The 144,179-nt window shown below is 38.2% G+C and overlaps 2 protein-coding genes across 4 annotated transcripts in view; both read left to right on the top strand.

Moving 5' to 3' along the window:
• The first annotated feature begins 31,868 nt into the window (after window positions 1–31,868).
• EGFL6 (EGF like domain multiple 6) lies at window positions 31,869–100,139 on the top strand. Its single transcript, XM_021007515.1, has 12 exons — window positions 31,869–31,945; window positions 46,003–46,115; window positions 51,734–51,826; window positions 54,828–54,947; window positions 57,482–57,601; window positions 59,633–59,767; window positions 62,653–62,775; window positions 72,769–73,089; window positions 87,799–87,879; window positions 91,876–91,977; window positions 95,771–96,036; window positions 100,044–100,139. Exons 1-12 carry the CDS (start codon window positions 31,869–31,871, stop codon window positions 100,137–100,139), a joined length of 1,647 nt encoding a protein of 548 aa, XP_020863174.1.
• Window positions 100,140–135,519: 35,380 nt separating this feature from the next.
• TCEANC (transcription elongation factor A N-terminal and central domain containing) overlaps window positions 135,520–144,179 on the top strand; it is an 18,063-nt gene continuing 9,403 nt past the window's right edge. The window contains exon 1 of one of the 3 annotated variants that reach the window (XM_021007498.2): window positions 135,520–135,770. The gene's annotated coding sequence lies outside the window, so the exon portion shown is untranslated. Of the gene's footprint in view, window positions 135,771–135,792; window positions 136,002–144,179 lie in introns of those variants that run through there. The other 2 variants (XM_021007499.2, XM_021007500.2) reach the window with 2 other exon arrangements.

The following is a 144,179-nucleotide window of genomic DNA, read 5'->3' as shown; positions in this document are numbered from 1 at the left end:
TTTTTCCTTTCTCCTATGGCTATGAAGCACCCCAGCTTTTCACTGTTTGACATTCTCTTGCTCAATTTATATGATCCTGCCTAATGTCTTTGACTTTTAGCGGCTTTTGCTCTGTTCCTTGACTGCTTTCCCCTAAAGCCTGAAGGAATAAAGAGTGTGTTCCAAAAGATAGTACAATTTTGAACTGTTAATTCTTAAAACTGCACTCAGATTTTTAGAACCTGTATGTAAAGGTAGCATTTATAGTACATGTTTGTTGTTTTTGCTGTTATTAGGTCATTTCAGTCATATCTGACTCTTTGTGACCCCATTTGGAGTTTTACTGACAAATATTCTGGAGTGGTTTGCCATTTCCTTCTCCAGCTCATTTTAGGGAACTGAGGCAAACAGGGTTAACTAACTTGCCCAAGGCCACACTAGTAAGTGTAGTAAGCTAGTAAGTGTCTAAGGCTGGATTTGAACTCAAGTCTTCCTGACTCCAGACCCAGTGCTCTATCCGCTGTTACACCTAGCTGCTGCATTGCACATGTTATCTTATTTTATTCTAGCAACAACCCTGGGAGGTAGAGATACTATTATTATGTCCATTTTTACAGATGAGGGAAATGAGGCAGACAAGTTAAGTGACTTGTCCAGGGTCACACAGCTAGTAAACATCTGAAGTGGCACTTGAACGCATGACTCCAGGTCAAACCCTCTAAGCATGGAGCCACCTATAAACCTCTTTCTAGGATTGGAGAGCATCTAAGACAAGATGGGTAGTGGTACAAAGAGCAGACCCTGAGCTGTCTGCAACAGTGGGAGGCAGCAGTGAAAAGAATACTAGATTTCAAATCAAAAAGTCTGGGCTCAGGGGCAGCTAGATGGTGCAGTGGATAGAGCACCAACCCTGAAGTCAGGAGGACCTGAGCTCAAATCCGGCCTCAGACCAAACACTTGACACTTACCAGCTACGTGACCCTGGGCAAGTCACTTAACCCCAACTGCCTAAAAAAAAAAAAGTCTGGGCTCAATTATTTGCTGCCATTTATGACTGTGCAACTTTGACCTTTTTGAATCTCAGTGTTCCCACCCGTAAAAGAAGGGAGCTGGAGGAGATGATTTCCAAGATTCCATCCCTTCACTGGAAATGATGAAGGCCACAGCACATACAAAGACAGGGCATGGCAGAGAAACTGTCCAGAGTTTGCATTGCTGCCTTTTGCCTTAAGATGAGGTTTATAAGAATGTAATGCATGTAAAAGCAGGAGCTCCTTTATTTAAGAACTGTACTTTTCTATCCCCTTTGGGAAAAAAAGAGGGAGCTCTTTTCACATGAAAGGAAACCAAAGGGAAACAAAGTATGCATTCCTTTCTTTATGCTCCCAGCCTTTCTTCCAGAAATGACTGTTCTGTTTCCACCACACAGAGCAATCTTGTTTTTGGATGATCTATAAAGTATTACATTCCTGTTTGTTTTGTGACTCTCTGGATTGCAAAGGAAACATGGGAGAAAAAAACCACTTACTCTTGAGTCACTGGATCTGAGAGCAAATGTAGCTTCTGATACTTAGCACATCTGTGATCTTGGGCAAGTTGCTCAACACCCTTGGCATGGCACAACACATTCACTAGAATGTTATTCAGGAATTTTTTTTTCAACAACATCAATAAACACAGTTTGTATTTATTTAGGTATTTGAACATATTGTTTACCCTCAGTAGACTGATTTTTTTAATTTTCTTTTTTTTTTAATGTATGGAATAAAACAAGCATTTCCATAACATCGTATAATAAAAAAGATGATTGAACTGTAAATCAATTATGTACAATTTGTTATTCCCTTCAGATATATAATAAAGTTACCATGTAAATTTCTTTTTTTCTTCCCTCCCTCCCACCCCCACTAGATAGCTACCATTAAGTTAAACATTTATTGAATATTCAGTCATAAAGCATATTATTTTTATTCATCAAACCAAAGAAATTTTAAGGTAAACATTTATTAATTGCTCATAAAGAACATAATTTTATTCATCAACTAGAGAAGCTAGAAGAAATTAAAGAAACTTTTAAAGTGAACATTTATTTATTTTTAATTTATGGAATAGAACAAGCATTTCAATAGCATAATATAATGGGGGGGGAAAGATTGCACATGAAACTGCAAATCTATTACATACAACTTGCTATTCCTTTTAAATATATAATAAAGCTATCATACCTTCTCAGCATTACAAGGATCTAAGACATCTCCAGAGGCCTCGGGATGGAACAAAGAAAGAACCATGGAAGTCAAATCGCTATCACTTATCTTTACCTTCTGTTGAGTTTTGTTTCATCTTTCTGATGGTTCCTCCTATTGGTTTTAATTTTTACTTACAACTTCACTAATGTGAAAATACGTTTAATGGGTATGTAAATGTAAAGCATATATTAGATTGCGAGCCGTCTTGGGGAGGGTGGAGGGGAGGAAAAGGGAGAAAAATTTTCAACTCAAAAGCATATGGGGGAAAAAAATAAACAAATAAATAAATAAATGTTTTTTAAAAAATTTTTTTTAGGTTCCCTCACAGCTAGAAAAAACAATAACAAAATTCATCTGGAAGAACAAAAGGTCCAGAATACCAAGGGAATTAATTAAAAGAAATACAAAGGAAGGTGGCCTAGCTGTACCAGATCTTAAATTGTATTATAAAGCAGCAATCATCAAAACTACTTGGTACTGGCTAAGAAATAGAGTGGTGGATCAGTGGAATAGGTTAGGTACACTAGACACAATAGTCAATGGCTATAGCAATACATCGTTTGATAAATCCAAACACTCTAGCTTCTGGGATAAGAACTCACTATTTAACAAAAACTGCTGGGAAAACTGGGAAATAGTATGGCAGAAACTAGGCATAGACCAACATCTTAACACTTTATACCAAGATGAAGTCAAAATATGTACATGACTTAGATATAAAGGCTGATACTATAAGCAAACTAGGAGAGCAAGGAATAGTTTACCTGTCAGATCTATGGAGAACGGAAGAATTTATGACCAAACAAGAGATAGAAAACATTACAAAATGCAAAATGGATGATTTTGACTATATTAAATTGAAAAGTTTTTACACAAACAAAGCCAATGCAACCAAGATTAGTGGGAAGCAGAAAACTGGGAAAGAATTTTTACAACCAGTATCTCTGATAAAGGCCTCATTTCTAAAATATATAGAGAAATGAGTCAAATTTATAATAATACAAGTCATTCCCCAATTGATAAATGGTCAAAGGATATGAACAGGCAGTTTTCAGAGGAAGAAATTAAAGTTATCTATTAATTTTATTTATTGAAAGGATTTATTTTATATTTTAAAAATGCTCTAAATCACTATTGATTAGAGAAATTCTAATCAAAACAACTCTGAGGTACCACATCAAGCCTATCAAATTGGCTAACATGACAAAATAGGAAAATGATAAATGTTGGAGAAGATGCATTGTTGGTGGAGAGAAATTTGGAACTATAACCAAAGGGCTATAAAACTGTGCATACCCTTTGATCCAGCAATAGCACTTCTAGGTTTGTATCCAAAAGAGATCATAAAAACAGGAAAAGGACTCACATGTACAAAAATATTTATAGCAGCTCTTTTTGTGGTGGCAAAAAATTGGAAATTGAGGGGATGTACATCAATTAGGGAATGGCTGAGCAAGTTGTGGTATATGGGTGTAATGGAATACTATTGTGCTACAAGAAATGATGAACAGGCTGATTTCAGAAAAACCTGGAAAAACTTGTACGGTCTGATACCGAGTGAAGTGAGCAGAACCAAGAGAACATTGTACACAATAACAGCCACGTTGTGCGATGACTGACTTTGATAGACTTAGCTCATCTCAGCAATGCAAGGATCTAGGACAACTCCAAAAGACTCATGATGGAAAATGCTATCCACATCCAGACAAAGAACTATGGAGTCAAATGCAGATCGAAGCATACTATTTGCTCTTCTTTCTTTTGTTTTGTTTTGTTTCTTCTTTCTCTTCTTTCACCCCATTAGTTCTAATTCTTCTTTACATCATGACTAATGTGAAAATATGTTCACTATGAATGCACAAATAGAGCCTATATCAGATTGCAAGCCATCCTGGGGAGGAGAGAGGAGTGGTAGGGGAAGAAAACTTGAAACTCAAAATCTTGTGGAAGTGAATGCTGAAAACTAAAAATAAATTAATTAATCAATTTGAAAAAGTCCCTCATTGCTTTCACAATCATCTTTACAAGGACAATTCCCAAAATCTGTATCTCTAGCCTTAACCTCTCACCTACACTGAAGCCACATACTCCCCTTTGTTCATCCACAGGGCTTCTTAAAGCTTTTTCCATTTGCTGCGGTTTTGGCAGCACTCATTGGCCTTGTGCGGCCTGAGGGCATTCACAGTACTAAGTGCACATGCTTTGTGTTCAGAACCAAGGCCACAGTGAAGTTGGGCTATGCCACATGGGCAGACGCCATCAGAAACACCTCAGATTCATTACATGCTGGATTTTTAATTAATTTTTGTCATCGAATGTTCAAAAACCTTTCACTATTGCCAAAATTTTCACAATCCCATATGGGGCCGTGATCCACAGTTTAAAAAGCACTGGTCCATAGGATATCTCCATTTTGGCATTCTACCTTCACCTCAAATTCCACATATCCAAAAGCAAATTCTTCATCATATTCTCCTCAAAAAGGATTCCTTTCCTCACTACATTTACATTGGTGGTATCACCTATTTCTGAAAACCCTAATGTCATTGACTCTGACCTCTGTATCATCTCGTCCATCTAATCTGTCACCAAGTCCTGTCATTTCTTCCTTTGAAAGAATTGCTGGGACTCTCCCCTCTCCCACTACATTATAAAATACTTCTTCAAAAGAAGTACTTTGCAATATCAAAGACTGCAAAGGAAAATAAGGATAGGGGAGGTCAATTTATAGGAGATTAATGTCAAGTCCCAGTGTGGTGAGACCATAGTTTGCCTGAAAAGGGGGGTTTTGATACTCTGCAAGCTCAGTGGGAACCAATAGTATGATGACCAAAAAAGCTAATGAGATCTAAAGCTGTTTGATGGAAATAAGAATATCCAGAAAAAAAGGAAGAAAAGTGTCCCACTGTACTCTGTCTTAGACCACATTTGAAGTAGACTTTCTCAAAAGTGGGCAACCAGTTATGAAGAGATTGAAAATCATGCATATGAAGCTCAGTTGAAGGAACTGGCTATGTTTGTCCAGAAGAAGAGAAAACTGCATGGAGACTGGTAGGAAGAGAGAAGGAGGGAGAGCCAGAAACAAAGAGAGAGAGAAGAGAAACAGAGAAAGAGGCAGAGAGAGAGAGAGAGAGAGAGAGAGAGAGAGAGAGAGGATTTCTTCAATTAATTAAAGGGCAATTGAGGGAGAGGAATTTGACTCTCTTAGTCATTCCCAGAGAGTTACTAGAAGCAATGTGCAGAAGTTGCGTAAAGGTAGCTTTCAGCTATACATGAGCAAAATTTTCCTAACCATGAGCATTCTCTAAATTTGAAATGGGCTACTTTGGGAGGTAGTGGGCACCCCCTCCCCAGAAGTCTTCAAGCAGAGATTGGATGACCACTGGTCAGGAACATTCTTGAGGCAGTTCCCAGCCCCGTATCCATTAAACCAGATAGCCCCAGAGTTCTCTTTCTTCTCTGAAATTCTATAATTCTTTGGGTCTGCCCTTTTCTGTCCACCACCATCAACGCCATTCTAATCCAAGCACTCATCACCTGATTCTGAGTAGATTCCTACAATATCTTCCTTGTTGCTCTATCTGTCTCCAGTCTTCTCACCTTTGATCAAAACTGCCAACTGCTGTCTGGCTAATCTTCTAAAAACACCACTTAGTCCATGTACCCCCTCTGCACAAGGATGGATCTCTCTCTCAAAATAAGTCCCCAGTATGTGAGTAGGACATTCTAAATAATTTTTCCCAAAACTATTATCCAGGACTTTAGTGTGTCACAAACTCAAAGCAGCACATATCAATATAGCTCATCTTTCTAACCCGTATTTTATTTAAAACAACTCACCCTGGCTAAGTAAACTTCAGTTCCCCGAACTAAAAATTTGAAATATAACCTTCCCTCAGCTATGGGTTGCTACAAATTCCTTCCTTCCCTGCCCTCCCCCCAGGTACCTTAAACCCTATAAGACTTTCCAAACTTCTTTCTGCTTTTCAATTAGTTAACTCAGAATGTCAACACCTACAATACCCAAAACTTGAAGTTTATAAAACATGTCATTACATTTTTAAAATTTCCAATACAACTTATTTTAACATTGAGTGTTTGCTTAAAATAATTTTTCTTTTCTTTAAAAATATAAAGGCAAATTTTGCATATAAACAGTGGTGTGGGTTAGTAGAAATAGCATTGGAATGGGAGTCAGAACATCTGGGTTCAAGTCCTAGCTCCGCCTGTCATTAACTATGTGACCTTAGGTAGGTTACTTCATCTCTAAGCCTGAATTTTGTCATCTGTGGAAGGAAGAAAGGAAGGAAGGAAGGAAGGCAAGGAGGGAAGGAAGGGAGGGAGAGAGGAAAGAAGAAGGGACAAAGGAAAGGAGGGAATGAAGGGAAAGAGGGAGAGAAGAAAGAAGGAAAAGAAGAAGAAGGGAAAGAAAGAAGGAAAGGAGGGAGGGAAGGGAAAGAGAGGAAAAGAGGAAAGAAAGGAAGGAGGGAGGGAGGAAGGGAAGGAAGCATTTGTTAAGCCCCTACTACATGCCAGGCACTTTATAAGTATTATCTTATTTGATTTTCACAACAACCCTTGGAGGTTGGTGTTACTTTTCCCATTTTATAGCCGAGAAAACTGAGACAGACAGAAGTTAAGCAACTCACTCAGAGTCAAACAGCTAGTAAGTGTGTTAGGCTGATTCGTTCTCAGGTCTTCCTGACTCTAGCTCCAGCCCTCTATCAATTGTGCCACCCAGCTATAGGATTAGATGTACCCCAAAGTCCTTGTTAGCTCTAACATCATATTATTCTATTAAAGCTACACAGCATGTGTCTACATCAAGGGGCAGCTGGCATAGTGAGAGGTGTTAAAAGCACAGCACACAGTTTACATATGGCCCACAATGCTCCTGAGAGGGGCCCAAACGAGATTAGAATGTAATTGGGAGAAATTTAGCAAAATTAATAAAAACACAATAAAACAGATAATATTACATTTTAAAACGAATTCAATATGTGGCCTAAAGGAATCCTTAAGCATAGTTTATTAACCCCATTTCTATTTTAATTTGACATCATTGATGTAATAGATAGTTCTGGTCTCACCAGTGGAACACTGGAGTTCAAACACACATTTATGAGATGTGTGACTGGAAAAATCCCTTATCCTTTCTGTGCCTCGGCTGTCTCCTCTGTAAAATGAGGGACTTTGAAGTTCCTTCCTCCCTCTAAAACTATGAGGAGATCTGTGAATGCACATAATGTGAAATACAATTTGAGGCAGGGAAGCGATTAATTAACATGAAAAACTTTAACACCCAATTAAACATTTGATGAGCCTGAGGTAGGGAGACCACTGTGTGCCATGACTATCTGATTTTTCTCAAACTATTTCATTAATCTTTGTGTTTACCATAACTCTTTATAGTTTAAAATGATTAAGCTAAATTGAACATTGTTTTAACTCAAGTTTAGTTTCAAGAATATGCTTTGTTTCAATAGCTTTAGAAAATATACACGTTCATTTACACTTTTGTCAAGATATTAGGAGACGCCCTAATATCCATAGGTAAGGCCCAGCAAGCAAGCTGTACCCTGAGCTTGCCATAGGTGCTCACCCTCTGGATGATCTCACCCTCTGGGCTTAAATTCAGGAAGACCTGAGTTTGAATCTCACCTCATATATTCATTAGCTTTGTGACCCTGGATAAAGGTCATTTCAACTTTGTGAGTTTCAGTCTTCTTACTCATAAAATAAGGATAATACCTGTGGTGCCTGCTTCATAGAGTTGATACAAACTCAAATGAGAAAAATAATATTTTATGAAATGCTTTTCAAACCACAAGGTGCTAAAATAGGTCAGCTATTATTTTTTCATGGTTCAGTTTGGCTAGGGTTCCTCTTTTCCTCTGGGCCAGTATTTATTGAGTGCCTTCTAATGATTAATCAATGAGTGATGTCCTGAAAGGTAACACAGAGCAGGAAAAAAAAGAGCTTCCTGGGCTTGTGATCATAGGAAATCATCAAATCATCAGGAGATCGGAAGCTTACTCTCATTTTTGGGATCACACCTAATAGCTGTGTAACCATGGGAAAATCATTTGACCTCTCTGAAGTGTGGTTTTCTCATGTGTAAAATGGAGATAATTATACTTTAACTACCCACTCCATATGAAGTCTTCTTGCCTCTGGGTCCAGCCCCCTACCCACTGTGCTACCTAGCTCCTACTCACACTCATTCACACTTGTTATGAATTTAGAAAACTTTAAATCTAAAAACAAAGTGTTATTATTAGTAACAAATCTTTATGGAGTTTAGGTGCTCAGCAGTGCACAGCATTGTTGAGGATACAAATAAGCGATAAGATATAATCCCTGCATTCAAGAAGCTTGCAAGCCATCTGGGGAAGAGGAAATTAATATACATAAAACAACCCAAGTTTCATATTACCAACTGTTATCTTAGATGTTCAGAGAAGAGAGAAACTGCCGAGAATGAGAGTAGTTAGAGACAGCTGCTTTGGTGGTACTGAACTAAGCATGTGTGTATATGTTATTTGCTATGATGGTGTACTGGACTATTGCACCAATCACGTTTCTGACAGTTCTTTCCTCAAGAGTCATTCATGGCCGGAAAAGAATGTCACACCAGAGCAAGTGCTGAGCACAGCAAACTGTCTTTCAGCTGACAGTTTGGAGCTCCCAAGCCTTGATCTGACTTAACAACTTTCCTAACCCTCTAACCCTCTTGGGGAGTACTGAACCTTTTCTCTTGTCCCAGTTTCTGTTTCTATCTCCAGACTCCTCTGAACTTGACCCAGGCTTAACTCCTGTTTCTTCTTTCTACTTTGGCATGGTGATTTCCTTTCTCAGCCCTCTGGTTTGACCCTGGTACACGTACTTTGAAGACTGCTTTACTATCTGCACCCAATCATCTCCCCGTGTAATAAGCAATGCTCCTAATTGCCAGGAGCCCAGCTTTTAACTTTTGTCTGGACAACCCCAGGTCAGGACTGTGGGGTCTAGGAACTCTCAGACTTTGTAGGTGAAAGAATATACAGCTCCCATCTGCTAAGACAGTTTCAGCAGCTCTTAGTGAAGTTAAATATACCTCTAGGAGATCTGCTCTTAGCCCTTCTATGCTCTTGTCTATCTTCTGTGTTATCCAGGCTTGCTCCAACTCCAGAGTCATAACCACAGAAACTGGGAGGGTCAGATATCTTCTTTTTGTGCCAGGTGTTAAGCAATAGCCAGTGATCACTGCTGGAGTGTCAAGTAGAGGCTGCTAGCTAGGTGTTGCAGAGACAGCTCCAGGCCTGGAATCAGGAAAACCTGAGTTCAAATCTGTCCCTAGACATTTACTAGCAGTGTGACCCTGGGCAAGTCACTTAACCTCTCTTTGCCTCAGTTTCCACATCTGTAAAATGGAGATAATTGTAAAACTATGTAAATGCTGTAGAAATGTTAGCTATTGTTATTAACTATTATTAAGTAGAGGTCACAGAGTCAAGGTGTGGAGAATACCCCTTTTGGAGATCAGAGCTCAAAAAGGTTCAGACCAGAAGAAATGATAAGCATAGTGGGGAGAAGTGATGATCAAGCACAAGGCAGGGGGAGTAAGGTGATGCCCCTGGGGCTGGTAAGGAGTTAGCCAATCTAATTAACACTTTTCTCTTAACTTCCCCCTTTAACCCCAGTCAGTCCTTTACTTCCTGCTTCTCTCCTTCCAATTAAAAAAAAAAAAGGTAGAAGCAAAAAAAACCATTTTTGTCCCCTTGCCTTTGGGTGCATTAGTCTCAGAATTCTTATATTCAATTCCAGTGATATTCAAACTGGCATTATACGGGGTGTACCAAAAGTTTTCACGCAGTTTTAAGCTTATTAAAGCTTATTAAAACAATGTATAAGCTTAATGATCATCAACCCCAATTGTTTATTTAATACTTGGAGGGAAAGAAGATAAAAACACTTAAAGAGATAGTAGATAATTTTCCCTCAGTACAAACTTGAGGTGGAAATTAGAGTCTTAAGCACTGTGATTACCCACTTACGGGTTTTTGTTTTCAGGTTTTTAGTGTAATAGAGGCCTGAGGTATACCCCAAGTGCCTCTAATAGCATCCCTCCTCATTAGAGAGCCTGCTTGATGATATGGAATAGAAGTGCATTGGAGAGAGTTGAACATGTATAGTTACATTCCTTAACTGGTTTCAGTTAGCTAACCTTATAGTGAAGAGGAAGTTTTTTGATTGGCTGCCTACTTGTTTTAAACTGCCCTGACATGTCACCCTCCATCTTTGCCTCAGCACCCTTGGGGAAACTACATAACCAGGGAAGGGAGAATAGTCTATGGCCCGGTGAGGTCAAAATGTCCAGAGGGCTCTTCAACGTCTAGGTGGTCTAGAGTCCAAGTTTCACAAATAGTACAACAGCAGCACCCTGAGGAGAAAGGTGTGATCTTTGGGAGTGACCTTCAGGGCCCCAGACCAGCAATAGCTGAGATTCAGGATCTTCTGTTTTTCCAGGTGAACTTGGGGAAACCAATTCTATGTAGCGACTGAGCTAAATTAAACCCATTCCATGAAAAGGGGAGGCTCCCTTTTTGACTGAAATCATTCAAGGGAAAATATGTCCTGGAGGTGTTGAGGGGAAATATTTATAGTTTTCTTCTGTATCTTTGGAGTGAATACCTTTTGCACAAGCTAACTGATGTTGAGTAGTTAAAGGGAACTGGGATACCATTCACTGACCCCCTAACAATGGGGGATAATGAGGGCTTGAACCAATGGCAGTAGAGAAAACATCCCCCAAGAAATGCCTCAGGGTATATGAGAACCCTTCAGGAGAGTAGAGGAGAGACAGATCATAGCATGGTTATATCAGGAAGGTGACCTCTGTCACTGGAAGAGACTCTGTAGTCTATCCCTCAGCTTGAGGTACCTAGGTCACACAGTGGTCAGAGTAAGGAAGAACTGGATTCAAATTTAGCCTTGTAAACTTGCTAGGTGTGTGACCTCAGCCAAGTCAGGTAACCTCTGTCTCCCTTGTTTGCCTCCTTTCCTCAACTATGAGATAATAGTAACACCTACTTCAAAGGGTGGTTGGAGGCTCAAATGAGATATTTGTTAAGCTGTTAGCATAGCACCTAAAACAAAAGTAGGTGCTTAAAAGTGTTCATTCCCTTCTCCTCTCCTCATTTTACTAACGAGGAAAATGAATACAATGAATTTAAGTTATTTGCCCAAGGTCACAAAGATGGTAAATCTCAGAGGTAGGATTTGAATCCAGGTCTTCTGACTCTCAAAACAGGACTTTTACCACACAGCCTCCTCCCAAAGAATCAGAGAGAGCCTGTATAATTTGTTAGTGATGTATTAATGGTTACTTGAGACTTAGAGTTATTTCGAGAATGAGAAAGAAAAAAGAATGAGTTAAGAGCCCACATTTTGTGTGCAAAAAGCAGCTACTTTTTGCTTGAGGACAACTCTTCAACCCAGCTGCCAAGGCAAAAGACAGGCTGGGAATAAATGGAGTAATTTGAGAATCTTACCTTTAGTAAAGCTAGCCTTCATTATTTGGAGCTAGAGGGCTCTGGTCATAGACAAGGTAACCTTAGCAAGGCTAAGACCATTATTTGCCATTGGTTGGAGATAAAATGTTCTTAGCATCACTCACACCTTCTGCCTAGTGGCTAGATCTGAAAATGGAAAAGAAAAAAAAAAAGACTAAATCTGCAATTGAAAAGTCCCTTTTATAAATCAATATAAATTGATGGTTCCTCCCACAACAGCCAGAACCAAATAATTTATTCCTAATCACTGAGATCCTTCCCTCTTTAGGCACCGACTCATGTCCATGGCCTCCATGGGAAGTAGTTAAAAGTGGAAGACAAAAATTATCTCTACAGATTGAGTGTCCCTCATCAAGCCTCCATAGCTGAAAAATCAAATGTAGAGCTCTAACAATAGAGGATAGAGAAAAGCTTTAAAGTAATTTGAGATTCATTTCTTTAATAACCAATTTTTCCTAAGCTTCAGTCTTATATTTCAACATATTGTAAGCCAAGAAGTTGCAAGAATGAGAAATGAGGTAACCAAAAATCTCAGAGAAAAGAAAAGTGGGAGATCTGAAAATAGTATTTGAAAGATGTAGCATATGACAGATTACAGTACACTCCCTCAAGAGTTGGTTATGCCTAATGAAATTCCACTTAAGCCCAATCTGAAAACTGACTTCCTGAGATTTCCATATCCTGAAAGTATTCTCCCTGAACATTAGTGACTAATAATTTTCAATTCCATTCAATTCAAAAGACATTCATTGTTTTACCTGTAGTAAACATTAATAATAGCAGCCTTGGTAACAGCATTAGATAAATCATTTGGCTTCTAAAATTCAGAAGAAGCCAAGTGATGTTTAACCCTAATATCACTATATCTGGAGGTACATTACCTTAAAATGGAATTCCCAAATTTTGTAAGTATTGTTGCCATGATTATGACATCATCACCCCCAATCAGAAAGTTCAAGTTAGCTCTCCGGTTTCACTCCTAAAGAATAATAACAAACAGGAAACTCTTAACTCAGAACCTCCTGAAATGAAGGAAAACAAACAGAATAGCATTAACCACTATAAAACTACTCTCTTCCCTTTAGGAATATAGTATCCTTTGCTGGTTTTCTTGGCAAAGTATGAACTTGTATTTTTTTCCTGAGTTTCCTAATGTTGCTGATCCCACGATAAAAGATTTCAGAACATTAGGTCTCTGGACAGATGTTTCATGTGACAACCAGTATCAAGTTTGAAAGACACACATGCTGCAAATAATAGACTGTGCTTTATACGAAAGGGATTGAGAGAATGTTTGCTTTTTTTTGTCTCTGTAACAATTTTCCTCTGAAATATATGTTTAGTAAAACAGATGGAACTTAAATAAACAAACTGTTAAGCCAAACATTGTCCAGTGACTTTGCTGGAAACTCCTTTGCTGTAAATATAAGGTCAACTTGAGAAAACAACATGTGTATGTGAGTATATATATATATGGTATTTTATGGTTATGTAATTTTTTTTCCAAACCCAAGAATATCAATCCCCAAGAGCAAGTTTTTGAGCCCAGACAAATGCTTCCATCAGAAATGTCCTGAATCACACATTTCTAAACAATAACTCACAGGCTTTTTTCTACTATATGGCTTCAAAGGACTTCATACATTCTGTCTCATTTGTTGCCCACAATGATCCTCTGAGATAGAAAGGGTAGGAATTATCATCTCTGTTTTATAGATGAGAAAGCGAAGGATCAAGAATGTGGTTCTCCTTCCCCCCCTCAACATGCACCCAGTAGAATGTAAATTCCTCGAAGGCAGTGAATGAGTTATTTTGTCCTTGTATTCCCCCTAGCCCCAAAATAGAACAGTGACTTCATGAACATAGTAGCTTTAAATATTTGTTGAATTGAATTGATAACCAAGGTCATATAGATAAGTAAGTGGCAAAGCCTCAATTTAATCCAAGTTTTCTGGCTCTGAGTCTGGTATTCCTTCTACTATCCAATATTACCTCTATTATACTATGTATTGTAAAGATCTACCAATCAATTCCTTTTAACGAAACCCATTCATCAATCTGAAATATTTTATTTTGATAATCTTCTCCAGACTACTTAACACCCACCAAGAAAGTTACTAAGCACTGAAGCATAAGATAATTTGTCTGACACGTTGCTTGTGGAATACAGACATATATAGGAATTTCATGCTAATTATTTACAGCAGCAGTAATGTGTTTATATGACTTCCCAGTAGCATGCATTCTTGTTCTATGAATCCAGCAGGTACAATATTTTTAGCAAAGGATAGAAGTGATGGAATGTACAAACCACAGAAATCTGTCATTTGGAATTTCCATTCAGCCAGGGCTTCTTTGTTTTTCTGAGAGTGAAAAATAAGCACTTGGGTGAGGGTGTGTGTGTGTGTGTGTGTGTGTGTGTGTGTGTGTGTGTGTGACTGAATTTTTTCATTCTTTACATCAGCAGAGGCTACAGATGTTTATAGCTCCAAGAAATGAAAGACTCAAGGCCAGGCAATAATGGAGCTACATCTCCTTCTGTGGATTCATTCCCCCCCAGATTACAGTCTGCGATAAATGGTAGAGCTGACCAGTCTATTCATGGCCAGTAATTCATCTAAGCCAAAGTAAAGTATCCCATTTCTCCCAAGATACTTGTGGTGAGCCATTCCTTAAGGGATCATAGCACACACCTGTGGCTGAATTAATCAAAGATTTCCTTAAATCCTAAAGGCATGAAGACTGGGATTTTTTTTTCTCCATTTCCTATTCTGCAGTGGGCAATCTCGTATCCAAACACATTGTATAATACACTCCCACAGTCCAGTGGCTCTCATCAAATGAGTAAATGAACAGAACTTTGGAAATGGCTTCTAGATATTACTACTATGACTAAAATAATAACAATAATAATATAAAATGATAGCAGAATAGTGACTTATCACAGAACCATTTCTTTCTGAACTCTATTAGAAAAAAGTTAAGAATAAGATTAATAATAAAAATAATGATAATCTAATATTTCCATATTGCTTTAAGGTTTGCAAAGCAGTATATGTACATTATTTAATTTGAACCTCACATCAACCCTACAAGGTAGATACTTTAGGTATTATTATCACTATTTTATAGATGCATAGCAGGCTGATCTTGGAAACAAACCCTGGGCTTTGTCAAGCCAAACTGCTAGTAGATACTAGCTTTATGACAAGTCATTAATGCCCCAGGCACTCTTAGACAATAAATAATGACAGCTAACATTTATATAGCATTTACTATGTGCCAGGTACTGTCCTAAGCACTTTATAAATATCTCATTTGATCCTCACAACAACCCTGGGAGGTAGATGCTATTATTATCCCCATTTTATAGATGAGGAAACTGAGGCAAACAAAGATTAAATGACTTGCCCAGCGTCACCCAGCTATTAAGTATCTGAGGCTAAATTTGAACCCAGGTCTTCCTGACTCTAAGCTAGGAGCTCTACGCTCTGCACCACCTATCATGCAGGGGTGACATGCACGAGCAGATAGGTTTTTCACGCTGAGATCAAAGATTTTTTTTTAATAAATGAGGAAACAAAACCTTAAAGTAACTTGCCCATGATTACACTTAATAAGTACCAGAGGAAAGATTTTAATCCATGCCTTCCCTAATTCCAAGTCTAGGGGCTATGAAGGACCTCATAAATCATCTAAATCATCTAATCCTACTTTCTCATCTTACGGATTAGAAACTTAAACCCATAGAGGTTATATTTCCACATTGATAAAGCAGTATTTGGAAATTTTTTAAAATATGAATTTTTTAAAGCAAAATTGCTTCCCCACTCATACCTCAAAACCCAAAGCAATACTTGCTGCAGCCTTCTAAAGCCGTTAGCTGCAGAGCAAGTGTTGATTTGAGTTGGTAGAGGGAGTATTCTTATACCATTGAAATCACTGAAGTGTTCGGTTTAGATAAGATCTGAACTATGTGGTGGGGCTTTGTTGTTGTTCAGTCATTTCACTCTTTGTGACCTCATTTAGGGTTTTCCTGACAAAAATACTGGAGTGGTTTGCCATTTCCTTCTCCAGCTCATTTTTACGGATGAGGAAACAGAGGCAAACAGGGTTTAAGTGACTTGCTCAGGGTCACACAGCTAGTAAGTATCTGAGGCTAGATTTAAATTCAGAAAGTTGAGTCTACCTGACTCCAGACCTGATACTCTATCCACCGAACCACTCAGTTGCCCTACTCCAAATGTATTTCCATTTGTCAATTTTTTTTAAAGTGGCACCTGGAACTGAACACCTAGTCCAGATAGAGTCTGGACTATACAGTGGGACTACCACCTTCTTTATTCTAGTCATATTTCAACTCATGCTTTCTAATATTGCATTTGCATTTTTGTCATTCTTTTAGTTCATACATCATTCTCATGGTTCATATTCAGTCCTCTCAAAGGCCTAGCCTTTTTTCTTATGTCTCTGTCATAGTGAGGTCTCCACCATTCAATACTGGTGTAGCTGATCTTTAAAAAATCAATTTGTATGATTTTAGGTTTATCCCCATTAAACTTAATTTTACTGCTTCCAGTCTATCACTCTAGTCTCTTGAGCCCCTTTGAATCTTGATTTTGTTATGCCAGGTATTAACCATTCCTGCCAGCTTTGGTACTTTGCAAATCTGATATGCTTTTATTTCATATTCTCATCCAAGGCACTGATAAAAATGTTAAACATGACAGAGTCAATTATGCAACCATATGGTTTACTACTCTAACCTCCCTCCAAGGTAATGTATGGTTCATTCATCAAAACTTTTTTGCAGTTCAGCCAATTTGAATCCACCTTTATCCATATCCCATTAATTTTTTATTTAATTTGCATTAATATAGGCCACATGAGCCAAGAATATAGGAGAAATGAAGCAAGAAGGTATAAACATACAATGGATTTTCTTTATTCCGTAGAATCACTATAAATACATTTTAACCTATTTTTCACTAAAAAGAAATCCCTTTGTCAGGTAAGCACCAATTATCAGAAAACGAATTATTTTTACTTCCACTATAAAGCGAAGCATTGACTAACCTCACCAAAAAAAAAAAAATAGGTTTGAGTAAAACCATGATTTGATTTCATTGAGGAATTTCGACGGATTTGAGACAGAGCGGGCACTCATTCACTTCCATTACTCAGGGTGTATGAATATGGAGAATAAATGGAAGCAGAGTACTCCTTATCCCAACCTCAATTAATATATCTAACAAGAGCCTCTGAACTCTGTTACTTTTATCGGCTGAGAATTCCTCTTTGATTGAGTATAGAATCAGTCAATCAGAAGTATAAGCAAGGTCTGGGAAACGAAATGCGCTCATCCTTTGGATGGAATCAGACGATGAGATGTATTTGGCTCGGTAGAGACACCATGGAGCCTATATCTATATCTATATCTATGTTTATATATCTACAGATAGACACCCATATACATATATACGTGTGTGTGTGTGTGTGTGTGTGTGTGTGTGTGTGTGTGTGTGTGCGTGTGTCAGAGAAGAAGATTCAAGGAGAATTCCATCAATTGCTTTGAGAGCTAAGCTTTCAGAATGCTTTGAAGAGGTAGACTTCTGTACCTCTCCCTTCTGGAATAGGGAGGGTAATGGATTAAGTCTGTGAACCCAGAGGAAGTGTCGCACCCTTTCTTGACGAGAGGCCAACTTTGTGATCTTCAAAAGTCAGGCTGGCAACTGATGACAGTTGCAGTGTTCACAAATCAGTAGCTGATAGAAGCATCTGTCCTGGGAGAGAAGAAAAACAAGGTACATAAAGAAAAAACAGCTTCAGTGGTGAGGATTTTGGGGGGGTAGAGAAAAGTGTAGCTTTGTAGCGGTATAAAGCTCTCTTAATAGCCTGGCAGGGAACCACGTCCACTTTAATGTAACTTCATGAGTACTCTAGGAAGGAAGAAAAGGACTTCCATCCATCCATCAACTGTGAGTTGCTCGTTGACGTAGGTGCACTCTAAACTTGATCCCACTTTCCCCAGGATTCTGTATGTACTTGTGGGAGATTGTCACACACTTTGGAAGGGAGATACATACATACATACATACATACATACATACATACATACATACATACAGTGCCGGCCCTGAAGTCAGGAGGACCTGGGTTCAAATCCTGCCTCAGACCAAACACTTGACACTTACAAGCTGTGTGACCCTGGGCAAGTCACTTAACCCCAATTGCCTAAAACCAAAAAAAAAAAAGATAGATGGATGGATGGATGGATGGATGGATAGACAGACAGATAGACGCATCTATGCACATACATATATGTGTATTATATATATATTATATATATATATATATATAAAATATATATATACACCAACTATTCTCACTATCCCTATCAATAGCCCCTTTTTAAAAGCTAATTAACTTACTGACTAATTGATATTGGGGAGAATACCAGATGGGCGTTCATGAGAAACAGTACTAAAAACCCCAGCCTCTCATTAACCCAACTCTTTTTCCTTAGGGAAACGTAGTCAGCCAGACTCTGGAGACAGTTGGGAAAGTGAGCCTAGAGGAGTTGCTCTATACAGAAAAGATAAAAATTATAAAAATGGACTAAAATCAATATTATGATAAAAATTCGCATGATGTCCTTGGGTACAAAAGAGAAATGTAGGTTAGATGAGTACAGCCAGGGAAATTCAGAATTATTTAAATGACTGATCCAAAAAATTAGTGATTAATAGATTTATGTTACTGTAAGAGGCTCTGTGCTATTATTCTATTTTTTAAAATTTTGTTTATTATACGTATAATAGTGATACACATAATAGTAATAGTATAGTATAATTATACATATAATAGTAACCAGCTATTATATGTATAATAGTCAAACATGCAAGGAGTCAAAATAAATCCTTTAAATGATTGCACATGAAATCATAGACTTCCACCACTTATATTTTATTATTTTTCAAATATATTAACTTTGACAAGATAGTTCAATCTTCTTATTCCTTTTTATTTTGTATTTCAAACTTTTTTTTTCCTAATGTGTGTTTTTCTGGTTGTTGTTGATATTATTTCAAGTGACCCAAAAAAGGGTGGCATAGAGACTTATTAAATTAATTAATTGAATTTATTTATTATTAAATAATTATTATTGAATTAATTTATTATTGAATTAATTAATTTGATGATTAAAAAATAAATTGAATTAATTAAAGCCTACATTAATGTAAGCTGCAACATATTTCCAACAACCTATTGCAAGGAGTGAAAACAGGGATGTCAGTAAGAAAACGTATAATTGGTGATATCTCAGAGTCATTCTGTTCAGCCTTTTGATTAATGGCTAACTCATTAGTAGCAAGTTTATCATATCTGAGGGTAATATAAATCTGAAAAAGACAGCTAACATGGTTAATGACAGTACTGGGATCCAAAAGCAATCTCAACTGGTGGAATGAATTTAATAAGAGAAAATGTAATGAGGATAAATTTAAAGTCCTGTATTTGGGTTCAAAAAATGAAGCGTACAAACACAGGATGGAGGAAGCATAACTAAACAACAATTCATGGGAGAAATATCTGGGCCTTTAGTGGTTTACAAGCTCAGTATGAGCCAACAACATGGTATCAAACAATCACCCAATAATCATTTACTACTGGTGGCTTATTAATTTTTTGATTGATTTATTCATTAATTTTGTTAATGTATTATTTATCATCTACTATGTGCCAGGCATAATGCCATATTCTTGTAACAGAAAGATAAAAAACAAAACAGCCCATGTCATTGAGAAACATATTCTAGAAATAGATGCGTAAAAACATGCAAAATAAATACAGGGAAATTCAGGTAGAGAGCAGGTAGGGGAATCAGAAGAGGTATCATGTAACATCATATCATATAGCAATTAAGATGAGTTTTGAAGGAAATCAGGAATTCTAAAAAGTAGAGATAAAGAAGGAATCTTTCTGGGTACGGAAAGCAGCCTGGGCAAAGTCAAAGAAATGGGAGATGACATGTCATGGGTGAAGAACAGATGGTAAAAAAGTTCATTTCACCTTTGTGGTTGTTGTTCAGCCTTGTCCAACTCTTTGTGACACCTTTTGGGGTTTTCTTGGCAAAGATACTGGAGTGGTTTTGCCATTTCCTTCTCCAGCTCATTTTACAGGTGAGGAAACTGAGGCAAACAGAGTTAAGTGACTTGCCCAGGGTCACACTCGTCTGAGGCCAGATTTGAACTCACGAAGATGAGTCTTCCTGACTCCAAGCCCAGTGTTCTATCCACTGTGCCACCTAGCTGCTCATTAAGATACATTAATGGAAGCACAATGTTCAAAAACAAAAAGATGATGGGGGAGGAGGGCAGCTAGGTAGTGCAGTGAATAGAGCACCTGCCCTGAAGTCAGGAAAACCTGAGTTCAAATCCAGCCTCAGACCAAACACTTGACACTTACTAGCTGTGTGACCCTGGGCAAGTCACTTAACCTCAATTGCCTAAAAAAAAACCTAAAAGCAAAAAGATGATGGTTCCTTTGCACTCTGTCTTTATCATATAGCATCTGAAATGTTGCATTCAGTTGTGGGTGTCATATTTTAAGAAACTTGTTTACAAACTAGAATGCATCCAGAGGAAAGCAATTAGACTACGAAAGTACCTAGAGACCATGACATATAAAGATTAGTTAAATGCAATGCGGAAGAGAAGACTTAGTGTGGCATGATAGTGTCCATGATGCATGTGAAGAGCTGTCAAAGGAATTTGTCGTGTTTTGTTTGTCCACAGAACTGAGAGTAACGGATGGAAGAGAGACAATCAAGATGATTTTGCCTTGATTTTTTTCCCCTTAGGTATGGCCCTGTGTGGCACAGTAAAGTACCAGGCCTGAAATCAGGAAGACCTGAGATCAAATCTGGCCTCAGACACTTCCTAGCTGTGTGCCCCTGGGCAAGTCACTCAGCCCTGTTTGCCTCAGTTTCCTCACCTGTGAAATGACCTGGAAAAGAAAATGGCAAACCACTCCAGTATCTTTGCCAAGAAAGCCCCAAATGGGGTCACAAAGAGTCAGACACAACTGAAATGACTCAGCATCAATAACCACATGAATGGCCCTATGATTCTATTAGTGCTAAATGTGGGAACTCACCTCCACTAAGGCAGATCAGAAACTTTTTTCTAATTTTTAATATTTAGTATTAAGGAGATTCCCAAGGCCTGACAGCATAAGTTATTTGCTCATAATCCCACAGCCAGTAAGGTAGAACTTAACCTAGGTATTCTGAATTCCAAGGCTGATTCCCATTCACTATACCATGTTGTTTCTCTTACTTTGACAGAAGGAGTTATCTCCACACAAGGAGAGCTGTCCAAAAGAATTGACTGCCTTTTAAGTTACTCATCACTGGGGGCAGCTAGATGGCGCAGTGGATAGTCAGGAGGACCTGAGTTCAAATCCAGCCTCAGACACATAACACTCACTAGCTGTGTGACTCTGGGCAAGTCACTTAACCCCACTCATCATTGAAGGTCTTCAAGAAAATGTTGTATGAACACATGCTGGAAATGTTATAGGGGCGATTCCTGTTCCAGTACAGTTTAGACCAGGGGTAATCTCTTCTAATTAGGCAGCTAGGTGGCGCAGTAGATAGAGTGCTGGGCCTACAGTCAGGAAGACTCATCTTTCTAAGCTCAAATCTGGCCTCAGACACTGACTAGCTATGTGACCCTGGGCAAGTCACTTAACCCTGTTTGCCTCCGTTTCCTTATCTGTGAAATGAGCTGGAGAAGGAAATGGCAAACCACTCCAGTATCTTTGCCAAGAAAACTCCAAATAGGGTCACAAAGAGTTGGACATGACTGAACAACAATTCCTCTCCAAGGCTGAAATGGATGATGTGATTCAGAGATTGATACTATGCCAAACTTATATTAGTAAAAGTAGAGAAAATGCAGTAGGATCAATTTTACCCTAACACTCAGTAATCAGGTTTTTCTGACCAATATGGCATAGGATACCATCATATCTAAAAAATCAAAATTATGTGTCACTTAAGGAGCAATGGAAATGGCTAGAGTGGACATAAAGAGATGCAGCATGTCAAAAACAATGAAATATACACAAATCAGCAGTAATGATGTAGTTAAGAATATGTATGACCAAAATCATGTGTGCCGGTCACAGAGCAAGAAAAAGTGATAGCAAGTTAGCAACCAATGTCCTATACTGGTACTCAGATAATCTCAGGAGATGCAGAGGAAGTCCCTTCCCACTCCCCCAGCACACTGACAGATCCCTTGTGACTGATGTTTAGGAGGGTAAAAAAATGTGGCCTAGTTGCAACCTGTACCACTGGAGAAGTGCTCACGTTGATGAAACCACAGGTCCAGGGAAGTATTGCAGTATGACATAAGATCAATCAATTAATAAAGATTTGTAATACACTATTGTGTGCCAGGCATTATGCTAGGTGCTGGGGATACAAAGACAAAATGAAATAGTGCCTGGCCTCAAAGAACTTACCTTCTATTGGAGAAACAACATATACGTGAGTAAGTATAAACAAAATGCATGCAAAGTAAATTCAGTATAAAATGAATGTATACAGACAAAAGAGAGGAGAAGACACTAGCTATTGCAGGGATCAGGTAATGAAGGCTTCTCATTGAAGAATAGAGGAAAGATCTCTGAAGGAGGAGTCAGGAAACTTGAGTTCTTATCTCAGAGGTGACACAAAGCCGTTGTGTGACCTGGGCAAGTAATTTAGCCTCTCTGACTTTTAATTTACTCACCTATAAAATAACAGCTGCACGGCCTACCTCCACTGTATAGTCATGATGATAAAACTTCAAAGCTTTTTTTAAAGTACCTTTAAAAAAATGCACTCTTCAGATAGAATTTATTGTTCATTTTCTCCCAAATTAGATGATAAATTCCATAAGAGCAGCTTCAGGGTCTTTTCTGTAACTCCTACTAGGAGTACCATTCGATGAATACCTGCTGAAGGATTGATTGATTATAAGACTCAGAACTTAACCATAAGTAAAATGAAAACAAACATTAGCCTGGAGTGTTTATTAGTTCTCAGGAAGAAAACACAGGCAGGTGCAGACAGCGTTTGGCTGCTATTAAAAGTGCTCCCAACCATGTGGAAATCCTACTCTGATGGTGGCTATGCATTGAAAGTTTCAGATAAGCGCCCCTGCCTCTCCTCAGGAGCAATCAGCCTCATTGCGCATTTGTACCGAGACTGAGTAGAGAGGAAAGCAAACTTCAGGGATTTGTTACAGCCATGCTCCATAGTTAGAGACAGTTCAGATCAGCAAGCAACAAACAACATGGTATAGTGAACGGAAATCAGTCTTGGAATTCAGAATGCCTAGGTTAAGTTCTACCTTACTGGCTGTGGGATGAAAAAGTAATTGGAGAACCATAGACTGAGGCAGAGTCAGAAAGGAGTTATGTAGTCGAACCCACACCAGGACAGAAGTCCCTTATGCAAAATTCCAGTGAAGATCCAGCTTCCCCACTAACAAGTCATATAAAGTCAAGATTTCAAATCAATAAGCATTTGTTTATTAATGTGTGACAGACACTGTGCTAAATTCTGGGGGTGCAAATACCAGCAAAAAGGAAGACAGTCCCTACCCTCAAGGAGCTTATATTCTAATGGGGAAGACAACACATAAAAGGAATCTGAAAACAGGAGAGCAGGAGGGAGATGAAGGCACTTGGCCAGAAAGACAAGAGTGCAGCCCGGAGAGGAATGAAGAGCTGGCTTACCCGGGCATCCTCCTTAAAATGGAGGTACTTGAAGGAATTAGTCGATCAGAGAGAGAAGCCACAGGAGTGGAGGGTACTTCCAATATGAGAAGTCCAGGGCTGAAGTGAATTTGCAGGATAAAAAGGTTTCTGAGACACGGTGAGAACAGTCCAGACAGTCAGGAGTATATCCTGAAAAGAATGAAATCCTGGCTAACCTGGGTGTCCTCCTTAAAGTGGAGGTTCTGGGAGGAACAAGCCAGTCAGAGAGTGAATTTAGGCGCGTCAAAAAGAAGAATGGGCTAGCTTGGGATGTGGGGGCTGACCATCCCTGATGGCAAGTTCCCTCCTCCTCCTTATATTCAGTTTCCTCATGTAGAAAATGAAAGTGTTGATCGAGATGACACCTTATATTCCTTCAAATTCTAAGATCCTACTCAGCTTTATTATTTTGTTTGTACTTCCTCCCCACTTCCAACTCTTAGAGTCCCAGATTTCTTTCAAGAGTAGCTTAAGGGGAACCATTCCTGATTCCCCCAGTCATCGTCATCATTATGACCCACAGAACCACGGCCAATAATTTTTTCACTGGGGGCAAAAATAATTGAACAAAAGAGAATAGTCCAAGGTGGGGAGAAGGGGCACAAAAGACCATCCATCTGTGGATGCAGCTCCCCCAAGAGTCTGACACTCATTCTATGGAGGCTGCAGTGGAATACAGAAAAGAGATGCTGAAGTAACCTTAAAGCAGTGACCTGAGAGTGATCATGCTATGGCAGCGTGGACTGATGAAGGATGAAGAGGCGAAACACAGGGAGAGCAGTCAGCTCACAGGAAACGTACTCCTTTGGATGTCAATTGTTGTTGGCCAAGTGTGTCTGACTCTACATGACCCTGAGGACTTTTGTCCTCAGTAAAGATACTGGTGTAATTCGCCATTTCCTTCTCCAGCGTGCCTCCATTTTGCAGATTAAAGGTTAAGTGACTTGCCCAGGGTCACACAGCTAGTAAGCATCTGAGGCCAGATTTGAACTCAGATCTTCCTGGTTCTAAGACCAGTCTCTTATCCATGGTACCACCTATCCTACAATAATTACAGAGTTGTTTGTCTAGTTGGGGTGGGGTGGGGGGACCTGCAGCTTCAAGGCCACATGTGGCCCTCTAGGTCCTCAAGTTGGCCCTTCAACTGAATCCAAACATCACAGAACAAATCCCCTTAAGAAAAGGATTTGTTCTGTAGAACTTGGACTCAGTCAAAAGGCCACACCCAAGGGCCCAGAAGGCCACAGGTTCCCCCCCAACCCCCACCCCCCTGGTCTAGTTCATTTTATCTCAGTAAGGAGGTTCTCAGGCTCTTAAGGCAAACAGTCCAGCCAGTAATAAAAGTTATGGAATTGGCTAGATTTTTCTTGTTTTGTGTGTCTTGGGAACCAAGGTACGGACATGGTGTGAGGAAAATGCTAACATAATGTAATGAAGACTTTAAGATTTGGGTTCAAATCCTAACTCTGACACTTAGTAACTGTTCAACTGTAAAAGTCAGTACCCTTGGGCCTCAGTTTCCTCATCTGTAAAATAGGAGTGTTACGCTAAATGGCCCCTGAGTTCTCTTCAGACTCTAGTTTTCCCCATTGATGATGCAGAATAAAATACAAACTTCTTTATTTGGGCCTTCTCCAATCTGGCTCCAGCCTGCTTTTCTAGGCCTCTATTAACTCACCCTATTCCTCTGTATGCACATACTAAACTGCTTGCCGCTCTCAATCTCCCCATAAATTCTCCAAATCTTCATGCATTTGTGCAGGTCAACCTCCATGCCTAAAATATACCTCCCTACATCTTCACTTATTGAAGTTCTTCTCTTCATTCAAGGCCCAGTTAGGTGCTAACTCCACCATGAAGCCTTCCCTGATTTCCCCAAATAAAAGTGATTACCTCCTTCTTAAATTTTCTCATAGTACCTCACTGCCTTAGAATATTTTTTTCTTTATCAATTCTTACTTTGTAGTCTATTCATTTGTGAATTTGATCTACAGTAGGAGCAATATCTCTTAGGGCCCTACTCTAGCTTTTTCTAGAGCCCTAGCCCCAAATAAGCAAGTCTAGTTTTCCCCTAAAAAGTACTTAAAACTTCCTTGAGACTTAGTTATCCGCTCCACATCGCCAGGATTACGGGTTCAGCGTTCCACCCTACCCCCATCTGGAAAATCCACGTAAAATTTTTTGGCTGTCCTTTTGTACCAGAGAAGAAGTCTAAATTTTTTTCTTTTATGGAGTTTTCATTTTATGGGGTATTATTATAAAATTTGGTTTGATATTATACAATAATATAATATCTTTTATGCATTTCTGAGTTTCTAAACTTTTTCTGTGTCATCTGTTGGCCTTTGCATGCCGTCTGTGGCTTCTGCAAAACTCTTCGTTTAATTTTTTTTTATTTTTTGCTTTTTGCTAGGCAACTGGGGTTAAGTGACTTGCCCAGGGTCACACAGCTAGTACTTGTTGTGTGTCTGAGACTGGTTTTGAACGCAGGTCTTCCTGACTTCAAGGCTGGAGCTCTATCCACTGCACCACCTAGCTGCCCCTTTCCCCCCATTTAATTTCTTACGCTGACCCATGATGTATCAAAATCTCAATGAGGAGAGTCACCATGTGGAAGGGATAACTGTATTTGGCTGAGGGGAGATGACCTTGACAGATGCTCCTGGTGTCCTAAGTACAAAAGTTAGCAAATGAGAAGCAAGTTCCTCCTCTGAGCTTCTGACCAGTGGATCATAATGGCCAACACAGGGGCAGGAAAGCCATAGCCAACTGATCACTGCTGTATCTTTGCTAAATACCCTTTTCATGCTATGGCTGAGCAAACACGGGATAAGAGCTTTTCATTTCATTCCATTCACAAATGTGAACTATGAGAGCATCCTCAGTCAGGCTGGCCTACACCGTGGTTCAATTCAGTTGTGTCAGTCTGACTCTTCATGACCCCATTTGGGCTTTTCTTGGAATAAGTTGCCATTTCCTTCTCCAGTTCATTTTACAGATAAAGAAACTGAGGTAAACAGGGTTAAGTGACTTGCCCAGGGTCACACAGCTAGTAAGAGTCTGAGGCAGGATTTGAACTCAGGAAGATGAGTTTTCCTGACTCCAGGCCAGGTACTCTATCTACTTTACCACCTAGCTTCCCTTAAGGATAGAAACAAGCATTTATTAAGTGCCTTTTACGTGCCGTGTGCTTCACAAATATCTCCTTTAGTCCTCTCAACAAACCTAAGTGGTAGGTGCTATTTTATCATTGAAGAAACTAAGGCAAATAGAGGTCAAGTGATTTGCCCAAGGTCACACACCTTCTCAGTGTCTGAGGTCAGATTTAAACTCAGGTCTTCCTGAGCATTTCCAGCACTTGATCCACTACACCATCATCTTCAGTAGTAATAATGATCAAGCAAGTGGTATACATTTTGAGTCAGAGGAATATACACTGAAGACACTGTGATTTCATATTTCTACTTAACCCACAATGCTGTTCTTAGCACTTAGCTTTGGATCTGTGCTTAATAGGACTGAAATGTCACCCTCTTGTTGTTGCAGTGAAGAAAGTGCTAGACCTGGAGTCAGGAAGATTCTTTTTCCCGAGTTCAAATGTGGCCTCAGACACTTACTAGCTGTGTGACCCTGGGCAAGTCACTTCACCCTGTTTGCCTCAGTTTCCCATCTCAGCTGGAGAAGGAAATGGCAAACCAGTCCAGTATCTTTGCCAAGAAAACCCCAAATGGGGTCTGGAAGAGTCAGACATGCCTGAGAAATGATTCAGCAACAACAATCATATCACACCTGCTCAATGCAGCCGGCTAAATAGGTATAGACAAGAGAGGTAGGTAGCATGGTAAAAGAAAGTGACAGTTTCATGAGATTTTGATCAAAGATTAATTTTCTTTTGTAGAATATTAGAGGGCCCTTTAAAGAGTAGCTGCTTGGTTTCTCTTTAAAGTCAGCTGGAGTAACATGCTATTAAAAACACCTGCCTTTGCACAGCTACAATACTGGTATCAGTCATCTTTTCACCTGGTAGCATATTATTTTCAGTCCATGCTCTTTCTTCCTCACATTGCAACTGACAATTGCATTGTCCACAGGCATAAATCCATGAAAGGGCAGGTGGGTTATTTCAGCTGGATTTTCACCTCCCCCAAACTTCTCTCTAGTGTTTGCCTCCTACCTCTTCAATCATGTCTATGTTCTAGTGAGGAAAAAAAAACAAACAAAAAAAGAAAAGAAAACCAACAGAAGCAAAATCAAAATGCTAGAAGTAATTCTAAGGAATGACAAGTCACGCTTGTGTCAAACTTTATTTCTGTTGGAGACTAGCAATATCTTTTTAGGATCACCATGCTGTATCAGACCTGTTCTGTATGAGTTATATAGGGAAAGGGGTGCAGATGTGACCCATCTAGATGTTTCAGGAGAATTGACATACAGATCATGGAATTAATATTCCTCATGGCATCGTACCATTTGCAAAATTCTTGAGAGGAGGACGTATGCACGGCATGCCTGTTTTAAGCATAATTTAAGTCAAGAAACTTAGAAAGAACCAGGACAATGCTATTCACCAAGGTAGTAAATAAACAATGAATCCCCTAAAGTGGTTGCATTATTCAAATTCATACTGCGTATTCCTACTGGGCTAGAACCAATTGCTATATTTTACATAATTTTAACTTCAAATAGTATGAATTCAAATACATGTGAACCCTTCAGAGGACTTATAATGTGCACTAATTGATATCTAGTTGTATTCTCTATGGTGTTTAATGTGTCACCAACACTCATATTTAGGATTATCCGAGAAGAGATAGCTTAGAGATGAAAGGATGACAGTCAGACTGACTGTCAAGTAACCAAAAATTTTGGTCACACATTTGGATATTAGGTGTTATGTTACATAGACAAATATCCAAATAATTAATCCACATTTTTGTTTTCATTTATATATTTGCTGTCAGGAAAAGCCAGTTCTTCTTCCTTCAATTCAAATGAATTTATTTCAACATATATGTATTAAGAACCTACTATGGTGCTTAATCTACAAAGATTAAAAAAAAGAAAATGGCCCTTGCCCTCTGAGAGCTCACATTCTATTAGGAAGTTATGAAATATACATAAGCAAGTATAGACAATGCAATACAAAGTGATTTCAAGGAAGGAATGGTAATAAATGGGAAAAGAGCCTTTGTGTAGGGGGCTTCATCTGAGCTGTGCCGGAGAAAGCCAGGTATTCTGAAAGGTAGAGGTGAGGAAAGATGCATTCCAGGTATGAAGGACCATTTAACACAAAGACAGAAGACAGAATGGAACATTGGCAGAAAGCTAGCAGGCCAGTTTTATGGGAACAAAATTTTTGAATCACAGTAAGAGTAAATAAGACTGGAAATAAGGATCAGAGTGAGATTGTGAAAGACTGAAGAGTTTGTATTTTATCCCAGAGACTCTGGGGAATCATTGGATATTTTTTAATAACAAGGTTGACAGGGTGAGATCTATATTGTAGAAACATCAGCTTGGCAGCTCTGTGAAAGATGGGTTGGAATAAGAAGAGTCTGGAGGCAAAGAGACCATTAAAAATGGTCTCAATTTTAAAATAATCCAAATGAGAAGTGTAGAGTGCCTGAACTCAGCTAGAATTAAGGGTACAATTGTGAGGGATATCGTGAAGGTCTATGGCATATCAGAGATGGGACTTTTCCCATATAAAGGGGGAAAGTGGGAAACCATCCGTAGAACTGTCATGCCGTCTTAATCATGGGAACTACCACATACATGGTCAATTCAATCTGGGCTCAGATTTGGAGGCCTGCAGCATTGCTCTCCTGTCTCCAGAAACCATAAAAAATATCCTTTGTTAAATCTCCTTTGGAAACATAATTCTTGTGCATGAGTTTCCTTTCCTCCCCCCAGTGCCAACATAGGATTACTACACGTTCATTTGAAGAGATGTTTGCTGCCAAGTGAAGCAATTCAATTTCATGAGAGAAACTGATCAAGCATCTTCATTTTCAAATCCCTTGAACTCAGAGAGCACTCCTTCTAATTGCTGGAGTGGTTCTAATTTAAGATAAGATGGAAAATAAACGTAAATGTCTTCAGTATGCATGCCAATAGCATGCTACACTTTGAGCTTCAAGAGTTTAAAGTCTTTTGTATATGTTATTTCGTAATTCAGCAAAGAGTCAGTCCAGTGAGTAACCTTAAAATCTTCATTATCAGATGCATCTTGAATCCAAAGTAAATGAGGTACAGGGGAGAGAAAGGGGGAGATTCACCCAGCAAAGAGCTCAGTGGTAAGACTGGGAATAGAACATTGGTCTTGGTGTCTGCCAGACCAGGATGCCTTAGAAAAGAGATGCATACAGCCCACTTCCACAGAATCTTCGTAGTCTTCATCATCAACAGTATCATCAGAGGCAGCTAGATGGGTCAGTGGATAGAGCAACGGCCCTGGATCAAGAGGACCTGAGTTCAAATGTGACACTCACTATCTGTGTGACTCTGGGCAAGTATTAACTTAACCCCAATTGCCTCACCAAGGAAAAAAAAATTTAAATTAAAAAAAAATTATCATACATTTATTTTGAAAACTTGCAACAGAGAGTAGAATAAAGTATAACTGTTCAAGCTGGTTCCCTGAATACTTATTGCACTTATCTATAGCATTTGTTTTTTAAATTGTATTTGTTAATTTTTAATTTAGCTTCATTTCCAAATGTTTACCTTTCCCCCCTCCCTGGGCAGCTAGGTGGTAAAGTGGATAGAATGCTAGGCCTGGAGTCAGGAAGACCTGAGTTCAAATCTAGCCTTTGGCACTTACTAGCTGTGTGACCCTGAGCAAATAACTGTTTGCCTCAGTTTCTTCACCTGTAAAATGAGCTGGAGAAGGAAATGGCAAACCATTCCAGTATCATTGCCAAGAAACTCCAAAGGTGGTCAGGAAAAGTCAGACACAGTTGAAATGACTGAACTGTTAACAACCCGAGAGGGATCCTGCTCTATCAGAGGCAGCTAGGTGGCACAGTGTGTAGAATGCTGGGCTTGGGGTCAGGAAATCCCAGGATGGAGCTCTGTTTCACACGCTTACTAGCTGCCTGACTCTGACTAAATCATTTGACCTCTCTTAGCCTCAGTTTCGTCATGGTGAACTGGAGATAATAGCACCTATCCCTTACAGGGCTGTTGTGGGGATCAAATGACATCATGTATGTAAAGTGTTTTCCAAATATTAAAGTGCTACATAAATACTAACTATTATTACCCTTATGGCAAGCTGGGAGGGGTGGGGAGAGAAGTGGGGGGAAAAGGCAGTTCGGTACAATCAACCAATACATCCACAAGGAATACAGTATATGGGATGTTACATATCCATAGTGCCCCACCTTTATAAAGACCAGAGGTTCATTTCTTCATCTCTCCTGTCTGCCATTTATTTTTACACTTAATCCGTTGCTCTCTTGGAGTGTCATGTAATTGTTTTTGCTTGTAAATTCTGAGAGATGCAATGGAAACCCTTTGAAAAGAGTGAAAGCTTTGTGTAGATTGAAAGGTGGTTTATAGGTCTAGTTGTTTCCTGAGCGCATGGCCTCTTTCCCCAACTAAAATATAAACGTTTCAGGAAAGAGAATTTTGTGCTATATGTACATATGAGCGTGCTTAGTGTGCGCACTTAGCGCATTACTGGGAACAAGGTGTTCCCTTGTGTATTCATTGTGTCGGTTAAAATGAATTGAACTGAACTCACTGAAATGAATGGGCCAAGGCTGTGAGGTAGGCAGCAAAGAAGGAAGAGCACCTTCTAGAGACAGATGATCGATTATCTGCGAGAGGCGGATCCCAGCCCAAAGTTTGTAGCCCGCCCCCCTCTCCTACTCCCTCCCGCCCTGCTTTCCTATTCCACCCGAGCCTGGAGAGAGCTGGAGGCTGCAGACTGTGGGGGTTCTCTCCCTGGTTTCTGCTGTCCTCGCTCCACCTCGGCTGGAGTCCCAAACAGCGCCCCAGCCCTCTAGGCTCCGACTCCCCCTTCCCTGCCTCGGGAGGGGCTCCAGCTGCTGGACTTCCAGGGCCGTCCAGTCTAGCCAGATCTGTTGTGCGGCGCCGGCTCTGGAGGAGCAGAGACGCGCTGGTGCCGCTGCCCCAGTGGCCACTGTGCAGAGCATCGCTATTTGGACGTGGAGAAGAAGAAAGAAGGGACTGCGTGGGCTTCCCTGACCACCCTTCCCCGCCTCCTGGCCGGGTGCCTCAGCCCGTCCTCCACTGTGTCTCCAAGATGCGGGCATCCTGGTGCCCAGCACTGTCCTTCCTGCTCTCCTTTGTTGCAGGTGGTTTTGTTAACACGGCAGCCAGGTGAGTGTGTATCTGCCCAGAAATTGGCTTCAGCGTCCTGAATTTGCTTTCCTTATTCGGTTCTTTTGTTCCCCTCCCCTTCACTACCATTTTTTTTTCTTTTGTGCGTCTTTGGAAGTGGCCAGACTGGGAGGGTCCCCGAGTGAATGTCCATTGTCATTTCTTCCCAGGGTCATGTGGTGTTTCTTCTTCCCTTCAGACTCATTCCAATCATTCTCCAGTTCCTTCATCTTCAAAAGGATGCTCTTCACACGAGGAATGTGACCGTCTTGGCTGTATTCGGGGAGATCAGCCTACTGTCTATAACTCTGAGTACTAGTGTGTTCAATTTGTGCTGTTTCAATCTTTACACAACTGAGCTAAGCATTGACAAGTTGTCAGCATCTGGTTTGGGGGAAGGGACAGGAGAAACGGAGACACCACGTTGGTGGCCTTTTAGGAGTTTTGAACAAATAAGCAGATAACTTGTTATCTTTATCTTTGGTGCTCCTTTGATATCCCTGACCAAACATACAAGCACTTGAGCGCGTGCACACGCGTGCGCGCGCACACACACACACACACACACACACACACACACATACTTCTGTTCCACATAATTGCCACAATTAATGTAAAACCACTGACCCAGGATTCAAAATTGGGTAGGTTGGCTTAATGACCACAGGTGTCTCTAACCCTAGAAGGCCTCTCAGGGGAGACCATAAATCTAAAACTAGGAAGGACCTCAGAAGCCATCTAGTTCACAGATAAAGACACTCAGGTCTGGCAGAGTATCAAAGTCAAGAATTGAACCCAAGATCTCTGAATCCAGAATCAACGTTTTTTCTCTCTGCCACATTAGCTCCCAATGCACTATGAAGAGGACTGGACTTGAAATCAGAACTATATCTTGCAGAATTTGACATGGATTCTCCTTAAAGCATTGTCCTTAGATAAGTTTTTCAAAGGTACCCTGAAGGTTGCATACTTGGCCTGTAGGCCATCAGCTTTTTTTTTTCATTTGATTCTACTATAGTAATCCAGAGATTCTTAAGTTCAAATAGAAATTCATGAATTCATAGAAAGAACACTGGACTTGATGTGGGAAAATGGAAAAGGAAGAACTTGGATCCAAATCTCAGCTACACAACACTTCTTAGCCTTGTGACATTAGAGAAGTCCCTTGGCCATTTAGGACCTTAAAAAAAATGAGGGAATTGGACTAGATGACCTCAAGGGCTCTGTTGCATACATTCATATGATCCATCTATTCATTTAACAATAAGTAGATGCTCTTTTAAGAAATATGGAAACCAGCATTTATAAGCACCTACTGTGTTTTACACAGTATTGTTTCATTTGATCCTCACAACAACCGTAGGACGCAGGTACTTTATCCCCATTTTGCAGTTGAAAAAACTAAGGCAACCAAGGGTTAAATGATTTGCCAGCGTCACACACCTAGTAAGTGTTTAAGGCAGGATTTGAACTCAGGTCTTTCTGACTCTAGACTCAGCATCCTAGCCCCTGTACCACCTAGCTGCCTCATAAATAAAAGGCAAACTATGCTGTTAGAATACTTGACTGCAGATTTCCATGTTCTTCTATGATAAAAAAAAAATACAGTTTTCATTTAATCTTCAAAGAGAAAAAATTTTATATATGTATTACTCCAAGGTAAGAGGGATGATAAATGCTGTTTTTGAAGAGAATTAATAGTTATTTTGTACCAGGCAAACAGAGTTCCAGGGTTTCACTTTCAAAGTACCACTAAATTAAGTTAAAAGCCATAAAATCTTCAAGTCAACTAGAAAATATGAATATGGAGAACCCATGTCAAATTCTGCAAGCTGCAGTTTTCAAAGATGTGAAGTGGGTTTATTTGCTTAGTATCAAGTTCATGAGCTGGTATGCTTAGTATCAGCAACTGGAAGTATCCCTGTTCCAACATGCTTAGAGCTGTCAAGCACTGGTCACTGGCTTTTCAGGAACTGCACAAGGGACCATATTTTATAAACTCCAGACCTGAAGTTATGGGAAACACATTGACATAGAAAGCAAGGCCATCTTTGCAGAGAGTTAGTGTAAGTTGATTATTTCTTGAGGTTTCACACATGATACTGCAAGCTGCTTCTGCTACAGAGAGATGATATTGAGTTTAAGTATGATATTTCCATGAAACCTTTCACTATAAATTAGGTGATCTTTTGAGTTATGTTTGTTTAATACATTAAAAAAATATTATTCTGAGGTGTCCATAGGCTTCATCAGAGTGCCAAAGGAGACAGACAGTGATACAAAAAAGGTGAAGAACTGCTGTATAAGATTATACGTTGGGGGCAGCTAAGTAGAGCACCGGCCCTGGATTCAAGAGGACTTGAGTTCCAATCTGGCCTCAAACACATAACACTAGCTATGTGATCCTGGGCAAGTCACTTAACCCCATTGCCTAGCCAAAAAAAAAAAGAAGGAAAAAAAGAAAAACAAGATTATACATTAACCATTATAAGATTATGTATTGTGTATTAACTTGACCCTAAACAACCAAATATGACATTAATACTTCACCCTTGAGCTATTCTCTGCTATCCAAGTATTGGAACCTTCAGATCACTTAAGATGTGAAACTCCTGAAGCAGAGCTGCAACTAGGGTTTTGCCTCAGAGCACTAAAATCTGGATGACATGTGTTTGCTCCTTCCCTTTCTGTGCCGGTCCTACAACCTATCATTCCTGCATGTCACAGTTCTCTGTTATATAGTATGACTTCACAGCTACCCTACTTTATCCTCACATGGTTCCAAGATCATGTTGCCTTCGCTTAGCACTTTCCTAGGGCCTGCTTTCTCCAGACTGGTGTTTGCCCTTTCTCTTTCCCAGGACTGGGGAAAGATAGAAGACTGGGGGGGTACCCCCCCCCAGTTAGCCAAAACACAGGTGCATAAACTAGACTGCTTAAGGGTCAGGCTGTCCCTCCTTCCCCTCCTGATGCTACTCTAACTGTGTAAGGCTAATAGCAGGCCTGAGGATTTGAGCCACACTTTTCTGTGGAAGACATCCAGGTCAGCTGTGATACTGTGATGTGAGAGAACTCACTGACTGAGGAGAGATCACATAGGTGAGTTCCTCCTCCACTCAAATGAATTTGCCCCAAGAACAGAATTTCCTAGCTATAATTCTGCCCTGAACATTCAAAAAGGATGGAGTCTTCTGACCTCAGACATATTATATTAGCATCTTGCTAATTAATCTCTTTCATAGATTCAATGTTTTGAGTAGGAACTTTTCACCTTTTTTGTATCATTGTCTTCTTTGGCATTCTGATGAAACTATGGACAATTCAGAATAATATTTTAATGTATTGAACATAATATGTAGGATTGCAAAGGAAACCAGTTATATTGAAACATAGTTATCAAAATATTTTTAAAGTTTATGAACCCCAGGTTAAGAACCTCTGATGAGAGTAATTAATCTTCTTACTAACACTTAACGTGTTCTAAATTTCTATTTCCTTTCAATTCAGATATCAAAGTGAGACCTAAGGGAAATCCAGAGCTCAGGTAAAGATTCCGGCTTTACATCACTGGGTCTCCTTAATGGTACTCTTGAGAACTAATCTTTGTCAGACTCCTGATGTAGCCAGATATTTAACCAAGCCTGGCTTTGGTGGGATAGCTTCATACTTTAAGCATTATTAAAGTAGGCTATTTTGATGTGTGTTTTTATAGCACATAACCTAACATTTATCTTTTTTTAAGATTAATCATTTATAGGAATATATCTAAAATTCCAGAATTTAGTGATCCTAGGAGAGAGTTAAGAAAGTTCAAGAGAAACCCACTTGTATCACAGAAAAGTCTGGCAATGGTTTTATTTCAAAAACTAATTTCAACTGAATGGCTGATCTTGGAGGCCTATATTATGTATAATTTCTATTAACATAAACCATATTTGTGGATACAAAATAACATAGAGAAGATTCAAACATTTATAATAACTAGAGTATTTCCTGGATTGCTATATCATATCAAAGGTTCCTTTGTTTTTTTCAGAGACATTCAGTTTGGCTACTCACTTTATAGTTTGTTTTCATGGTGCCGAATCTATGTTGATTTCCTAATTTTAGCCTGGTCTCTATTTTAAATCCAAACCTCTTAGTTGGGGAAAAATGTTGAGAGAATCTTGAAATCACTGAGAATTGAATTCAGCAAACATTTTTAAGTGTCTGTTGTATACAAGGCACCACTCTAGATACTATGTATGAAATTAATAAACACCAATGTTACCTTCAACAAGGTTATCATTTAACAAGCGGACAAGATATCTGCACAAATAACCATGATTCAAAGAAGAATGTGATAAGTACAAAAGAAATACCTAGACAAAGGACTGGGGGAATGTGAGGAAGGAAAGATCATTTCAAATGGGGATAGGATGAGATTTGGGAAAATTTCATTGACAAAGTAGCCCATGAGTCAGGACTTGAAGGAAGGGAGGAATTTCAGTTACCAAGGCTTATTGACTGTACCTTCATGACCTCTCTGTCACTTATCCTTTCTCTTGTACTCCCACTAGCTCTATCCTAATTTGTTGTTATTGAGTCATTTCAATCTTGTCCAATTCTTCATGACTCCCTTTGAGGTTTCTTGGCAATGATACCAGAGTGGTTTGACATTTCCTTCTCCAGCTCATTTTACAGATGAGGAACTGAGGCAAATAGGGTTAAATGACTTGCCCAGGGTCATACAGCTAATAAGTGTCTGAGTACAGATTTGAACTCAAGCAAATGAGCCTTTGTGACTCCAGGCCTGGCACTCTATACAGTGTGCCACCCAGCTACCCAATTATCATAATAGAGACCCTCAAAAAAACCTACCTGGACTATTTATTGTACTAGCCTCCTAGTAGAGTTTCCTTCTTCAATCCATTCTTTAATATTTTTTACATCTAGATCACTCTTCTGCTCTTCCTATTGCCTCTGTCCAGAGTGGTTACTCCCCTTCACTCTAGGTCACCCACAATCTAATACTACCCCTGTCTTGTCAGATTTATCTCATATTATTTAATTTTGCATACCAGATACTCCAGCCATAATGGACCCTTTTTTGTTTCCCAAACACTCAACCAACAAACATTTTTAAAGCACCTATATACAGATATAAGTAAATTCAAAATATATACAAGGTAAATGCAAAATAGGTTGTGGGAATAAAGACCTAGTAGCTGGAGGGACAAAGAAAGGCTTCATTCATGTGGGAGATGACACTTTAACTGAGTTTTGAAGGAAGATAGGGATTCTCAGAGATAGAGATGAAGAGGAAGGGCGTTCCAGGCAGGAGAGACAGCCTGGCCAAAGGTGCAGAGATAGGAGATGAAACATTATGTGTAAGGAAAAGCAAATAGGTCAGTCTGATTTAGACTGAATGACCTCGAAAGTCCGTTCCAACTCTAAATCTATGACCATAAATATATGTGTGGTGTGTTGATATCTTTGCCCCTTCTAGATTGTAAACTGGATCTTACCTAATTTTTCATCTCTCCTAGAGCTCAACATATCGCTCTACATAGTATGTCACAAATTTGTTGAATGAATGTAGTAAAGGATCAAAGGTCTGTCCTGATTCATACAAGGTTCTTGAGGACAAAGACATCCTTTTATTTCTTTAGATCTCCTGCAGCATCCATGGCCATGCTCTGAAATGGTAGAGGACAGCATGAGATAGCATACCACACTTAAGATATTCAAAACCTCCATCAATGGACAAAGACTTTCTGCTTTAATTTTAGAAGGTGAAGAGATAGTGTTGTGCCAACAATAACTACAAACCTTATTTGATTGTTGTGGAAATTAATTGTTGAAGCAGCCTACCAAATGGCAGATTTGTCCAGTTTTCAAAGATAAACTCTTATGTTGTTGCAGAAATCATCAAACTTCCTTGCAGTCAGCTGGTTTTCATGGACTGCAGAAGTCTAGTTTTGTTCAGCTTCACAAACGGAAATAAAGTATTTCTTTTAATGATTTTAATTTGTTGCCATTCATTATTTTTAAATGGCTACATATGTGTATACATTGCTCTCCTCCTCTAATTCCCCATAAAATAAGTGTTTAAATGGTTTTTGGCAAGTAAACAAGACAATGTTGAAGGGTGATTAAATGGCTCATTAATGTAATGAATCTCTTTTTTTTTTTTACACCATCCATTCAGTCATGTAAACCAGGAGTTAATAGGTACTTAGCAATCATTTTTTATCTGCTGATTTTTTTTTAGCTTATTCCCTGGAATTACTGAATCATATTCATGTTTAATTAAATAACTGCCTAGATATAGTAGAATTTTACATTTTACTTTAAATAGCATTTTTTTCTCATAATTACATATCAAGAAAATTTTTAGCTTTCATTTTTATAAGATTTTGAGTTCCAAATTTTTCTCCCTCCCTCCCCCCTTTCTGAAAATGGCAGGCAGTTTGATATAGTTTATACATATGCTATTAGAAATTTACATTTTAACCAGTAATTTCTTGAAACTAGTAGAATAGATCTGATAAGTACAATTAAGTTAAAAAAAATTTAAGGGGCAGCTAGGTGGTGCAGAGGACAGTGCATGGGCCCTGAAGTCAGGAGGACCTGAGTTCAAATCTGGCCTCAGACTAAACACTTGACACTTACTAGCTGTGTGACCCTGGGCAAGTCACTTAACCCCAATTGCCTAAAAATTTTTTTTAATTTTTTTACTTATATTATGGGCTCATATAATTCTTTAGGGATTTTTCGTAAAATGTATGTTTTATGTTGGTTCTCTTTTAGAAAACATATTCTGTACCACAACTTCATGGCATGAAATTTCTCCATCTTTCTCATTCATTTTGCAGTCAAAATATAAAAATCCATATATGATTCTACATCCCTGAATAACCTTCATTTCTGATTTAGTGTGCAACCTGACTTGGGTAAAATGTACACCACCCAGATCTTTAAGATTTTACCTTTGCCTCAAATGTAAATGTGTGAAAACAATGAATATTGATGTTTGAGGGAAAAGGTTTCTCTCTTCAAGTTGGGTAATAGTCTTCTAAATGTAGGTGAATTTCATCTTCTAGTCGATTTCTCTTGAAATTTTTCCCATTTCTCTTGAAATTTTTCCCAGTGCAGTACTTCTGGGATTCAATTTCCTCAACTATAAAACAAGAGAGTTTAGAGATTGGAGGATTTCTGAAACCACTTCTAGCTCTAAATCTGTGATGCTAAGTTCACAGTAATTGAATTCTACTGGTAAAGAAAGAAATGGATCCAGCCATCTGTTCAAGGGAACCTGTGTCCTCCCAACAAAGTTTGTAGCATAAATATGCAATTACATGAATGTTGTGAGTTTTTAAAATCATGTCAGTGATGAATCATAATTCATTTTCTGTGGATCTTCACATCTGACAGATTTAAGGGTCTTTTGAGGACTTGAGTTTTCTTTTCAGTTTTCACTCTACTCCTACAGAGGCACTGTGCCTGGACTAGAAACTGGAAAGGACAATGGAAATGGACAATGGAAAGGGCCCTGAGATGGGAGTCTCCCTGTCCTAGTTTTTTTCAAATCCAAGCTGTGCAAGCATAGGCAAGTCAATTCATCAGTTTCCTCATCTGAAAAATGAATGGGTTGGTCACTAGATACTTTTAGACAGCTAGGTGGTGAGACCTAGAGTCAGGAAGACCTGAGTTCAAATCCAGCCTCAGACACTTATTAACTGTGTGACACTGGATAAGTCACAACCTCTGTCTTCCTTATCTGTAAAATGGGGATGATAATAACACTTGACTTCCAGGGTTGTTCTGAGGATAAAATGACATAATATCGGTAAAGGACTTTGAAAACCTTAAAGCACTATTATTATCTAAGGTCTCTTCTAGTTGTACATGCTATTATGCTACTCAACCTATTCTCATGGAATAAAAAATGTGTATGTATGTATATATATATATGTGTGTGTGTGTGTGTGTGTGTATGTATATATATATGTATGTATGTATGTATGTATGTATATCACAGTAAACTATTAAGTGAGGTAATTCATTAATATTTGAAAAAGAGTGTATATTTTAGTCATGTGTCTTATCTAATACTGCTACCCTGGCCCTCATTGTCTGAAGGTCAGGTATGTATCCTCTCCCAGGATTCTCTGGGGGTTTCGGATGTCTAGGCTTTGTGCAAACAGCTCCAGGCCCCACAATGTTGTTCTTCCAATTGCAGGGGATGATCCCCTGGACCCCAGTTCCAATTAACCACTGAACAGTTGGATTAACTTTTTTTTTCTATTTCACTTATTTTCACATATCAGTTTTACTGGCATATAACTGGGCAAAATAATTCCTCATAATTGCTTTAATTTCATCTTCATTGGTAGTTCATTTTTGGTGCTGGTAATATGGTTTTCTGCTTTCTTTTGTTTGTTTTCTTAAAATGACTTTCATTTTCATATATATTTCTTTTTTTTAATATAAATTTATTTATTTTTAGTTTTCAATATTCACTTCCACAAGTTTTTGAGTTCCAAATTTCTCACCCCTCCCCACACCCCAAGATGGCATGCATTCTGAATACCCCTTCACCTGGTCTGCCTTCTCTTCTATCTCTCACCCCTCCCTTCTCTTATCCCCTTCCCCTTCTATTTTCCTGTAGAGGAGGATAGACTTCTGTACCCCATTTCCTGTATTTCTTATTTCCCAGTTGCATGTGAAAACATTTTTTTTAAAACATGTGTTTTTAAAACTTTGAGTTCCAAATTTTCTCCCTTCCTCCCTCCCCACCCACCCTCATTGAAAAGGCAAGCAACTCAATATAGGTTGTACATGTGCAGTTATGCAAAACACTTCCTTAGTAGACATGTTGTGAAAAACTAACTCTATTTCCCTTAATCCTATCCTGCCCTCCCATTTATTCTATTCTTTCTTTTGACCCTGTCCCTCCTCAGAAGTATTTGCTTCTGATTACCCTCTTTCCCAATCTGCCCTCCTCTCTATCATCCCCCTGCTCTCTTGTCCCCTTCTCCCCCTATTTTCCTGTAGGGTAAGACAGATTTCCATACCCAATTGAATGTGTATGTTATTCTCTCCTTAAGCCAAATCCTATGAGAATAAGATTCCCTCATTCCCTCTCACCTTCCCCTGTTTCCCCTCCACTGTGAGAGACTTTTCTTTTCTGTTTTTTTTTGAGATAATTTACCCCATTCTACCTCTCCCTTTCTTCTCCGAGTATCATCCTCTCTCATCCCTTAATTTTATTCTCCAGATATGACCCCTTAATCTTCAACTCACCCTGTGCCCTCTATCTATCTATATATACATACATAAATTTTTTCCTTCAACTACCCTAATACTGACAAAGTTCTCATGAGTTACAAAATCATCTTTCCATGCAGGAATGTAAACAGTTCAATCTTAATAAGTCTCTTATGATTTCTCTTTCCTGTTTACCTCTTCATGTTCCACTGGAGTCCTGTATTTGAAAGTCAAATTTTCTGTTTAGCTCTGGTCTTTTCATCAGGAATGCTTGAAAGTCCTCTATTTCACTGAATGACCATTTTTTCCCCTGAAGGATTATACTCAGTTTTGCTGGGTAGGTGATTCTTGGTTGTAATCCTATCTCCTTTGCCCTCCGGAATATTATATTCCATGCCCTGCGGTCCTTTAATGTAGAAGCTGCTAAATCTTCTGTTATCCTGATTGTGTTTCCACAGTACTTGAATTGTTTCCTTCTGGCAGCTTGTAATATTTTCTCCTTGACCTGGGAACTCTGGAATTTGGCTACAATATTCCTAGGAGTTTTCCTTTGGGGATCTCTTTCAGGAGGAGATCTGTGGATTCTTTCAATTTCTATTTTGCCCTCTGGTTCTAAATATCAGGGCAGTTTTCCTTGATAATTTCTTGAAAGATGATGTCTAGGCTCTTTTTTTGATCATGGCTTTCAGATAGTCCAATAATTTTTAAATTCTCTCTCCTGGATCTATTTTCCAGGTCAGTTGTTTTTCCAATGAGATATTTCACATTGTTTTCTAATTTTTCATTCTTTTGGATTTGTTTTACAGTGTCTTGATTTCTCATAAAGTCACTGTCTTCCAATTGCTCTATTCTAATTTTTAAGGAAGTATTTTCTTCAGTAATCTTTTGGACTTCCTTTTCCATTTGGCCAATTTTTCTTTTTAGGGCATTTTTCTCCTCATTGGCTTTTTGGACCTCTTTTGCCATTTGGGTTAGGCTGTTTTTTAAGGTGTTATTTTCTTCAGTATTTTTTTGGGTCTCCTTTAGCAAGCTGTTGACTTGTTTTTCATGATTTTCTTGCATCACTCTCATTTCTCTTCCCAGTTTTTCCTCTACTTCCCTTACTTGCTTCTCAAAATCCCTTTTGAGCTCTTCCAAGGCCTGGGACTGATTCATATTTTTCTTGGAGGCTTTGGATGTAGGAGCTTTGATTTTGTTGTCTTCTTCTGGTTGTATATTTTGATCTTTTTTCACCAAAGTAAGATAATATAGTCTGACTCTTTTTGCGCTGCTTGCTCATGATCCCAGCCAATTACTTGAGTTTTAAACTCTTTGTTAAGGTAAGAGTCTGCTTCCAATGTGGAGAGTGTACTGTCCCAAGCTTCAGGGGTTTGTGTAGCTGTTTTCAGAGATACTTGTAGGGACCTGTAAATTTTCAGTTCTTCCAAGGTGGTATGATAAGGGGCGAGGTGTTTTCCTTTCCTGGCCTGTGACCACAAGTATTCCTTTCTGTCCTAACTGTGAGGAGGGGTTCTCTCCACAGCCACTACAAGCTCCACCACCCAGCTCCTCCTCACCCAGCACTGCCGCCCAGAACTGTGACCCAGATCCACACAGGGCAAAGCAAGAGATTCCTGCCTCAGCACTGGCAAAGAGATCCCTGCAGTCCCTCTCTGATCAGCCACTGGATTCCCCCAGTCTGTGGGCCGAAGCTCGGGAAGCAGCTGCCCCCCCAGGGCCAGCTCTTGGGGAATGGAGCTGAAACCCCTTCCTCTCTGACCACCGACAGAAACAGACTTTTCCCACTGACCTTCTAAGCTGTCTTTGGCATTAGTGGATTGAGGAGTCTGGAAACCTCCACAGCTGCCCGCGATTCAGTCCTCTGAGGCCTGCTCCAGGTTTGCTGCACACCCACGCTGCGCTGCGCTCCCAGCCCAGCGCGATACACCTTTCTGATCAATCATCCAGGTTGTCTTGGGCTGGAAATTTGTTTCACTCTGTCTTTTTGTGGGTTCAGCTGCTTCAGAATTTGTTTAGAGCCATTTTTTATGAGTATTTGGAGGGGTTTGGGGGAGAGCTCAAGCGAGTCACTGCTTTCACTTCCATCTTGGCTCCACCCTCTGGATTAACTTTTACAAAACAACATTTACTTCAAAAAGCATAATCATAAATACAAAAACTTACTCACTCTTCCCTCATTTGGGGTTTTCTTGCCAACGATGGCATGGTTTGCTATTTCTTTCTCTAGCTCATTTAACAGATGAGGAAACTGAGGCAAAGAGTTAAGTGACTTGCTCATGGTCATACAGGTGGTAAGTGTCTGAGGCTGCATTTGGACTTGGGAAAAGGAGTGTTCCTGACTTCATGCCCAGCACTCTATCCATTGTACCACTTAGCTGCCCCAAAGAATGCCACACTGCATATTAAATGAAATTGATAATTAAAAAGACAAGCTGGGGTGAGGTAGGAGGCAGGGAGATGGAAGGGATTTTACAAAGTTGTTTATATACATTACTCTTACATAGATTTTGCTATGTTAAAATTAATAAACAGGTAAAATTAAATAGCTTCCAATCCTCTAGAATTGTATTCAGTCAGACTATAGTGTCAATAAATTGCTAGAGAATGAGTTGAGTACTAAGGGAGATACTAAACACATTTCCTGCCCTCAGAAAGGTCCAGTTTAGGGAGAATGAGAATCACATAGATAACTATAATACAAGGCAGACTATAATAAATACTATAAAAGAGCTATAAGCTAAGTTCAATAAGGATTCAGAGGAGAGAGATAGCACATTTATTCAGAGAGTTGGAGAAAACTCCATAAAGATGATTCCCTGAAGAATGGATAGGATTTTAGTAGACAGAGATAGGAAATGGGAAAAGAGAAGGGCTCCCTAGGCAAAGGGGAAAATGAGCAAAAGGTACAAGAGCAGAAAAACACAGGACCTTTTTAGGAAACAAGAAGTCTAGTTTGGTTGTGGCAGTGACTGTTTATAAAGAAATCATGATAGAAAATAGGAATAATAGGTGAGGCTCTCACATGGCAGGCTCTGAATACCAGACTAGGAGTTTGGACTTAATTTACTAAATCAGAGGGAATCACTAGTGATTTTTGAGCAGGAGAAGAACTTAATCACAGCTGTATTTTAAGATTACCCCAGCAGCGGTATGTATGAGAGTTTGAAAGAGAAAAAGACCAAGGTTCAGGAGACTAGATAGGAAGCTAATGTAATGGTCTACATGAGACACAATAGGAACCCTGAATTCAAATTCTGACAGAATTTGAAAGATACCCCAGTATCTTTCAAATTTTATTTATTAGCTATGTGATGTAGGATGAACAATACTTGAAAAATGATTAGATGTGGAAGAAAGTGGATATAAGGAAGTCCACAATGACATAAAGATTTTAAGCCTGGGCAACTTAGAGAATGGAATGCCATTAACAGATGTAGGGAACTCAGGAACGCACAAAACTGTTTTTATGTTATTTAGTAAGCTATGGACATCTACTAAAGGCAATGAAGTGGAGCGGCTGGAGAGCCTAGCCCCCACTAAAGAAGAATTGGGTTCAAGTCCTGTCTCTGCCACATACAAGCTGTGTGAATCTGGGCAGGACACTTAACCTCTCACTGCCCCTATGTGTCAACAACCTTCATTGGTAGGAGGACTTTCCTCTTGGGTAGTTCCTTATACCAGTGAAATCACAGGTTGAATTCCTCACTCAAAAAATACCCACCACCCTGCAGGTAAGGGACAGCAATAATGAATAGGAGATCAGCAATATTCTCTTCTTCTGTCTGGTACCAGCATTGTACAATACAGCACTGGGATGTCATTAAGTATAAGCATTCAATGTACTTAAAGCACATGCACACTTCATATATTTTGTATATTGTCTGGTACCTCCATCTCCTAAAGTCTTCCTTTGATGCAGCAGTGAGGGGATTAAGGGGAATCCAAGTTCTTGAAGATCATGTTAGCAGTGTAAGCCATTGCAGATCCCAAAGAAGCATTGAGTGTGAGACTATATATCCATCATCCAAGACCCAGCCCAGCGACATTCAGAGGGCTCATTATTAGATCAGCCACAGAAGGACGAAGTGTTGGCCCTGGAAACTCTTGAAAACCATTTACTATGCTGTGGAGGGGTTGAGATCTATATTGGCAGAGGGTATACTCACATTAACAACAACAACAAATAACAACAACAACAATTAAAAAAAAGCTAACATTTATATAGTGCCTACTGTGTGCCAGGCACTGTGCTGTGCTACAAATATCATCTCATTCTCACAACACCTGCAAAATCATAGATCCCTGAAGTACTGATTGGCATAGCCCCTCATACACTTGTGTCTGGCATGGCATCCTGTGCCAAGCCTCAGAAGCCACTTCTTCCTTGATATTTCTTTGATTTCTCCCAATCCCAAATGATATTTCCTTCCTCAGAACTCTCGTGACACTATAGCTGGCTCTCTTTTACACACTTACTGTGCTATCTTTTGTTTGATAGCTATTTGTATACACTCATCTCCTCTTTTATACACTTAGTACTTGTAGGACAAAAAAATATATATCTTATTTAGTTTTGTTTCTCTACTATTGCCTCACTTGGTGTGTGCTTCATAAATGTTTGCCAAATATCGTTTTGTTGAGCAGCCAACCTGAATATTCAAGTTAGGGGGGGAAATTATCTTGAGGCCCAAACTGACTGCCCAAATTAGCCAGATAGTTACTTTCTCTTCTGTCACTTAGTGGGAATATAGACATCCTAGTCCCAGTCCCTGATTTCATTTTGATACATGGTACTTTATTCACAGCTCAAGAAGTCACAGATCACTAGCATTTGCAGACCAGCCTGGAATCTGTCTCTATGGCCCTAAACTTGAATGTTGCTATGGATGGAAAAGGAACAGCAAAGGACTCTGTGAAGGTAATTCTGCAGCTACATCCCTCTTCAGTCATCATGGAAGTCTATATAAGAAGCAATAAGGGCCCTGAACTCAAATCATGGGAGGGTTCAAGAGATACTCCAGTGGTAGAATGAGCAACTCTTACCTTTTTTTTTTTGGCTGGGCAGTGGGGTTAAGTGACTTGCCTAGGGTCACACTGCTAGTAAGTGTTATGTGTCTGAGCCCAGATTTAAACTCAAGTCCTCCTGACTCCAGGGCCAGTGCTCTATCCACTGCACCACCTAGCTGTCCCTGAACGAGCAACTCTTGATAATTGATTAGGTATAGAAGAAAAGGGATATGAGTGAGGCCAAAGATGACACAAAGATTTTGAGCCTGGGCAACTGATAGCTTCATGATATAGCACAGTTGGTAAAGAAGGTTGGTCAGCAGAATTCCTAGATGAAGAATCTGACTCACTGAAAATCTAGAGGGGTTACCCTTCTAATCTAGCTAGCACAGTGGAAAGGACACTGAGGCCAAAGTTGCAAAGACCTAAGTTCAAATCCTGCCTCAGCTATTTACTAAATATGTGACCCTGAGCAAGCTATTTATCCTCTCTTGGCCTAAGTTTCCTCATCTGTAAGAAAGAAGGTTGGAATCAGTGGCTTCTGAGTTTCCTTCTGCCTATGATGTGAGGATAATTTGTGAAATGTGCAAAAATGTCAGGAAAAGTACCCTATGTGGTCTCTTCCTCTCTCAAATTTGGCAAAATACAATTAACCTAGAAAGGTGACTCTTAGACATGGCCTTTCTCAGCCTTTCCCAGCTCCTCTTAATTCTAGTGCCTTCCCTCTATTAATCATTTCTATCTTGTAGATAGCTTGTTTGTATCTATTTGTTTGGGCAACTAGGTGGCACAGTAGATAGCATGTTAGGTTTACAGTCAGGAGGACCTAAGTTCAAATGTGACCTCAAACACTAGCTGTGTGGCCCTGGGGCTCAGTTTCCTCATCTGTAAAATGAGCTGGAGAAGGAAATAGCAAACTACTCCAGTGTCTTTGCCAAGAAAAACCAAAATGAGGTCACAAAGAGTGAAAAAAATGACAGCAACAATATATTTGTTATATTCTTAGTTAGTCTGTGAACTCTTTGAAGGGCAGAGACTGTCTTTTGTCTCCTTTTGCATCTGAAACACTTAGCACAGTGCTTAACACATAGTAGGTGCTTAATAAATGGAGACTGATTGATTTCTGATCTTTTATCTCAATAAGTATTTTGAATTTTACCTGAAAGATGAAGCAGAACATTTAATCCTTGGCCCAGATAGGTCAACATGTCCTAACTGTGGACCTTCTCCAATACTGATATCCTTATCCCATGTCAACCATGATTTTGCTAATAAACTCAAGTCTGTTGAAAGTGACTCTTGAAGCTCTATATACAATGGAATGGGTCCCTAGATTATAAATAATCCAGGCAGTGGATTAATATCACAAAGAAAAAAGCAAATATTTTATCTTCATACTTTGATCACTAAATATTTTACATTTAATAATTTGAATTTTCAAGTTGACTTGAAAGAAGTATATATTTTAAATTATTTTCACAATTCTATCAAGTAAAATATGAGTTAAGTAGTATAAATTTACTTTAGAAAGTATCACTATGGGTTGAGAATTCCCATCTAAAAGTTTCAGAGAAATTGTTGATAATAGAACAAGGCTCTATGACCATAACATCTTTAGCCATCAATTACCATATTTTTTCTACTGTGTCTTACTCTCCCCAAAAAAAACCCTTCATGATAGCATCCTTTTCTCAGTACACCTCCTCCCAAATCATTGTTTTGAAGCTGGAAGGAATCTAGTCTAACCCCATCATTTTACAGATGAGAAAACTGAGGCCCAGAAAGGCTGAATTCCTTGTCCATAGTCACAAGGACAAGTTATTAGCAGAGTCATAATCCAGTGCTCCACATTACCTCCCTGCCTAGCCTGTACTTAGCTAGATACAGTTCAGGTCAAAACCTAGTAATTTCAGAAATAGACCAAGCAATGAGGAAAAAAATAATAAAAAAGGTACTGGCTATAGAATCAAGTCAGACCTGGATTTATTCACTATCTGATCTTCAGATTTTAATTTTCCTGAGCCTCAGTTTCCTCAACTGTAAAATGGAAATAATGATAAATGCATGGCCAGGATTTTGTTAGAGAAAGGATACATAACAATAAAGCTATGTAAATCTGAGTTATTATTATTGATCTTCAATTAAATAGTATGTAAAATCTTCCACTATTCCTTTTTTTGTGGTAGAATATTCAAGACACAAAGGATCATGAGATCAAAGTATTTCATATTTTGAAACTTGAAGATTTGAAATGAGAGATAGGTAGATAGACAGATAAATGATAAATAGATAGATGTGGGCAGATATAGATAGATGATTGATGAAGAGAAAGAGGTGATAGAAAGATAGAGAGATAGAGAAATAGGTGATAGATAGATAGATAGATAGATAGATAGATAGATAGATAGATAGATAGATAGACACGTTTATTAAGTACTTACTATGTTCCAGACACTGTGATAAGTGCTGGGAATACAAACACAAACAATCCTGCCCTAAAGGAGATTAAATTCTAGTGGGGGAAGCTAGAACATGGGGAACGGCATGGCACAGAGATGGCAGGGAAGTATGGTAGAATCTAAATCTGGGCAATATAAGGCAACTGTTCTACAGTCAAAGTCCAGGATGATTGGTTCCAAAGGTATTCAAAGGTTGGTGTGTAAACTGGTAGAAATGATGGCCCAAGTAGAGAAAGATTGACATAGAGATGTACCAAATGATATCATTGTCACTGGAAAAAAATGTAACCATCAGATTGATGGTGGCCCCCTGTAAATACCATTTGACTTAACTTTAGAAGGGACTTATAAACTCTCAAATCTTGAGATAGAGACTAATGGTGAAACCACCATGAGATTTAGTTGCAAGATGTAGGGGTTTTTTTGTCTTCCTAGTTACTAAAGTGAAAAACATGTATTTCAAATCATGTGGTAATTTTTTTAGGCAGAAGGATAATGTAAGGCACATACTTTAGAATCTCTCAAAGTAGCAATAATAGTTTCTAAAATTATACAGACTGTAGAAGTTACTCTGATGAATCACCTAGGGCAATGTATAATCGAAGCTGATCAAGCTAAGGTCCTTAATCTTTTTTTTGTTTCATAGACCTCTTTGGCCATCAGATGAAACTTAGGAACCCCTTCTCAGAATAGTGTTTCATTTAGAATAAAATAAAATGCATTATGCATAATGCATAAATGGACTAAATGCATAAAATTAAATGCATAAATGAATAAAATGCACAAAATTAAATGCATGAAAGGCATAAAATAAAGTGCACAGAATTACAAAGGAAACTAATTATATTGAAATACAGTTATGAAAATATTTTTAAAGTGAGTTCATAGACCTCAGGTTAAGAACCCCTACTATTATGGGAAGCAGGACTTGGCTTTTTTGCAAGAGTTCATTTGTAGCTGGAGGGGCCCAGATGTGCTGTATTAAACATATCTTCAATTTTTTGCTAATAATCTAATACCATAAATACAAAAAAAAGATGATGAATAAGGTAAAAAAAATCAAGATCAAAGTGAAGTTAGAGGTGAAAGTAAAAGATGTATATTTGGTATCTTCATAAGAAGGGATCCTGAACCTCCTAGCCCAACTTGGTTCTAATTTGCAAATGTATTTCATAGAATTCACCCTTTGAATCATCTTTTACTCAATTTTCATGTTTGATTTTGATCATAAAATAATACATTACCCAAGCCACTAAATAATATGGTGAATACCTGATTGCTGAATTGCTTATTTCTAAGCCTACTTATAGTATTGCAAGGCAAGACCCAAGTCAAAGTAAACCCAGTCAAAGATAAGTCCCCAACTATCCCTCTTGTTACCTCTCCTTCAGGCTTCTATTTACCTCTAAGTGTATTTATGTCATTTTTTTCAAATTCTTTGTTTTTATTAAATCTTACTGTCAGAAAAAATTCATATATGGAAGAAAAAAACATTTATTAAGTATCTACTGTGTGTCAGGCACCATGCTAAGCACTTTACAAATATTATTTCATTTGATCCTTACAACAATCTTGGGAAGGAGGTCTTATTATTATATAGTTGAGAAATTGTTGTTGTTCAGTCATGTCCTACTCTTTCATGACCCCATTTGAGGGCAGAGATACTGAGTGGTTTGTCATTTCCTTCTCCAGCTCATTTTACAGATGAGGAAACTGAGGCAAACAGGGTTCAGTGACTTGCCTAGGGTCACACAGGTAATATGTGTCTGAATCCAGATTTGAACTCAGGTCGTCCTTACTCCAGGCCTGATGCTATATCCACTGTACCACTTAACTGCCCTGACAGTTGAAGAAACTGAGGTTGGGGTCAGCTAGTCAGGAGGACCTGAGTTCAAATCCAGCCTCAGACACTTGATGCTTACTATCTGTGTGTCCCTGGGAAAGTTACTTAACCCCATTGCCTAGGAAGAAGAAGAAGGGAAGAAGAAGAAGAAGAAGAAGAAGAAGAAGAAGAAGAAGAAGAAGAAGAAGAAGAAGAAGAAGAAGAAGAAGAAGAAGAAGAAGAAGAAGGAGAAGAAGAAGAAGAAGGAGAAGAAGGAGAAGAAGGAGAAGAAGGAGAAGAAGGAGAAGAAGGAGAAGAAGGAGAAGAAGGAGAAGAAGAAGAAACAACTGAGGTTAATTGACTTGTACAGGATTATACAACTAGTATGTATGTGAGGCCATATTTGAACTCAAGTCTTCTTGACTCCAGTCTCAGCACTCAGTCCACACCCAAGCCACCTGACTGCCTCACAATAATTCAGTTCATTAACATTCAACCTAAAGTGCTGGCTCTCTCAAATGTACTTGGGGATAATTTGGTTGGGCAAAAAGAATGAACTTACTAGCTGTGTGACCCTAAGCAAGTCACTTAACTCTTTTTGCCTCAGTTTCCTCATCTGTAAAATGAGCTGGAAAAGGAAGTGGCAAACCACTCCAATATTTTTGCCAAGAAAACCCCAAAAAGGATCATGCAGAGTCAGACACCACACAACTAAAAACAACTAAACAACAACAAAACATGTTATTAAATACTAAAAGTAACCATTTAATAAAAAGACTTCATCTGTTAGCGGGTATTTCTAAGATTCTGTCTAGCTGTAATATTCCATGGCTCTATAAGAAGACATTATAAGGAGGACAGTGATCAGTTGTTTGACCATTTATACTAAGGGGGAAAAAAGGGAAAGTTGGAGTGTTTTTTTTTTAAAGCAGAAAGGATTTAAGTTACGTTTATGCTATGGCAGCAGCATTCTTAAGCAAGGCTAAAATAATAAGCCAGCCTTCATTTGTGGGGGAAAGAATGAATCTAGTAAGTAAATGAACATTCTTCAGCTTCCGGACCCCCAGCAGGTAGATACTAGATAGCAGATCTCAAAGACAGCACACTAACCCTGTTATTGGCCCCAGGTATGTTGTTGTGTGCTAGAATATGGATGTGTTTAAGAAGTCAGAATTCCATTGCAGCGTCTTCGCCTGCTGCTGGATCTTCAAAATGTGTTAAACGTGTCTTTTTTCTTTTGCTCTACAGCCACTTGTGACCATGGGTGCAAATACGGTGAATGTGTGGGGCCGAACAAATGCAAATGTTTTCCTGGATTTACAGGGAAAACTTGCAATCAAGGTTTGTATAATGTTCTACAGCTAAGCTCCCTAAGGTCCCACAGAGTCTGGCTTCTCAATTAATACTTTTTTTCCTGCTAGATTATGTTGCCTTTTATAAGTCTGGATCCATTGGAATGGTTGTCATTTAACTCATAAGAACTACCTGTCATCCATTTTCATAGAATCACTGACTCAGAGCTGGAAGGGATTTAAAAATAATTGAATCCAACCCCATCATTCTAGAGATAATAATAATAATAGTAGGCATTACATGGCATTTTAAGGTTTGCTAAGTGTTTTTCAGATATCTCAATTTGCCCTCACAACAATCCTGGAAAGTAGGTGATATTATTATCCCCATTTTACACATGAGGAAACTGAGATAGGTTAAGACACTTGCCCAGCTAGGAAGTGCCCAAGGACAGATTTGAACTCAGATCTTCCTGAGTCCAGGTGCAACACTCTATCTGTCCACTGCACCACCCAGCTACCTAGATGAGGAAATCAAAGCCCAGAAAGGTTAGTAATGATTCATCCCCAATCATACCCATAGTACATAGGAAAATCTGGATTTGAACCAAGGTCTCCAAGTTTCAAGTCCAAAGCTCTTTCTATGATGCTGTTTCTGGCTTGCATGCTAAGTGAGACCATTTGATGCAACTGACTACTTCTGACTATGGTACTATATGTGGAATATGATAATATTTTCCACTCAGTTGCCATAGTCAAAGATTATGGGGGCTGTACCACCATGTTCTCGAAAGCCTTATTAGAGTAGCATGTCTGGTTAAACAACAACAAAAAAAAAAAACAGGACACACAATTCAGCAAATGTCTGAAGAGTAATTGGGCTCTGAGAATCGATACTCACCTGGGGCCCTACTTTGCTCATGAATGAGAACAGGATTCATAAAATGGAATGATCACAGAGCCAGAAGGGACGTAAAGGCCAATCACAGCCCCCTCATTTTGCAGAGGGGGCATAGGGAGGTTAATTGACTTGCCCAGGATCACAGAGCTAGTAATTTTCTGAAGCAGTATTTCAACCTTGGTCCTTATGACTCCCAGTACAGAGTTCTATCCAATATTCCACACTCCCTCAGTTAAGAGGCATTGGTGAAATTCTAGTTGAGATACATATTCATTCCTTGCTGTTATAACTGTCCTGGTTTTTCCTGCCATTTAATTGAGAGTACTTCTATACAGCTATCTCAAACAGTCCTGTAGCCTAAGATAAACTGAGTTCCTGCCAATAGCCTGGTCTCTCTTGGTTGAGAAACTTTAGTCCCTAAGGGAATGCTAGGAAATACATTCTTTTTTGGAGGGACATAGGCTGAGAATATTGTTCTCATAAATAATAGGATAGATATATCCTTCACCAGTCAGTGGGTTTCATACCATGAAAACCTGTTTTTCCATGAATTTTTCTTTCTGTACCAATGCTTCTTATCAAGGGATTTGAAATAAATGTTTCTTTTCTTGGTCTTTTTTAAGTTCTAGTAGAATATTAATGGTTGTGGGAGTTAGAAGTCTGGGAAGAGAAAGTGCCCCAATTTTCTCAAATTTCAGGGCAATCTGTCTTTTCTGAATAGTCTTTCTTACTTAAGTAACTCTGGCTCCAGTTCACAGATATACATTAACAGTGACAGGCCCCAGCATGCCAACTGATGTGTTTCCCACAAAACTCCATCCAAGAGTCCTAGTCAGCTCTACATTGGAGTTGTGTGATGTGATGTCTGTCTTCCAGTTTCCCATTATGTCCAACCATTGGTTTTTCATTCCCCCTATTTATGCACAGGATTGACGAGGGAGAATGGATAGTAGCGAAGCAGGGAGGTTTCCATTAAAGTGAAACCTAGCCAGGCAAAAGAATGGAAAATTACTCTAAAGAGAGTTCCATATTTATTATATTATAGTTTATACTATGTTGTGGTATACTGTAATCTTATTGTTATATTATTTCTTATTATAATTAGTCAACAAATATTTAGTAAATGCCTCCTGATGTGGTAGGAGTCAAGGATAAAGATAAAAGTAAAACAGCTCTTTCCCTCAAGTACCTTCCATTCAAACAAATACATAAACACAAAATTATTTGGGAGAAAGGCACTAGGAGCCAAGAGGATCCAGAAGGGCCTCAAGAAGAAGATAATGGCTGAGCTGAGCTTTGAAGGAAAATAGAGATACTAAAAGATGGAGATGAGGACATCCCTCTCCCTTTACTTTGTTTTGAGTATTTGCTTATTAAAAAATGGACTGTCTACCCAAATTCCTCCCAAAATCTACTTAGAAAAGCCTGATTTGCAGCCAATTCTGTTTTTTTAGTTAATAATAATAACAATGATATATTTTATTTATATACTTATTTTAATATTATTGTTTTATTTGTCTAGTTTAATAATAGGTTTGATGATATAATTTATATATTATATAATATATTATGCCATGTATAACATAGTATATAATTTAATAATGTGTTAATAAGTTATTAATAATACTATATCATATATCACTATATATAGATACATATCCATATCCATATCCATATATATATATATAAAACATATATGATTTTTCCCTATTGTTCAATGTCAAAGAATCAAAGCCCAACAATTAAGAAAAGGCTAAGAAAGATCAACTCTAGTTCCATTAACCTGGATGACCTCAAGGTCCCTTTCCAGTTCTATATCTATGATTCTATATGTCCCCCAAAATATTTAAGTGATATTAACAAAGTACTCCCTAGATATGGGGTATAGCCTATACAAAGGAGTGTAATTTATGAGGAACAATGAGAAAGCTAGTTTGGCTGGACTATGGAGAAGTATCTCATGTTCATATCATTTTCCCATGGATTCCCTTTAATATCTAGTCTGCTGAATATTTATATATGGAGGTTGCTTTGTTTTTCTCTCTCTCTGGATTTCTTTGGGGGAGTTTCTGGTTTCAATGAGGCAGCATGGCCACTCCATTTCCAAAGATAAAGGCATCCTTTCTTTCTTCCTGAATGATTCCTGTAGATATGAATGAATGTGGACTGAAACCTCGCCCCTGTAAGCACAGGTGTATGAACACCCATGGCAGCTACAAGTGCTATTGCCTCAGTGGCTACATGCTGATGCCAGATGGCACCTGTTCCAGTAAGTAACAAAAAGAGCCCACCCAGGTCATTCTCCCCCAAACAGAGGAGTGATACCTCTACTTAATTTGATCAGTATCTACTCAGTTCATTGTGTTTTACCAAGTACCAGTGATTGTCATGGTGAGTTAGGCAGGACAGAATTAAGTTTAAGTTGGTTAATGCTGTCAGAATGGAAATTATGTACGTTAAAATTAATTAACTCATTATGTGTTGATGATTATATTACTTTTACATGATTTATAAGACAGATTTATAGTTTGTTACATGGGCCTGTATTAACATGTGTTAAAGCATACAGATAGCAATCTGTTGTACTACACTCTACCCCACCCCAACCTCCATTCCGTAAATGTACCCTGGAAGCTGTTGTGTTCCACAGTTTCCACTTTCACTTTGTTCTTTTACACCTGATGCTTGTAGAAAGCCCCAGAATACTGTTGCCTAGTCACTGACTAAACACTCATGATTGATGACATGTGGAAAGTCTGATGACTAAATTGTAGTGACTGATGGACATTTCCCTTAGCCAATCATATGAATTTTCCCTTTTTGGAAGCGACCAATCAAAGAATTGTATCACTTCATTCTATTTTTATTGCTCTCTCAAAATGTATAAATATTCCCTCAAAATTAAGGAGAGGGGTTTATAATTGCAGAGGTGAGTTTTGGATCCAATTTCTTAGGGACTACCAGTATCCAAGTAAATTGAAACTTCTTTGAGCCCCTCAGTTTCTCTTTATTGTAGATTGGAATTTTGGGGTCACAGGTCACAGTTTAGTCTTTTACCCATGATTCTGGAGAGCTAGTTAGCTTAAAAGACACAGGATTTCAGGTCAAACAAGAGGCCCAGAGACTGGAATGCTATCATTAGTTAAAGGGTCAACAGGTTGTGGGAAAGCATGTTTTATTAGGCCTCAGACAATTTTTTTTAACATGTACTTTTAGTGAGGTAACAAGTGCCATCCAGGGGCAGAGAATTTCCTATCCTTTACACATCTTACATCTCATCCCACTGAATATTGTAAAGAGTTGCCAGAAATACTTTCAGATAAACATTCCTGAGAAGAAAAGCCTTTCTGTAACAAAGAAAAACGAGGATCCTGTGGGAGCTTAAGTGTCTGTATAGAAGAGAGAAGGCCTTTCAGGTATTACATTTCATTAGGAAGAGAAGAGCCCCCACCCTGGGGTCACCAACACCACCCTCCTCCTCTCATACATTCATTCGCATACATTCTCTCCCTTTGCCCCTCTCCTCCTTTCCACGCCCCTCTCCCTCAAGTCCTTTTAACATGTACCATTTATGTGCCTTAGAAGAAGGTAGAGCCAAGGTGACCCTGTTGAGACTATAAACCCTCTGGCATATTCAGCTTTTCACTTGCCCAGTGCTATAATTCCTGTACTTGGACCAGCTAGGCAAGATGGTCTCCCTCTTCATTGACTAACAGCACGATGCAGCAACCCTGTGAATCAGCCTAAAGCTCTCAAAATCTACCTTAAGATCAGAGATTCCTTAAGAAGGAATCTCTGAAGCCATCTTATCCAACCTCTCATTTTGCAGATGGGGAAACTGAGGCCCAGGGAGGTTGACTTGCCAAAGATCACATAGGTAGTAAAGCTTCAGAGGTGGATTTGACCCCATGTCCTCTTCTTCAAGATTAAGCCAACAGCAACAAAAGCTCTCTGTTAAGAACTGTGTGTGTCAATTAACATCCCTGAAAAACTACTCAGTGCCAAAAATTTAAAAAAAAAATGGAGGAAATTATTTCAATCTTGATGGCCAGAAATGTTATACAGTTGCCGTTATTGTTGTTGGGTTTTTTTAATATTCAAGATGACAGACTGTCAATTATTTACTATTTATCTGCTATATAGTTGGTGTGTAATATCTGTTTGTTGTGTCCCTGTTAGATTAACAACTCCATAAGGGCAGCAAGTGTCTTTTGCTTCTTTTTATATTCCCAGTCCTTAGCACGGTGCCTGGTTGTGAGGGGGTAGAATCGTTCTACCCTAATTGTGCCAATTGTAAGGTGACATACCCTTCAAGAGAATATTGAGATACCGAAGAAAGAGGGGCCTGTGCCCACTTTGTCATTAATATTAGGGTTAATTAGGTTAACTGGGGGAGTTTACTCACAAGACGCAGCAGCAGGGCAAAGCAACAGCATGGCTCCGCAAAACCTCCTTAGGTCGGGACAGGTAATTTATAGAAGCAGAACAAACATGGATAGCCTGTGGTCATGTGTAAAACTTCCCATCAGAGAGTTGGAGCTCCTTTTTCTGTCTACATTTACTCAAGGTAGCTTACATTTGTTGTGGAGGTATAGGTCATGTTCTGACTGCCACAGTACACTGGTACATAATAGTTGTTTAGTAAGTGTTTATTGATTGATTGACTAATAAATGCTTGTCAAATTGACTTAAATGGAATTGCATGATAATCAAGGAGAGATTTAGAAAAATATGATCTACACAAATTTAAGAAGAGAGGTAGTGAGCTCATCAAACTAAATGCTCACCCTTATTTACTTTTAGATTCCAGGACATGTGCCATGACAAACTGCCAATATGGCTGTGAAGACACCAAGGATGAGGTACGGTGTCTATGTCCATCAGCTGGACTACAACTGGGACCTAATGGAAGAGTCTGTATAGGTAGGTATATGAATAGGAGTTCTCTCATTTGATTTTTTTTTCTCTCCTTCTGTTAACTGATTGAGCAGCTAAGTGGAGCTTAGAGTGCCAGGCCTGGAGTCAAAAAGATTCATCTTCCTGAGTTCAAATCTGGCCTCAGACACTGTGTAAGCCTGGGCAAGTCACTTAACCCTGTTTGCCTCAATTTATTCATCTGTAAAATGAGCTGCAGAAGGAAGTGGCAAACTACTGCAGTATCTTTGCCAAGGAAACTCCAAATGGGTCATGAAAAGTAAGAAAACTGAAAAATGACTGAAACTGAACTTATTCATTTGTCAAATATGAATCATGAGTATCAATAATTTCCTTGGAGAGTTCTGGGAAGGCCAGGAGGTACAATATAACCTAGAGAAAAAACATATATAGATGAAGAGGAGAGGGAAGGAAGAAGTCCACACTTAGTTCCCAAAGTAAAAAAGGATGCTTTTCTTGAGGCAGGATGGTATACCAGAAAGAGCACTGGAGGTAGAGGACCAGAGAACTTGGGTTCGAAGTCCCATACTTAGTCTGTATGACTTTCAGCAAGCCATTTAACCTCAGTTTCCTTACAATGTCCATTTAACTTCAGGTGTCAAACTCAAGTCGAAGGGTGTATTTCAGTGAATTGTCTCCAAATACTCTCAGTCTTAGAAGAAGAAATATGTTTATCGTCTGAGAAAAATTCCACCTTACAACTTCAGGTGTAAAATCCTTACTTTTTGCAGGAGGTTGTATCTTGGAGTGTAGCACTGTGTAGTGTTGGATTTGTGCTTAGAGAATCTAAATTTGAATTTCAAGTCTGCCTCTTATTACCTGTATAATTCTAGGCAAGTCACTCAATCTCTCTGGGCCTCAGTTTTCTCATCTGTAAAATAAGGTTATTGCACAAGATGGCTTCTGAGGTCCTTTCTAGATCTATTCCAGATCCTATTCCAGATCCACATCCTAGATCTATTATCTTATGTCCCAAAAAATATGTAAATCACACTTATAAATACTGAGTTATCTTACATGTACCAAAGAAGCTTGCTATAAATAGATCTCGAGCCAGAAAGAACCTCTGAAAGGCCATTTAGTCTAAGCTAATTGGAGGAAACGGAGGATCAAGAAAGTTGAGTGACTTACTCAAGAAATGCTTTTGTTAAGTAAAGAATTATTTTATGGAGCAAATAAGTTGTTGTCATTGCTGAGTCATTTCAGTCATGTCCGATTTGTCATGACTCCATTTGGAATCTGAACAACAGCTGAACAACAATAACAAAATGGGAATGAGAATACTTGACTGACCGACTACACAAGGTCACAATAAAAATCAAATTATGCAATATATGTCAAAACATTTTTTAAACTTGAAAGTACTATAAAATGTACAGAATTGTTGAGTTTTACCTTCCTCACCTGTAAAATGAGATTAAAAATACCTGACCTTCACAAGGTGACAACAAAGGTCAAATTATACAATATTTGTGAAAATGTTTATAAACTTGGTAGTACTATAAAATATACAGGATTTTCACTAATATTATTATTTGTTTACTTCTCTAAACCAGACAGAGAGTCCTCCTATGAATGATCAAATGAAATAATATTTGTAAGGTATTTATCACAGTGCCTGGCACATAGTAAGCACTTAATACGTGCTTATTCTATTCCTTCCTTCACAATGAAAGAACAAAAGAGTACAATTCTAATTTTAAAAACAAGTTTCTAATTATCCTTCTCTGCTAGAGGCTCCCTCCGACCATATAAAGAAATGCCTAGAGAAATAACCAGCTTTGCTTTTTACTTGCTGAGCACCTGGAAGTACTGGTACTTCATCCAGAGCCTGGGATTTCATTGGTGTGGGAACTCTCTCTACATATTAGATCAGACTTCAGTCTTGGAATCTTAGAGAACTGATTCAGGCTCAGAAAGTTTCAATGATTTGAATGGAGGACTGAATGAAATTGGTTATGCCAACTTATCAAGCTTGTTTTTTCTTTTTCTTCTGGAATCACTACTTTCTTGGTCTAGATGTTGATGAATGCTCCTCTGGTAAAGTTCTCTGCCCCTACAATAGGAGATGTGTAAACACATTTGGGAGCTACTACTGCAAATGCCACATCGGTTTTGAACTGAAATACTTCAATGGGCGATATGACTGTGTAGGTAAGATTTAGATGCATGGTTCCTTTTTTTCCCTCCAAATTCATGGATCTTTCTTTCCTACTAGTTTCTCAGTAGCTACTTCAGAGTATTATGCTCCAAGTTAAGACTTATTCAACACCAGATAAAGATGAGATTTAACAGCTTTCTGGGAACTATGGCTCATTTGTAGGTTCTCAAGATAAATATGTTGCATTTGAATATTAAACAATGACTTCAGTATTTGAAGACCTGTAATGGCAGAATTCTTAAGATCATAGAACTTTTGAACTAAAAAGCACTCTAAACATCATTTAGTCAAACCACTTCATTGACAGATGAGGAAACTGAGGTCCAAGTACATGAAACGGTACACTGGAAATAATATCACATTTAGCTGCAGAAGAACTGGGTTTAAATTGTAGCTTTGTGACACACTTGTATGACACTAAACAAGTCATTTCACTTCTCTGGGCCTCAGTTTGCTCATTTTTAAAATTAGGTGTTTAGGTTAGGAGACTTCAAAGAACCCTTTCAGCTCCAAATGTATGATCTTATGCCTTTTCCTGTTTTAACAAAAATGGTTCTATGATCACCATGTATAGCAACAGAAAAGGAGAGAAGGGAAATAACTAGACTTGTTTCATTCTGATGAAAGAATTAAAGTAATGCTTCTCTAACCTAGGACTTAACAGAATCTCTTTCATAATAGTTTGCAAAGTATTTAATTTTTTCAAGGCCTGCCTTGGGCAAAATGGAGACTAGTAGACTCCAGCTCCCCCATCTTCTCCTGTCTTTGCCTTATCCATTTTTATCTTTCTAGTACCTACACATGCTCAATATTCTCCACTATCAAAACCTGCTCTCAGGAAAGGAGTTTATATTAATCAGCAACACATTAGAATGAATTTAAATCATTTGCTTACTTCTCTCAGAATAATTAATTGTATAATGAAAATTTAATCTCCTGATAAGTGAATTATACTCATTTTTGAGCAGGTGTGGGGGTTATTTTGGTGGAGGCAAAATGGACCTTCCCACTACCCTTAAGATCTCATCAAGCAGTATATCTTCTTTATCCTGTTATCCAGTTTAACAAACTGGTTCTGTTGTTTCAGTTATTTTATAATAAGGAAAATTTAAGCAGGGATGTGTGTGCAAGAAAAAAAAAATCAACTCATTGAGAAAAGGTCTGTTTCAGGGTTCTTAACCTTGGACCCATAAACATTTTTTGAAAAATATTTGTTATTTTTTCAATATAATGAACTTCCTTTGTATTCCTATATATTTTATTTTATGTGTTTAAAAATATTATTCTAAGAAAGGGTGCATAGGCTTCATAAGACTGCCAAAGGGATCCATGATACCCAAAAGCTTAAGAACTCCTACTCTATGTGATGAGGATTCCCACAAGCTACACATTTGGAGACCTATACCAGAAAAAATAGACTTAAAATCTACTTTAGCATATGTGTGTGTGTGTGTGTGTGTGTGTGCGTGTGTGTGCAAAAAAGTTCTTCTTTTCCTTTTTTACTTTTTAGCAGAAATTCATCCTGCCTCAATTTCTTCAACTGTAAAATATGGATGATAACAGCAACCTTGCAGGGTTGTTGTGAGGAGAAAATGAGATAATATTTGTAAAGTGCTTAGCACAGTGCCTGGCACACAGTAGGTACCAAATAATTGCTTATTCCCTTCCTCTTCCCTTAGCTTATACTATACATGGGATGACATAACAGCTGATCCCTGAACAGTGCTGCATAATCTCAACAATTTTTCCTCAAATATTTCATTTGTATGATTTTATTATATTCATTTGTATTATATATGTCATATGTCATATTTTGATTTAATATTATAAATTAAATATTTATTATATTTATTTATATTATTTTAAATATTTTAAGTTTTAGAGGACAATTCAGAAAGTCCAGATAACCTCCTAAAATGCCTTCTGCCACTAAAATCTAATGATTTTATGTTAAATACTTTTCGAATAATGGTATTCTAATGATATGGTACAGGAGAACCCCCAAACTGGGAATTTTCATTGTGTATTTCCAAAAGGCAACTAAACTTTCTGCTTTAAAAACTAATTAAGAAGATTGATATCTAAGTTCTCTTTGCAGGCAAACCTCAAGGGTTTTAAGATTGAAAACAAAATGTTATTTTCTGTATGTGTGTATGCGTATGTGTGTTTGTGTTTAAATATATATATATATATATATATATATATATATATATATATATATATATATATATATATATATATATGTAGATATAAAGCTAGATGAGGTTTAGGAGTAGTGGTCCTGTAACATAGTAGAAGGGGACTTTCTAAACCATCCCTACCTAAAGCTTCTACGTTAGTCAGGACCAATCTGGACCTATATTTTATATAGTTCGTTTCCTGCCATCTTCTGAACAAATCTGAATTTGCATCTGTGTGGCCTAGTTAATAGTATTAAACAATGGCATAACTCCTTGTGAGTTTCAAGCCTCTCTATTCAATAGCAGAAATTTTATATATTTGTTTATTTGGGAGGAGGAAAGGGGAAAAATAAAACTCCTTTAACGTACTCCACTAGATTTAAAAAGCAAACAGACCTGAAAACTCAAGAGAATTATAAATTCCAGTTTTATAATACCTTCAAAAATCAAAGGATGAAATTTCCTATGATGGGGAATAGCCTTAGACACCCTAAATTTACCTTTGAAACTCCCAAATGGTTCATAATTCATGGAGATTTTAGTGTCATGCATAAAAGCTCATGTCCTCAGTATTGGAGCCACTGAGTTACTTGGAAGCTATTGAGAGCAAGGGGAAATAGAATTAGCTCACCGTGTTTTCAGTGAGTTTTCACTGAAATGTTGTTGTTCTTGGATTTTGTTTTGTTTTGTTTTTGCAGATATAAATGAATGTACTGCAAACACCCACAAGTGCAGCATTCATGCTGACTGCCTCAATACCCAAGGTGCTTTTAAGTGCAAATGTAGACAGGGCTATAAGGGCAATGGACTTCACTGTTCTGGTAAGTAAAATTTGATTATATATTAACTGACAACTAACAGAAATGCAAAAAGAGGCATTCTTTTTCTTCCATCTGTTGTCCTCCCATTTCTCTCTACATATATTATACCATGATGTTATAGAATCAATGGAGCTAAAAGTGCCATTTAATTCCTCTGTGCTTCAGTTTTCTTATCTGTAAAATAAGAAAGTTGGATAAAATAGCCTATAATGTCCCTTCCAACTCTAAATTTATGTTCTAGTGCTCCTTTTAATGATTTGCAGGCTTCAGTATCTGAAAAGGATCTTAAAGATTTGGTGGTGTTGTTCAGTCAGGTTAACTCTTCACGACTCCTTTTGGGGTTTTCTTGGCAAAGATACTGAAGTGATTTGCCATTTCCTTCTCTAGCTCATTTTACAGATGAGGAAACTGAGGCAAACAGGGTTAAGTGACTTGCCCAGAGTCCCACTTCTAGTCAATGTCTGAGGCCAGATTTGAGCTCAGGAAGATGAGTCTTCCTGATTCCAGGCCTGACACTCCAGGCCTTAAAGACTAGCTTAGTCCAATCCCTTTTTTTTACAGGCAAGGAAACAGACTTGTCCAAGGTTCTATAGCTAGTTATATATAGAATCATACAATTTGAGAGTTGACAGAGACCTCAGTAGCCCTCTGGTCCAACCCATACACAAAATGATCTCCACTATAATCAATCAATAAATAAATAAATATTTATAAAACACTTACTGTGTTTCAGACCCTGTGCTAAGTTCTAGGGATACAAAGAGGCAAAAGATAATCCCTGCCCTCAATGAGCTTATAATCAATCTAAATGGGAAGACAACATGCAAGCAAATAATACAAAGCGTGACCCTGGGCAAGTCACTTAACCCCAATTGCCTAAAAAGACAAAACAAAAAACAGAAGAACAAATAATACAAAGCAAACTTTATACAAGGCAGCTAGGAGTGCAATGGATAGAGCACTGGGCCTGGAGTCAGGAAGACTCACCTTCCTAAGTTCAACTCCAGCCTCAGATACTTACTTTGTGACCCTGGGCAAGTCACTTATCCCTGTTTGCCTCAGTTTCCTCACCTGTAAAATGAGCTGGAGAAGGAAATGGTAGACCACTTTAGTATCTTTGCCAGGAAAACCTCAAATAGGGTCATGAAGAGTCAGACACAACTGAAACAACTGAACAACAATAACTTATATATAGGATAAATAGGAAATAATTAAGAGAGGGAAGGCACTAGAATGAAGAGGGGTTGGCAAAGGCTTCCTATAAAAGGTAGGATTTCAGTTGGGAAGTGATCCAACCTCTGCTTGAGGAGCAGAGGGAGGGAACCCACCACCTCTTGAGGTAGCCCATTCCACTTTGGCCACTTCGTTGTTAGGAAATTTTTCTGACATGGAGACTCAATTTGCCTTTTTGTAACTTTTACCTATTATTCCTGGTTCAGCCCTATGGGACCTAAGAGAACAATCCTAATCACCCCTCCACATGATAGCCCTTCATATACTTGAAGATAGATGCCATATATCCTCTGAAACTTATTTTCTTCAAACCAAATCTGTCCAGTTGTTTCAACCAATCCTTGTGTGACATGAACTCAAGGCTGCTCACCTTTTTGACTGGCCTCCTCTGGATACTCTCCAGAACTGAGACTAGTACCTGAACCTTGTAACTCCCAGGGAAATATACTTACTATGAAACCACACTGCCTCCCCAGCCCTCCACAGCACGACCTAGATGAGTATAGAATGGCTATTTCCATAGATACTCCATGGCACCAAATTTGAGTGTCCTCAGTAATAGCTGTGTGAACATTTTAATATCCAGTCAGCCACTTGATGAAGATATAGAAACCTTTGGCACTGGGAGTTTTGAAAATATAGTACAAAAACTACATGTATAGCAAAAAGAAGTGCTGGTAAAAGCATTCAGGAATTGCTTTCATAAGTTTTGGAGATCATCAAATAGAATGCAAGTTTCTTAAAGATAGAGATTGTTTTGTTTGTGTCTTGGTATGCAAAGGGCCCAGCACAGTGCCTTGAACTTAGCAGATGCTTAATAAATGCTTGTTTGATTGAATTGCTCAGAGGGAAAAAAGACACAGCTCAAGTCTCTTTCCTTTCATTTGACTCCTTCAAAGCAAATTGCTTCATTGTTACCCAAACAGATCCATCACTCTCAGGTGCTTAACGTGGGTAACTGCTTATACTCCATATTTTATGTCATGTAGTTTAGAGCTTTGTTAGGACCACAGAACTGCAAAATTCAGAATGGGAAGGAACCTTAGAGATTTTTCCATTCAACTCTCTCATTTTACTGATAAGGGAACTATGATCCCCCAAAGTTAAGTGACTTACCCAAACTTACTACTAAGCGGCAGAGCTAAAACTAGAAGTCAGACCTCCTGAGGTCTGCTTCTGTGCTGTTTCCACCCTATCTCCAGCTTGCTTGGCTACTAATTCAAGAAACTTAATTTGTTGATTTCATATAATAATAAACACATTTCTAGAGGGAAAAAAATAATTCTTTGGTTATATGGCAAGTCACCAAGATTCTCACTGAAATTCACTACCCTACTACACTTAACTTTTCCATCTCACCTTCATACATTTAATCATTACCCATTCTTTCCATGAATTATTTTTTTGGTCGTCTCATAAACATCTAAGTGGTACAGACTCAGCTCTTACCTAGCCCTTAGTCACTGAATGGGTGTGGCCTCAAACAAACCGAGCCCTGGGAAAGACCTTAATTTAGAAAGGCCACAGTCACCCAGTGCATCCTGGGCCACTGCCAGTAATCTTGACCTTTGTCTTGCCCCTGGACTTTGATGACTCTGGAGGAGAGAGGGAGGCTCAAATGACTTTGCATAGCTCTGCTTCAGTAATATACAATTCCTTCACAAGCCAAGACATCACCCTCATGATGTCATCAATCCTCTTGAGAACAAAGGACAAACAACATGGTGGTATAGTGGTCAGAGCACAAAAACTGCACTCAGAAGACCTGGGTTTGAATCCTGGTTCAGATGCTGCCCCTTGTGTGACCCTAGGCAATTCACTTAATGTCTCTCAGCCTCTGTTTCCTCATCTGTAAAACTGGAATGATAACAACACTTACCTCCCAAGGTTGTTGTGAAGATCAAATGAGTTAGTATGAAAAAGCACTTTGCAAACTTGAATTGTACTATGTAAATGCTATCTATTATTATTATCATACTACATTAACAGAAAAAAACCTATCCTTCAGGCCAGAGTCTTCAGTACTTACAAAACTTTCCTTGTTTTCATTCCCTATGAATTAAAGTGCCATGATTCTTAAGAAAACTAATCTCCTCCTAAGAAGGGTCATACACTCACTTCAAAGAATAATTGGCAAAATTCCATATTTAGGTGCATAAAAGTCATCTAAATAAAAAATGGGGAAGATTAGATCCAGTTAGTTTTCAGTGTTTTAAAATAGTCTATGAACATGAGAATAGCTAATGGAATGATGCCATTTATTTATATAACATCTCATTTCCACAAAGTTTAAAGTGCTTTTTCCAAGTTGATCTTTACCCTTTAGATATAGGCATAATCCTGGGCCAGAAAGAAAATGAAGGCATAGGTTGTCTGAATAGCCTACAGGGGTTGATTTCTGAATGATGAAATAGAACCTTAGTCTTAATTCAATAATTTGTTATTAATATAAGAGAGAAATAATCCAACTATTTTTAAGGATAGCCTGTTGCATACAGCAAGGCATTTAGAAACTATTTTTCCCTATCAGTTACAACATAAGTTTGAAATATGATAGATTTAAAATATTATATTAAGAAATTATAATAATAACTCAACTAGTAGTACTCCATTCAATCAACAGGTCCTAGACAGAATTGTATTTTTGAATCACCTGTACACTACCCTCCCTGCATTCATTCATTTAATAAATATTCCTAAGGCACATAGTAGGCACAATCTCAGGCTTGCTCCTCTGGGTGACTAGAAGAAACCTGTTAAAACAACCCATGCTAAACAAACTTTGCATTTTAACAATGGTCTTCTATAGTATGTGCTTTACCATCAGAGGAATAAATATAATAGTGCGACAATATGTGTGTGTGTGTGTATATGTATATAAATATGTATATATGTGTGTGTGTGTGTGTGTGTATGTGTGTGTGTATATATGTGTGTGTGTATATGTATGTATATATATATATATATTTTTTTTTTGGTGAGGCAACCAGGGTTAAGTGACTTGCCCAGGGTCACACAGCTAGTAAGTGTCAAGTGTCAAGTGTCTGATCCTTAATTAGAACTCGGTTCTGGGGCAGCTAGGTAGCATAGTGGATAGAGCAGTGGCTGTAGAATCATGTGGACCTGAGTTCAAATCCAGTCTCAGATGCATAACACTTACTAGCTGTGTGACCTTGGGCAAGTCACTTAACCACAATTGCCTCACCAAAAAAAGAATTCAGGTCCTGCTGACTCGAGGGCTGGTGTGCCATCCACTGTGCCACCTAGCTGCCCCAGGACTATATTTTTTGAGAGGAAGATCATTTGACCTCCTTCAAATTCTACCACATAGAGGCGGCTAGTCATGTATGTAGTTGACAAAGTGCTGCATCCAAAGTCAGGAAGACCTGCCATTAAATTGAGGATTGGCAAACTACAGCTTAGGTGGCCTAATGCCTGTTTTTATGTGGCCTATGAGCTGAGAATAGTTTTTACATCTTTAAACATAGTATTTTTACACAAAAATATATATTAAAATTTATGTATAAATGATATTGTATTTAAACACAGTGCTTTACACAAAACATATTTATTTATATAAATAAAATATCATATTAAACACAAATTTACACAAAAGCACATATATGTATAAATACATAATATTGTATTTAAAGATATAAAAACCATTCTTTGCTTGTAGGCCATATAAAAACAAATGGTAGCTGGATTTCCTGTGGACTTTTGCCAAACCCTGGTTTAAATCTTAACTCAGACATTTACTTAACCCCCAGACAAGTTATTTAAACTCCTTTTGCTCAGTTTCTTCACCTGCAAAATGAGTATAATATTAGTACCTACCTCTCAGGTTTGTTGTAAGGATCAACTGGGATAATATAATTCTAAATTATTTTGAAAACTTAAAACACTATATAAATGCTAGCTATTATTATTATAATTATAATTGTCACCATGAATGATAATAGCAAGCATTTATATACTGCCTATGTGTCAGATGATATGGTAAGCACTTTACAAATATTATCTCATTTGATCCTTATAATAATCCTGGAGGTAGGTGCTATTGTTATCCCCATTTTACAGTTGAGGAAACTGAGGTTGTGAGTTGTCCAGAGTCACATAACTAGTAAGTGACTGAGGGCAGATTTGAAATGAGTTCTTCCTGACTCCAGGTCCAGTGCTCACTGTACTGCATCACCACCACCACTTCCTCCTCCTCCTCCTCCTACTCCTCCTCTTCCTCCTCTTCGTCCTCTTTCTCTACTACCACCACCACCACCACCACCACCACATAGATGTCTGTCAACTCTTCCTCTATATAATACTGGTCCTGGATGGCCAAAGGCCTTGAGCCCTAAAGGTTCTGGCAGTCTGTGTTTCATAAATCTTAGTCTTCTTCAATAGAGGTAGGGAAGAGAATAAGCATTCATATAGCACCTACTATGTATCAGGCATTATGTTAAGCACTTTACGGATACAAGCTTATTTAAACCTCACAAGAGTCTTGAGAAGTAGGTACTCTTATTATCCCCATTTTACAGTTGAAGAAATTGAGGCGATAATATTTAAGTGATTTGCCCAGAGTTACATAACTAGTAGGCAGCTAGGTAGTGCAGTGGATAGTACACGACCTGAAGTCAGGAAGACTCATCTTCTTGAGTTCAAATCCAGCTTCAGACACTTCCCAGCTGTGTGACCCTGGGCAAGTCACTTAACCCTGTTTGCCTCAGTTGCTTCATCTGTCAAATGAGCTGGAGAAGGAAATAGTAAGCCACTCCCAGTATCTTTTCCAAGAAAACCCCAAAATGAAGTCACCAAGAGTCGGACATGACTGGAAAACAACTGAACAACGCCAACACACAGCTAGTGAGTGTCTGAGGCCACATCTGCACTCAGGTCTTCCTGATTCCAGGCCCAGTGCTGTCCCCACTGAGTTACCTAGAAGCCTCAATGATTATTGTGGTTATTATTGCTATTATTCAACTGTGCCAAAAGTAAAGCCAGGCAAGTGGACAGGAGCTATTATCATCCAGTCTACTGCTTTACCTTCATACACATGCCTACCTTTAGCCTCTGTGTAGATCAACCTCTTCACCATGGCTTTCTCTTTCAAATACAAAGGGAGTAAGCTCTCTGACACCAAAGGTTATGATGTTTTTGTTTTTTTCCATTCCATTTTAGCAGGAAGACTTCAAAGCCTAAAGTAAAAGCAGATGTGTAGATTTGCCAGGCTAGGTCTGAAACCTTCCACTCCCTATTTATTCAATGCCTTGAGTTTCATGTTACTGATTATATAAAGGAAATTCATAGGGAATTAGGTTTTCCTACTAATTTTTCTTGCTTTGTTCTGAGAGAAGCATCACTGAACCACATCAGCGGAATAGAGAGGATCTTTTTAATAGTGTACCAGGGAAAGGAGAACCTTAGATGTTACTAAGGTCTGGTCAGTGAGGGCCCAGTCCTGGAAGCATGAGCAAATGGGAGGCTTTGGTAAGGCATCTTCTAGACTGTGTGATGAGGGGAAATGGAGGGGCTTGGGCTTTCCACTTCAGTGCTTGCACAGTTATTCTGTGAATGTTTCCTATCCTCTTACTACCCAGCAAAGAAAAGGCCTTTTGATTGGTTGCTGTGCCAGAACTGAGTGCACAGACAAAAAGTATTAAGTGGGGGGCAGCTAGGTGGTGCAGCGGATAGAGCACTGGCCCTGGAGTCAGGAGGACCTGAGTTCAAATGTGGCCTCAGACACTTGACACTTACTAGCTGTGTGACCCTGGGCAAGTCATTTAATCCCATTGGCTAGCCACCCCCCCAAAAAAGTATTAAGTGGCCAAATCATTGTTTCTTTCCTTGTAGGGAAGCAAGAATTGCTGTGGGGCTGGGGGTGGTAGGGAGAGGCTGAAGGCAGTTGATGCTTTGAAATGCAGAGCTGGGCCCCTCTATTTAACCTCATGAGGCAATTGCAGAAACTGGCTCCCTGAACCCCGACATTTGCTTACGCTTCCAAGACTGGACTCCATTCACCTAGTCCTCCAATACACATACAAGCAGCTCCTTTCAGCCAAATCTTGATAAGCAAGCTACTTGGGTATTTTATCCAAACAGAAGAAAAGTATTCATCTGTAATCATGACTTACTGGTACTGGTACTGTTTGTTTTAGGCCCATAACAACAGGCTCATAAAATTTTGATGTGAGCCATTGCAGAGCAAGATGGCCCCAGTGGTGACTAACTGTGACAAGGTACTAAAAAGGAAACTTTAGCTAGTTTTCGGAAAGGGTGATTTAAAAATAAAAACATTGCATTCAATAGGTCTGACTTGGATTTTCAGGGGGATCTTTGTCTTTCTCAAACTGCCTCAAAACTTTATTCATTTCTTTATTTTTTACAACTTTGATGGTAGTTGAATGAGTCAAGTGATGGGAGAAGGAAAGAGAGAAAGAAGGACTAAAATTTTGTGAAGAAAAAGATTGTTTGAAAAAATCCTGAATAATAGTGTTGTCTGTAGATAATTTCCTCCTCTGTGTGTGTGTGTGTGTGTGTGTGTGTGTGTGTGTGTGTGTGTGTGTGTGTACACTATAAGAATATAGTCTAGGGGCAGCTAGATGGCACAGTGGATAGAGCACTGGCCCTGAAGTCAGGAGGACCTGAGTTCAAATCCGGCCTCAGACCAAAACACTTGACACTTACTAGCTGTGTGACCCTGGGCAAGTCACTTAACCCCAACTGCCTGGAAAAAAAAAGACGCAATCTCAGTATCTGCCAAACCCAGAGGGGCAAAGAAGGGGCATATTTATTAATAGTAAAATAAGGATATGTAAAAAACTAGTAGTTTTTAATACTTATAAGACATGAATTGATTTATTCTGTGAATGGTTGACTACACTTCTAGAAAGAGAAAATAAAAGTTTTCCTTCAAAAAAAATGAAAGAGAGGGGCAGCTAGGTGGTACAGTGGATAAAGCACCAGCACTGAAGTCAGGAGGACCTGAGTTCAAACCCAGCCTCAGACCAAACACTTGACACTTACTAGCCGTGTGACCCTGGGCAAGTCACTTAACCCCAATTGCCTTTAAAAAATGAAACAGGACTACAGATATATGTGTATACGTATAAATACATATATATATAATATAAATTTTATAGGTTAAAAAAGGACCAAACCCTTCCTATATATACACATATACACAATATAATGGCCCTCAGTTCTATGTGACGTGTATAAACATATACATATATACACACTAATATTAGTCACATGGAACTGAAGGCCATTATATTGTGTTTATGTGTATATTGGAATCAGAAAGACTCATCTTCATGAGTTCAAATCTGGCCTCAAACACTTACTAGTTGTGTCCCTGGGCAAGTCACTTAACCCTATTTGCCTCAATTCCTCATGTAAAATGAGCTTGAAAAGGAAATAACAAACTACTCCAGTATCTTGCCAAGAAAATTCCAAAATAGGGTCACAAAGAGTTGAACACAACTGAAATGACACAACAACAAAAATATGTATACACATGTCACATGGAACTGAGAGCCATTATTATGTGTATATATGTGCATATATTTATATATTATATATATATAAACATTTCAAGAATTTGTATATGCACATGAGTATTCCTGTCCAAATTTTGGAAGTACATAAAGTCTTAAAATGGTCTCTTTTCCCCAAAGGAGCAAGTGGAAACTTAATTTCCTACTGTAAAGTAGGAAGGGTCATTTCTTACCTTATAGAAGAAAAAAAGTCTACTTTCCTGGGAAAATATACCCACCTTGTGGATTTAAAAGGCATATTAATTTTTTATATCATAGATATCCTTTCTTGGTAAAGGACTTCATAATCCAGGTAAAATTGGTTTAAGGACTAGACCTGAGCCACCGACAAGACCTTCCCAACCCTTAATCTAATGGAAAACAAACATAAAAAGAAATGTTACCTTTCTGTGAACCACAGTTGTTTTTTTTAAGGTTTTCAGAGGAGTTCATATTTGAAGGTAAACTTCTGAGAAAAAGATAGAACCATTTCAGCAGATTGCTCCAGTGCAGGGGTCAGGAAACTACAGCCCAAAGGCCAGATCCACCTTGTTTTAGGGCCCATGAGCAAAGAATTGTTTTTATATTTTGAAATACAGTAGAACTGCTTTAAAATGTAAAAACCATTCTTAGCTCAAAGAGATAAAGAATTATGAGCCTTTGCTAACCCCTACTCTAGTGGATATATAGAAAAACTTTATTTAAGTAGCAGCAGGTAGTATTATCTGACAAGGATATATAAGTAAGGGGACAGCCAGGTGGCACAGTGGATAGAGCACCGGCCCTGGATTCAAGAGGACCTGAGTTCAAATCCAGCCTTAGACATATAACACTTACTAGCTGTGTGACCCTGGGCAAGTCACTTAACCCCCATTGCCCAACCAAAGAAAAAAAAAAGGACATATGAGTAAGAATTTCTTCATTGAGTGGGATGTTTGACTCAATGACATCTACCTTCTTTTCCCAGTCTGCAAATCAGTGGGCCTCTAAATCACTGAAATTACTACTCCAGAACAATCTATCAAGTATGATAAATGTCTTTAAACAATTCCCACCAAAATTTCACATCATAGATTAATGACCCTCCCCCTCCAAAGGTTGCTTCTGAAAAGTTTTCATTTGAAGTATATCATGAGCACGATTTTAAAAATGCTTTGTTGGTGGTGAATGACGATAAATGTCATCAAATTTGATCAAAAATTCTTGTTGTCATTGGCTATTTTAGTTATTCCTGAAAATTCTGTAAAGGAAATCTTCTGGACACCTGGAGCCATTAAAGACACCATCAAGAAGTTGCTTGCTCATAAGAATAGCATAAAAAAGAATGAAGAAATAAAAAACGTGATCCCAGAACCTGCTGTGACTCCAGCTACCAAGGTTCTGTGGCAGCCATTCCATTATGAAGATGGCATTCAGGTTGGGGAGGCCTGTGATGGGAAGGTGAAAGAACGTGAAGATACCAGGAGTGAAGATGGGACAGAGGAAGAACAGATTGACCTCAGGAACCAAATTGATCCTGAGCAAAGCCTTAGAGGAGATGTGTTCTGTAAGTATAATTTTTACTTTTTTTTTTTTAATGCAGTCTTAGTTCTTATGGTACACTTAAGAGAATGCATGCAAATGGAGAGGGAACCAATCATCACAACTGCCCTATAACGAGACCTCAGGCTCGTAAGCAGTAAGATCCTTTCCGAAGGTGAGACATTTTAATCTCTTGTTAGTTATAAAAACAAAGCGGCTGCTATGGAAAACCAAAAATATATATACATCTACTGTCCATTGACTACTTTTTATCATTTCTTATTCTTATTATTATAGATAAAAATAATAATATTCTGACTTAGAGGTCAACAGTTTATCCATTATACCACCTCATACCACTAATTCAAGATGATCTGAGTTCAAATCCCACTTCTGACATCTATTCTGACCATGGACAATTAACTTAACTAATCAGTGCCCCAGACAACTGTCACTCATCTGCAGTGGTAGAAGGAGAAATATTGGTAGATATTTATATATCACTTTAAAGCTCTCAAGACATTGACCTACCTTTGGCCTCCCGATAATCCTATGACGTAGGTTACTACAGGTGTATTTTCTCCAATTTTAATGAGAAAACTGAGGCAGCAGTCATGCCGGAGTCAGAGAATCTGGGTTCAAATTTTGGCTCTTATTTCTTACTTGGCATCTAGATAGCACAGAGAATAGAACACTGGGCCTGAAATCAGGATAACCGGAATTCAAATTGGCCTCAGATATGGATAGATAGATAGATAGATAGATAGATAGATAGATAGATAGATAGATAGATATTAGTTGTGTGACCTTGGGCAAGTCATTTACCCTCTATTTACCTTCATTTCCTCATTCATAGAATGGGGATAATAATTGTACCTCCTTCCAGAGTTGTTGTACGGAACAAATGAAATAACATTTGGAACTGATGAACTCTGAATATAAATTGAAGTACAATTTTCTCACTTAATTTTTCTTGCATTTTAAAAAAATATGGATGATACAGAAATATGTTTTACGTGCATAATTGATATCAATGATTTTGCTTGCCTTCTCAGTGTATATGGGAGGGAGAGAATTTGGAACTCAAAATTTAATGGTTAAAATAAATAATGAATTGAACTGTTTTTCTCAGAGGATTTACATATGATATATGGCATTCATATATATATAAATTATATATTTGTAAAGCATATTAAAAAATTTAAAACAATTTTTAAATGTGCCTGGCACTTGGCAGAAACTATATAAACTATATAAATATTATTGTTATCTGTAACATTGGGTAAGTTACTTCATCTTTCTGAGGCCTTATCTATAAGATGAAGAAGTTGTATGAAGAGATGGAGAGAACCTCCAAGGTCCCTCCCAGCTCTAAATCTTTGAGCCTATGAGCTCATTATCTGACTTGTGCTGGCCTGAACGCAGGTTTGATTATGATCTCCTGACCAATCACATTAATTTTCTTGCTAATTTAAAAAGTCAGGTATCAAACAACATGGCATGGTAAAGAGAGTGCTGGAGATAGGTTTGAATCCCACCTCACACAATTATACTATACTCTGAGTAAGTTACCAACCTCTCAGAGGCTCAGTTTCCTCATCTATAAAATGTGCATCACAATCATCTCACTACTTACCGTAGGGGATGTTATGAGGAAAGTGCTTTGTAAAGCTTTTTAGTTGTTCAGTCATTTCAGATGTGTCTGACTCTTTGTGACCCCATCTGGGGTTTTCTTGGCAAAGATCCTGAAATGGTTTGCCATTTCCTTCTCCAGCTCGTTTTACAGATGTGGAAACTGAAGCAAATAGGGTTAAGTGACTTGCCCAGGGTCACACAGCTAAGAAGTGACTGAGGCCAAATTTGAACTCAGGAAGATGAGTCTGCCCGACTCTAGGCCCAGCCCTCTATCCACCATGCCAGCTAGCTGCCAGAAAAATATTACATAAATGCTAAAGAAGGTGTACTTCAGTTTCTCAAGATAAGTAGGATGAGAAGCCAAACATGTTCTGCAAGGTATAATAAGTTTTGAGTATCTTTCTTTGTTGTAAGTATATTTTAATTTCTTGAAGGTGGGGCTTAGATTGTTTTTCTTCTTGGTATCCCAGAGCCTTGCCTATAGCTAGCACAGAGTAAATATTGCTTTAATTGATTGAATTACAAACAATGCTTGATGTAAATAGAAATCAGAGTGATACTTCACACGATGGATTTAGCCCTAACTCTTACAACTGTCTACCTACTGCTGAGGAAGCCTGGGCTCTAGACCCATGGCTGCTGCTAATCAGCTAAGTGACCTTGGGAAAGTCACTTCTATTCTCTGAGTATCCATTTCCTCCTCAGTAAAAACAGCTAAGTGATAAATCAAAATAAATTAATTTTTAAAAAATAGCTAAGTGGCACAGGGAGTCAGAAAGACCTGACTTCAAATTCAACCTCAAACCCTTACTGGCTGTTGACCCCTGAGCAGGTCGCTTAACCACCGTTTGCCTTGGTTTCCTCATCTGTTGCTGTTTAGTTATGTCTGACTCTTTGTGACTCCATTTTTGGGATTTTCTTGGCAAAGATATTGGAGTAGTTTGCCATTTCCTTCTCGGCTCACTTTACAGATGAGGAACCAAGGCAGTGTGGTTGTGACGATCAAATGCGATGATATTTATAAAGCGCTTAGCTTTAGTCAGCCTGGCTAGTCAGCCCTATTTAAATATTAGCTAGTATTAAAAATAAGGGGAATGAACTCGGTGGTTGCTAGGTGGTCCCTCTCAGCTCCAGAGCCAGGATCCTATTATCCTTCCATCTTTAAATTCTGGAACTGCACAGGAAGTATTGGGTCCTAGCATAATTATGGAAGGTACAGTGAGGTTTGAGTCATGGAAATTTGGAGCATACACATGTGGCATGGATTACCCCTAAACCAGAAAACTGAGAACTGAAAGTGTTTATTAGTATTATAAGGCTATTCCAAGTGGCTTAAATAAAGCCCCTTGAAAATGCAAATGCGTAGTATTTACTGAAATGTGTTAATTCTCATGTGCAAATATTTAAAGAGGTAAGCCAGTAAGTTCTAGGGTCTTTGATTATACTAGATACCAGAGCTTTGACCCACCCAGCGTCTAATTTGTTTCCCTTTAACTAATCATTTAGATTTACTGGGAGAGCTACATTAAGGAGTCAGACTTTTAGCATGCCTGCTTTCATTAGATCCACTCTCAAAATGTTTTCATCTTAAGCACTGACTCTGTTTCAGTTTAATGTTTCAGTGGTATCCTATGAAAGTTCATTAACATAGTTTTGAGCTTTTAAAAAAAAAATACACAATGTGCCAAGGGTTTTGAGTTACACAGAAGGGCACCAGCACGCCAAATTGGAATCTTTCCATTTAGAAAATGAGAACTGTGAGTTTTATTTTATTGACATCTTTTCTATTTTATTCCTTAAGATAACTAATTTCTAATTGATGACACCACTTCTTATTTAAAAAGCAATTACTCTGTGAAGCAGGGACTGCTTTTACCATGCGGATCATCCTTGTCTTGATTGTTGAGAAAAGGAGAGGAATGGCTTGGACTTCTCCTAGGCCAGCCCACAATCCTATCACCAGCTAAGATTGGTGGAGAGAAAGGAGGAACAATTTTATTCTCACTCTGCCTACTCAAGGTTGTCCTGTAGGACTAGGGAGAGAGTGGGTGGCCACCAGTTCAAAAACATTCAAGCCACCACCACTATCAAGAATACTTAAGGGGCAGCTAGGGGGTGCAGTGGATAGAGCACCAGCCCTGAAGTCCTGAGTTCAAATCTGGCCTCAGACCAAACACTTGACACTTACTATCTGTGTGACCCTGGGAAAGTCACTTAACCCCAATTGCCTAAAAAAAAAGAAAAAAGAAAAGAATACTTAAATAGGGGCAGCTAGATGGTGCAGTGGATAGAGCCCCAGTCCTGGAGTCAGGAGGACCTGAGTTCAAATCTGACTTCAGACACTTACTAGCTATGTGTCCCTGGGCAAGTCACTTAACCCCAATTGCCTTAAAACAATGAGAATACTTAAATATTGATCCCATCAGTTTGGGGTTTCCTTACAGTGGTACAGATCATGACTCATCCATGTCTGCCCATATTATTCAACTTTTATCCATGTTCTCCCAAAAGTTTGACACATCAGAGTCTATCCAACATGCTAGGGGCTACTGAGGATACAAAAGCTATTTATCACTGAGATCCTTTAAAATGAGTCATATCAATCTGTAGTGCTAACTGAAGTTTATTTACTTCTTTGAGTTTCTGAGAAAAATAGGTTAGCTTCTAGGTCAGTGAGGATGTGGCTTAGTACAAATAAATCAATATCCTGTAGGGAAGGGTGTGTGAAGGGAATAAACATTTCTTAAGAACCTACTATGTGAGCAGCTCTTTTTGTGGTGGCAAAGAATTGGAAATTGAGAGGATGCCTGTCAATTGGGGAATGGCTGAGCAAGTTGTGGTATATGGATGTAATGCAATACTATTATGCTGTAAGAAATGATAACAGGCTGACTTCAGAAAAACCTGGAAAGACTTGTATGGTCTGATGCTGAATGAAATGAGCAGAACCAAGAGAATGTTGTACGATGACTAATATTGATAAACTTAACCCTTCCCAGCAATACAAGGATCTAAGACATCTCCAGAGGCCTTGTGATGGAAAATGCGATCCACATCCAAAGAAAGAACTATGAAAGTTGAATTCCTATTTTTTTTTCTCTTCTGTTGAGTTTTGTTCCCTCTTTCTGATGGTTCCTCCTATTGGTTTTAATTTTTACTCACAACACCACTAATGTGAAAATGTGTTTAATAAGAATATAAATGTATAGCCTATATCAGATTGTGGGCCATCTTGGGGAGGATGGTGGGGAGGAAGGGGGGAAAAAATTTAAACTCGAAAGCATATGGAAGTGGTTATTGATAAATGAAAATAAATTAAATTTTTTTTAAAAAAGAACCTATTATGTGCCAGGCACTCTGCTAAGTGCTTTACAAAATTATCTCATTTGATCCTTACAACAACCCTGGGAAGTAGAAGCTACTATTATCCCTATTTTACAATTGAGGAAACTGAGGCAGACAGAAGTTAAGTCATTTGCCCGGGGTTAGACAGCTAGCATCTAAGGTCATATTTGTATACAAGTCTTGCTTAGCCCAAGCCCAGCGCTCTATCCACTGTACCCCTGGCTTTCATCCTATAGTATGTGTGTTGCTAAGTTGTTTTCAGTCACGTGCGACTCTTCATGACCCCACTTGGGTTTTTCTTGGCGAAGACACTGGAGTGGTTTGCCATTTTCTTCTCCAGCTCATTTTACAGATGAAGAAACTGAAGCAAACAGGGTTAAATGACTTGCCCAGGGTCACACGGCTAGCAAATGTCTGAGACCACATTTGAACTCAGGAAGATGAGTCTTCCTGACTCTAGGCCTGATGCTCTATCCACTGTACCACCTACTTACCCTATACTGTGTGTAATGAAACATAAAATTTTTCTCCCAAAGACTCCAGAGGAAAGCTGTATATAGATTTTTTTGCCTGTGTACTTTTGGTTTGGGAAATGTTCATAGAATATCAGCATTGAAAACTGTAACACACTACTAGTTAATGGTAGATTAATTCCCCCTCATGCCCTAGGCACTAAGATCCTGGGGGCTTCTCCTTTTTTCTTGCCTCCTACAACTATCTGGAAGGAGTAGGGATATGGGAACCCCACCTAATTGCTAGAAAGTTGCCAGAAGTGTTCTATAGGGGCGAGGAGATAGAATATTCATGTTTATGTCTCACCACCATTTTCTTCATAATCCTGCTCTTACTGTGTTACAAAGCAGCTGCGTCCCCATTTCTACCATGCTTTTATGGGCTTTGAACACTTTCAATACTAAAGGTGAGTGGATCTAGGTTCTATGGCAGGCTGGGCATAGAGGAAGATGCTTTCAATTTTTCTCCCAGTCTCCCACTGAAAAGATAGAGACCCATAACTGCCTTAATTCTACTGGCCTTGGGAGCCACAAGACTTAGGTGAGGGCCTATTGAACTATCCATCAGTGCCCCAGGAGAATGATACAGTGAAAACAGTCATGCAGATTAGCAGAGGGCTGCAGATACAACATCTGGAAGAAATTAAGCCAAGTCTAAAAGAAATTAGGCTATGGGGAAATAAAAATTATGGATAAAATGAAGGAGAAAAAGGCATATAGCACAAATTATCTTGGCTTTTAGGTTAATAGATAGCTCATCTCTGTGCCACTGATGGAAGAAGAATTGGAAAAAGACTTTAACTTTAGGTTAGTAGCTCATCCTGTTAATTTATTCTTGGAACTTAAATAGTCCTGACTTAGGGGAAAATGAAAAAATTGTAATAATGAAGGGAAATAGCAAATCTTATATTTTTGTACTCCCTTTTAAAGAATGTCAGTGCCTGAGACGGAGTTGAACAGGATGATCTTGAAGGTCCTTTCCAGCTCTAAATCCTGTGACTGATGAGATGAACTAAGTCATATTCTTCCAACTGGCTTCCTTAATAGAAGCCCACAGGATTAGCCAAGATGAGCTTTTTAAAAATGCAGTTCCATTTAGAGAAATAAATATTTTAAAGGAGCAAGATCCAGCTCTTGGAGGGGATAACTTAAGCATAGTTCTCATCTACAGAACGATTTTCAGGAATGGAATACTTAATGAAGCAGTTAGTATGTCAAGGATACAGATGAACAAGACACTGCATTTTTGTTGTTCAGTCCTTTAAGTTGTGACCAACTTTGTGACCCCATTTGCAGCTTTCTTGGCAAAGATACTGGAGTGGTTTGTCATTGCCTTCTCCAGCTTATTTTGCAGATGAGGAAGGTGAGGCAAACAGGGTTAAGTGATTTGCCCAGGGTCACACAGCTAGTAAGTGTCTGAAGCCAGATTTGAACTCATGATCATGAAATTGGGTCTTCCTGACTCCAGGCTCTGCACTCTATCTACTGAGGTACCTAGCTGCCCAAAGGAATGCCTACACCAAAGAAATCACAGGTCTTTGGTGTATTAAAACATGATTAAATCATTGATTTTTTTTTAGTAGTATTAGTAAAGTGATGGCTGTCTGCACAAGACAAAATAAGTCCTCAGGAGTCTATCAAAATTAACTTTACATTTTGTTCATTCATTCAACAAATATTTATAGGGCTCCATATATATCAGACTATGCCCTGTGCAAAGGTAGACATTGTTTTTTCCAGTTCAAAAATTCTGAAAGTGTTTAGATCCTTATGTTTGTCTGGATCTCTGTATATTCTTATACATAATCTCTTAAATATCTGATTCTAAGAGGCCTTTCCTAGCACCTACATTCTTTTTTAAAAATTATTCTAAATTTAATTATTAAAAAGGACATTTCTGGTATGTAGGAGAAGAACTTACAAATATGGAAGAAGACATGGGGGAAGTGGACATCAGATGAATATTACTTCAGAACACAAAAAGAGGATCATATATAAAACTGATTCTCTACTTCCTACTGCTTGCTTAGTTTTTTGGAAATATATAATAAATTTGTTATTTCTAAAATTGTACTTCTTGATTACTTCCTTCTGAACTTCTTTCTGTTTTACCTATTTTTAAATGTTTCAATGGACTTCTTTTTGTAAAACAGCATAACTATTGCTATTCCCCCTTTCCTCTGATTAAAAATTGGAAAGAAGAGGGGGCAGAGCCAAGATGGCAGAGAGAAAGCAGTGACTTGCTTGAGCTCTTCCCCAAACCCCCTCCAAATACCTGTAAAAAAATGGCTCTAAACAAATTCTAAAGCAGCAGAACCCACAAAAAGACAGAGTGAAACAAATTTCCAGCCCAAGACAACCTGGATGATTGATCAGAAAGGTATATCACGCCTGGCTGGGAGCAGCCACAGCGTGGGCACACAGGCCACAGCAAACCTGGAGCAGGCCTCAGAGGACTGAATTGTGGGCAGCTGTGGTGGATTCCAGACTTCTCAACCTGTGAACGCCAAAGACAGCTTAGAAGGTCAGTGGGAAAAGTCTGTTTCTGCAGTGCTGAGAGAGAAGCGAGGTGGTCTTAGCTCCATTCCCCAAAAGCACAGCCCTGGGGAGGCAGCTGCCTCCTGACCTTCCGGCCCACAGACTGAGGGGGAATCCAGTGGCTGATCAGAGAGGGATTGCAGGGATCTCTTTGCCTGCTGAGGCAGGAATCTCTTCTTTGCCCGTGCTTGGATCTGGGTCACAGTTCTGGATGGGGGTCCTGGGGTGAGGAGGAGCGCTGGCATGGTGGAGCTTGTAGTGGCTGTGAAGAGAAAATCCTCCTCACAGTTTCAGGACAGAAAGGAGTGCTTGTGGTCACCAACAGACCAGAGCACAGGCCAGGAAAGGAGTAAACACCTCGACCCTTATCATACCACCTTGGAAGAACTGAAAATTTACAGATCACTACAAGTATCTCTGAAAACAGCTATACAAACCCCTGAAGCTTGGGACAGTACATTCTCCACATTGGAAGCAGACTCTTACCTTAACAAAGAGTTTAAGAGTCAAGTAATTGGCCAGGATCATAAGCAAGCAGCACAAAAAGAGTCAGACTATATTATCTTACTTTGGTGACAAAGAAGATCAAAACATACAACCAGAAGAAGACAACAAAGTCAAAGTTCCTACATCCAAAGCCTCCAAGAAAAATATGAATCAGTCCCAGGCATTGGAAGAACTCAAAAGGAATTCTGAGAAACAAGTAAGGGAAGTAGAGGAAAAACTGGGAAGAGAAATGACAGTGATGCAAGAAAATCATCAAAAACAAGTCAACAGCTTGCTAAAGAAGACTCAAAAAAATGCTGAAGAAAATAACACCTTAAAAAATGACAAAAGAGGTCCAAAAAGCCAATGAGGGGAAAAATGCCCTAAAAAAAAAATTGGCCAAATGGAAAAGGAAGTCCAAAAGATTACTGAAGAAAATCTTCCTTAAAAGTTAGAATAGAGCAATTGGAAGACAGTGACTTTATGAGAAATCAAGACACTTTAAAACAAATCCAAAAGAATGAAAAATTAGAAAAGAATGTGAAATATCTCATTGGAAAAACAACTGACCTGGAAAATAGATCCAGGAGAGAGTATTTAAAAATTATTGGACTATCTGAAAGCCATGATCAAAAAAAGAGCCTAGACATCATCCTTCAAGAAATTATCAAGGAAAACTGCCCTGATATTTTAGAATCAGAGGGCAAAATAGAAATTGAAAGAATCCACCAATCTCCTCCTGAAAGAGATCCCCAAAGGAAAACTCCTAGGAATATTGTAGCCAAATTCCAGAGTTCCCAGGTCAAGGAGAAAATATTACAAGCTGCCAGAAAGAAACAATTCAAGTATTGTGGAAACACAATCAGGATAACACAAGATTTAGCAGCTTCTACATTAAAGGACCACAGGGCATGGAATATAATATTCTGGAGGGCAAAGGAGATAGGATTACAACCAAGAATCACCTACCCAGCAAAACTGAGTATAATCCTTCAGGGGAAAAAATGGTCATTCAGTGAAATAGAGGACTTTCAAGCATTCTTGATGAAAAGACCAGAGCTGAATGGAAAATTTGACTTTCAATACAAGACTCAAGTGGAACATGAAGAGGTAAACAGGAAAGAGAAATCATAAGAGACTTATTAAGGTTGAACTGTTTACATTCCTGCATGGAAAGATGATATTTATAACTCATGAGACCTTTGTCAGTATTAGGGTAGTTGGAGGAAAAAATTATATGTATGTAGATAGATAGATAGATAGATAGATAGATAGATAGATAGATAGAGGGCACAGGGTGAGTTGAAGATTAAGGGGTCATATCTGGAGAATAAAATTAAGGGATAAGAGAGGATTATACTAGGAGAAGAAAGGGAGAGGTAGAATGGGGTAAATTATCTCACAAAAAAAACATAAAAGAAAAAGCTCTTACAGTGGAGGGGAAACAGGGAAGGTGAGAGGGAATGAGTGAATCTTATTCTCATAGAATTTGGCTTAAGGAGGGAATAACATACACACTCAATTGGGTATGAAAATCTGTCTTACCCTACAGGAAAATAGGGGAAGAAGGGAACAAGAGAGCAGGGGTGACAGAGAGGAGGGCAGATTGGGAAAGGGGGTAATCAGAAGCAAATACTTCTGAGGAGGGACAGGGTCAAAAGAAAGAATAGAATAAATGGGAGGGCAGGATAGGATTAAGGGAAATAGAGTCTACTATGTCTACTATGGAAGTGTTTTGCATAACTGCATACGTATAACCTATATTCAGTTGCTTGCCTTTTCAATGAGGGTGGGTAGGGAGGGAGGAAGGGAGAAAATTTGGAACCCAGTTTTAAAAACATATGTTTAAAAAAAATGTTTTCACGTGCAACTGGGAAATAAGAAATACAGGAAATGGGGTACAGAAGTCTATTCTGCCCTACAGGAAAATAAAAGGGGAAGGGGATAAGAGAAGGGGGGGGAGATAGAAGGGAGGGCATAGGGAAATGGATATTCAGAATGCATGCCATCATGGGGTGGGGGGAGAGGTGAGATGGGGTGAAAATTTGGAACTCAAAATCTTGTGGAAGTAAATATTGAAAACTAAAAATAAATAAATTCATATTTAAATAAAATAGAATAAAGAATAAAAACAAAACCAAAAAAAAGGAAAAAAATTGGAAAAAAAAACTTTTTAACTAATAAGCATAGCCAATCAAAGCACAGTGGCCATGTCCAAAATGAATGTCCCTTTATGCACTTTGAATCCATCATCTGTGTGTCAGGAAGGAGGTAATATTCTTCATCATAGGACCACTGGAACCGTGGTTGGTCATTGCTTTGTTAATAATTCTTATGTTCTCAAAGTTTTTTGTTTATAATGTTGTTGTCCTTGTATAAATTTTGCTCTTGGTCCTGTTTACTGCAGTACTGTGTCCTGCATCAGTCCATATTACTTAGCATTCTCTGAAATGGTCTCTTTTCTTATTCATTCATGTTTAGCGACTTGTTCAGCCATTTCCCAATTGATAGTTACCCCCTTATATTCTAGTTTTCTTTTCTTTTCTCTGTTTCCCCCGATCTTTTCAGGATCGGGAACTTACTTTTGGTTGTGACTTTTTCTTCTTTGGTATTATTCTCCCCTCTTAAACCTCTTCCTGTCCCTATCCCCATTTGTTTCTCTGTTAGTTTGATACATTTCTGTATCAAAGTGTTAGTGTATATATGTGTATGTATGTGTTTAGCCCTCCTTTGTCAGACAAAAGTGATATTCATCTTATTCCCACTCCCCCTATTTTTTTCTTGTGTTTGTAAAATCTCACACATGACAAAAAATAGCAACTTCCACTCCCTTCTCCATCCTTTCTAAAATAGTGTATTCCTCCTTTTGGGGGACAGCAAGGTGGTACAGTGGCTAGAGTATCAGACCTGGAGTCTGGCAAACCTGAGTTCAAATCTAGCCTCAGACACCTACTAGCTGTGTGACCCTGGGGGAGTCACTTAACCCTGTTTGCCTCAGTTTCCTCATCATAAAATGAGCTGGAGAAGGAAATGGCAAACTGCTGTAGCATCTTTGCCAAAAAAAACCCCAAATGGGGTCATGCAGAGTCAAACACGATTGAACAATAATGAAGAATTCCTCCTTTTACCTTCCCTTCTCTTTTCTCTCTTCAAACACTCAGAACACAACTAATCTACCCTAGGTTCTCTGTTCTCTCTCTTTTTTTTAATCTATTTTTTAAATCGAATTATTTAATCTATTTTTTGAAGACATTTGGGTTCAGAAGGGACAGTTGTTTCTTCTTCTCCATTAAAACGTCATCACATAGCCCTTTCTAATTGATTGAATACATTTACTTTTCTAGACTTCTCTTAATTCTTGCGTTTGTACTTTAAGGTACCCTACTCATCTTTTGACCAGTTTTCCCCTCTAAGATTGTACATTCAGCTTTACAAGATAAGTTGTTCTTGTTGGTATGTTTAATTTTTTGCCTTTTGGAATATTGTTCTCCAAGATCTCCTCTCATTTATAGTGGAAGCTACAATGTCCTATGTGATCCTGACATGGTTCCACTTGAAGTCCTTCCTTCTGTATGTTCCTGATATTTTGCCTTTGACATGAAAACTCTGGATTTTGGCTATGGCATTCTTGGATCTTCAGGACTCTCTATAGCATCTCAGGACAGAGTGCTAGGGACTTTGGAGCCCTTTGGACTGGAGTGTCCCAATATGAACACCATACTGCCACTCCCTGTTTCTTCTACCTTGGGGATTTCTGTCCTCCCTGGGTCTTTCTTTGAGGCACTTTATTCTTCCTGCTTTTAGGCACAAAATCTTATAGGCTATATGTCTTTGGGGAAGGGGATGGGAACAAGCATTTATTAAGTACCTACTATGTTGCCAGGCACTATGCCAAGTACTTTAGAAATATTATCCTATTTGATCCTCACAATAACCCTGGGAGGTAGGTACTATTATTATCTCCATTTTGTTGTTGAGTAAACTGAGGTCGACAAAGAATAAGCAATTTGCCCAAGGTTACATATCTAATAAGTGTGTAAGGGTGGATTTGAACTCAGATCTTCTTGACTTCAGACCTAACATTCTAATCCACTGCACCATCTAACTGCCTTTCTGGTTGTGCTAGGAGGGAGGCTTTGTTAGTCTGCACTGGTGCTGGCTTTACTGACAGCCAATTTTCCTATTGCACGTGGGCTTCTTGCTAACTTTTTTCACAGTTCTGGGGTAGAAGTCACTCACTGTAATTTATCACTAACTGTCATGACCATTATTCACTCTGTGGCAAATTTTAGGCTTATGCTAGAGAAGGTACGTGGAATCTGGACAGTGTTTCCCATTCACATATCAGTCTAGACCAGAAGTCCCTTAACATCTATCTTCAACCTCTAATACATAACTCAGAGAAAGAAAAGTGATTCAATTCAATTCAACAAACATTAAGTATCTACTCTATGCAGGGGTCATTGTGAGAGGCAGCAATGATATAACCAAGTTGAACTATCTTCAGTTATTTAAGGCATAGTAAATTGACTTAAGGTACTCATAATTATAATTCATCGGAAAGATGCCAACATCATGTAGTAGGGTGTAGAGAAAGACGACAGGGTAAGGGATAGTAGGGTAAGACATTGAAAGAAGGGAAAGTGACAGGAAGAAATACTCTGTGTCCCAAAAGTCTTACTGCAGATTTACAAAATCTGCAATAAGATTATTAGGACACAGTATATTAAAAACACACTGAAGCCTGAAATTAAATCATTATTTCTTGGTAAAGTAAGGCCATGTGTTCTGTTCATTTGTTTCTCACAGTCTTTTCTGCACTAGAAGATTCTTTCACTATTTAAATCATTTAGGTCTAAGGTTGGAACTATTACAATCATCTTGAATATGTTCTGGTTTCAAAAATTGCCTTATGATTTTTAAAGCATTCTGACTGCTGCCTCACACCTTCCTAGAGCTTGCATATTGCCCTATATTTATTTTCTAGCTATTGTTCTATTGATTCATGCTATCTGAGTTTAGGTTCATAATCGTGAGGTTTGTTCGGGTTTTTTTATTATTATTATTAACCAAAAGAAATAGAAATCTAAAAATAATTATTTGCTTAGTAAGCACGACTTTCCTATGAGAAACCTTCCTTATTACTAGCTTTAATACTTAAGTAGTAAGATTTAAGTATCATTTGAACAAAACTCAAAGGTGGCATTTTAGCTGCCAAGTCCTGAGCTTAAATCCAGCCTCAGATGCTTACTAGATGTGTGACCCTGGGCAAGTCTGTTAACCTCTATTTGCCTCTGTAAATCTATTTGCCATCTGTAAAACAGGAATAGCACCTACCTCCCAGGGTTGTTGTGAGGATCAAATGAGATGATAATGTTAAAGTGCTTATCATGGTGCATAGCACAGGGGCAGCTAGGTGGTGCAGTAGATAAAGCATCAGCCTTGAAGTCAGGAGGACCTGAGTTCAAATGCGGCCTCAGACCAAACACTTGACACTAGCTGTGTGACCCTGGGCAAGTCACTTAACCCCAATTGCCTAAAAAATTAAAATTAAAAAATAAATTAAATTAACACAGTGCATGCCACATAGAAAGCACTGCATAAATGTGTTGTTGTTCTAACTACTCATGACCTCATTTGGGGTTTTCTTGGCAAAGCTACTGGAGTGATTTGCCGTTTCTTTCTCCAGATCATTTGACAGATGAGAAAATTGAGGCAAACAGAGTTAAGTGACTTGCCCAAAGTTATACAGCTAGTAAGTATCTAAGGCCAGATTTGAATTCATGAAAATTAGTCTTCTTGACTCCAGGCCTGGCACTCTATTCACCACACCACCTAGTTGCCTCATATAAATGTTAGCTATTAATATTAATTAAAGTTGAACCTTTCGACTTTAAATTCATCCATTAATACTTAACTAAGGATCAGGATTCCTGAAATTCTCTAAATAAAAAGCATTTGGCAGTCACATTATAGTTGTACATAATTTTATAGGCATGGCCATTTAAATTAAACTGCTTTGACAGCTATTAAAATACCATTTTCAGAGGAACCTTATATTATTACCATGTGACATTATATATTTAACTTATAATTTTTAATGGTTGTATTTTGTTCAAGAGGGTAAACTATTGTGATGTTGTAGACAGAAGCAGAATTCTATGAAACATAAGCATTAATACTCTATATTGTTTATAATGACAAGTATATTTTGTTAGTCTCTAAGGATAATGAAGCAGCTCCATTTGATCTATTCCTGGTCCAGAGAAAAGTTGTGACCTCAAAATTAGAACACAAAGGTAAAGAATCTTTCCTTGCCAAATCTGTGTTTTCTCATGTGGTATGGTTTTGTGTTTTATTTTTATTAAATAGTTGATGAGATCATTGTTGATGAGTCACAGTGGCTTTGTGCCAATTCAACTCCCTTCCAGTTGCAAATCCAGAGGATGCATCATTACCACAGCTCTCTGTTTTAACTATTGCATACATATTTGATGAACACTAATGATTATAATATATCAAAACTAATTTCTCTCTGTCCCATTACTCTTTACCCCAGTAGAGGAGGGAGGAAACAGGTTGGTTTAAATAAGTATCTTTGGAAAAACAGAAAAGCTACCTCCTCCAGACTACATGCAAACTCCCTCCAGTGGCATTTCAGATTGATAACCTGGGCTGGAAACCTACTGTTGGCGCAATGAGGTCATTGTCTCTGGCTCCCCATGGCCCTGTTTTAAGTAATCCCTGATCAAAGCACACACAAAGCAACTTCTCCTGCTATAACATTTGCCCCTCCAGTCAGTGGTGAAGACATTTAAGTTTGAACATCACGTCCTTCTATACAAGGCTCCACAATATTGTCCCTGGTGCTTAATCTCTGACTTCTCTCAGACTTTCACATTTCTGCCCTACATTCTCAAAGCTTATGCTCCTTTTCATTCCTTTCTGCTGCTTCTGTGTCTGCACGGGCTTTCCCTCTGTCTTCTCTGCTTTAGAATTTCCCCTACTTTCTAACAAGCTGTCTCTCTGCCTCCTCCAGGTGATTCCTCAAAACACGCTCTGAGAAGCCCTTCCTGAAGGAACGGAGGTCTCCTGAAGACCAGTGGTAGATTCACCACAGCTCCCTTTGGTCCCCTACTTCCACCTCTTTCCTTTAAGTGTGTGACTTTTCATTTCTCTTTGTTAACATTTCTCTCTGTTTCCTGATTAGTCAGAAATGTGTTGTTAATTAATGAAACAAAGACATTGTTCCAAGAATCAGAAACTCACAGACTCTGGTTCCTGCTAGCCTGTAGATTTGCTCTATGGTTTTACTGGATCACGTAGGTGCTTCATGGCCACATCCATAGAAAATACATCCTACAGATACAAATCAACTTTTATTTTTTCCAGACATCCTTTTCTCATACTGTGTTTCATTACTTACATGACTTTAATGGGGTGGAAAAGAGGTTATTTGTTCATTTAAAATAGAGTTGAAATGTTTGTGAAGCACTTTATATAGGTTAACTCATTTAATCCTCATAATGACCCTGTGAGGTTGCCGCTACTTTTATCCCCATTTTATAGGTGGGGAAACTGAAGCTGATAGAGATTAAGTGACTTGCATGGGGTCATACAGCTGGTGACTGTGTAAGGCAGGATTCAAATTCAGGTCTTCCTAACTCTGACTCATTCCAATGCATCATTATTATAATATTTGTTATTACTATTATAATTAGGAATTTCTCTTTAGACAACTAGCTACTTTCTAGTTAGTTCAGTTGAGTAGAATAGCATGGATATGATTCCTAGTAAGTCTCAATTTCAATAGTAATTAAAATCTGTAAGTAAATCACTTAACTTTTCTGAGCCTCAATTTCTTTTGTATAAAAGGGGAATAATAATGATCATATTTTTTGCTTTATGTGTTGTGACAAAAGCACATTATAAATGTGAGCTGTTATTATTAGTAGTAGTCCATTTGCAATAGGTTTGCCCATAAACAAAATGTCTTGGGCGGACATCTATGCTTGAAAAAAATAAACCTAGTTAACAATACTTATTTTTATTGTGATAACAGAATTAAGAAATAGCAAGATTTAATTAAAAAAAATCTCAGGTCAGAAGACACCCAAACCTTTATTAACTTATTTGTGTGTGTGAGATCTCTAATTCTGACCTCATTAAAAGTGTTTTCACCAAAAAATAATACTAATAATCGAGGTCTTCTGGAGGAAGTATAAAGTTTAGTAATGATTCAGACCCATTCCTGTCGGAGCTTACCATGTGATAGCTTTACTACCACAGCCATAGCCCCTAACCCCACCTTGGTGTGCCCAAAATAGGTCTCCTTTGTCACAATGGAATAAAGGAAGAAGACATAAATCTTTACACATCCACCATCACTACAGAAAAAAAAAATTCCAAATAAATGCTTTATTGATGGTTGATCAATAGAGCATACAGGCTTGGGTCCAGAGAACATTTTAAGTGTAAGCATTTACATCTTAGAAATCAGGAAACCCTATAAATAAGAATTTAATCTGTTGTTTTTATTAATTTCTAGACTTAAGAAAGTAATGGATAAAAAGTTAATAATGAATCACAGTGGCTTTGTGTTTTAAAGCCAGAGAATACATCATTACCACAGTGATCTATTTTAATTATTGCATACTTATTTGATGAATACTAATGATTATAAAATATCAAGACTAGTTCTCTCTGTCCCATTATTCCCTACTCCTGCGGGGAGGAAGGAAACAAGATGGTTTAAATGTATATTTTGGTGAAGTAAGAAAATCATTCCTCTAGATTACATGCAAATTCCCTCTGTTGTCATTTCAATAATGCAGATTAATAATGCAGATTAAACTTTAAAGTATGTCATGCATACATTTTTCCCAGAGGTACAGTTGTTAAACATTGACCAGCATGTCATCTTCATATACAAAAGACAGTGCATTTGAAAAGTTCTGATTTTAGAGGTTAGAAGAGGGAATTTCTTGGCACATTTTAATTAATAACTTTAAAAACCTAATTGAAAATAAAACTTTCATTGTTGGAAAAGGGGGAAAGGGGACATTGGAAGGGAAGGAGAACAGGAGAAATGAGCAGAGGACCTGGGCCAGACATTGTTGAACCTGCAACTCAGAGCAATCCACATTGGTGATGCTATATCCTTTCTTGTTAACATCTCCCTGCCCCAGCTAATCTGAAATATGCCTATCTTCAACTTCCTTTTTTATCCCTCCCCCCTCAAAGAAAAAGAATTAAAATCCTGATTCAGAGGCAAAGGCTAGCCTTCGTTATAGCCTAGATTCTACAGCAACCTCCCTATCACACATCACTGTGAACTTTTTATTATCAAGAGCAATAGACAGCTAGGTGGTATACTGAATAGAATGGTAGACTGGAAAGATCCAAAATCACATCTGGGCTCAGACACTTGCTAGCTGCATGACCCTGGGCAAGTTACTTAATGTTGGTATGCCTCAATTTCCTCATCTGAAAAGGGGGGTAATGAGAGGCTCTACCTCTCAGGGTTGTTGTAAGAATAAAATGAGATAATATTTATAAAGTGTGTGATAATATTTATAAAGTGAAACTATATAAATAGGAAGAGGAGTATTACAATAGGGATTTTTAGTCTAGTGTTCATGAACTTGGGATTTTTTTCTTAATATTTTGATAACTTTATTTAAATATAATTGGTTTCTTTTTGTAATCCTATATATCTTATTTTATTCAAAAACATTATTCTGAGAAGTGGTCCATAATCTTCTCCAAACTGCTAAAGGAATCCATGACAAAAAAAAAAAAACCTCTGGTCTACAGGCAGGTGATATAAAAAGGTACCTCAAGTGCCAACCCTCCCAGAATGGTTGAACAAATTACATTTCCATACAATGCCAAAACAGGGTGGCTTGATCCTACAATTAAGAAAACATAAAATTTAATTATAAAGTTTAAACACAAGCACCATGTTTGAACAAAAAAAGGAATATTACACTTTTATAGGCTGTTGGTCATTTTATTTCATTTTCATAATAGTAATATGATCTTCCTAATTGGAATGCTATGCAGTAAAGAAGAGGGTACAATATCATATTTGGTTATTACATTAACTGTGAAAGTTGAGGCCCAAGAGATGTTGGCCATCAAAAATTCAGTATTCCATGTATGACTGGCATTTTAATTGCCATGAACTATAATCTATGCAATTTAAAATAGACTGATGTCTACTAATGTTCAAATATTACATTTTTCCTCCTAACTTTCCAAATGGTTTTGAAATGAACTATTTCTCTTAATAGATTTAAATGCTTCTGTTGACTGCAGCTTTGATCAGGGGATTTGTGATTGGAAACAGGATACAGAAGATGATTTTGACTGGAATCCTGCTGATCGAGATAATGGTATTTAAACTATATACTGATTTTATACACTGTGACAGAGGTGAAGGTAAAGATAATCTTTTATTCCAGCATTAAATTATTATCACTCTATCCCTCTTGAATTTATTTTGTGTTTTTTATATATACTTGTGTATGTCGTATTTCCCAAGAAGAGGTCATTTTGTTCAGCCTCCTTTTTTAAGGAGAAAATGGCATTCCAAAGATGTTGATTCCATTCAGATAAAAGCTCCTGCATTAGAATGTAAGCCCCATGGTTTTATTTTTGTGTCTTCCTTGCTTAGCACAATCTCTTGCACTTTGTTGTTGTTCAGCCATGTCCAACTCTTCATGATAGGGGTTAGTTGGCAAAGATACTAGAGTGGTTTGCCATTTTCTTCTCCATCATACTTAGCAAAGTCTTAATAAATGTTTATTGAATTGAATTGCACCTACAAAATTTTGCAAAACAGAACAATTTCACAATTGGTAAAACAATAGGTTCTCTTTAATTTTTTTTTTTACCATGAGTTTTCCTTTTTTTTTTTTTTTTGGTCCTTGCATCCTAGGGGGAAAAGAACCTTTTAATGAAGGATTACATGACTGATATTTAGGGATATATTTAAGGATAGCAAATCTTCACTCTAATGAATTATGTCAAGTCATGTGACCAATAAGTAAATAAGCAAACATTTGTGATTTGTAATTTTATGTTAGAAATCAAGTGACCAATTAAATTATAACAAGTCTGTTCAATTGAATTATACATCTTATAATATCAAATAAATCACATTAAATAATTTAGTCAGATTATTTGGGTTCTGATTTCAGTTCTGTCACTAATTAGCTATATGACCATGAAAGAGTCCATAAGGCATAATAAAAAGATAACAGGATTTATTTTAAAGTAAATTTAATTTTTTCAATCCATAGAAATCTACTTTCTCTCCTCCATTCTACCCACCCATCTACCCCACCTTTTATTTCCCCATTCCCCACTGACAAAAAAAAAGAAAACTCTTATAACAAATAATGAGCAAAACAAATCTCTACATTGGCCTTGTCTAAAAATTATGTATAATCCCACATCTTGAATCTATCATCTCTCTATCAGGAAAGAGGGTGCATGCTTCATTATTGGTACTCTGGAAAAAGACGAGCCATGGCCCACAACAGTCCTGATTGTGTCCTGAACCAGATTAAAATGTAATTGGGAAATATTTAACAAAATAAAAAATTATAAATCAAACATAAATAATGTTAATAGGTGGTTTTCTAAGTCAATATGTGGCTCACAGAGATCCTTATGTACAGTTTAATGGCCTCCATTTCTATTTGAGCTTGAAATCACTACTCTGGAATCATGCATTGCATTGATCAGAATTCTTAATTCTTTCAGAATTGCTCAACTTTAGCCTGTTGTTATTGTATAAATTCTTCTTCTGGTTCTGCTCACTGCACTTTGCATCAGTTCATATAGTCTCCCTGTACTATTCACATATCATAATTTGTTAAGTCATTCCCCAATTGATGGTACCCTTTTGGTTTTTTGATACCATAAAAATTGCTGCTATAAATATTTTATATATATGGATCCTTTTCCTCTCTCTTGGGTCTCTTTGAGTTACAGGCCTAGTAAAAGCATTATTAATTTTGTATTATTGCTTTCCTAAAGGTCTGGAATAATTCAAAGTTCCACCAACACTGCATTAATGTGCTTCTCCCACATCTCCTCCAACATTTCTCATTATCCCTTTTTTTGTCAACACTGTCAGTGTGATAGGTATGAGATTAAATCTCAGTCATTTTAATTTATAATTCTCTAATTACTAGTTATTTGGAGAATTTTATATAGCTATTAATAGCTTGGAATTCTTCCTTTGAAAACTGTCTATTCATATCCTTGATCAAATGAGGGATGGCTCTAATTCTTATAAATTTAAATCCATTCCTTATATATCTTGGAAAGAAAAAGAAAATGCCACAAAGAATCTGTTGCTTACAAGAAACACATTTTAAAAGACAAATACAAAATAAAATGGAAAATAAAATACAAAATAGAATGGAAAAAATATATTATGTGTCAAGTGAAACAAAATAACCAGGAGTTGCCATCATGCTATCAAACAAAGTAAAAACATTCAAAAAAATAGACAAGAAAACTATATTATACTGAAAGGAACCAAAGACAATAAACCATTATCAATAATAAACTTATATGCTCCCAAATGCCTTAGCATCTAAATACATAAAGGAAACATCTGAGCTTCAAGAAGACATAGAGAATAACACAATAGTGACAGGAGACTTCAATAAAAAACCCAGTTTTGGGTAAGTCTAACAGAAGCACAGACTAAAAGAAAAATATGGCACTGAACAAATTTCTGGAGAAATTAAAATTGAAAAATTTCTGGTATATTCTAAATAGGACAGCAAAAGAATACATACTTTTACATACATACATACACACATATATTTCTCTGTACCACATGGAACTTTTACAAAAATTGAACATGTACTGGGGCACAGAGATATTGCAAACAAATGTAAAACAGTAAAACTAGTCCATATATCCTTTGTAGACCATCATGCAACAAGAATACAATTTGGTTCAGGGACCACAAATAAAAGATATAGACCCAAATTGAGACAACAATGAAATCTTAAATAATGAGATCAAAGAATATCTCATAGAAACAATGAATGACTATGTGAAAAAAATTAGAATGATGAAAGAAGATGCTAAAATTTCTGTGATTACAACAATGTAAATGGAAACAGCATACCAAAAAAAATCAAATATAAATGTAACAAAATTACAAAGGTCAAACAGGACCAAAATGAAGACATATGAGATAACATCCCCAACCTACCCCTTCATAGAGGTGAGAAATCCATATGTTTTCAGATTTTTTTCAATATATTAATCAATTGTGCTGACTTTTTGTTTTTCTTCTCTAAAAAATACTAATTGCCATATGGGATAGTCCTCTGGAAAGAGGGAGGAGGAAAGATACATGGATTACTATGGTGGTGTAAGAAACAGAAAATATGAATAAAAACATTTTTTAAATTACTACAAAGATTTTCCCCCAGTTTTCTGCTTTCCTTTTGATCTTAGCTCCACTACAGGCCATTGGAAGATTTGGAAGGCCTGAGTTCATATTCTGATGTCAAAGTAGAGTTCCACTATCCACTACTTGTATAACCTTGAGTAAGTCATTTCTCTTTGGTCCTTACTTTCCTCATCTGTAAAAATAAGAGGACTGGGCCAGATGATCCTTAAGATCCTCCTGTGATGCATAGTCCATTCAATTTAATTCAGCAAACATTTATTAAATATTTACTAGTAGCAGACACCATGCTAAGAGAAAAAAGATGGAAATAGAATAGTGCCTACTCTCAAGGAGCTTATATTCTTTTTACTTTTTTTATTCAAATTTAACATATTATAAATAAAATTAACATTTCCAGATACAAAGTAGAACATAAGAGATTATACATGAATCTGAGAGTCTCTATATAGCTTTTCTGACTTTTAAGTGTATAATAAATTTAACATGTGACTTTCAAAGGTATTCTGCTTGAAGAAAATTAGATTCAAATGGAGTCAACTTCTTTGGACCTCAGTTTTCTAATTAGCAGCATGAGGGAATTGTTCCTTCCTTCAAATACTAAGATATTACAACTTAAGTAATAGAACTTCAATCTTCCTTATAGGAAACTAGAATTCAGTTTATGATATTTTATTAATTGAAGAATTTTCCCTAACGTGAATTTCAAGGTTTGTTAACAGTGACTTTCTCTTCTCCCAAAGCTGTTGGGTATTACATGGTAGTCCCAGCCTTTGTAGGACAGAAGAAGGATGTTGGTCGTTTGACACTTCTCCTCACCAATCTTCAGCCCCAAAGCAGCTCCTGCTTAATGTTTGATTATCGACTCGCTGGAGAAAGAGTGGGGATACTTAGAGTGTTTCTGAAAGATAAAAATAATACTCTTGCCTGGGAGGAGACCAGCAGTGAGGATGGAAGATGGAAGACTGGGAAAATTCAACTGTATCATGGAATTGAGACTACCAAGAGTGTGAGTGAAAGCAAACTATTTACTTTTCTCTATCCACTGATATGCTTATGTTCAAAGATTCAAACAGGGAATAATTAGCAGATTCATGAACCAAGGTTCTGTTAAACTTTGCTTGTAAAAAGTAATGGGTAATAACTTGAAGACCATAATGCCATGATTGTAGATGTCACTACAGAAAAGCCTAGATATCCGTAAAGCTGGGACAAAAAAAAAAAAGAAAAAAATCACAAACTTTCAGCAGCTAGATGCATAGTAGATAGAATATTGGACTTGGAGTCAGGAAGACCTGACTTGAAATCCTGCCCTAGATACTTGCTAGCTATGCGACCCTGGGCAACTCATTTAACCTCTTTTAGTCCCATTTTCCTCGTTTGTAAAAACTCTGTTTGCCTCCATTTCCTCATCTATAAAATGGAGATGATATTAGCAACTTTCTCCCAGGGTTATTTTGAGATCAAATAAGATAATATTTGTAAAATGTATCAAAAACTTTAAAATTCTATGTAAATACTACCTATTATTATTATTAATGCCCAGAGAGTTATTAAACTGGCTGTACCCTTTGACCCAGCAATACCACTACTAAGTCTTTTTCCCAAGATGGAAAAAGAAGGGGCAGCTAGGTGGTACAGTGGATAGAGCACTGGCCCTGAAGTCAGGAGGACCTGAGTTCAAATCCGGCCTCAGACCAAACACTTGATACTTACTAGCTGTGTGGCCTTGGGCAAGTCACTTAACCCCAATTGCCAAAAAAAAAAAAAAGAACAAAACCAAGATGGAAAAAGAAAAGAACCCATATGTTCTAAAATACTCGTTGTAGTGTTCTTTGTGGTGGCAGAGAACTGGAAATTTCAGGAATGCCCATCAACTGGAGAATGGCTGAACAAGTTGTTCCTTGTTTTGACCCCTGGGACCACACAAAACAATTCAAGTTTCTCTTCCATGTGACATTTCTTCTAATAACTGAAGACAGCAATAACATACCCTTTATGTTTTCTCTTCTCTAGGCAAACAGTCCCCAACTCCTGTCTAATTTCAAGTCCCCTTAGTATTCTAATTTCTCTCCTCTGAACATATTCTTTGTGTCTTTTTTTTTTTTTGAGGCAATTGGGTTTAAGTGACTTGTCAGGTCCTCCTGACTCCTCAGCTGGTGTTCTATCCACTGCACCACCTAGCTGTCCCTCCTCTGAACATATTCATCTTATCATTATCCTTCCAAAAACGTGAAGGAAGGAAGCACTTATTAAGCATCTATTATATGCCAGACACTGTGCTAAGTGCTTAACAAATATTATCTCATTTGATCTTCACAACTACTCTAGGAGTTTCCATTTTACAGTTAAGGAAACTGAAACAGACAGAGATTAAGTGACTTGCCAAAGGTTACAGAGCTAATAAGTATCTGAGGTCAAATTTGAACTCAGGTCTTCCTATCTCTGGGCCCATCACACTTTCCACTGCAATACTTAACTACCTATGATACTCAGAACTGAATATAACAATCCAAATGTGGTCTGAGCAGAACAAAATACAATGGGACTATCATCCCTCATTGTATCTGCCTAAGCAAAAACATGCAGTAGACTTAGGATTAAACAGGTCTAAAGGTTTTGGGGTGCTGGGAACCCCAAGATCGCGGTATTGGGCTCTGCCTGAAAGAATTCAACTCAAATCTTCTTCCATCCTGAGAATAAAGTTTATTAGTGATAAATCACATAGGCCATGTAACACCCAAGGGGAAGAGCAGGCAAGAGAAAGTCTCAGCCTTTTGGGCGCCTTTTGGGCATGAGACTCTCAGCCTGGAATGAGGGCCAGGGTAGATCTTATATACTAAAGTGACTTTGGGTGACCAGGGGAGGGTCTGGGAAAAGGGTGTGGGTAAGAATTCTGATTGGAAGGTCTGAGAGATTGAATAGACTATGGGAATAGATGATGAGATCAAAAAAGGTGGAGCTAGGGCTTTCAAAGGGAGATAAGGGCTGGGGCCTATAGACAAATAGAAATCAGATTCCCTTTGGGGCAAGGGGCAAAGACCTGGCTTGGGCCACACCAATCAGGATCACTGGCTTATTTGCAGTTTTCAAAACCAAGTAAACTCCATGTGGACATGGAGAAGTCGGGGATATCACTCAAGCCAGACCAAAGAATAGTTCAGTGTTGTCTACACTGGAGCATTGATGATGGGGTATGGGCCCAAAGTGAGACCTTTGTCCCAATTTGGGCTCCATTTGTCTATGGGCCCTAGAAAACCTTTGGACTGTCCTTGAATTCTAGATCTCTGGCATTCTCCTAAGGACATGATTCCGTGGTTTTGGCTACACCCAATCTCCCAATTACCTAGCCTGGCCCTCCCTATGGCCCCAGGCCACTTCTCACCCTTGGTCCCACCTAGGCTCCATTTCCCTGGAATTCTATTACCTCATAGACTACTTGGCCACTCCTAAATATTACCTCATAGAATGCTTGGCCACTCCTGGACCCCTCTCAAAGTCTTTCTGTCCATCTTGTCTCCATTAAGATGTGCAGATTTTTGTAATCTAGCCAATAGCCCATAGATGCTCAGATTCCTTAAATGTCTACCTAATACAGTGAATCTTCAATAAACCTTGTTTTTGGCTGAAAAAGGCTTGGGTCAAATTCTTTCAGGCAGGACCCCTAACCTCTACACCTCATCATTGGCAGCAGACATTTCCCATATATGCAAGATGTGTTGTTCAAATGGCTTTGTTTAGGGTAAGAAGACTATGGAGCCCCCATCATAAATGCCCTAACCTGTCCACATATTCCTGGTTAACTGTACTTTCTGTCATGACTGCAGCTGCTACCAGGCCACTGCCTTTTGACTACACAGGTGATTGTCTAAATGCCCTTAGTAGTAAGAAGTCTTGGGGATCTTCCCATTAGCCACTGCTCTAACTCCATTCCAAAAAACAGAGAAGAGCAAAAAGTTTATAACAGCAGAAAACCTGGCTCTGTTCTCCTCTACCCCCCCTTGTATGAGACCTCTCTATGACTAAAAAAAAAAAAAAGAAAAAGAAAAAGAAATTAGAATATAAAAAATCAAAAAGAGTGAAGACTAGGGATTCCTGAATTCTACAAATCACCTCTGAGATTCCCTCTCTTCTCTTTGGCAAGTCAAAGGAAGTAGAGTTCAATGACGACAGCAGGTACCAAGTCACATCTATTTTTTTGGTTTAGCACAGTATAGTAAGTGCTATATAAATGTTAGCTGTTGCTATTATTAGTGTATTTGCAGGTTCCTTATCTGTGAAAATGAGTGAATTGGACTAGAATCCATTGGTTCTTAATCTTTTCTGCATCAAGGACCCCCTTGGCAGTCCAGTGAAGCCTATGGATCCCTTCTCAGTATTTTAGATGCATAAAATAAAATATATAGGATTACAAAGGAAACCAGTTATATTGAACTACAGGCCTCAAATAAGGAATCCCTGGCAGATGATCTCTGAAGTCCCTTATAGTCCTAAAATGCTCTGGCATGCCATACCATTGACTCAGACCTAGGAAGCAATTTCCAAATCTCAAACATATACATATTTGTTGTTGCTGTTGTTTAAACACCTTTATTCTTTCTCAGAATCATGTGGAGTTTCAGAATATTTTAAGTGTTTGGTACTTGCTAGTGCATTTTCTTAAGATTCAGTTCCCTCAGGAGCAGCTAGGTGGTGCAGTGAATAGAGCTCTGGCCTTGGAGTCAGGAGAACTCACTTCAAATCCAGCCTCAGACACTTAACATTTACTAGCTATGTGACCTTGGGCAAGTCACTTAACACCCATCCCTCACCAAAAACAAGCACAACAATGACTCAATTCCATCTGTTTAGAATTATCTTACTTAGAATACATGATTCAATATGGAGAACACTTCCCACACACCCTTCTCTAACCTCTTTATCTTTGGAGAGAATAAGCTTGCAGTCCTGTTTGGTAGTTATTCAATGTTTGCTAATTATTTCAAAGGTTTTAATTCCACTTTTCTCCTCTTATAGGTCATTTTTGAAGCAGAACGTGGCAAGGGCAAAACCGGAGAGATTGGTATGGACACTGTCTTATTAGTTTCAGGCATATGTCCTAAGGGCCTTTAATCTATGAATTGTTGAATGTGATTTTTAATTTTTCTTATTATTTGTTCTTTAAGCTAGTACTGTACTTTTTTACATAATAGCATAGATACCAACACATCCTAGAAATGCTAAGAAACTGAAATTTACTATGAAATTTACTTCTTAGTACCCGTTTTTATCTGAAATGTACTAATACTAGCTTTACAGCATAGTAGTCCTGTGTTCATTAAGTATAGAAATGCCTATTCAAATTTTTGCTAAGTGTATGGTCTTTATTCTACATACATGAGCTATGGAATTGTTATATTCAGCTTCTTCAATTATAAAAAAAGCACAAAGAAATGTCTAAGTGAAATGTGCTTTTATGACACTTCTATGAATTTGTCATAATTTTTTACCTAATGACTTGGCCTATTGTTTAACAGTAAGTTTTATATTTACCTTAAAATAACAATTATATCCAAATAATCATATCATATTGTAATTTAAATACTTTTTTAAGTGAAGAAATGAGTATTAACTCATACTCTGCAAGGTTATTTGCATATTAGAAAAGTGGATTTTGTTCTTTTTTCCATGAAAGTACTTTATGCCCTTTAAAAATTATTTCCTATAGAAAATCAAGAACTGATCTTCAGTAGGAAATTGAAATTGATGAGGTGCCATGCAGATCAGTACCAGTTCCTATGTCTAAAGCCTCCCAAAATTCATTAGGTCAAAAGTCAGCAGGCCTCAGATTTAACAAACTCTCCTTTCTATCCCATTTTTGTTAGGCTTTCATGATTATTTATGTTTGTGTGGAAGTTCTAAGTACCTTGATTATCCTTAGGTGTATTAGCCTTATCTTGAAAACTTTTCACCTATGTGTAATAGAATATAATATTACCTTCTATTTTTTATAATATTTGACTTTTCAACGAGTAAAGTACTTTTTATATCATAACATAAATACCAATACATCCTAGAAATGCAAACTGAGCACAGAAACACGCCGTGAGCAATGGCCTTCTTATCGAACCTTTTTAATATGAGCTGTACTAATACTTGCTTTTTCTAGAGCACTACAATGTTTTATCATTCTGCTTATTTGATTCATAAAGTATGAAAATGCCTCTAGCCCCCCTTCCCAAGTGCATGTGCTTTATTTACACAAAGTATTCAATTTCACTGTTCAGCTTTTCCAATTAACAAAAAAAGCCTAAAGAAATATCTAAGGGAAGTATTTTATTTCTATGACACTTCTGTGAACTTGTGACAACATTATTTTTACTGACTGACTTGGACTGATTTTTAACAGAGTGTATTTAACATTTTTAAAGTGTTCTCAAGGCAGCCCACAAAGGCCAGTCCTTTGGCCTCAGGGTGATAGTTCCTTGATAAAACCCAAGAGAATGAGTGAGTGACAGAGTGTTCTCCACAGACTACAATCTTAGGTTCACAGCTTTTTTATTCCATTTATTCTGCAACAACTCTCATTCCACAATATCCCTAATCTTTAGGAAAACAAACAAGTATTCATCTATTTGATATACTAAAATTATTTTGTTACTGGAACTCTCTGGCTTTAAATTATATACAGAAGCAATTACAGATACTCATCTCATTTTTCAATTCATCTTTTCTCAGCTTTTTGTAGTTATTAACCTATTCTAGACATTTTCTGTTTCACCTCCAAATTAGTCTAACACCTCCATTAGCTCCAGTCCTTGGGATGTTGGCCTTCCTTGCTACTCCACCCTTATTTTTACCTTCAAGCCAAAGGAATTGCTTTTGAACATTTCTTGCTCCCTAAATAAAGAGATCTTATATTGTCTGAATGTGAGCCCCATCCCTTGATTTCACATTGAAACTAGTCCCCTCAGGTGTATTAGCCTTATCTTGAAAACTTTTCACCTATGTGTAATAGAATATAATATTACCTTCTATTTTTTATAATATTTGACTTTTCAACGAGTAAAGTACTTTTTATATCATAACATAAATACCAATACATCCTAGAAATGCAAACTGAGCACAGAAACACGCCGTGAGCAATGGCCTTCTTATCGAACCTTTTTAATATGAGCTGTACTAATACAGCTCATATAGAGCCCTTTGACCCTAATTCAGCTTTCCCAAGTTCAGTCCCCATCACAGAAATCATAGCCATGGTCATTTCCAGAGAGAGAGACAGAGAGAGACAGAGAGAAATGAACTTGAAGATATATATACAAACAGATACACAAATACACACACACACACACACACACACACACACACACACTTCAGCTTTTCCTGTCTGCTCCCTGAAACCTTTCCCCATTAAAATGGCTTTCTCTAGACACACTATCACCATTCAGTTCTATCTTCTATATTCAGTTCCTCATGCTATTAGAACTCTAGTTTCTTTAAAAACAAGCCTTTTCTTAATTTTTTGCATCTCCATTCCTTAGAATGAATTTTTCAGTTCATAAAATTGTAGAACCTTATAATTAGAAGAGATTTTGGAGATCATCTGGTCCAATTTTCTAGATAAAGCATGAATCTCTTCCATAATATCCCTAACATATAGTCATTTAACCTCCACTTGAACACCTTTGATCACGTAGTCCTGATTTCTTTTTTCTTTTATAAATAAATTTTAATGTATTTTTAACATTGTCAACATTCCCAACATATCACATTCTTTTCCCTCTCCCAGAGAGCTATCTATTGTAATAAAGAATAGAAAGGAGGGAAAAAACGGCAGGATGTTGACTTCTTCAGAAGGCATATTTATTCATTTTTTTAAAAACTGTAATTAAGTTTAGGATTAACAGTGAAAAGAGGGGCAGGTAGGTGGCACAGTGGATAGAGCACCGGCCCTGGATTGAGGAGGACCTGAGTTCAAATCCTGCCCTCAGACACATAACACTAGCTGTGTGACCCTGGGCAAGTCATTTAACCTCATTGCCTAGCAAAAAAAAAAAAGAGTGAAAAGAGACCTTATTGATCATCTGGTCTACTTGTCCTCAAAGTATAGTCCTCACACGCTTGGGAGGAGGATCCTTTTGTGGCTAAAACCACTTTCATAATATTACTTAGACATTATTTGCCTATTAAAATACTCTTCCCATTTCTAACTATGACATACTTCATATACTTCAAGCAAAACAACATATAGCTACAGATTGAATGCAGACATGAAAATCTAGCTGTCTTCTGTTAATCCAGATACTAAAGAGATTTGCAAAAATATATAAAATAATGCCACTCTTCTCACTAATTTTTTTGTTTTGGAAAATATAATTTTTTTCTTAAAATATGTAATTTATGTTAACATGTAATTACCTTGTTATTGTTATTTTAACTGAGCTAATAAATAGGGTTTTTTAATTTATCAGTTTAATTTTTAATATGGTAGATATTAATAAATAAAAACTTACAGAAACAAAAGTTCTTTGGAGTCCTCAATAATTTTTTAAGAGTGCAAAGGTATCCTGAGATCAAAAAGCTTGAGAACTTCCAATCTAGTCCAACTACCACTAACCCATATCATATAGATGAAGAAACCAAAACCCAGGGATTTTAAGGGTCTTGTTCAACATTGTACAGCTAGGAAATAACATACAAAGTATTTAAACACACGTCTTCTAACTATATTACAATTGTTGGTTTTCTTTATACTGTAAGGTAGAAATCTACCTCATTATGGTTTCATCCATCAGTCATAGTTCTCCCCTCTAGAGCCAAACTGTGTGATTCACAATGATCCTGTGTCAGAGTGTGCCCTCTAAGATGCCTTTTATTCAAATGAAACAGTCTTCATTCCTTCAACTGAACTTCATATGACATGTCTTCAAGTCCCTTTAGCAATGTGGTTGCTCTTTTTTTGAATGAGGCCTAGCTTGTTGATTCCCTTCCTAAACTGTGGCACCTAGAACAAAACATAATCAACCAGGTGAGGCGATATGGTATAAGACAAAGGACATTAGACTTGGAGCCAGGAAAGCTAGAGTCAAATATCAGTTCTGTTCATGACTGTATGACCTTGGGCATGTCACTTCTCTCTGGGACTTGGTTTCCTCATCCCTTTAATGAGAGGGTGGAGGGAAATGACATAAGGTCCCTTCCAGTTCTAAATCCTATGACCAACACAGGATATAACTGCCAACTTTGTCCTGGGCTCCATGTATCTATAACTACAGCCTAAAATGGAATTTGAATTTGGCTTTTTGACTTTCACATGACATTTCTGATTTCCACTGAGTTTGTAATCTAAAAACCCCACGTCATCTTCATATCTCTAACCATGTCCTTCCAATAACATTAAGAATGTATTTAGGAGGGCAGTTAGGTGGCACAGTGGTTAGAGCACCGGCCCTGAAGTCAGGAGGACCTGAGTTCAAACCCGGCCTCAGACCAAACACTTGATACTTACTAGCTGTGTGACCCTGGGCAAGCCACTTAATCCCAACTGCCTAAAAAAGTTTAAAAAAAAATTTTTTTAAAAACAATGCATTACGTTTCAGTTAACTTTTTTTAAAGAGAAGTATATATGTTGTGAGAGATGGCCTAAAGTGCAGTTCCCTCAGGCCGAAGACCTGAGTTGAGTTTCACCTTTCTCAAAAATCTACAACACAGGCAGTTCCTGATTGCTCCTGCTTCCTGGTGCACGCATACATCTAGTACCCAAATATGGGTATATTTGCTTCTACTGGGTATTAGTTGCCACATTTAGATTGTGCACCCTGAAACCCAGCCAATGGGAAAAGGGTTCAGGAATGGGGAGGGGGTATCGAGTTAGGACTATAAAACTTTGTTCCCCACTAACAGACTTCACACTCTCTTGCTGACGCCATCTTGAGCAACACAGAGAGTGTCCTTTGCCATGAGAAAACAATAAAACTCCTTTCTGCTTTCAACTAAGTCTTTGTTTTGATTTTGAGTAAGTGGTCTCTGTCCCACATAGGGTGGAGGGGTACTAAGATGAGAAATGTTGCATGACTTCAGAGATTTCACTGTATTATTAGTTTTCCTTAATGTTTACTTTATTGTAAGAGATCTTTTGGAGTAGGAGTAATCTGTAAATGTTTATAACATAAGAATAAAACACATAATAAAATTGAGGCTATTTGCAGAGTTAAAAAAAAAAACCCAGAATCTATTATATGTAAAACACTTTGATTCATAACCAAATGAGTTATGAAGATAGAGGATGTGTACTCACTCCATGCTCTCAGGGAGCTTAGACTCTAGTTTATATTTGGGTCTGTATATCAAGTCTTCTCACTATGGCCCGCTAGGTGGCAGGAAACTGGCAAAGATATTTCCTGATCTCATCTTTGCAGTACCAACAAATCATAGGCAAAGCCTATAATTTTACTTTATAACTTTGTTTACAGTAAATCCTATTTGAAGAAAGCACTGTTCTTAAAGCTGATGGACGTTTTCAACTGTATGTTACTGCTTTTCCTTTAAAGCAAGACCAGAATAAATACACAAAAGACAGCTGACTTCAAATTTTCTTTCTAACTAATTATGTTATATAAAAATGAAGAAAGAGTTTGAGGAGAGTTCTTTATATGCTACAACATACTTCTGCTATGTTTTCAGAAGCACTATCTTAATTTCTACAGTAGTAGCTTTTTAAATGATAGTAATAACTGATATACTATTGTTAAAATTTCCAAAATGATTTGCATACATATGTACGCAACCAGCCAAAGTCAAATAAGGTTTAAAAAGTGGTACAAGTGACTTTGCCTCAGGGAATGTATCTGTTTAGTTTTCTTCCTCAAACCATTAACTAGCATTTTATTAAATGTCCTTAGCTGAAAAGCAAAATTAATTCCTCTGAATTTTTTTGTTTGCTTGTTTGGTTTGGGTTCAGAAATCTGTGAAAACAAAGCAATGAATATCAAGATGGTAAACTGAATAGGACTGAGAGTCTTGCATCATATCATGCTACTTTGCATTCAACTTTAAATAAATGATATTTTTTTAGAAAGCTGCTTATTAAATTGTTTGTTTCTTTCACTTGAATAATGGAGTAGCAGGGATTAAAAATGCAGTGTCTGTGGACCCAGGTTTTGTCTTCGAAATAATCCTAGAGCCCCTTACTTATCTTTACTGAGCTAATTTTCTTGACTTAAATCTTGTTTATTTTTAAAGCCTTAGCTTTGAACTCCCAAAAAAGCTAACTTAACAGTGATAACTATTTGGCCCTTTCACTCCATCGACTTCTCAGAGTTCGGAAACAAATCCCAGACCCAGTCACCTGGCTTGTGGTCCCTTTGCTCCAGAGGCTCCAGTGCTCCAGAGTCCTTTCTCCAATCAGACCTACCTTGAATTACCAGCAAGAGCTCTTGCTTTCCACCCCATCCCTTGCCCTCAACATGCATATTGATACTTCTTTAAACACCCTAAATTCGAAGTTTCTCAATCTACTCAATTTCCATAACCTTCTCTTCTCTTCCTCAGCCATATAAATGATGATACTCATGTTCTTGACCTTACCCAAGAGGTAATGAACTTTGAAATTCCTTTGCCTGATCAAAATCTTTTATCATCCTATCTTTCTCTGTGCCTTATGACTCCCAACCTTGTTGTTACATAATTATAACATATTATTACATATATTTATCATAATTATATAAAACATAATTGTATAACACATATAATTAATTTTTAAAAAACACATAATTTTGAGTGGGCCCTAACTACAAGGCAATCTTTTTACACCACCCTAATCAATGCACTATATTCCACTCACCACGATGTTTATTCTAAAACTTTTCATCCCTCCTCCAGCTGATGGGGTTGGGATCTGGGCCCCAGAAAGGAAAAACCCCACACTTTCCCACTTGGCCAAATCTCTGGCATTTTTGCTGAAGTTATAATCCCATCAACTGGCCTTTCATCTTGGCTATACCCAATCTCTCAATTCTGTTACCTTTAACCTAGCCTGCCCTTCCTTTGTTTTACCTCCCTATGTATGGCCCCTGGCCATTTCCCACCCTTAATCCTAGTTAGGCTCCATTCTCCCTTGGCCATGAGGTCCAACTCCCAGGAGTTCTGTTCACCCCAGTTTACTGGCCACTCCTAGGAGCCTCCCACAGTCTTTCTGTATATAAGGTCCACCTTGTCTCCATTAAGATGCTTAGATTCTTATAATCTAGCCAATAGTTTACTAATGTTCAGACTCCTTAAGAGTCTGCCCAATATGAGGGATGTTCTAATAAACCTTGTCTTTGGCTGAAAGAATGTTTGGGTCGAATTCTTTCAGGCAGGACCTGCGTCCTGTAACATTAGGGTCCCAGGACTCCTGAACCCCTAAACCACATCACAGCCCCTGATGGCACCCCTCTCTCCCTACCCTCTCAGCTGAGCACCTTGCTTCATACTTCACCCAGAAAAATTGAGGCTGTTGGTTAAAAGCTTCTTCTATCCTATTCCTCATTTCACATTGCTCAGATGTCGTCCTCCACTATGTTCTCCTTCACCCTTGCCTGGCATGTACAGGTAAACTTTCTCCTTGTTAAGTAATCCCATTCCATCCCATCTTCTCCAGTGGGTTGCCCCCTTGCATTGTGAATTTGGAAAATATAGTATAGAAGTGCTTTTGATTTGATACCTAGAATATGATATAATTGTATCATTCTTTTTATCTGATTGCTGTGATTTTTATAAATTTGAGCACTTAGTAAACATTTGTCTGAAATCTAGTGAGGAAAAGAATACCTTAAAAAGCAGAATTGGCTAAATGGAAAAGGAGGTCCAAAAGTTCATTGAGGAAAATAATTCCTTAAAAATTAGAATGGAGCAAATGGAAGCTAATGACTCCATGAGAAATCAAGAAATTATAAAACAAAACCAAAAGAATGAAAAAATAGAAGACAATGTGAAATATCTTATTGGAAAAACAAATGACCTGGAAAATAGATCCAGGAGAGAGAATTTAAAAATTATTGGACTATCTGAATGCCATGTGTGGGACAGTGACCCCAACCCAAATTAAACTCAGAGACTTCTCAAGGTGGAAAGCAAAGGTTAGCTTTGTTACAATCTTGCGAGATGGGTGTCTGCTCCTCCAATACACGTGAAGAGAGACCTACTAACAGGGGCTACCTTATAAAAGCAATTCTCTGGCCATCATGCAAAGTCTCCACCCACCACTATCCCTTACCCCTTTTAACTAGGGGTGGGCTTATATTCTAACTGGGAGGTGGGGCTTACATTCTAGGCCTGAAATTCAAAGACAAGGAAAGAGGCCAGAAGCCAAGGGCAAACGGCTCAGGTTGGGGGTGAGGCAGGGCTTATTCTTTCTGGTAAGTGCTTAAAAACAGGGTCTGAGTGGGGGAGGATTTTGAAAGTTGTAATCAAGAATTATTTGACCCTTTGAGGAGCCTTCACTTCTGAGAGTTCATTTCTCACACTACCTTCTGAACTCATTACCTTAATTACACTGAGAAGTCTTCACTGGGACATCCCATTCAGTCCCTCCTCTTGTTCTATACTATCTGAAGACTTCTCACATCCCACTAAATCTTAGTAACCATCGGGGTGGTCTCAAACTGGCACTTAACCCTGACTCTTCAGAACCATCAGCCTGATTTCTTTCCCTTCTATCTTAACCAAAACGGAACAAGGAGTCCTGCATAAAGGGGAGACACAGTGGGAGTAGGATAATTCCCTTCAAATGTTACAATCTGAGTGTTTTAGAAACAGTAATAACTTTTGTAATACTAACAATAAACTTAACATCAATTACATTTCCATATAATCGCATATAGAAATTATCATTCTTATGATAGCACCTTTCACATTAAATCTGAATTCAAATTCTTCTCAGCTCTTTCCTCTCTCTCCAGCTATCACCCCTTTAAGTAAATATAGGCATTGACAAATCAAAGGGGCAGCCCCTTCATAATACAGACACAGAGACCCAAAAGAAAACAATAATAATGCAATTGTCCCTTTAAGATTCAAAAAGTCTTTTCTTATACAGCTGTCTGGCAGGGAACATCATCAGTGAAGGCCTCTGGTCCTTGGTATTTGCTCCAGCCATCTCCAGCACACAGCATCTCAGCATCTTCTTCTTCTTGTCTTCTTGTAGGAACCAGCTTTCTGTCCATTCTCCTACAAAAGTGATCTTCAAGAAATTCACATCAGAACCCAGTGTCCACAGGCTCCAGTACATACATAAATATATTAAATAGGATCTTAAATTTTTCAGTCATGCCATGTTTCTCTGATGACATTTACAAAATAAACCACAAGCCATTCTCCTTTTAACATTCTTAATTGTAACAAAACTTTAAACAAGTATGATATTATCCAAATAACAAAATAACATTCTCACAAACCCCTGACCTAATTGTAAAGAACCCTATCTCATATGGAACACACACAGGAACACCAGTCTCAGTTCTATAGTAACCTAAGATGTTACATAATCTCACATTGCCTAAGGAACATCTCTAAAATGAGCCCTAAATAGCTTGCATGCATTTCCACTCTTGTTCATAAAACCTTACTAAATTGGTGTAAAAGTTCTTAAATAACACAAATTCCAGAGTATTATTAAGGAAACTGAATTCCTAGTTATCACAGAATCCCTCATAAGTCTTTAGTTAAAGGCACAGAGATGGTTCAGTTTTCCCACTCACACAGGACTAGGTCCAAACAATACAACAAAGTTTTCTCATAATTTGCAAAATCGCATAATTACATTAAGTCAGGTACAGATTAAACTAATCAGAGAGCCCACAATAGACTAGTTTTGAGAAGAGAGATTTACATGTAATCAAGATAACAAAGAAAACCTTAGACATGAACCATACAAATCAATACAATCAGTATTACCAATGTTAACTAACATTAAGCTATTGTACATGAGCAAGGAACTTAAATTTATAGGCAGTTCAAAAAGGGAGCTCTACTTCTCTGGCTTAGTGTAAAAATCCAAATCTGTGATCTCTTACCTAAACATGCTTAAAGCTTGGATTTCCATGACAGATACATTTTGGAAGCCAATCATATACATCTATATATAATTCTTAGAGGAATCAGTCTAATCCTGTTGCTTTTCTCAAAATTTGCTATCCTATTTAATTAGACATCTATCACATTACACCTTTGTCTTATTATTTTGTCTAAATATTTCCTCTCTAGGAGGATGTTATCCCTATATATTATTATTTGTCATGAATGTAAATTAAAATTGTAAGCTATTCATACTTGCATCTTATGATAACTCAGAGATGTTCCAGAGGGACAAGGTCATATATCATATCAGAAGGAAAGAACTTCCATAGCTCTATTTGATTCCAGGCATGAGTCATATCTGATAGCCAATCTTGCAGTCACTGGATGTTAAAAGCAGGGCTTAGGATTAATCAGGTGGGAATTTTTTCCTTTTCAGAAAGGAAATAGCACAATTGGGAAATAGAGTCAGGAAGATCCTACCTAGGCTGTGTCCAAGGTCATCCTCAAAACTCTTCCCAGGCACAGACATCCACCTTTATCAGTTCTCAGCCTGCAGCACATGCCATTCTACTATTGGCTTCATGACAACTCAGACAATTATCCTGGTAATCAAAGCTCACAACAATAGTAAATTTCTGTCCCACAAAATCACATATCCTAGATAATAAGAATTTAATCTCACATTGGTAACAGTAAGAGACTGATCACAGACAAATACTACTGCTCTCATAATTCCTTTAAAATGGATTACAGAAATTTAGATGCTTTAATATTAATCACCAGCTTTAGATCTCTGACACTGCTCCCATTGAGGCTGTTTCTCTAGAAGCACCCAGTTAAGTCCAGTCCAAGAATACAACAAACCCAGGAACGAAACTCTAAGTTCATAGTAGGTTTGGACATAATTTTCTTGCAAATAGAAATTTAGTAGGCTCTCTAAAAAGAGTATCAAAGATTTCAAAACATTTTTTTGTAATAGTATCTCCCTTTCTCAAAAACAGCTTACAATTTTCTAATTACCATAAAATTCCTAGTTACCTAAATTCTCTAGTCAAAAGGTGTCTGTATGAGAATTATGAGATTTGACAAAATCGTTTGTTTTTGTTTTTGTTTTTTTGCATAATTATCAAGTTTCTTTTCACACACACAAAATACTTTTACCAGTGCTTGGCTTAAACAATAACTCCAAATAGCTTAGTTAACAATTTTAAGCTTCATAAGTGAAAGCCAGATAATTCCAGCTAAAACTTCCCTTTAAACAGAGACAAAACTTGGAGGTTCTCATTTCTTAAATTACAATACTTAAAAGGAAATGTGACAAAACAGGATCATATAGAATGTCCCAACAGCCCCGATTCATTCCTTTTTTTTTCTGAAGCCACAATTTTTTTTAAGGCAGTTGGAGTTAAGTGACTTGCCCAGGGTCACACAGCTAGTAAGTGTCAAGTGTTTGGTCTGAGGCCAGATTTGAACTCAGGTCCTCCTGACTTCAGGGCTAGTTTTCTATCCACTGCACCACCTAGCTGCCCCTCTGAAGGCACAATTCTTAATTTAACATTCTGGGTTATAAAATAGATTGCCCTTCCAACAACGTAACTAATACAATTACTTACTAGATTACATCACATTCAGAAATATGTAAGCAGTATATTAAAAACTTAGAACAGACCCAATAAAGATCTTTCTTTCTTTCTGAATTCTTTCACCAGGTCCAGTCTCCTGGGGCCACTCCCACCCCACTAGACTGGCTTTTCTTTATTATCTACACTAGCCCATCACTGTCTTTTTACTGGTCCGATATCCTCAGGCCACATCCTGATTCAACCACGATGACACTCCCAATCAGGAATTTGGTGGCTGGTAGCCTGAATCTCCCCCAGGCCTAATAGTCCCTGCCTTGAATCTGGCCCACGTGGCCCATACCTCAACAAACCCAACAGTTGGCCTAAAGAAGGCCTGAGTTGAAAAACAAATATGTATACATATATATATATTTTTTAATTTTTCCAATTTCTAATTGAGGTCCTAATATGAGAGAATACCTCATTAATTCCAAATACATATCAATAAGGTTTTTTTTTACAATAAAATATGTTTGTATCACAGGGCATACATTATAAAATTATTCCCAAAATTGTAATAAACTTTGAAATAACCCATTATCAATTTAGATGTATGCACTCCCAATCACTTTGAAGAGAGAATAATTCATCCCATCATTAATATGTTGAAACCATAACTTTAAACCACCATATATTTTTTATAATAGTCAAGATTTTAAATGAAAATCTCCTATCAGTCTTATAATCAAATATACCTCACTTAGTATTTAACAGTTTTAAATTATCTATCTCATCTTTATCACTCAAAGACCCATTCAAGAGTTACCTAAACACCATTTCTACCTCACAGTGGTTCCTCAAATTTTACAATCTAAGAGTTTTAGAAATACAGTACAATTTAGAAACATAGTAATAACTTAAACAATAAACTTCAGATAACATCAGTTGCATTTCCAGATTTCACAAGTAGAAAATTATCAATCTTATTATTCTTAGTACTTTCAACAATTACATTAACTAATAATACCACATCTCATAACAACCATTTTTTAACAGTAAACTTAAATCCAATCAGATCCAAATTTATAATCATTAATAATAAACAATTAAAAACATTTTTGTTTTAAATCCAATACTCTTGGCACTTTAAAAGGAAATATCCTCCACAAATTTATATATTCTCTTGAAAAGACATGTGGTAACAATTCTTGCTCTAAATCCTCCTTTTCTTTCCTACTTCCTTAAGGAAACTAAGAAAAAAGTCCCCTCTGCTTCTTAGAGGCTAATCAGACGGAACCTCCCTCCTGAAAATTTCAGGCTGCAGCACTTTGAACAGGACGTAACCCTCTATAGATAATTGAATAAGGCCCTCCCTCTCTCTTCCTGGACTGCTTTTACAACCTCACTGTGCATTCTGAACAATTCACTGGTCTTACCAAAAAAAAAAAATTATTTTTTAATTTCAAAAGTTTCCAAACCTTTTACTCTCAAACCCTCTATTCACTCTCATTCACACCACTGATACAAACAGGAACACAAAACAGACATGCAACAAATTGCTGCAGAGTCCTCACATCATATTTAATCCAAAATAATTTTTTTTTATCTTTCCCTTTTTATTTTGGTAGTTCATTTCAATCTTGGAGTCTACTCCCTAAAAGACTATCTTCCGGAATATCAAATGGCAGCTTCTGGTTTACTACTTCAGATTGCGGTTTGCCCATAATTTTCTTACCTATATGCAATTACACAAATGAATTTGGCTGAGAGAGATTGCTCTTCTCTCCGAGTCAGTGACTCAACGGATTAACTAACAGAAGAGGTCATCCTCCCCCCTTACAGTCACCCGAATGCTCTCTCAGTGTCCCCGGAATTTAGTCAGGTGGGGTCACCCCCAGCCCCAAGTTGGACACTTAGCAATTAGTTAATTTAGCTGAGGGTCTTCGCCTTCCCTCCAGGTCAGGTACATAACGAATAAAGGGGACATTTGAGAGCTGCTTTTGTCGGGCTGTATGCATACAACTCACTGTGACTGATCCGATTCTTCACTCTATTTCACTCTATTCACTGCAGCTGGCTTCACACAATCTTATAGCTGCCCTGCATTTGCTTTCCCCCTTAAGCGTCTCTCTTCGAGACCTTACCCAAATGGAGAGAGGCTCCCTTAATCTGGTCTGAGGGCTACCGGAGAAATCTCCAAGGGCACCCTGACCCCCAGAAGGTAGTCTGCCTCATAGATGGGCAAAAAATCTCAGTGGGACCTCCAAAGCTGTGTGGGACAGCAACACCAACCCAAATTAAATTCAGAGACTTCTCAAGGTGGAAAGCAAAGGTTACCTTTATTACAATCTTGCGAGATGGCTGTCTGCTCCTCGATACACGTGGGGGGAGGGGGGGGGAAGGGAGGGGAGGGGAGGGGAGAGAAGGGGAGAGAAGGGAAGGGAAGGGGAGGGGAGGGAGGGGAGGGGAGGGGAGGGGAGGGGGGGGGGGGGGAGGGGGGGGGAGAGGGAGAGGGAGAGGGAGAGGAGAGGGAGAGGGAGAGGGAGAGAGAGAGAGAGAGAGAGAGAGACCTACTAACAGGGGCTGCCTTATAAAAGCAATTCTCTGCCCACCATGCAAAGTCTCCACCCACTATGCAAACAAGTCTCCACCCACCACTATCCCTTACCCCCTTAACTAAGGGTGGGCTTACATTATAACTGGGAGGTGGGCTTACATTCTAGGCCCGAAATTCAAAGACAAGGAAAGAGGCCAGAAGCCAAGGGCAAATGGCTCAGGTTGGGGGTGAGGCAGGGCTTATTCTTTCTGGTAAGTGCTTAAAAACAGGGTCTGAGTAGGGGAGGATTTTGAAAATTGTAATCAAGAATTATTTGACCCTTTGAGGAGCCTTCACTTCTGAGAGTTCATTTCTCACACTACCTTCTGAACTCATTACCTTAATTACACTGAGAAGTCTTCACTGGGACATCCCATTCAGCCATGATCAAAAAAAGAGCCTAGACATCATCTTTCAAGAAATTATCTTTCTGTCAGACTTGTGTCTAACAGGCTACAGTTAGTAGCAAACAGCAGGTACCAGCCAATGTCCCCCATCATTCCCTGGATGTAGCCTGTGTTCAGTTTCAGTCAACCTCCTCTTTGGGACCCCCTCAAGGCAGGGACAGCTCAATGCCCCTTGCAAGCAGGAAGCAGTTTCAGAAGCCAAGACCTTCACTCCTTACCCCAAAAGAATTTGAGTCCCATTTATTTGAAGGTGGAATGATGAGAATGGGATCTAGACCCTAAAAAGGAAAAATCCTGGACTTTCCCACATGGCTAAATCTCTGGTGTTCACCTGAGGCTATAAGCCCATCAATCAGCCTTTCATTGTGGCTACACCCAATCTCCCAACTCTGTTACTCTTAAACCTCCATATGTCCCCTGGCCACTTCCCACCCTTAATCTTATCTAGATTCCATTCTCCCTTGGCCACCCCTGGAGTTCTATTACCTCATAGACTGCTTGGCCACTCCTAGATCCTTTCCATAGTCTTTCTGTATATAATGTCCATCTCTAGCCACTGCTCAGATTCATACAATCTAGCCAATAGCTCACAGATGCTCTGATTCCTTAAGAGTCTGGTTAATAGGTGGATCATTTATAAACTTTGTCTTTGGCTGAAAAAAAAAAGAAATTATCAAGGAAAATTGCCCTGACATTCTAGAACCAGAGGGTAAAATAGAAATTGAAAAACATCTAGCAATCACCTCCTGAAAGAGATCCTAAAAGGAAAACTCCCAAGAATATTATAGCAAATTCCAGACTTCCCAGGTCAAGGAGAAAATATTGCAAGCAGCCAGGAAGAAACAATTCAAGTATTATGGAAACACAATCAGGATAACACAAGATTTAGCAGCTTCTACATTAAGGTATCATAGGGCTTAGAATATGATATTCCAGAGGTCAAAGGAACTAGGATTAAAACCAAGAATTACCTACCCAGAAAAATTGAGTGTAATCAATGAGGGGGGGAAATTAACATTAAATGAGGTAGAGGGAATTTAATGCATCTATTTGGGCAGAGCCAAATAGAAAAATTAACTTTCAAATATAAGACTCAAGAGAAGCATGAAAAGGTAAACAGAAAAAAGAAATCATAAGGGATTCATTAAAGTTGTACTGTTTACATTCCTACATAGAAAGATATTTGTAACTCATGAGACCTTTCTTGTTTGGGTAGTTGGAGGGAATACATACACACACACACACACACACAGAGGGCACAGGGGGAGTTGAATGTGAAGGGAAGATATCTAAAAAATAAAATTAAGGGGTGAGAGAGGAATGTACTGGGAGAAGGAGAAAGGAGAGGTAGAATGGTAGAATGGGGTAAATTGCCTCACATAAAAGAGGCAAGAAAAAGCTTTTACAGTACAGGAGAAGAGGGAGGAGGTGAGAAGGAATGAGTGAATTTTACTCTCATCGGATTTGGCTTAAGGAGGAAATAACATGCACACTTAATTGGGTATGGAAATCTATCTTGCCCTACAAGAAGGGCAAATCTATCTCCCCCTACAGGTGTAAGGGATAAGGCGGGGAGGGATGGTAGAAGAGAGGGTAGATTAGGGGAGGGGATAATCAGAAGCAAACACTTTTGAGAAGGGATAGGGTCTAAGGAGAGAATAAAATAAATGGGGGGGCGTGATAGGATGGAGGGAAATATGATTAGCCTTTCACATCACAACTATTATGGAATGTTTTGCATGAGTATACATGTATAACCTATATCCAATTGCTTGCATTCTCAATGAGGGTGGGTGGGGAGGGAGGGAGAGAATTTGTAACTCAAAGTTTTAAAAACGAATGTTAAAAATTGTTTCTACATGCAACTGGGAAATAAGATACACAAGTAATGAGGCATAGAAATCTATCTTACCCTAAAGGAAAATAGAAGCAAAAAAGGATAAGAGAAGGGATGGGTGATAGAAGGAAGGGTAGATTGGGGAAAGAGCTAATCAGAATGCATGCCATCATGGGGTGGAGGGAAAGGAGGGATAGGGAGAAAATCTTATGGGTTTTTTTTGTTTGTTTTTGGCTAGGCAATGGGGTTAAATGACTTGCCCAGGGTCACACAGCTAGTAAGTGTTATGTGTCTGAGGCCAGATTTGAACTCAGGTACTCCTGAATTCAGGGCCGGTACTCTATCCACTGTGCCACCTAGCTGCCCCCAGGTAGAAAATCTTATGAAGGTGAATGTTGAAAACTAAGTATAAATTAATTAATTAAGAAAACACCCACAAAAAATAGATTTGTCTGGAAAGGAGTTTTTAAGAAAGGAATACTTGGAAGTCCTCTATTTTTTTGAATTTTCCCACCTATGGAATTATATTCAGTTTTCCTGGGCAAATTACTGAAGGTCAGTATCTTTTGCCTATTATATTCCATTTCTCCACCTCTTTTTAGTGGTAGCTCCCAAATCTTGAGTAGTCTGACTGTGACTTCTTGGTACTTGAATTGCTTCTTTCTGGCTGTTTGAAGTATTGACATGGATTTTCTGAATTTGGGCTATGACATTCCTAGGAGTTTTCATTTTGGAGTTTTTTACAGGAAGTAATTGGCAAATTCTATTTTTATTTTTCTGTCTTGTTCTAATATGTCTGGACAATTTTCTTTCAAGATTTCTTGAACAATGATATTCAGGCTCTTTTTTAAAAATTTGGTCATGGCTCTCAGGTAGTCCAATGATTTTTAAATTATCTCTTATTAATCTGTTTTCTGTGTCAGTTATTTTTTATGAGATTACATTTTTTTTAAGTTTTTGGACTTTGTTTTAATATTTCTTGTTTTCTCTTTAACTTTTGTTTGGTCCATTCTAGTTTTTAGGAAATCTGTTACTCAGATAAAGTTATGCCTCTCTTGTCCTAAAATGTTAATTCTATTTCCAAATCACTTTTGTTTCTAATTCTTTCCTCTAGCACTGTCATTTATTTATAATACCATTTTGAACTTTTTAAAAATTCTTGCTTCCCTCATTCTAGGAATTCTAATTGATCTTGTGACTAAGTTGCATTTTTCTTTGATGCTTTGTAAGTATTTTGGAGTTATCTCCTCTTGTGAGTTTGTAATAGTTCATCATAATAGTTCTTTATCATTTGTAGTTGATTCATCCTTCTAGCCTTATTTCCCACATTGGGATTTTGTGTCTGGTCTACATTCTATACACTTCTGGTGTGACTGCTGTGGCCTTGTGTGGTCCTGACCTGTATCATTTGGCATTCTGCTACCAAGGTCAAAGTGGTAGTTCTGCAGCCCTCTTCTACTCTGGATCTTACTCTAAGATCATTTCTCCTAGAACAACATTAAAAGCTCTTTTCTGCTTCCTAAATCTGGTTACTAGATCCCAATCTAGTTCTATAGTTCCTGCCTGGTTACTTACCTGTGTGGAGAATTTACCATCTTATGCCAGAAGGATGACCAATCATGGTTTCTCTTTAGATTTCAGATCTCAGTCTGGTGCTCATCTGAAATTATTGTTGGAATAGTTGTCAGGGGAGCTGGACTACACTGCTTCTTTTTACTGTATCATTTTGTTTGATCAAGGTGATTCATTCTGGATTCCTGCTGTTGCTGCATTTAATTTCTGACGAACCCAGAGGCAGCATGACTCCTGCCCACTTCTGATGTGGCATCCCCAAAACCTCCCTACTTCCATGCCACTAAAATGTTATATTATTAAACTTTGGTCTCCTCCATGACTCCCGTCTCCGTTTTATATGTAAAAGTTGCATCTTCTATATGGATCTAATCTTTCATCTTTTGTTTTCTTCCACACTGTTTTTTCTTGAATGTGTAAAGCATTCGCTGGATGTGGAATCCCACCTTCCTGGGATGGCTATAGGGTCTAGACAAACTGAGATCCAAGAGTCTCTTCCACTTTGATTTGCCAAAGATAAACCTTAACATTCTGTAGGATCTTCACAACCATGAGACACAAGTGAAGCTCACCTCATTTGAGTGATAGATCATTTTCATCTCCTTTTTCAGGAATTTAATATAAAACTTCTTCCAAAGTATCCAGTGGGTAATTTAATTTCTCCCAACTATATAAATATGATACAAATTCTTTTCACAATTATGGGGACTACCAAAGATTTAAAATACAGTATAACTTGATATTATCTTATAAAAGCAATTATTTCTTTGTCTGTTAAATATTTCTGCTTTCAAAGAGTTTTCTATTTTTAAAATAGTTTGAACCAAATTCTGATTGCTCTTTCAATTCTTTTTGGCTCTGGAAATCTAATAGAAAATTCGATGATAACTATCATTTTAAAGTTAACCTATGAAAGGTATCATCAGATTGACAGCCTTATAAACTAAAGTTTCCTTACAAAGCAGGTATGAAGGAGACAGTGATAAGAGCCAGAAAAATATTTCTCTTTAAAATTGGCATTTTTAAAATTTGATGAATCTTTTCTCAGAATTTTTTTCCATAGAAGAGTGTGTGTGTATGTGTATGTGTGTGTGTGCGTGTACTTTTATAGCAGTCCAGAAGACTTTCAAAAATATCGAGAGCTTTATCTACATACACAACTGAATATAATCTTCTGTTCTAAATTCTGTCAGCATGTATGTGTGTGTGTGTGTGTGTGTGTGTGTGTGTGTGTGGTGTGGTGTGTACACAACGTCAAATGTATTGGTATGACTGATTTTAAAAAAAATGTTACTATGATTGTCTGGCTCTTGTCCATGGTAAAGTATCCGTTGGGTATGAAATTTAGATTACTGATTGACTAACAGTTAAATGTTTTAGTTAATCACTGGATTTAATATTTTTGGGTCAGATTTGGATTTAATTGAATAGGCCTCAGTAGTAGAGTTTCTAAGCGTTTAGGTTCCCTAATTTTAAGGGCTACAGTCTGGTCCTATCTCATGAGGGAGCTATCTTCCTTGAGTGGAAGATGAGTCAACCTAGTCAAGAGATGTTTAGCTTAGAACAGGGTTTCTCCGGTGTTAAGTAGTATCTGGCATCACACTTTCCAAAGGCTACTGTTCAATTTTGTGTTTTTCCTATTTCTATATACTCCGGAGACCCTCTATTGCAAGTCAGCATAAGTTAGCAAAATGTAAGCCCACCCTCCACCTCTGTTGTAAATTAAACACAGTCTTAGTTAAGTTTGTATCACTGACCTTGTATAATCAACTGTATAAAAAGCTGCTCTATCACTTGAGTCTTTGACTACTGAGGAGCCACTGACCTTCTTTTATTGGCAAATTGGCAATTGTTTGCCTTGCTAATAAATTTAACATGCTTGGAATCTTGTGCCTCAGTTTTTCTTTATTGCAGACTTTTATTGCAGCAGGGTTGATGGGAGAGAGGAAAACATAGTAGATTTGGACCCAAGATATCTGACTTCAAATTCCACGTCAACCACTATCTATGAGACCATAGGAAATTCATTTCTCCTCTCTAGGCCAGTTTCCTCATCTATAAGATGAGAACATTGAACTAGATGATCTATAAATAATTCTTCCAGTTCTAAATTCCTAGACAGAGTCATTATTTTTTTTTTAAATCTGGCAAATGAAGTTGTAAGAGAATAGGCTTTTTAAAAAAAATGTATTACAAACTAATGTAACAGAACCACTCCCTATCATGTGGGTGGAGGCCATCTTACTTTGATTGGTTGCATAACTGAAACAATTCTGTGTTTATAAAACTGGCACAACCTAAACACTTGCTTTCTTTCTTGCACATGTTTTTCTGCTGTACCAGGAAGGTACAATCAAAGTACTGGCATCATAAACTGAACTGAAGGGAGTGCTCTCCCTTTTACCCCAACTCTGAGAAATGGGCCTAGGGGTGTTTGTTTCTGTTCTGTTTCATTTGTCTTCAGTTTCAGGTGCAGGAGGTGCACCTGATGGTTCCTAATGGTTCCACCAGACTCAGGAATTTAAGCTCTGATGACCCTGGAGCAAGGATGCAGGTGAGATGCTGCAGCCAGTCAGCCTACTTGGCAGAGAAGCTCTGAGAAGCCAGGTGGCTGGGACTTAAGCCCAGGTAGGATTTTGAACTTAGAACTGGAATTGTTCTGTGGGAACCAAGGTAAGCTATGAAACTTATGCTCTTCCTGTCCTTAGAAGAACACCCTCTTGGGGGCTGCAGCTATTTGTAGAAAGCCTAGACACTCTCCAGTTCCCTTAAAGATACCAGATGATCCTGTGGAAGAAATAAAATGTAATCTACTTGGCCTTCAGGCAGTGAAGACCAGGTTATCAGTGTTACACTGTTTTCCTTTTCTTTCCCAGAATACCAGGAAGATAGATGTGAATTAAAGCAGTATTTTGTAGAAATTAAATCTACCACTGTTGCTTTGAGGTTCTTGAGTTTTAAATATTTTATTTGTGCTTCATAAATTACTGTAGTTGGTTCTCCTATTCATATCAACCCAATTCAACAAACATTAAGTGCCTATTATGTTCAAGGCACTGAGTATACAAAGACAAAAAATGATTCAGTCTCTTCCTTCAAGTAATTTGAATTCTACTGGCAGTATTACAATGAATACACAAGTGAGTAAATACTAGATATATGTGAAGTAATTTTGAGAAGAAGAGAGTGCTAATAACTGGGGAAATAAGAAAATGTTTATTGTAGAAAAGAACATGAAAAAAGCTACATAAAATTTGAATCCAGTGTAAATTTCTTGAGGGGAAGGAAGCATGGTGTGGTAGAAAGAACATTGAACTGAAAGCAAGATCTAAATTCTAGCCATAACCGTCACTAATTAGCTCTGCCATCTGGGACAAAGCACAAATCTCCCCAAGCATCAGCTTTTACTTCTCTAATGTCCTTTTTAGCTGAAGTTCCACAATTCTAATTTAGAAGCCAAATCAACTTTTAGAAATGGGGCTAGGATAGAAATGTAATGTAATACATGCATATCTTTGGCAGAGAGTTCTCTATCAAATGTGAAACCGCCGACCTCTGATCAAAAGTAGGAAAAGGTATTTTAGTCACATTCCTACAACTTCTGCCAAAATGGATACTTTGCATAAAGACATTCACATATCCATATTTATATTAGCTTTCTTCCTTTGTGGTTATTTAAACGAGTTTTCAAAATCCTAAGTAGTGCTGGATAAAACATAATTATGTAAAAGCCATGCTCTTTTACCTTTTGAATTACTTATTACTCTAATCTAAAGTAAGACAGCTAGTTTTTAAATATTCCACTATGGGTTATGTTTCATGGTGGATAAAGGATTGGGGTTTTTCAATCAGGAAAATTTGAGTTTGAATCTGACCCCCTGAGATCTACAAACCTATATAATCCTGGGCAAGTCACTTAACTTCCATGTTTCTTGGACAGTTTCCTAAGAATTCTTCTAAATCTATGCTCAGAATAATACAACTTAATCTGAAAGAGAAAGACACTAGAAACTGAGGCACTGGGAGAGACCTCCTGCTGAAGCTGGATTTGAGCTGAATTTTGAAGGAAGCCAAGGGAAATTAAGAGGTGAAGGACCTCACCTTCTACGGAGCAATTGAGGCATATCATTAGCATGATAGCTAATGCCAAGGCCAGGGGACAGCACATGGAGTTTCATGTTTGAGGACTAGTGTAGCTAGACTGTAGAATGTAAAGAAAAGTGAAGAGTAAGAAAATTAGGAAGGTAGGAAAAGACCAGTTTGTGAAGGATGTCAAACACCAGACAGAGAATATCACTGATCCTGGAGATAACAGGAAGCCAATGAAGTTCACTGAACAAGTGATATGGTCAGAAGTAAGCTTTAGATATGTGTAGACCAGTGGCATCAAAATCAAATAGGAAAAGGGGCCACTGCACATATTGACTTTAAAAACCACGTATTAACACTGTCTATCTTCTATTGCATTTTTATTTACTTTGTTAAATATTTCCCAATTCAAATAAATAAATACACAAATGTTTCCCAAATACACTTTCATCTGGTTCCGCCGTGCAAGTGCATGTAGGCTTCTAGGTCTGACACTGCTGGTGTAGATCAGCAACAAGATCAGGAAAGGCACCAAGCTTGAAATCACAGAATCTGCACGCCGCTAACTGGGCAGATCTCTTTTGTGAGTTGTCTGAAGTAGTCCTGGAATAACTTACCAGGTCTCTCGATGATCCATTCTGTATTATGATCTCCTACCCCAATGATATCTACTGGAATCAATTGATAGGAGGGAATTGGCTACATCGATTTTTGGCTCCCTCAGTAATGTTTTGTCTTTTACTGTCTGAATCTATTGAAAGGGGTGCTATAATTTTTAAATCATCTACAAATGCAGGATGATTTGTCTGTTGTTTAATTGGCTTACTACAGTTCTAATTACTTTTCCAATAAGTAGCCTTTGTTTCTCCCGAGTTTCTTAATTTGGGTCTTAAGCATTCCATTAAATTTTTCTATCATCCTTATTGCTTGGGATTGTATGCGACATGATAGCTCTATGTAATTCCCTGGGCTTAAACCCCATTCTTAACCTTGTGAGCAGTGAGATGTGATATTTGTTCACTCCCAATTATTAAAGGCTAACCATAATAGCCTTTTAATAAACTTAGCCTTTCCATAATAGAGTTGGCATTAGCTTGCAATACAGGAATGCACAAGGGCTAGGTACATACAGATAACGGTTAAACAGTAATTCTTTTTAAGTTTATCATTAAGAGGATCAGTGTAATCTGTTTTCCACACTGTTCCAGAGACTAACCTTTAATGATGGATCTGGGTAACAGTTTCAACATTAACCTAATTTTTTTTGGCAGAACAGTATAGTGGCTTGTGTTATTACTTCCTCTATCCTTAGTCCCATTCTATCTTCTATTCAAGATTTGGTTAGTCCAATGCCCAAGTATCTAATTTTCTCATGTGTCCATTTTGCTATGATTCTGTCCCTTAACTATTTTCCTTTACCTCTTTTATCCTCAATTGGCTAATGTGAGCCATCCTTTCATTCCACATTACCTCATCTGATTCCCTTTTAGTATGAGCTGGAACACATCCAACCTCAATCTTCCTATTTGTCCTTCTATGTCCCTCATATGTATAGCTATGCCCTTCTTCATTTAGCTGACAATCCATTAGCTATTGCCCAAGAATAAGTACAAATCACATTATACAGTTTTTCCCTTACCCAGTTATCCCAGAGGAATTCAGGAGAAAGAAAAATGAAAAGAGAGCAAGAGTTCATAGTATGTAGATCATAGATTTAGATTTCAAAGGGGCCTCAGAGGCTGTCTATTCCAACCTCCTCATCTTATAGACAAAGAAACTGAGAGGTAGTGAAATATCAGCACTTCTTTAATTTTTTTTAAAAAAGACTAAATTAAAGAGATTGAGTGGAAAAGATATCACCCAGAAGAAAGGTGAGAGCAAGTTGGAGATGCAAGACTGGAAGCCAGTAGAGAGATTAGGGTTGGATAAGTAGATTTGAGAATGAGCAGAATAGAGATTACAATTAAATCCATGGGAGTTGATGAAACCACCAAGTAAAGTAGTATAAAGAGAGATGAGAAGAAGGCTCAAAACAGAGCACTGTAGGACAATGGGTATGATCTGGATGAAGGAACAGTCAGAAATGTGGGAAGAGAATCAGGAGAGAGCAGCATCTTGAAAACCTAGAAAGAGAGTATCAAGGAAAAGAGGGTGATTGACAGTGTCAAAGGCTGCAGAGAGGTCAAGAAAAGTGAAGATTGAGAAAAGGCCATTGAGTTTGTCCATTATGAAAGCATTAGTAATTATGGAGAAAGCAGTTTTGGTTGAATGTTGGGGTCAAAAGCTAGATTATATGGGGTTAAGAAGAGAGTAAAAGGAGCGAAAGTAGAAGTATGATGGCCTTCTTAAGGAGTTTAGTCCCCAAAGTCAATGAGATATGGGAAGATAGTGGGGATGATGATGAAGTGAGGGTTTCTTGAGGACAGGAGAGACACTGGCATGTTTGTACACAGTAGGGAAGGAGCCAGTACACAGGGAGAGATTGAAAATAAGTTAAAAAAAATAAGGATTAAGGAAGGGGGCAAATGGTTGAAGGAAAGGATGAAACAGGATTGCTTGTGCAGGTAGAGAGGTTTGCCTCGACAGAGGGTAGGGCCACCTCTTTGTTTGAGACTGAGGTGAAGGAAGGCATCTGAGTGATAAGAAATGAAAAGGAAGGAAGAAGGAACTCTTGGCAAGTGGACTTTTTTTTCAGTAAAATAGGAGTCAAGGTTCTCAGCTGCAAGGATAGGAGTAGGAGGTACCATGGGAGAGATTTGAGGAGGGATGAAAAGTTTTGGAAGAGTCACTGTAGAGAGTGGGATAGTGAGTTAATAAAGGAGATAATAGTAGAGAGCCCAGCTGAGGTTGTGTAACATAAATTCATAGTGGACCCATTGTGAATGGTTGCATGATTTTTCACCACCTTCATTCAGTAGCATGTGTATAGGAATGAAGGCAGCTGAGATTTGGCAGGGCACAATTGGTGACATGACAAGGGACCAAGAATTCAAGAGAAGAGGACAATGTAGAGTTGACCTGGTTCATCAAAGGGTCAAGATGGGCAAAGGAGTTGAGAGTGGCTAGTACATGCAAGGCAGATGGCCTGGGAGTCAAGAGCTTGGAATTCATTGTGGAGAAAGAGAAGTATTTGCATGGGAAGGCAGACAGAGAGGTAGAAAACAATAAATTGTGATAAGGGAATTTCAGAGTTCTTGGACATGGAAGTGTTGCATCTGTGGATGATTGCAAGATCAAGAGTATGATCATCTTTGTGTATAGCTGAAGTGCAGTGGAGGAATAGGTCATGAGAATCGAGTAGGTTGAGGAACTGTGATTATAGTGTTTAAAAAGTATCAGTGTGGATGTTGAAATCCCCTAGAATGAGTACAGCAGTTGAGGAGAGAAAGACTGTGAGCCAGGCACTGAACATACTGAGGAAGGAAGAAGAATGTCCTGGATGTCTGTAGACTATAGCTACCAGGATTTTAATTGGCTGGAAGATGTGGATTACATAAACCTCAAAGGAGGAGAGGTAATTGAGTGATGGTGGTAGGGGGAGAACTTGGAAGTAGCAGTGGAGAACAAGGAATAATCCAACTTCCCCCACCTCAAGTAAGCAGAAGGCAATGAGTTAAAGTGCAACCAGTACTGGAAAGGTCGGCCAGGGAGGCTATCATCAGGAGGGAGCCAGGTTTCAGTGACTGCCAGAAGACACAAGGAGTAGGAGAGGGAAAGATTTAAGAAGAAGACAAGTTTGTTACCCATGGAGCAGGTATTCCAGAAGGCACAGTGGAAGAGGTAGTAAGTCAATTTGGGACTTTGTTGTGGGAGGGGGATCAGAATAATTAATTGGGTGGTGGGGAATGAGCAATGGGGTTTGGATGATAACCTACAAGGGCTCAGAATCTAGAGTATGATTAGGTGTGGTTATGTTAATCATTAAGTGAAAGTCCCCTCTCCTCTTCCAAAATGAGGCTGATGATCAGGCAGTAGAGACTCATGCACCATGAGATAGAAAGTACGTGGTCAGATGGAAGGCCCCATATCTCATTTTCTCTTTCCTCTAAAAGCTAGAAATTGGGCAAGAGACAATGCAGAAGGAGACAGTGAAGCAGGAGAGAGAAGTTATACCCTGGCCAGTGACAATTTTCTTCTTCCCTCAGGGGACACAGACAGTAGGAAACAGAAGGTTCATGGTCAGATCAACATGACTTCTTACCTCTCCTCTTCCCACTGGAGGCTGAGGCAGCAGAAGATGAAAGTTGAGTTCTCACAGATGAATTCAGGCTAGCCAGAAGGAGGAGGAGAGGAAATGGACACTTGAGAGGTAGAGAATAAAGAGGGGTGGTCCACCATGGCCAGTGTTGAGGCTCCACCTCAATGGCCAGGACATTTTGTTCACTGAGGCAGACAGTACAGCTGAGGCTGTAACAGGGGGCATGTTCAACTGCTGGTGAACTTTTTTCATGACCAAAAATTCATAGAGATGGTGAAGTGCCTCTTTTCATCTTCCTCACTTCCTTTCTGTCCAAGAGGATGGATGTGTGATCCAAAGGCTTTTTTCTTTTTGTTATTTAAAATTGTTTACTTGTTTTAATTAATAATAAACCCAGCTAGATAAAGGATCCATTCTAACTCTTTCTGATTATAAGATTTCATTTTCTGTGAAAAGGAAGGTAGAAAAAAAAACTAGTGAATGGCCTGTAGTATATATAAATCAAGGGACAGAGGCTCAGACCTTTTGTCTTAAGTTATTAAGACTCTATCCTGGCTAGAGACTTGAACCAAGTAAGAGTTTATCTTATTGATGTTAGTGACTATTTTATCTTACAAATATCCCAAGCAGGGTAACAAACCAGACTAGGACAAAGCCCAGATCAGAAGTAAGCTGATTTAAGTGGTGGAAGGAGGCTGGAGGAGTCAAGAACAGATGCCTCCCTCAGAAGGAGGTGCCTAAGCAAGTTTCCTCTCCCTCATTGTTCTTTCTCAGTATAATACCCTGAGAAGCAGACTAAAGGTCTTAACCTAGGGGAACAGATTGCAGGGAGTCCTTGAACTTGGATGGGAAAAAAAATTACATCTTTATTTTCACTAACCTTTGTTTTCCTTTGTAAACCTATGTATTTTATGCTATGCTTTTAAAAAACTCTCAGGAGTACATAGTTTTAACCACACTGCCAAGGAGGTCCTTGACACCAAGAAAGTTTAAGAAACCCTAAACTAAAGGAAAATCTTGCCTCCAGGGTCAGCTGAAGGGAGGAGTGGGAGGCTATTCAAGAGAGAGGAGCTTTCTGCTAACCTAAAACACTCGACTATAATAGTGTGTGTGTGTGTGTGTGTGTGTGTGTGTGTGTGTGTGTGTTGTACATACATGTGTGTCTGTATGTTGTGTTCCTGGAATCAGGAAGACTAATCTTCCCGAGTTCAAATCTGGTTTCAGACACTTACAAGCTGTATGACGCTGAGCAAGTCACTTAACCCAGTTTGCCTCAGTTTCCTCTACTATAAAATGAGGTGGAGAAGGAAAAGGCAAACCATTCTTGTATCTTTGCCAAGAAAACTCCAAATGGAGTCACAAAGAGTTAGACATAACTAAAAACAACTGAACACAATATAATACATATTATATCATATATATAATATGTATATAAAAAATATATATGTATATCATATATACATATGTTAGCCTAGAATTATCTGCCTCTTGAGATTGCAAAGGAAGGATTCGGTTTTTTTAGCCTTTGTATTATGGAATGTGACTTATAAGAGCATCACTATTTTGACGTCTGGGTCTAGTGGTTTAGAGCATCAATCAATACCTCTGTATGTCAGGAAAGACTCAGTTTTCTGGTCTTATTCCATGGAAAACAGCTGTTACCATTACCTGGAGAGTGCAACAATAGCTTCTGGGAAGGTCTGACTAAAATATTTTGCATTTGTACTTGGGGAATTTCCAGGAAAATGACCTCAGTGAAAGTGTAGTTTGTTTGCCTTGTCATTCAGAGACGTGAAAAAGTGTTTCCACAAAAAGTATAATTTATTAAATAGGATTCATTACTGATCTTCATGGAATCTTCCTCACTCTTCCCCCTCCACATTTTCCCAAACGAATCAATAGATAGCCAACTCTATGGGAAGGTATAATTTTAAATGAGAGCCTGAAAACATGTGATGAAGTATTACAGAAGTCTCCTGGAACAATGTATAGAGAAGTTTATGGTGACATTGATCAAATTTAAGGTAAATTCAGCTCTAATAATGACCAAGAAGATTGATTTTCCAGCAGTTTTACTATCTCTTTTAGGGCAATGATGAACATCTAATTCTACTGCCAGATGTTTCAACATATTTCAATTGCTATTCTACTCACAAATGACTGAGAATAAATGCAGTGATTAAAACTTGCCCAAAAAGAATGAAATATTGCTAGAAACAAATTGTTTATCTTTTCCCTACAGTATAAACTGACAATTACTCAAGATGGTTTGCTTATTTTATTCTTTCTTCATTTCACAGTTCATGCAGAATTTGGTCACTCATTTACTACTCTCTTTCACATGCAGGCCTCACAGAAATGCTACCCCAGATTCAGAGTCATCTGTGGGTCTGCATCCACTCAAAATCAGCTCACAAGCTGTCCCCAATGAGTTTACTTTTACTAGAAAGACAGGATACAATTAGTTCAAAGCAAAGGCATCTAATTAAATAGCACTGTAAGAAAAGTAATGACAGAACATCCCCCCATATAACTTGGGCACATTCTTTCATGAATACACATACTGTCAATGGGAGGGACATAGAGATCACACATGGGGGGCACACTTGTAGGGAACATGAGTAAGGCATACAGAGAAGCAACTCACTTCCAATGGTATAGAGCAAAACAAATGTCTTCTGGTGATATCATCATGCTGCATGGTATTATATTTTAAATTTAATAGAACTTGAAAAACTATTAACTGAGAAGTAATTTTTAAATGTTTTTAATTTATTTTAATATTATTTTTAAATTTTTAAAAAGAGATCCAAAACTGTAGTTCACTTAACCCTGTTGCATTTTGACAAAGGCTCAGTTTGGGGGCAGCTAGGTTGCACAGTAGCTAAAGCACTGGTCCTGGAGTCAGGAAGACCCGAGTTAAAATCCAGCCTCAGACGCGTAACTTTCACTAGCTGTGTGACCCTGGGCAAGTCACTTAACCCCAATTGCCTCCCCCCAAAAAACATTCTTTTTAAAAAGGCTCAGTTTGCTCCCTCTAGTATTGTACTCAGTTTTGCCAGATAGTCAAGGATTCTTCGTTGCATTTGGCAGTTTCTTCTATTCATTCATATTTCTAGTGCGGGAAGATCCTCCACGGACTTGAGTGTTGTGGCTAAGACTAGACCCCATTTGCTGCAGAAATTGTTTGACATTGTCTCCTGTTACAGTTCAGATCTAGGCTGCTGGAAGCTGGATTGGATCCTCAATGTCTTCAGGGGTGGGGAATCTGCAGCCTCGAGGCCAGACCTTCTAGGTCCTCGGGTAAGGCCTTTTGTCTGAGTCCAAGTTTTACAGAACAAATCCTCTTATTATTGTTCTATGAAGTTTGGATTCAGTCAAAGGGCCACACTTGAGGACCTAGCGAGCCACATGATGCTCCAAACCTTTGTTCTGCTGCAGCTAGGGGTCTGAGGCTGCCCTGAGCTAGTCACTGGCCTTTGTTCTTCTAGGACTGCAGTTTTAGAGTTTTACTGAGGATGTTTTGGGGAACCTGGATTTCTCTAGGTCCTAATACAAGCCCATCTTCCTATAATTCTCCCAGTAATCCCCCCTCCCAATTTATGAGAATTCATTTCAGAAATGCATTTTGCTATTTCATATTTTAAAAAGTGAAAAATGTTGTCTTATTGAGTAAATAGTGATTGATTCATAGTGCATAGTCTATGCTAATGAAATAAAAATGGAAAAAGTCTGCTTTTAAGTTCTATTTCAAGTTGCAAGTTCTCAAAGTCCTTATTTTTAAAAATGAGAACAATGGTGCCCTCTGCTGTACAATATTGACACAATATTTTTTTAATCACAAATTTATCTTTTATAATTTAAAGCTAACTACACCATACGAATAAATTGTATTTCATGCAACAATATATATGTTGTTGACAAAAATGTAAATACCCCTTGAGAAATTTTCATTTCAATAATTATTGAGTATTTATTTTGCAAAGCCTTGCACTAAGTAATCTGCCAGGCAGCTGGTAGATAATCAACTGAGCAACAATTCAATCATTTTAACCACTTGGACATGGAAGGAAGGAAAAGCACAAGGGCCACTGGTGCCCAAGGAGGACATGAGGTGGAGCAGAGAGGTTCATAAAGGAAGGCACCACCATCCCTCCAGTCACTCAGGATTACCACCTCTGAGCCACCCTTGACTCTTCTCTCTCCATTGAACCTCCCATTTCCAATCAGTTGTCAAGACCTACTGCTTCTATCTCTACGATGTTCCCTTGCTCTCTACTCTCACTGAAACCACCCTAGATCAGACCTCTGTCACCTCTTATCTGGACTACTGAAGAGCCTCCTCACTGGATTCCCAGATATCTCTCCTCCCTCGTCCCCCCCTTAACTCCCCATCCATCTTGCTTTCACACAGCTGCCAAAATAACCTTCCTTAAAAAACAAGTCTGGCAGTATCACTGGCCTGCTCCAGAGTCTTGAGGTGTATCCCCTAATGCTTCCAGGATAACCTATAAACTCCTCACCTAGCAACATAAAGCCCTTCATATCTGGATTCCAGACTACCTTCCCAGGTTTAAGGCTCATTAGTCCTATTCACAGTCTATGTTTCAGCCAAACTGAATTAAGTGTGCCTTATACCAAAACTGGCATTTTATCTGCCATCTCTATTTTTTAGCATTGGTTGTCTCCTCTACCCAGAATGCACTCCTTCCTCATCCCCACCTCTTGGAATTCCTAGTTTACTTCAAGACTCAATTGATGTTCAGAAGCCTTTACTGAACCTCCTAGTTATTAGTATCTTCTCCCTTTTCCTCCAATTATGTCTATTTTTACCTGTTTACATATTGCATCCTGACAGTACATTGTCAGCAGAAGCTCTGTAAGAGCACCGTAGTTCCCATTTTTCAAGAATTATCTCTAGTGCCTAGCAGAATGCCTTATACAGAGAAGGAACTTAATGTTTATTTGATTGGATTGCTTGTATTGGAAGCTGGAAGGTAACAAATACAAACTACTATTGTCAAGGACCATAGCAACAATCCATATGTTACAGCAAATTGACTGTTACTGGTGCCTGAATTGAAATACCAAAATGAGTTTGAAAGGTTTCAAGCCTCATTTTCCTCCAGTTCACCTCAGTATTTCTAATCAAGCTTTGTCGGGTCTCATCTCTTCAATTCAGCAAAATATCTTCTGTTCACGCTTAATCTATCCCTTGCTAAGAAGAAGAAAACAGAGAAACACACACGCACCTTTTTCTTTACAGCTTTATTATCAGTATATTGTCCAGTTAAACCTTTGGAACTTTAGAATTTTACCTTAATGACTCAGTGTTAGGAAAAAGGGAAAGGGTAAATGTTTGGTAAGATTTCTAAACATCACTTTGTAGGACCTAGAAAAAAAGTCATTCTGTTGTGGTATAGCCCTCCCTACCTTCTCTCTCAGTTACACTTATATTTAAGGTAAACTTTAGGTCAGTATCCATTCACTTCCATAGCAAACAGGCTGCCTGATACTTCCCTCTTTTAAGACACATTGACTCAAAACAAAACCATTAAATAACTTTGAAAAATAAAGAGGGAAACTCCCCATATACAACAGACACACTCTGTCACATTCCCACACCACTGATGGGAGAGGGAACACAAGTAATCTGACCATCAGGATCCTATGATTATGCCCTAGACCTCCAAAACTTCCAACTGCTGCTTCCCCAAATAGCTGATGATGTTATCTGCTGATGTCATCTACTGGGCTATTCTATTACACAGGGTGTGTAATCTGTTGCTTCTCCATTATACTGCTGCCACCTGCTATTTCTCCACTGCCAGGTGGCCTCTTTCCCACTGGGGAAACGGTTAAAACTCTTTTGTGAATTATCTCATAGTTTCAGTGCCATTTGACTTCTTTTGCGAGTCAGACCCATAGTCCATACTCAGCTAGCACAGCAACACCCTCTCAAGTCAAATATATATTTTAGATTACTGCAGTTCCTCCTGAGTCAAAACTCTCCAGGTCTACCTTATTTAGGTAAATTTCTTTCAGCTGCCATCATACTCCTAGCATCTGGCCCTAGGATCAGGCAGACCATCTTTGAAGTTTCATTTATGAGAGGGGCACAGAGAAGGGCAACTGACCTTTGTCCAGAATTCCTTCCAACAACATGAAATCACTAGAATCAACTTTATTTTCATCCAATTAGAACACTTTTTTTAAGGGGGTAGGGTGGCAAGTTCATAGGATTATGTATTCATTCATACAATAAATATTTATTGAGGCCTGTATATAGTCAAAAGGCTGGCTATAATGCTATTTCCAAAAGATTTAGAGCTGAATTAACAAGGTGCAAAGTAAGGACTTTATATTTTTTTTATTCAACTATAAAAACTGTTTCAAAGAACTGAAAGAATTTGACATGAGAATCAACATCTCATCATTAACAGTTAAAACTACAAATTTAAAAGAGCATGCTTACCCAAGTTTGGAGGCTAGCTTCTTTACCTTGAGCAGGATGTGGGAAACCTGGGTGATGCTTCCAGGTAAAGGTTGCCCCAGGGTCCAAGGCCATTGTCAGTGGGGCCCATGCAGTAGCTGCTGCCCCTCCCCACTCCTTCCTTTCCCAGGTCGGGGAGGGCAAAATCAAAGATGAGGGGTAAAGGGTGAAACTCTCTTCTATGAGAGGGGTTAACAGATACCCTTGACTCAAGGGAAGGGAGCAACCGAGTAGTGCAGGTGTTTTAGAACTCCTTAATGATCCATCACAACACTTCCAGAATTTGCTAAGATATTTTTTGCTGTTCTAATTTACTCTGTAATCTCCATGAAGGAGGATTCAGAGGTGCAGAGGGAAGGGAGTAAAGTAAGCCTCAGGGAACGAAAAAGCAACTACAGTTTTCCCCAATTCCCTAGCACTGAGGGAATTAACAGAACTGAGCATACACTTCCCGATAGGGCATCCTTCCTTGTCCTCTATGCTTCGAAGCTATACCCAGGTCCATGGCCTTGAACCGACCCAGTGGACCGACAGCTTGAGAGCATCAGGCCAAGTACGAGACAGCTTCTTAACTGTCTGCCAGAAAAGCACCTCCAAGTCTTGGTGCTTGGAGAGTGACCCCAACTGCAGAGCAAGAAAGGAGGGGAGGGAGGAGGCTTACATACCTTCCAGTTGTGTGCAATAGTGACCCTAACCCAAATTAAACTCAGAGACTTCTCAAGGTGGAAAGCAAAGGTTACCTTTATTACAATCTCGAGAGATGGCTGTCTGCTCCTTCGATACACATGGGAGGGGGAGAGCGAGAGCAAGAGCGAGAGAGAGTGCGAGAGCACCCACATAACAGGGGCCACCTTATAAAAACAAATCTCTACCCACCACTATCCCTTACCCCCTTAACTGGGGGTGGGCTTACATTCTAACTGGGAGGTGGGGTTTACATTCTAAGCTGGAAAGTTTCTTCCTATCCCCTTAACTGGGAGGTGGGGCTTACATTCCAGGCCCAAAATTCAAAGACAAGGAAAGAGGCTGGAAGCCAAGGGCAAATGGCTCAGGTTGGGGGTGGGGCAGGGCTTATTCTTTCTGTTACATGCTTAAAAACAGGGTCTGAGCAGGAGAGGATTTTGAAAATAATAATCAAAAATTATTGACCTTTTGAGGAGGCTTCACTTCTGAGAGTTCATCTCTCATACAGTCTTTCTGGAGAAGAGCTTGAGGTTAGGCAGTTTTCCCTGTACGGGCCACCAAAATGATGCAATTTAGGGGTTCAGGGGTGTTAGAATCCCAAAAATCACAACACTCGGGTCCTGCTTGAATGAATTCAACCCAAGCCTTCTCTCAGCCAAAGACAAGGTTTATTAGAACATCTGCCATATTGGGCAGACTCTTAAGGAGTCTGAACATTAGTAAGCAGTGGTTAGATTTTAAGAATCCAAGCCTCTTAATGGAGACAAGATGGATCTTATATACAGAAAGACTGTGGGAGGGATCTAGGAGTGGATCTGAATGGGAGTGGGTAGTAAACTGGGATGAACAGAACTCCTGGGACCTGGAGAATGGAGAAAGACTATGGGAGAATCTAGGAGTGGCCAAGTAGTCTAAGAAGTAATAGAATTACCAAGGGTGGGAAGTAGCCTGGGGCCATAGAGAGGAAAGACAATGGAGGGGAGATTGGTTTAGCCACAATAAAAGACCAGTGGATAGGATTACAGCTTCAGGCAAACGACAGAGATTTGGCCACAGGAAAGTCCAGGGTTTTTCTTTTCTGGGACCCAGATCTCAACCTCATCAATACCACCCCACCTCTTCCTGAAAGTTTCCCTTTCAATTATCCCCCATTAGACTATCAGTTACTTTAAAGTAAGAGCTGTTGGGTTTTTTTGCCTTTCTTTATATCCCCAGGGTTTGACATATGGTGGTACTTAGTAAATGCTCGTTAATCTCTAATTTTCAATCTTTTCTTTGTAGGATTACAAAAGAAACCAGTTATATTATAAGTTAGACAATGGGTTTTTTTCTGAGTTTATGAACCCCAAGTTAAGAACCCTTGACTAAGGGGATCCCACACCGAGATGCAATCCAACAAATATTTTCCCCAAAGGGAAATTCTAACTTTGTGCCTATATTTGCCTGACCTTTCAGATGATGAGAAATGTTCAGAAACATTTTCTCCTTCCACAGAAGGAACAACTTGAGATAAAATGTTTCCCAACCAATTCTTTCCCTCCATCTGGTTACAATCCAGATTTCTAAGCAAGGTATCCAAGAAATATTTAGTTAAGCATCTCGCATGTGCCAGGCACCAAATCAAGAACAGAAAAAGCAGGCCCTGCCCTCACGGAGCTTCCCTTTTACTGGGGAATCTTGCTCGTCCTCGTTCTGGAAGAGAACATGGTGATGCCATGACTTGCCAGTGAATTGCAGGGTGGTGAATAAGACTTCAAGTCACGGAGAGCAGAATTTATTAAGTTTAAATTACATGTGTAACTGACATCTCGGGCCAAATAAAGGGTAGACTCCTTTTCCGAGGTGACGTGACACTGTCTGGAAGTAACAGAAGGGAACTAGCCCCAACCGAAACAGGAAGCAAAAACACCCCCTCACATATACGAGGAAAGAGAAAAAGCCGCAGATCGCACTGCGCATGCTCCGCTTCCCGATCACGTATGCGTTTTGCCTTGGCTCCTCTGATTGGTTGAGCGTCTCCCCCTTCTCTCCAATCATCTTCTTCCTCCCTATCCCACCCTCTGTGAAGAGAAACCTTGTCCCAGCAGGCTGTAACCCTTACCTGTCGCGTCTTCCTGCGGACAGGTGAGCAGGGCGCAGGGGTCAGCCCGAGGGAGAAAGGCGAACCGCAGGGAAGGCTCCTCTTTGGCGCTAACAAGGCTGTGGGGGAAGTGTGTTCGGTGACGGTTACGGCCACGCCCTTCCCCTACGAAGAGGTGGGGGGAAGGTAAGAGGTTCCGCAGTCCGCGCTTCCCCCGCCTTCCTTTCCTCTCCAGGGTTGGTCGGGTCACCCCCCCGCCCCCAGCGCTGGCTCCGCGTGGGGGAGGGGCGTCGCGTGCCCCGCCTGTTTCCCTACTCCACCTGCCTGGGGCTGGGGATTGTTTTTGTTTTCCTAGGCTCCCGGAAGTGAAGTTGGAAGGGGTCTTAAAAGCCCAGGCATCCATCCCTCGTTTTACTGGTGAGAACACTGAGTTTAAAATTCAGTATTCAAAAATATTTAATTCTTGTGAAATTGTTTACTCAGTTTTATTCAAATTTAAGTTTTTTAATTCCCTGCACTTTTATCTGAATTTCAGCAACCAGAAAGATAATTTCCTCTTTTAACTCTTTTTGAAAGGGGGGGAATTTGAAATTTGAGATTTCATTGAATTCCAGTGAGGAAAGTCCCTTGAATGCTGGTGGACAACTTTCCTTCGACTTAACAGTTAACGGGCTCACAGCTGTTACTAAAGGATATTCCTGAGGAGCACTGCTTGAAATGAATTCAGATCAATTTCACAGATATATTGGATCTATATAATATTCCCAGCGCCATACCATGAAATGAGAGAGATAAGAAAAGGAGTTTTTAGTCAATCTTATATGTTGCTTCCCTACCTCTTCAACTTACTGTGAAGTCAGGTTAAAATTAACCTCAAGAGCAAAAGTTACATAAAGGTCATCTCAAAAGTTTGTCTGCAAGTGGTAGATCATTTTGCAGGTGATGGTGGGAGATGGGGATAGAAATGGGATTGTTTTATATAATCAGTCACATTTATTAAGCATTCACTTTGTTAAGATGCTGGGCTAATCTCTGGGGAAGTCACAAAAAAAGGGGAACAAACCAATCCTGTTGTTAAGGAGTGTGTATTCTGATAAGATATATATAGAATATATGGAGGTAGATTGAGTGGTGAGACATCCAAGGACCTGAGAACTTGTTTTAAAAACTCCAACTGAGTTTCATAGTCTTAGGGATGGGAGGTGAGCTAAGGTAGGAAGAAGGGTAGTGTAATTTAGTAAGCCAGGATTGACTATGTTATCTTCATCTATTTGTTACTAGAAACATTTTCATTGAGTACAGTTCTCAATGATTATGTAATATCAGTCCTAGTGCCAGTTTCTGAGACAAAGCAAGCTTGCAATCTGGTTAGAGATTACATTTCTCAAAGCAAAGTGAAGTATCATCATTAAGTGATAGGCAGGGTAACGAAGATCATTCTTTGTAGGCCCCCTATCATGGCAGTTGCTGTTGCCCCTAGACTTTGAGGGGAGTCTTACACCGATAGGTATTCCCATCGTTAACAGCTTGTTATATGAGGAGGCAGCTGTGAAAATACATATGGTTGGTGATTTACATGCATTTAGAGCTGGTTACATCACAGTGTACCTATAAGTAATTTTTACCGTCCACTTCCTAGAATTGCTGCAAGTTGTAACCATTTCTGTTCAATTGAAATAGGATCCCCCTCTTGAAAGAACTTTTTAGTCTGTAGACATAAAGTAAAATGTGCTCTGTAACTAAGAGTAAATATAAAAGACTAAAGTAGAGAGAAAAACATTTCTGTTATCAATTAAGTGCCTGTGTGGAAAAAAAAAACTCATAAGGAGTGGACAAAAAGCTCTTGCTAAAGAATAAAACTGCAGACCTTGTCCCATACAAAGAAATCTGTGTCAATTCTCATCACAGGATGTTAGTTTTTTGGTTTTTTTTCCCTTAGGGGAAAAAATTCTGAAGAGACATTTCTCTGAAAGGCCAGTTGTCCCCAGTGTAATGTATAATCATAAATGCTAAGAAACTGAATAACTAATATTGGAAAATGCAGACAGAGTATGATAATACTGTCACTACCTTTGTTGCCACCACTCGAGTACAAGCTTACCCAGTATGTATAGATAAGCAATTACAGATCTGTAGCGTACTTCACAATATATAGCTTTGTCCAATTAGTATGGAGTTCCCTAATACAAGATAGCTGTGCCTAGATTCCTGAATACAATCTATTTATTAAAAAATGATACTTTTTGTTTTGACACAACAGACACTTTTCAACCAAAGCAGAGCTTCTCTCTCTACCAATCAACGAGAATTTATTAAGCAGTTGTTATGTATGGGATATAGAAACAAAAGTGAAACAACAGCTCCTGTCCTTAAGGGGCTTACTTTCTAACCAGGGAGGCAACATACATATAAGAATATACAGAGTATATACACAATGAATACAAGGTCATTTTGATAGGGAGTAAACTCTCAGAAAGGCTTCATAGGAGCTGAGGCTGGAAAGTATTCAGGATTATGAAAGGCAGAATTTAGAAGGGAAAAAAAGCATTCCAGACCTCCAAAGCCCATGTAAAGACTTGAAGATAGGAAGTGGAGTTTTATGTGTGTGAGATAGCAAGTAGGGTGGAATGGCTAGATCATAGAGTGCATCAAAGGTAGTAATATATCAGAGACTGGAAAGGTTAAAAGGGACCAGGTTGTGAAGAGATTTACATGTCAAACAGGAATTTATGTTTGATCTTAGAGGTCATAGATCGTTTCTAGAGTTTGTGTAGTAGGGTTAGACCTGAGTTTTTGGGAAATCACTTTGTAATTTACAACCAAAACAATCTACAGAACTATCTAATAACTTGATTGCTATTGATAGTAAAATCCCATGATTTTTCTGATTAACAGGAAGGAAAGATGTGTACTTTAATTTTTATAGTATAGGACCAACCTGGGTGGTTTTATTTGCCTGGACCTTGGTTATCATTTAGGGTTAGTCATTATTTACTTTGTTGTAGTCATTATGTGCATTATTCTTTTAATTCTGTTTTCTTTATTCTGTTTCACTTCATAAAAATCTGCCTATGTTTCTTTAAATTTTCATAATCATTATTCTATAAGACAAATTCCATTACATTAACAAATTAGGATTGTTCATCTGTTGCCTTCTTACCCCCCACTCCCACCCCACCCCACCCTCCAGCAAATTTGGCACATATTTCATTTCTAGACTATTTGTGTTTACAAATAATGTTGTTACAAATATTTGTGTACAAATGAGCATTATCTTGCTGCCATTAACCTGGGATATAATCCTAATAGGATCTCTGTGTCAATTAATATGAACAATTTTGTACTTTTCCTATATAAGTACAAATTGTTTTCCAGACTAGTTGGACTGATTCATGACTCATCTAGTTTCAGTTACTATGATTCTTCCCAGAATTGCTCTAAATAACTTAATTTTTCAAATCTGTCATTGCTAATTTCATGAGTGTGAGGTGGTGATACTCAAACTTTCTTAAAATTTCATTTTTCATTATTCATGATTCAGAAGTTTTTCAGGTGCTTGTTGGTAGGAGGGTACATTTCTCCTTTTGAAAACTGTTCATATACTTTGACCACTTGTCTGTTGGAAATGACTCTTATGAATTTGTTTCAGTTCTAGAGAGATTTTATAGATAAGATATTAGACTTTTATCAGAGATGTTTAATGAAGAGATTTTTCTCCAAACTGTATATTTTCTTTTAATTCTTATCCAATCTATTCTAAATTCTGGGTTCTTCTGACCTTGCTCCTTACTCATTTTCTCAGTCTACACTTAGTTTATCCTGTGGTTTCTTAAAATATCACTGTTTGCTACTCAATCTCTTTCTGAAATAAATTATGCAATTGTTTATAATTACACAATAGTTATCACACATTTGAGCATATGCATTGGGGAAGCAATTCAGTAGAGAGTTAAATAGGTCTTTTAAAAAAACCAACTGGGGCAGCTAGGTGGCGCAGTGGATAGAGCATCGACCCTGAAGTCAGGAGGACCTGAGTTCAAATTAAGCCTCAGACCAAACACTTGACACTTGCTAGCTGTGTGACCCTGGGCAAGTCACTTAACCCCAATTGCCTATTTAAAAAAAAACTGATACCATGTATGCTTTAAAAAAAGGTGATTATGGTTGACAAAGTCAAGGGAATTCTCATGATCTTTAATGAAAAAAATTATCTCATGACAACATATTAACATAATTTTGAAATTTATTCACACATTTAATGATATTGAATTTAGACATGCCTGATTTCAGCAGGATGTCACTGCCTATAGATTTAAAGACATAAGGAATTTAAGAAGTTTACTCCAGTCCTCTCATTTAGAAATTAAATTAGTTTAGTCATCAGAAACATACCTATAATCACAGTTTGGGGACATAGTATTCCAGGTGGCTTATGAGCAACCATATTGCAATCCACCAGACTTTGATTCTTCAACTATTGCATGAAAACATTCATTAAGTTCATTAAGTTTCATTAATTGATGGCTTAGGTCTGATTCTTGTGTTTAACAGATGTTTATTGTATTCTTGTCAAAATAAAGTTAGGTGACATTTTCAGAGTGATATAATATTGACGTGAATTGCAGTAATTCTCAAACACCCTCTATTGCTTTGTGCACTCCACTGAATTGGTTACATATATGAAACTATGATTTTATGGTTGTCTTGAGCACATGTTAAGTACGTAACATGTAATCACTTTTTTGGCACAATGCAAGTGCTGTTTCTCCTTGTGCCAGGAGCCCCCCACTCTCTGTTTTTCTAGGATTCTAATAACTAAGGACATCCTTCTATAAACAAAGAGAGAAAAATGCTAATATTTATCTGGTCTTAATAAGGTGTTCTATATACATTAGATTATTTGATCCTCATACCAACCCTATGAGTAAGTACTATACAGGTAATCTCATGTTACAGTGAGTGATATTTGCTTGTGGTCACCCATATAGCTGATATGTATTGGAGACAAGATTCAGCCCTAGTTTCTACTCATTCCAAGTACAGCATTATTTCTCACCTATACTACTCTCATGCACAGGAGGTAAAAGTATGGAAGGTAGTTTAATATTGCTTAGAGTAAGAATCTCTACTGTGATGCTTCCTCATAATAAGGAGATAACTCTAGGTACTCAAAAGTCAGTGACAGTATTGCATGTCCTCTGGCGGGTCTGACCAGATTGGAAAGGCTGCAGATATGGGGCTGGCAGTGGATTGTCTTATACTTTTGTCATCCGAGGGCTAGCCTAACAAAGGCTGCTAGTCAAAGCAGCTCTTGAAAACTTACTCTTAGTGGAGTTGCAGTCTGGGTTATTGGAAGAAGGACTCCTACCAAATTAAATAATGAATGAATGATAATAATTGACATTTAAATGCGCTACATTAAAATAAAATAAAATAAAATAGCACTACATTACTCATCTTGTCCTCACAACAGCCCTGTGAAGTAGGTAGGTCCTATAAAGTATTTTTAGTCTGAAGTCCTCACCCATGAGCAGTTAGGTAATGCAATGGATAAAGTACCAGCCTGGAGTCAAGAAGACTCATATTCCTGAGTTCAAATCTGGCCTCAGATATTTACTAGCTGTGTGACCTTGGGCAAGTCATTGAACCCTTTTTTGCATCAGTTTTCATATCTGTAAAATGGGCTGGAGAAGGAAATGGCAAACCACTCCAGTATCTTTGCCAAGAAAATCCCAAATAGGGTCAAGAAGAGTTAGACCTACAACTGAAAAACAACTGAACAACAATGACAATCTCAGCCATGGTTTCAGTGTAGGAAATTCCTTGACAAAGGGGGCTGCTGTCTTTTCCCTTTTTTTTTTTTGAATCCCTTAGTACAGTGCCTGGCACAGAATAAGGGCTTATTAAATTCTTGTTGACTTACTCCCAAAGAAGACAGTTCCTTTACCATTGTAGATAGTCAACTGCTCTATAATTTATTCTATGGGCACCAAGAGGTTGTGACTTTCCCATGGTCACATGGCCAGTATGTATCAGAGGGAGGACTTGAACCTAGGCCTTGACTTTGAGACCAGCCCTCTAGGCACCTCTGTTCCACAATGCTTCACGCTGTATGTATTATTGCCATTTTATAGGAAAAGAAACAGACTCTTAATTTCTCTGTAGTCACACAGCAGGTAATAGAGCCAGAATCCAAACCCAGGTCTCTTCTGACTATTGAAAAATACTGCTACAATAACCTTTCCCTAGTTTTGCCCAGAAGATCAATATGATGAGACAAATGAAGCATAAACCTTTTTGTTCTCTCTACACAATAAATCTTGAATTAAGTAAAAACCATAGATTGTGGGTTGATAATGGGGAAGGAAATAAAGTTTTGCTGGTAAGCCATACTGTTGTCACCATTGACTGGAGATAGCTTTATAGAGTGTTGGAACACAACTCTAGTATAAATGACTTTGTCGGAATCACCTTTGAAACTCCCTAAAGAATTTCAGTGACTCTTTGTTGATCAAGTCTGGCCTAAGAGCAAGTGTTTTATTTAAGCTTTCATAGGATATATTATCCTGTGATTGATTGATCAGTTCTTTATTTGACAATAACCAAATCAAACTCATATTTTATGATTATAGTACATATGTGATATTTTATATTCTGTGTTGAAAAGCTTTCATTTTCCTTGTGCCAAGAATAAAGATTTGAACATTCTGTCGAAACCTCAAACTCTCTCATTTTTCAGCCCTTTCAGTTATTGTGTTTTTTTATTAACTCTACATAACATAAATCTCTATGACTAGAGTTTGGTGAAATTTGAAACATTTTTATTTTACTTTTCCTGTGTAGTAGAGCAACCATGTTACCAACCTTTACTTGTTGGACACTGTACTGTTTCATACTTGAAAATTATAGGAAAGGAAAACTCCTAAATAATCTGGTACTCCTTTGTTGATGTTAGTAAATTTGCTTTGAGTCTTTAAATACTAATTTAAAAAAAAAGGTAGCTAAGATTTTAAAACATTAGGTTTGTTTAAAAAAACCCTGCAAATTATTTATTCCAAGTTGTGAAATAAAGTAGTGATAAACTAATACCATAGACTTTAACATTTTGAAACTTTGCTTTAGTTTTCAATATTGTAGCTCCCTCTTGTGATAAAAATAATCCTTACATTAAAAATCAGAAATATGACAACTGACTATATACTTTCAGTAGCTTAGCACAGGAACTTTCAAATACGGACAGGAATCCCAATGCAGAAGATAAGGACATATGTCTACTTGACATATTAAGGAAAAAAAATTTATCATTTTAAAGGATTTTAAAGAGAAAGTGGCCTAAACTAAGGACAGACCAATAGGTAAATATAACCTTTCAAAAGTCAGCAAGGTAGCCATAATGGAAAGATAGGGAGATTCATTAAAAGGATATTTTTAGAAGCAGACCCTTAGTTTATTCTGAAAAACAAAAATGACATAGAAATAGTATATTGTTTGAACATCAGTATTTAACAACTTTTTTTAACTGTAACAGCTATATTTACTTGAAGTTACAGATACAGCTGTCAAATAGTGTGACCAATTTTTAACAAATACACAAAAATTTATACATATAATTTTTTTGTACCTTTTAAAGATAGTGTTACCTTTTCATTGTTAGACTTCCTTATCTATCTAGCTTTTTGTTTTTTAATAGGCAGTTGGGGTTAAGTGACTTGCCCAGGGTCACACAGCTAGTCAGTATCAAGTGTTTGGTCTGAGGTCGAATTTGAACTCAGATCCTCCTGACTTCAGGGCTGGTGCTGTATCTACTGCGCCACCTAGCTGCCCCCATCTAGCTTTTTCAAGAATGAAAAAGTATAAAAACAAAGTTTGTGACTCATTGAAATGTTGAATGAAAACTTATAGATATTAATTTAACTGGTAAAGAATCTATACTTTCTTTATTTAGCACTCTGTCTTTTTTAATTAGACCTATTTTTTGAGCCATTCTTATGGAGGAAGATTACAGTAGCTAGATGCTTAATATGGCTTTCTTACAGTTTGTGGATGCCTGAATGTCAGGGACTAATGGAACAAGCCAAAGTATCATAGGGTAGTAGAGGAATACCATACAGTATTTCCCATCCAGTTTGTCCTTTGAACACTTTTAAGTTTTAAATCTGTTGTCAGAAACCTTAACTTCTGGTCTATAGGCATAGAATTTGCAAACAAAATAAGGTAAATTAAGCTATTTTCAGCCTGAAAAATTGTTACACATCATTAGTTATTTTTGGTAAATTGTTTTGTAAAGGAAAAAATATAGTTAGCTTTAACAATTTTCTCATGGACACAGTGTGGTAGCATAGCAAAGAACACTGATGTTAAAAAGCCTAGGTTCAAACTCTGGCAGTAACATTTGCTACATATGTGACCCTCTTTCTGAATTCATCTGTAAAATAAAGGACTTGACTAAGTGGTCTCTAAGGTCTTTTCCAAAGATCTGTAAACCCATGATCTTTTATGAACCTCTATTCACATCCACCAGGATTCCACAAAACCCAGTTTGAGAAATGCTATAGTACAGAATAGAAGGAGGAAGAGCAATTAGAACAGTAGCAG

This window comes from Phascolarctos cinereus, unplaced genomic scaffold (genome assembly GCF_003287225.1).
Source record: "Phascolarctos cinereus isolate Bilbo 61053 unplaced genomic scaffold, phaCin_HiC Scaffold_726;HRSCAF=1367, whole genome shotgun sequence".
NCBI lineage: Eukaryota > Metazoa > Chordata > Mammalia > Diprotodontia > Phascolarctidae > Phascolarctos > Phascolarctos cinereus.
The sequence above is the reverse complement of the archived record's forward strand: the minus strand, read 5'-3'. Positions and strand labels throughout refer to the sequence as shown.

What these genes read in the sequence shown, in the direction of transcription:
- EGFL6 (XM_021007515.1), top strand. Translation starts at nt 31,869, where the DNA reads ATGCGGGCATCCTGGTGCCCAGCACTGTCCTTCCTGCTCTCCTTTGTT. An exon ending in TTTGTTAACACGGCAGCCAG is followed by an intron (nt 31,946 to 46,002) that starts GTGAGTGTGTAT and finishes CTTTATTCACAG; the next exon opens with CTCAAGAAGTCACAGATCAC. An exon ending in CCTTAGAGGAGATGTGTTCT is followed by an intron (nt 73,090 to 87,798) that starts GTAAGTATAATT and finishes ATATTTTGTTAG; the next exon opens with TCTCTAAGGATAATGAAGCA.